At 41.4% G+C, this 144,179-nt stretch overlaps 1 protein-coding gene across 1 annotated transcript; it reads left to right on the forward strand.

Annotated features, from left to right (window-relative positions):
• The first annotated feature begins 1,584 nt into the window (after positions 1 to 1,584).
• Positions 1,585 to 68,074, forward strand: NR5A2 (nuclear receptor subfamily 5 group A member 2). The gene is made up of 7 exons (XM_075287444.1): positions 1,585 to 1,736; positions 4,971 to 5,089; positions 5,579 to 5,720; positions 10,982 to 11,628; positions 48,303 to 48,422; positions 51,102 to 51,249; positions 67,481 to 68,074. Exons 1-7 carry the CDS (start codon positions 1,655 to 1,657, stop codon positions 67,726 to 67,728), a joined length of 1,506 nt encoding a protein of 501 aa, XP_075143545.1. The 5' UTR covers positions 1,585 to 1,654; the 3' UTR covers positions 67,729 to 68,074.
• Positions 68,075 to 144,179: the final 76,105 nt, after the last annotated feature.

Consider the following 144,179-nt stretch of genomic DNA (forward strand, 5'->3'; position numbering starts at 1 on the left):
ACACTTAGTACATGGTATGTATCATATAAGCATGAATATACATATAGTACATTACGTGTATTACACAGGGATGAAAATAGTATCACATAGGTAACATATATGTATTTCAGTGCATGTATCACACTATGAAGAATATACATACAGTGCATTACATGTGTCACATAGGCATGAACATACATATAGTACACTACATGTATCACACAGAGATGAGTATACATGTAATAGAGGGTACGTACCGCATAGGGATTAATACATATAGAGTACAGTATATATACCACACATTGGTGAATATACACATAGTACAGTATATATACCACACACACTGATGAATATACATATAATACAGTATATATACCACACACACACTGGTGAATATACATATAGTACAGTATATATACCACAAACTGGTGAATATACATATAATGCAGTATATATATACCACACACTGGTGAATATACATATAGTACAGTATATATACCACACACTGGTGAATATACACATAGTACAGCATATATACCACACACTGGTGAATATACACATAGTACAGCATATATACCACACACTGATGAATATACACATAGTACAGCATATATACCACACACTGATGAATATACATATAGTACAGTATATATACCACACACACAGGTGAATACACATATAGTACAGTATATATACCACACACTGATGAATATACATATAGTACAGCATATATACCACACACTGGTGAATATACACATAGTACAGCATATATACCACACACTGATGAATATACACATAGTACAGCATATATACCACACACTGATGAATATACATATAGTACAGTATATATACCACACACACAGGTGAATACACATATAGTACAGTATATATACCACACACTGATGAATATACATATAGTACAGTATATATACCACACACACTGGTGACACTTCTGCCTATAAATCTGCTTCTTACATGACAGACAGAGGTTTCTATAGATTCAAGTCTTGGGATATTCAGATTACTAACATGATATAATCTAATGTGACATCTAGAAATGTAATATAAAGGGGTGTGGGGGGGGATAAAACAAGGCACATCTGCCATCCATGGGGTGCCCACCACTATGTCACCTATAATGGAGGTGCATTCGGTTGTCACTCAGCTTTTCCACACAAAACCGTGACACTTCACACAAGGGACATTAACCCTACAGTCCATGTTATTGTTTGCTGTTAGCAGCCAGTCCAGGTTAGGCAGAGGTCGGCTGTATCTCTATTCAGTGGGACAATACGTTCCCTGCCTACTACATACGGACAGGCCAGTGGCGGGCATGTAGCAGCTCTCCGGGCTGCTGCAGCTCTCTGGTGTGGGCAGCTAGAGGAGGAGAGCGCGGCTTCAGACATAACACAGGCTGCACGGAGAGGGGGCGGGGCCGCGCTGACAGCAAACCACGCCCCGCCCCCCGCGCCTCCCCCTGACACAGATGACAGCAGTGCGAGAGCGCAGAGAGGTCCAGGGTCCTGTTCACACTGCACAGGTGACAGCTCCGGAGTCCGCGTCCTCCTCACCGCGCACCGGACACATGGAGCGGCATTAGTCCGGCACACCGGCGGAGCTCCTTCCCTCTCTGCACCGCTCTCTCGCACTTTCCGCAGGACAACAATACTCAGCCATGCTGCCCAAAGTGGAGTCCGAGGCGCTGGGGCTGTCCCGGGCACACGGAGAGCAGGGGCAGATGCCCGACAACATGCAGGGTGAGTAGGACTGGTCATAACTGGGGATAGGGGGCAGAAATGCAACATGTCCTAACTATATACCACCCTATATGGCCGAGTGTATGTATATAGGACGGCCCGACTGCCTATGTCACTTGTATCGGCTGCTAGTTGTGGAAATACATTATATAGTGTGTGTGTGTGTGTATGTATATATATATATATATATATATATATTATACTGTATACATAAATGTCTGTGTGTGTGCCGTGTAGTCACTTGTATATATATATATATATATATATATATATATATATGTACTGTGTGTCTTATGTGGTCTATTACTTGTGTATAAGCAGTACTATCTATATGTGTGTACTTCTCCTATGTGTGTACATAGATGTATATAGATAGATATAGGTGTGTGAGCTTTGTAGACGCCTCTGTATATATGAGTACATAGGATACTTCTGCTCAGCCCCGCTTCCTGCCCTCTGGGAGGTGACAGTATATATAGGATATCCTACTATAGGATGATGGTGACACTATATGAGGACAGATGGGCACACGGGTGACTTGTCCTGTACACATGGAGGGGAGGCAGAGAATGGCTCGTGTCTGCTGTATAAGGTATATAGGATACTAGTCATATGATACCTGTGCTGGTATTAAGGATTACCACTATATCACCCTATGTGGGGCAATAATCCCATAATCCTCACATGTTCATCATAGACTGTGGTGTTGGTTTCAAGTGTCTTGGGGCTAATATATATATATATATATATATATATATTTATTTTATATACACATAGAGTAGATTATAGTTTATTGATGTCTTTAATGAGCCTTAGATTTGTCTAATTCTCTTAACTCTTAGACACACTATTCTTTTTTTTTCTCAAAGAATGTAAGACATACTTTCTATAATGTGTCTGTATTTCCTATACATTCAGAAAAGGTAAAAAGTGATAGATAAAGATAAATAGATATTAGATAGGTAAATAGATAGATATTTGGTGCTAGATTGTAACTCTATTAATAATCGAACTTTGCCTTCTATTGTAAAGTTATTTGCTGTTTGCTGTGATTTATAGTTTTTTATTGTATGGTTGTTATTTTTATTCTATTATTATTGCTTCATCATCTCTGTATAATCTGAAGTGTAAACCTGGATTATATTTTGTGAGATTTTGTCAGTGAGTGCAGGATTGTGGTTACAGAATTATTTTCTAGGTGATATATTCAGTACAAGTGCAATATATACTGGGAATAACTGCAACACAGATACATGATTCTGTTTATTTCAGGATCACCTGTAGAACTAACACGTAAAGCAGTACTTTTTATTGTTTTGTATTTTAGCTAAGAAATTTTAATTTGTTATAAATATATATATATATAGTAAATATTTGTGTACATATAACGTATCTATATGTGTGTACACCTAGTTCTCGTACAATGTAATTTAGCTATTGCAGATATCATAACAAATTTTGTACGCTGTTTACTGTGTATAGATCACACACACACACGCACATATATATATATATATATATATATATATACACACACATATTTATATAACTATATTTCCATTTATATATTATATTATATAATATATATATATATATATATATATATATATGTATGTGTATATATATATATATATATATATATATATATATATATGTTCTACAGTAGTATGATTTAGGGTTAACGCAGCACTTATGTCATTGCTAGGATAATTAAATATTTCTATAGTAATATAATACAGTACTATGCTCTGTATAATATAACATACTGTATTATGCTCTGTATAATATTATATACTGTACTATGCTCTGTTTAATATAATATACTGTACTATGATCTGTATAATGTAATATACATTACTATGATCTGTATAATATAGTATACTGTATTATGCTTTTTATAATATAGTATTATATAGTTTAGCTTTTGTCTCTCTCAGAAAGTTTTTGTATATTTTTTCCCCATCTGGGGGATTTGGACAAAGAGCTTGCAATCTGCTCTAGGAAATCAAAGTTTCATATTTCAGATAAATTAATTTGTACTAAATCTCATCTACAAATTGTAGTGATCTGAAATATGCAGAAAGCAGTAAAAACAATTGACACAAAATGCCCATGTAATGGCCAGAGCTTCCCTGCCTGCTTTCCCAGTGCTGATCAATGACATAACTCTTCCAGTTTTCGGTCACATTTCATAGCAGACATAAGATTTTAGTTTTTTTTTTTTTTTTTCAGCAAGTGAAATCTTGAGTTTCTGTGCAGACATCTCTGAGGAGTAAACTGATGTCTAGAACCTGCGCAGGGATGAGAGCTTTTAAATGATTTTCTACATCCAGCTCATCTGAAAGTAAATGGACTATTAATGTAGATCCCTTCAATAACATGGTCTGTTCTTTTTAGGGAAGCTTTGAATTTCCTAAAATATAGTTTACAATGTTTGGCGTTAATGTACTGCTGTATAAGAAATATGATAGAAGATTACAGGAACTGAAAGATTTACATGTTTAATCCAGGGCGCGCAAGGAACTGAAGTGACAAATCCTCCAAAGATCTGAAAATAACTATAACTTTGTATATATATATATATATAATTTATTTTTATATTTTTTTTGTATATATATATATATATATATATATATATATATATATAAATAATAATAAATTGTAATTTATTAGGCCATTGCTGGTAATAGCTGTAACCTTATACGCTGTAGTGATAGCTTGCATGCACACTTTGTACTGCCTGATAATGTTTAACAAGATGAGGCCGCAATGACCATAAGCAGCAATAAATGACAATGTAAATGTTATTTTGAAAAAAAAACTTTTACAATTGCACCTGAAGTGTTATATTTAGTTTAGGATTTGGATATAGTGACGGTACAGATAAGTATATTAGTTATGTGAGGCCATTGGGTAATAAGGAGGAATTTGTGAAAGTTTTTGGGAGTTCATTTTCAAGGGTTTTATTTGTGGCTGCTCGGATGTCTTCATCACTTAGTATAGCATATCAAGGAGCAAGTCTAATGGGTGTGGTGTAACCTTCATGTCTCAGCCATCAGTAACATTTCAGTGGCCATCACTTACTGTATCCTACAAATTATTAGACACATGTTGTCTGTGCCAGAGGGATCACACATCTGAGGTCCATCAATACATTGATACATTGGATACATTTTATGGGCTTGGACCTCCTAATCAATACAAGTACTAAATTTGTGCCTGATCTTCATTTAGTGTCGCAGTTTAAAATGATGGGCTACTCGTACGATGACGACCTGGAGGAGCTGTGTCCGGTCTGCGGGGACAAGGTTTCTGGATATCATTATGGACTGCTGACCTGTGAGAGTTGTAAGGTGCGGAGTTATGAATACTTCTCTTTTTCCACTTATACTACATTCATTCCCTCTAGTGAAACCTTTCTCTCCCTTCCTGCCTCATATTTTGTCTTTTTATCATTTAGCGTTAGAACATGTGGTCATGTAAACCATTGAGTCTTTGCACAATATCAAAGGGAACAAAAAATCCTGAGCACTATTAACTGAAATGTCTGCGACATATGGGATTCTCTAGATTTTTTTTTTTCGTATTTTTTTAGTTCCTGTAATTTGTGGTTTCTAAGCAGATAATGTCTCAAGAAAGGATTTCTTAGATATGGCAAAGGTGTTGATTTTTCTGACTTGTTGGGTAAAAGTTTACAAATTGTAAAATAACATATTAAATGGCAGCGTGTTAAAGCCTTCCACATGTCGAGCAGTACCGTTCTATAGTAAAGAAGAGGAAGAGATCCATCAGGCGTCATGTGTATGTGTACTGATTATTCTATTTTTCTCCGTATCCTCTAGGGTTTTTTCAAGCGGACAGTTCAGAACAATAAAAGATACACATGTATTGAAAATCAGACCTGTCAGATTGATAAGACCCAGAGGAAGCGATGTCCTTACTGCAGGTTTCAGAAGTGTTTGAGTGTGGGGATGAAATTAGAAGGTAAGATAATAATGGATGGGATCTGAAGAGGTAAAAGCAGCCAAAACTAAAGCAAATATTCAGATACGTGATAGATAGATAGATAGATAGATAGATAGATAGTATACATGTATTCTAATTCTATATAAATGATATATATGAAGGTTGTAACATTGCATTTATAAAGATAATACATTTATATGTAGCAATTCACGTTTTGCTTTCAGTTGTATCATTTGTGTATGAGATGTTGTCTTAGAGTTTTAATTACACTTATTACTGTACATGATGAAGATTCCTGATACTTACCTCCCTAGACATCTAAAGGTAGGCACCCCTTCCAAATAACTGATATATTGGCAATAATAGGACCCTTATCCACTAACCTTATATGGATAGTCTCAGCAGAAGTTTTCCTTATACGATTGCTTCATCCGTACTGAAAAGTTATTACCATTACTTAAATCCCTTGACCCCCCTCCCCCTGGGAAATCCTCAGTTGATATTTACGACAGGGCTAAATGACAGAATAATTTCTAAACACATCTGATACATTATTGAAGCAATGAAACGTAACCACTTAATCTGTGGCTATGGTCACATCGATATTGTGTGGCCATTGTCCTAATCAGAATTCTGTAAATTCACATTTAGCATGTCTCTCGATGAATCAGAAAAATCTAAAAAGTGCACACAAACAAAAGCAAACTTGCATAAAAAAAACATTTTGTCGTCTTTCATTTCCTTTTATCTTTCTGTTTTCTGGATGCCGACTTGTTCTGTCTATTGTATCCCCCACAACACGTAAATTGGATGCAGTGATAATTTGTACAACATATGGAACATATTTAAGTGTGGAGCATGATCACTATGAGATAATGCCCATATGTACATCATAACACAATACATTTGCTATAAAAGAAGGCTGAGCAGATTTTTTTGTAGTTTTTTAAAAACACTAAAGGCTCCTCGAGTATCGCTTTAAGAACAATGCAATCCATTGGTTATGACAATATAGGGTTAATTCGCTTTTTATATTTGAGATTTCATGTCTGACATCAAATACCTTTCTTCGTATGTTATTTTAGCATTTATTAAAATGTTATTAAAATCTTAGTTTGATCTGTAAAATTTCCCCAAAAAACTACGTATGTGTATACCTGGGTGATTGAACAGGTCGCCCGCAGTCACAAGAGACATGGAGGCTGAGATTGAGCAAGCTCCCTTTGTAGTCCTTTAACCCCTTAAACAGGGGCAAAAACATGTTAATATTAAATCAGTTTCAAGATGAATAAAAGTTGAGATAATAAAAATGCACATTCAACAGTGGGTACAGTCATATTATTGAGTCATTTAAGAAGAATTTTATGTGAATATTGATATAAAATAATTAAATTAAATAGTAACTTACAATAAATGTCCCCCCAAAATAAATAAATAAATAAATAAATAAATAAAAATCTCTAACTACATGTCTCATGTAGTGATGTATATTGTGATTGATAAAATGGTAGGAGGCAAAAAAAAATAAAAAAATAGAAAAACTTCCCCTGCTGTCCATAACCCCTTGGCTATATTTGCTTATAGATCATATAGCTAGCACCTATACAGTACAGTCAGGGACATCTCTGGTAGGTTTTGGCTTTTTTCAGTAATTTTGAGCAACACGGAAAAAGTAAATAATAAAAAAGGCCAATAAACCGAATCACTGCTATTGTCAGAGATCATCAATTCAAGGCTTATTCACACTTTGTACATTTCATCAGTATTTTTTAGCTGAAACCAAGAGTGGATCTTAACTGCAGAATAAATATAACGGAAACATGACTACTTCTTGTACTCTACTGAATATTGAGTAAAACAAGGATGCAAAATGCTGATCAAATCTGCAAATGTGAATGAGGCCTAAATATGTTGCATAGCATAACAGTGTGACATAGGGCTGAGTCAGATTTGCCTTCCAGGTCAGCCTGTTATCCTGCAATACTGATGAGAAAGGCACAAACTCCATCATGAAAGACTCAGATTTCTTCATTCTAGAAAAAATGATAAATCCAACTACAAACTTAGCAATCGGAATAAATTCTTTGGTCACCTGCCTATCTTGGGTCACTAAAGTATAGTATGTGGCTCTACTACTATAAGTTTTGGGATCTTCATGAATGAAATAGGCCCCATGGGGTATCAGAACCACAGCGCCATCACAACAGCACATAGAGCACTGAATAGAGGCAAAAGCCACAAGTACAATATAAAGTAGGCTAGCCCTCTAGTTTGCAAATTCCATGTAAAAATGTATTTTTTGATATATTACGGTATACCTGATGAGCATAAAGCCAAAAATAGAGCAGGTTCCATGTTGGCTACCTTGTTTTTGTCTTTATTAATTTTTTGGCTATATAGAGGTTTGAGATTTGCCCATTATTGTCTACAGACACACTGTGGCTAAGACCGGCTTCATATTAGTGTTTGGCTTCCGTCCGGAAGGAGTCCATATGAGGACCCCCCGAACAGAGATTTGCGCAGGCAGTGTGCAGCAAGCACATGGACCCCATTATAGTCTATGGGGTCCATGTTCTTAACTGTACAACGCTTGCAGTTGCGTTGGCATTATGTTCGGTGAGGGGGTCCTCATGCGGACTCCTTCCAGACAGAAGCCAAACGCTAATGTGAACCGACCCTACGGCTCCATGTAGGTATAATTGACATGCTGTGATTCGCAAAAACGCAAGTGTTTAACAATTTGTGGCATTTCCGCAGCAGATTTTTTTCTGCATTGTGTGAATAGGATCATCCAGAATCCCATCCACTTTGTAGCTAATATAAAATGCCACGGTTTTTGCCAAATCGCGGCGTTTACGCTACGTAGGGCCTGGCTTAAGTCTTGCGTACACCACAATTTTTTTCTCAGTGTCTCTGAGTCCGTGAAAAAAAACCAAAAAAAAAACCAGAAGTGTGAATGGCTCCATTCACTGTAATGGATCCATGTGCTGCCTGATTTTTTTTTTTTTTTTTTTGTATGGACACCACATGGATGGAAAAGACAGTAAGAAAGGGCATTAACGGAAGAAAATATTCCATAAAGATGATTCGGCTATGTGATGCTCCTTGTCCCCCAAACATCACTCAGACCCCATTTTAGCGTGTCAATGCAGGAGCCAAATAATTTGTATCTGCAGAATTGACATTGCCATAAATAATAGAAAAGTTTCTAGTTTTTAGGAAGATCTATTATCCACCATGTATAATCCTGATAAATTTGGCGCACCTTCCGACCTGTTCGTAGTAATAGGTGGTCGTAGTAAACCTAGGCGGTGGGGTTTTTTTACTTCTAAACCTTTATACCATTGATGACGGCAATTGATTTGGCAAGAGGCAGGGTTAGAAAGAAAGGTCACTCAGGTTGACCAAACCACAAATACGTTTTCTGATTATCACTCTGTTCATTTGGGACTCAAACTTTTTTTTTTTTTTTTCACTTAAAAATAAAAAAAAGGACACTTTTATAGGTTTCCAGATGTGGAAAGTATGGTATATAGAAAGCTTGAAAAGAAAAATAAACGTGGCAGACAGGGAAATGTGAGAGCACACTGGTTTTTTTTTTTCCCTCTGGAACTTTCTTTTTTTCCAAATATAAAGCAAAAAAAAAAAATCTTCTCTGTGTCTAATTATTGAAAGAATTTTGGAATTGTTTTTTAAAAAAAAAATAGATATATTTGGTAAAAATACGTTTCAGACCTATCTATATATATATATATATATATATATATATATATATATATATATATAATAAATTGAATTTATTACATTCATATACTTTGTCTGCTATAAGTCATTCTCCTTGTAACCGCACCACAGTGTGTACTTTACTAATAGCCCCATTAAACCTAAATTGTAGCCTATAAATTACCAAGATTCATTAATTGCAGACGTCTTTATCCAAGATGTGTATGTGAGATCTCCATGCATTTTTAATGGCGGTGTAATCACTCCTTTGCATAAGAGCCACTGGCCAAGGTAGGCGCAGTCAGTGTCACTCGCTATCCCATTAAACTTGCACCACAATGAAACTTACCGCTGTGACAAACCCCATTAAAATCCCCCCCCTGGCTGCAGCTGAACCACATCTCTTTTTAATTATTCCTAAAACTGAAGACTTTGCTTTTCAGAAGCTTTAGTGAAAATAAAAATCAAATTTCCTTTTTCTGCTTTAAGAAAGGAACAAGCTGACACTATTCTGTAGGTATCCTGGTATAAAAGAGTCAGCATCACAAAAAAGAAAACCCCTGGATATACAAAGACAATGTAATAGCTGTATAGAAGATGTATAGGAGACGCCTATATGGTTATTATAGCTCGTCCCAGTCGGCATTGATATTTGTATTTTTAGGGTTTTAGATGCCTATAGAGTCATTATATAATGTGCAAATGTCATCGATATCTGTATTTATAGGTTTTTTTCTGAATGGCTTGTTACATGCTACTATAGATTGTCTTGTGGCTGATTTCCGCATTGCAGTTTTTTCCGCAGTATTTTTCATTGCGTTTTTGCTGAGGTTTTCTCTGCGCGCGTTGTGCCCTTATTATATCTATAGGTAAAACGTCATAGTTTCTGCAGGTATATATTTTTTTTTATGTAGATTGTGAGACCCATATAGGGATCACAATGTACATATTTTATTTTTTTCATTTAAGTATGTCTTTGTAGAATGGGAGGAAATCCACACAAACACAGAGAGAACATACAAACTCCTTGCAGATGTTGTTCCTGGCAGGATTTAAACCCAGGACTCCAGAGCTGCAATGCTGCAGTGCTAACCTCTGAGCCACTGTGTTGCCCCTTTTCCGCAGGTATAATTGACATGCGCGGGCATTTTTGAAAACACAGCAAATTTTTTTCTGCAATGTGTAGATGGGATTAGCCAGAATCCCATTCGCTTGGCCGGTACTGGTAGACACAGCGTTTTTTGCCGCAGTGGGTTTTCGCAACATGGAGCCTCAGCCTTACAGTTCAAGCAAAGTGAAAGATTTTGTTTAATCTCATCTACACATTGTGAGGTAAAAAAAAGCTGCATTTTGCCAATATATTTAATAGGGGAAGAAAATACAGCAAAATGAAAAACGCTGCGGTAAAAAAAGGCTATGCGTTTTCACAACGATTTTTTCCAAAGCATTTTTAGCTTCATGTCACTATGTTGGGCGTCAGCCTTATTGTAATGGAAATATTGGGTAATAATCATTTTCTACTTCAGCTTTAATGGTAGAATTTCTTTCTTCTACAGCTGTAAGGGCCGACCGAATGCGTGGAGGGAGGAACAAATTTGGGCCAATGTACAAACGGGACCGTGCTCTCAAACAACAGAAAAAAGCTTTAATCCGAGCCAATGGACTTAAACTAGAAGCCATGAGTCAGGTCATCCAAGCCATTCCCACAGATTTGACCATTTCTTCGGCTATCCAAAATATCCACTCGGCATCCAAGGGTCTACCTCTAAACCATGCCGCTCTTCCTCCTACAGACTATGACAGAAGCCCCTTTGTGACGTCTCCTATCAGTATGGCCATGCCACCTCATGGCAGCCTGCAAAGTTACCAGGCCTATGGCCATTTCCCTAGCCGCGCTATCAAATCGGAGTACCCGGACCCTTATACAAGTTCTCCAGAGTCTATAATGGGATACTCTTACATGGACAGCTATCAGTCCAGCTCCCCTTCCAATATCCCACACCTCATAGTGGAACTCTTGAAATGTGAGCCCGATGAGCCTCAAGTCCAAAGCAAGATCATGTCATATTTACAACAGGAGCAGGCCAACAGGAGCAAACATGATAAACTTAACACATTTGGACTCATGTGCAAAATGGCCGATCAGACATTGTTTTCTATTGTTGAATGGGCGAGGAGTAGCATATTCTTCAGAGAGTTAAAGGTAAGACTGGCGCCTACTGCCGAAATACTATAAAACGTTTTTTTGGCTGGTACGCTGCTTTATTTTATCTGTTATCCTATATTAATATCATTTGTAAATATTGGAATAAGTTATTAGTTATTAAGATATATATATATATATATATATATATATATATATATATATATTCTTTTTTTTATTAACTTTTTCAATGGTTTTTAACAAATTTTTGGGTCAAAAATTGTGTGGTCAGATGGTTCTCTTTAAAGTTTGTCCTTAGATAGTTCATCAATATCAGGTCGGCCTTGGTCCTATGGGTGTATAGCCCTGGTGCTAGAAGTATATAGTGCCCATCAAACTCTAAATTCTGAAAACCCCATTGAAGCTATGGCCCCACATATCGGAACGAAGCTTAAAAAAAAATGCAGCAAAACGCATTTTGTTTTTTCCCCAATAAGTTTTTGTTGCTTTTTTTCTCAGTGTCCCCCTTCCCCCATTAATAACCTATTAAATATTAACGCTTGTGATTCTGCAACTAAAATGACCATGCTATGTTTTTCTAAAACGCACATGTTTTGGAAGAGACAGGTTTTCCCACCTCCTTTTTTATGTCATTTGTCAATGAGATGGATGAAATCTCATTTACTTTCCCATAACTGGAATTTTTTTTTCAAATCGTATATTCTTCTCTCGTATACAACATAACAAACATCATCAACAATGCTTGTAAAAAAAAAAACTAAAATACATGGAGATTGCACAAGCATTTTAAATGCTGAAAAGTGAGTGTGTGTGAAGGAGCCCCTAGAATATGGGGGTACGGATATGCCCTTGGATATGGGGTGAGAGAAAGGTTGTTTGCCGACATAAAGTACATTGAAGAATTCATTTGATTGGGTTTCGGCGAATGCTACATTTCTACATGGTACAGTCTTGTAGAGTTCACTTAATAACTCACCAGACTTATTGAAAATACTCACGGCTGACCCATAGGGTTAGGATTTTCCACGGCAGAGCTGAAAGGATGTTTAATTATTTAGGCTAACAAGTCACATATAATTAAGGAGCGAGAAGTGTCTTAGATTTTCTCAAGTTATAAAAGCAGGAAATGTCTCTAACTGGCTTGATGAAAGCAACGCTCAGATCTGGTCTTTCAATTACCCATCGCATAGAGCAGACACAGCAGTGGGCCTATTGTACAGGCAACTGGATTGTGCAGCCTCCCCGCCACTTGTTAAAAAAGCAGTAGTCACTTTCCAACTCCTTGTCATGTGCACCGAACGACTGAAGGCTGTTAAAGGTAAAACTACTTATTTCAACATGACTTAACCTGTCTCTCCAAAGTCCGCTCGCTGTCATTATATACACAAGGATCATATGGCTTTCTGTCATCTCTGCTCTCTGCCGTCTCACACTTCCTATCGACCCCCTTCCCGGCAATGGTTAATGAGCATAGAGCTTTTCCATGTTCCAGGAGAGAGGAAGATCCTAGGCCTAGGGGGTATACTTACGGCAGCCTTGTCTGATCTCATTGTGAACACAATGGGAAGGGCTTGCATTGAGATATGCATTTTCAAGATGTTTTTCAATTGTGTTGGATTATGCGATTTTTATTTTATTTTTTAATTTTTTCTCTTGTTTGAGGTTTATTGTACAGGTCACTAGGCAGCGCCTGCCCAATTGTGCCCAAATTATGCGATTTTTATTCGTCGCTAGGTATACAGTTACTGGTCAGGTTTATGGTTGGTGAAATGTAAATTGTTGACTTTAAATATAGGAGACAATTATGTAAAGATATAGAAAGACCTCTACTCATTGTGGGTAGACCCCAAGATGTCCTAGATTGTCCAGTGATAGTTATCCCATCAATTGACCGTATACCTTCTACAGCAGTCACCCGAATACTTGTTTGTCTGACAAAGGTCTCTCCTGTTCCCATATATAAGAAATGACAATTATTTATAAAGCAGATCTTTAAGGAAGCATTCCCACATACTTGTATTGTTCTGCTCTCTAGTAATGGGCATCTTGTAAGTGGCAGGTATTCCCTTTTGTCACATTTTTTTTTTTTCAATTCTCAGTTTTATTAAGTTTTTCCAAATTTTTACAAGAAATAGAGCTCACAGATGAACATTGTAAACATCGAAATTAAAATAAGTGAATAAACAATGAGGTTGAAAAGAGTGGGCCGACGCAGCGGTCACATGATCAGTAGTCTTGACAGTTCATACAGCGTCTGCTGTGTGGTCTAGGACTCACGAGTTAAGTCTCATAGACCTGCGTAGAGAAACACTTCCAGTCCACCCTAAAATGTGTGTCTATATGTGTAATTACGATAGATAGATAGATAGATAGATAGATAGATAGATAGATAGAGAGAGATAGAGAGAGAGAGAGAGAGAGAGAGAGATAGATAGATAGATAGATAGATAGATAGATAGATAGGATAGATGGATGGATGGATGTGTGTCTATATGTGTAATTACTATAGATAGATGGATGGATGGATGTGTGTCTATATGTGTAATTACTATAGATAGATGGATGGATAGATAGATAGATAGATAGATAGATAGATAGATAGATAGATAGATAGATAGAGCGGGGGACCCAACAGAGGATGAATTTGATGAATTTTTTGCATTGCAAAAAAGAAGTGCCCGGTGTGCCTGTATACAAGACTCCCATTACTAAGTGGGGATTCTTCTTTAATATATTTTGTATATTTGTTACCACTCACAGCTCTCTACATTCCTATACATTTGGGATGCTATCTCAACAGATCAATGCAGTCACACAGTGACACGGTTAGGTTGAATAAAGATGCAGGTCCATCAAGTTCAGCCTACATCCCTACAGCGTTGATCCAGAAAAAAGAAAAAACCCCTATGAGGCAGAAGTCAATTGCACCATATTAGGAGAAACATTCCTGCCCAACACCAAATCTGCCAATTGGAATAAATCCTTGGATCAATCTCTTATATCTAGAAATCAATTTCTTATAATTTGTAGGTAGATTAATTATAAAGATTAATTATAAGCCTCACTTTTATTTTTCTTAGATAGCATCTAACCCTTTCTACATGGTGATACGGTATCTGGCGTTACTACCTCTTGGGGTAGGTTATTCCATAGTTTTAGTGCTCTGTTTGTAAAGAAGCCTTTCCTGTGTTGACGCCTAAATCATGTTGACTCCAAGTTAACAAATTGACGTATTATTTGCTAAAACACAATAGTAAGCAACACATATGAAAGGGAAAACTAGTCATCCCTGTTATCATATGAGTAAAGTAAACCTACCCGAGGATAGCTAAGTATAGGAAGCCATTTATATATATACATTGCTAGCATTGGGGACATCATGTGCAAAAGTTCATTGCTCTACTTCTTATTCTGGAAAGAGTGAGGACCCACAACAGCATATGAAAATTCTTGTGCATGGGACGCTTTTCACAAGACACATATAGTTGCACTTAATCTAATCTATACATCCACATTGGACGTACCATATACATTGTGAAACTGCAGGCATAAAATCCCCAGCGTTCAGGGACTCGGCAAAGTGGATGAGATTCCATCCAAATGCTAAGAAAGAAATCTGCAGCGGACATTGACCTGCGGTGTGGAGTTTACATTTTGGACTTTCACCCTTTGCCATTATACAGGTACAATGTATGTCCCATGTCCCTCATAGTTGCACCCAGTCTAGCTACAGAGTAGGTGCATTCAGGCTGTATTCTCGCAACGTGTTGCAAAAACTTCAAAATAGATGAAGATCTTTTTTTTCCAAAGTAGGAGTCGGAGAACATATGAATACGAATATTCTACATTTATAACATTTATGGGAAGTTTGGTTTGTGTTGCAAGTGTGTCGATGAAAGAACACGTATGATATATTAAAATATGCAGGAGATCCAGAATGGATTTGTCCACAGTGGGTCATACCACCTTGTCAGAAAGTGGAGAGGGTGGGCTAAAAAAATGATACTTACATCCATTTTGTCGCAAGTAGTGTTTATAAATAGTAAACCCAAGGTCTGCAATTTTTTTACGTCCTATTGCATCTGATTTATCTAGAGCAGTGTACCCACACCAATCGCCGCCCCTCCGATGTATTAGCATGCAATTTATGAATTATTCTATTATTCTATTATAAATCTGATATTGCTGATGGCCTTCTATGGTGTCCAGATTGTGGAACTTAAAAAGTAACAATTTTTGCACAAAAAAGTGACCATTTTTTACAGTTTGTACACCAGATTTCTAGGATAAATCAGTCCCTTTGTGCTAATCTGAACACATTGGTAGTCCTTGGTTAGTTTACTGTGTCAGGTTCATGCTCCTCGTTGCTTTATGACGTTGTCATATGTTTCCGAGAAGTACAGCCTGCACCCCGTGCCCTGGGAGTAAACCATTCAGCACTATTTAAAGCCATTTTAACTTTAAATAAACCCCAAAGAGAAGAGTTTGTGGATTTGGATTTGCCTCATAAACAGAGGAAATATAATGAATAAAGTGTTCTGCCCCCAGCTCAATTTTATATTTAGCACTTCCAGTAATATGAGCCAAGTAGGAACAAAAGGAGGGATAAATATAGAAGTGGGATAATAGATAGCCGTGAATATTCTTCAGATAGTCTTTCCATATCACACGGAACGTTCAAAGGGGCAAGGGTTATTTTTAAGGATTTCTCAGTTTAACAATGGGGCTTGGGTTTACTATGCTGACTGGCCACATGACATAACTATTCCTCCTTATGTACACATGTGTGTTTTATCTGGCCACAAGCACATCATGTTCCAAATCACTTGCAGCCGGCATTGAAGTGTGTGCAAAATGTTATTGGCCAGAAAAGCTCTTCTAAGGCCGAGGGCCCAATGTAGCCAAACACAGCAAACAAACACTGTGGGAAGAAGCGCGGCAAAAATCATCGTGTTTTATCCACCACATTTTACATTGAGTTTTTGCTGCAATTTACCCTATTATTGTTCAACCCTTATCATGTCTATACGGAAATCGCTCGCAACTTGCTCCATAACTAAAATGAACATGCTGCATTTTGGAAAACACGGCCTTTCCACTGTTTTTTTCCCCCCTGAAATGCGTGGGTGCATTAACCAAAATGGCATTCATTATACTTCACAACTTTTTTTTTCTGCTGCATTTCTAAATGATCAAAACCGGTTCATTTCCACAACTTAGGCCTTTGATCTAACTCTGACTTTTGGCCACCATTTGATCAGTTCTGCGTTGGGGCGTTTACTATGTTTTCTGTGTGAATATTGCAATTGTTATGACTTTTACGATTATCGGTAATTCAGCAGTTACAAAATCGACTGTATTATACATGGATTGAAAAATTGACAACAAGATTGTTTGTATTTTCTTAGTAAATAGTGATCACTGCTACTTTGTAAGGCACTATAGACACTTTAAGGTCTGAGAAAAAAAATATGGTATGGTCTGATACATAAGACATCGCAGGGGTCCTCATGGCACAGGCCTACAGGCCTTTATTATGGATTATTATGCGGGTCCAGGCCATGAGCTCTAAAGTAAAAATATTTCCGATCTAATATTTTCATGTTGTTTCGATCCCTGAGAAAGAAGATAAAACATAATGTGGGACGATTTATTCCCAGGCTGCCAGGTCTATGCTATGAGGCAGTTCAGATTGCTCAGTATTCTGGATGATGCAGTTTTTTTCAGTGTAGTCTTTGCTGAATGTGGATGGTTCATCTGCTTCCTCCACATTGATATTTGGGTGACTGAGTGGTACGAGACCACCTGTATTGTATTATGGGACCGTGTGGAGATCCTTTAGGTCCCATCAACACAACAGTAAAAAAGAATGGACATATAGATGATGTTTTTTTCAGTGCTCATTTTTAGAATAATGGGAGTGGATGGATATATATATATATATATATATATATATATATATATATATATATATATATATAACGTGAATAATGTAAGTTTTTGCCCATTTTTCCAGCCTGACGAATCCGATCCACAAGCAAATAAGCCAGTTTTTAATGTAGAGTTTTGGCTAATTCAATTCAGTCCTCAAGCTGAGGGAAGGGGCAGACAGACAACCAAATCTCCCCTTCCCCAGCAACTACTGCACCCAAAAACTCTGACCATTTTAATTTTAAAATTTTAAATAGGATTTTTTTTTGTGTATATTACATTTCATTCATAAACATTAAATTTTATAGTGAATTTTTGGTTATGGGGTCCTTGATCACTAATGCTTGCTGTATTGCAGAGTTTGTGCTACCTTTACATGCTTTCTGATGGGATAACATGTGAGGTGATACTTCTAATATACAATTACAATGCACAGGAAAACTTCTGTCTCCCGTTTTTTGCTCATTCTCAGTCAGGTGAAATGGAAGCCAGAGTTAAATTGTTTTCCCAGAGATGACATTGATTTTACTCATTAATAATTCATTAAACAATGGAAACAATCTTAACAATTGCTGAAGCACAAGCTCTGAACATGTGCTGCTTCCATTTTCCCGTGACATCTGTTATTACATTGTAACACTGATAGGCGGCACATAACACATTGTGTACCGTATCCTGCTCTCATTTCTCATTGTAACTCTCAGTGTCTCCGGTAGAGTCACTACAAGGTAACACCAGTTATTCGCACGAATGTGTAACAAGGAGAATCTACCTGTTTATTAGGATGGCTGGGCCTCTGTATTGACCTTTGTTATACTGAACCATAAACTGGGAACACATCACATTGAGTATTTAGGGACAGGGGAGTATAATGTATATACTTATGGATAGCTTAACACACTGTGACAGAATACCAGCTCTGAATGCTCCAGCATTTTGCTTGTACATGGACTTCTTATATTTTGCAGATTACTGTGTCAGTGACTGGAAATGAGTCTTTTCATGATCTAGAGTTGGTTATAATATGATAAGGCCCCACAGGACGATAAGCAGCGTTAAAGCGCTGCGAGAAAAACCGCGGCAGGAACGCATTGCGGTTCTTCCCACAGCGCTTTGAACAGAAAGTTCACAGAGTTTTCCTCCGCAGACTTTCTGTTACCAGATATAATTGACATGCTGCAATTTCCAAAAACGCGCCAGTTTGGAAATCGCAGCTGTTTGAAACACAAAGTGGGCATGGGATTCTCATGAATCCCATCCACTTTGCAGATACTGTAGAAAGTCGCAACATTTCCACCGTGGGCAAATCGCGGTGTTTCCGGCCCGTGGATCTCTGGCCTTACATAGGATTTTTGGCATTTTAACAAGATTTTTTTTTTATCAACAACAACAAAAAGTCTCAGACTAGTTCAAAATTTTGTCTCAACTCTCTAAGGCTAGTTCACACGGCGCACGGTATGGCGTATTTTGGTCCTGATTGTGACGCAGGAATCTGTGTCAGAATAGGACCAAAATGCATCTGCAGCGACTGTCGCGGCTTCTGACAGTCGCAGCGTCCTGCTCCAGACTAGGCCCAAATGAGTGGGCCTAGCCCGGAGGGTGCTGCTGTGAGGCAGAAGCCGGGGCTGAATCAGATGTGGAATCTGCCTTCACATGGAGTTTTTTTGGTGAGGATTTTGGCAAGGAAAAAATCTGCTTCAGGAATTAGGAAATTTGCCAATTCCATGTGGATTTTCTGCCTCCCATTGACTTCGTTGGTTTTTGCAGGCAGAATCCGCCTGAAGGAAGCTTTTTTTCCGCTAGCAGAAAAAAAAGCTAGCAGAACCCATGAGGCTTAGTTCACATGTAAATAACGTGTCGCTTATTTTGGCACCAGAAAAAAACGCTTCCTAATTAGGAAGCGTTATTTTGACCTTGACATGCTTTTTGTGGAGCATTTTTTTTTGTAAAAACCGTTTCCAGGCGGTTTTCCCATCCTTTAAGAGAATGAGCCGCAAAAAATGCATCGTGTCGTGGGAAAGACCGCGGCGACAACACATCTCCAGTCTACCCACAACGTTTTAGAAAGTTTGCAGCGGTTTCCAGGTTCTGGAAATTGCGGGGTGCCCACAGTGCGGTTTTTAGCGCAAAGTGGGCATGGGATTCGCTCTGACTGTAAAACGCTGCCCCGGCCTAAAAAGTGGAATGTGCTTGCACAAAATTTGGAAAAATTTTTTTTTAGAAAAGTTGCAATTAATAAATTAGACTTATGCACTGTGTAAACCATGGCCAGACAATTTTTTTTTTTTTTTTTAAAGTGCAAATCAGTATAAAATCGGTGCATGGTATTAATAAATTTGATGTAAAGTGTAAAAAAAAAAGTTGCACACACCTAAGAAACATGTCACAGTTGAGACACAAACTGAATAACATTATAGTCCCCGATGTGTGTTAAAAATGGCCATCACTCATGTCTTTCTTGAGCTTGTGTGAATAAGGCTTTTAACTTATCAAAAACAGGATCCTAGCTTTTTCTGGTTTTTGGTACCAACTACAGATCCATACACTTGCCTTTGCTTTCACCAATTCCCATCTGTTTCATGGTAGCTTCTTGCCCAGCAGTTCTAGGAAAAATTCTAGTAAAATTTTGCTTTTCTTGTTCTTTTTTTTATACGTATTTTGTGCCCCCAGATGTTTTAATACCTTTTGTACGGAAATATGAGATGCAATACAGAGAATGTTTTAGTGACATCTTGGTGGCTTTTTTTTCCCAGAAAAAGTATTAGTTTTCAGTCGTATAGCCCTAAACCTTATCTAAATGATTTAAATACATTTCTGAGAAAAAAACACATGGTAATCCTTTAAAAAAAAAAAAAAAAAGCTACCAAAATACTAGTAAACATGTCATAAATGCCTGAATTCATGGTGTTTTTTACAAGCCAATAAAAAAAACGCTGAAAAAAAAATGTGTGTGAATGAAGCCCTAAAACATTTTTATGTTTCATAGCGATAAGGAAAGAAACCAGACTGGTGTGAACAGCGCTTTAATAGTTTTGTACCTGCTTTTTTTCTGATTCCCATCCAGATAAAGGAAGGCTATAAATGTAAGAGCTGAGGTGACTGTGCGCGGGACTTGACTTTTAGACCCGGGCTGTGCTTGTCGCAGTCTCTCGTTGCGCGCCTGAACTTTACATGCACAGGGATCACTTCCAGTTGTCCTTCGAAGTTTTTAGTGCTGTTTACTTTAATGAAGTGGCTCCTTTATGTCACATGGCCAACAAAAACATCGCTCCGTTTTATAATCTGCTGCTTGTGGCCACTGACAAATGACTTTTGCCCCACAAGTGACAATGATTTAAGGAAGAGCAGCGGATTATTCTCAGGTACACCGCGTAGATTTGTATTTATCCTTGACACTTTTTATATTCATTTTAATTTTTTCTAGACATCTTGAGGACAGTCTATCAGCATAGCTGAAGCAATGTAAACCAGTAAGGGTTTGTTCACATTACTAGTAGGCAGTTCACCCAGTTAATGTTTTGTCGAAGAGAAATTTTCACGTATAGTTATATACTCAGCGCGTTTCTCTATTTAACCATTTATTTCTCAATAAAATGTACAGCGCATTGACATATAGCATAAAAAATGACTCCGTACACCCAAGCGTAAAGCTCTCAAATGTATTCTAGAGGAACATAGAGCTATGGTATAAGCCTGAAGTATGGGCAGCCATTCTATACAGTATCCGCGATCAATACTCCAGTGATGGCAAATCTGAATGTTCTGCAAATGATTTATTGAAAATATTATCTATTGAAAATGATGCCATAGGGAGACTTTTTGGCTGTGCGTGTAAATTTTCATATTTTCCACTTCGCTAATTTCCAGTGGGTTTTACAGTATAGAAACATCTCATTGTGTAAAGTAATGTAATCATTTAGTCACCAGATTCCACATCGTGCAGATGATGTATTACAGATCTTCAGAATAACCCCGTTCTCTATCCCTTGAGAAGAAATGTGTCATGGAATTATAGCGTTCCATTACTTTTTTGCTTACGGTTAAGCAGTGAAGAACTCTTCCATTGCTGTGTATGGAAAGAGTATACGGTCTGTTCCAATGTGAATATATATATATATATATATATATATATATATATATATATATATATAGGGTTAAGGGGATATCGGCACTCCATAGGGAGAGACCACCATATAGGTGTGTGGAGTCTTATTAAGCCATGGGCGCTCCACTGCAAAGGAACATGGGAAGAATATGCAAATCTGACTTCCATGATGTAATTAGGATGCCAGTGCCTCAAGTATGCACACCAATAGAGGGCGCTCACTGAGACTCAGTCAGCGCCCTCTATTGGTGTGCGTACTTGAGGCACTGGCATCCTAATTACATCATGGAAGTCAGATTTGCATATTCTTCCCATATATATATATATATATATATATATATATATATATATATATATATATAGTCGTACACATGATGATTATTTGGCCAATATGCCATGCATCGATTTTTTATGCCACCACTTTGCCCTGGCTTATTTATTACTAATGTGGGGAATTTTTTTGTAACAAATTTGCCAAATTGTCTCCCACTGGTTCATTATTCTGTCACAATTTCCTAGGTAGAGTGCAGAGGTTCACTTATAAGGTGGAGTTCACACGGTGTAACGTGCCGCGTGATGTGGCACGTGTACGCCGCGGGACCCTTTGCGTGCCGTACACGCTCCCATTGATTTCAATGGGAGCGGGGATCGTATGCGCTGCGCTAGTTTGCGGCCGTGAATAAATGCACGGCCGCAAACTAGCGCGGCGCATACGATCCCCGCTCCCATTGAAATCAATGGGAGCGTGTACGGCACGCAAAGGGTCCCGCGGCGTCTACGTGCCACATCACGCGGCACGTAACTCTGTGTGAACTCCCCCTTAGGGCTTGTGCACACGGAGTTAACACCAGCGTATTTTAGCATAATACACGTGTATAGAATACACGTGTAAAAATAACACTCCCGTTGACTTCAATGAAATCTTTTACATGTGTAAAAAAAATGCGTCAAAAAAACGCGGAGTTAACGCGACGCGTTTTTTACACGTGTAAAAGATTTAATTGAAGTCAACGGAAGTGTTATTTTTACACGTGTATAGAATATGATATAGTATAGAAATATAATATATGTATAGAATTATGCTAAAATACGCTCGCGTTAACTCCGTGTGCACGAGCCCTAATAATTCTTTGGAATTTTTTAAGTCAATTTGGGAGTGGAGTATGCTTGAGTAAAAACGTTGTGACTTTTAAGAATTGAATATAGTAAATTAGGTGTAGACATTATAGATGAGCGAGTAGTATTCGATCGAATACCTCCCGGCCATAGGTATTCATGTAATCGGGCGAACACCAAGGGGTTAAGCGCATCGAATATTTGCAAAAACCACTAGCAGATTTTTCCGCCTTCCATTGACTCCCGTTGGTTTTTCAGGTGGAAAAAAAAACGCCTAAAGAAAGGTTATGTCACTTCTTTTTTCCACTAGAGGAAAAAAATCCATTAGCGTAAAAAAAAAAAAAAAAAGACAGTAGCAGATTATATAGGACTCTATTGTGAGGCCGTTTTTGGAGGCAGATTTTGCGTCAAAATTCTGACCAAAAAACTCAGTGTGAACCCAGCCTAAATGATCCCCAAAATCTACACCAGTTCGAATGAATGGACCTAATCAGGAGGGAATCTCGAGTCGCAGACGCCGCGGCTGACTCAGCCGCAGAATCCACGGCAAGATAGGGCATGTTGCTTCTTTTTTCCGCTAGCTGAAAAACATTGCTAGCGGGGAAAAAAAGTGAAGGACTCCCATTGAAATGACTCCCATTTGACACAGGTTCCGCGTCAAAATCCACCTGTAAAAAACTCTGTGTGAACATATCCTTAGGGTAAGTTCACATGGGTTTTTTTGGTCAGGATTTTGAAATCAATGGGAGCCGGAAAAAAAAAAAAGCGAGATGCTCATTCTTCAGGCGGGTTCGCCTCACAATTCAGCCTGAAGACACTCCCTCCTCCCGACTAGGCCCATTCATTGGGCCTAATCCGGAGCGGAGTGTGTGACTGGATGCCGGTGCATCCAGGTTCTGGACCGAAAAACTGCATTTCTACTACAGCCATACCACTGACGTAGGCCCTTTAAGAATCTTTTATGCCAATTTTTTGCTGATAACAAATTGATAAATCAGTCCAAATGCCTCTGTATAGCTCTGTATCTAACTGTATATCTGGTTTTACCAAATTTTCACTGAAGTGTAATGTTTTGATTTGTTATTACAGTAAAGTAGTAGAAGTATGTTAACACATTCAATATTCAGGGCAAGATCTCCATCTGTGCAGCATTACTGCTAGTATCAGCAACTATTGTCTTGTCTGAACTCTACTAAGTACATCCTTATATTGACTTAATATCACTGGCAGTGACATGTTTAAGTGGTCAGCCCCCCTAAGACCAAAGCGTATTAATGGTAGTGAACTGTCTAATGGCTCTGTCTTCCCTAACCAGAATTCTTGCTGGGAACAACCATTATGTGACATCATGTCCTGTTAATATAGTTTGCTCTCCTTATTCATCTCCTATTCACTACATAGGCAGATGGACAGATAGGTGGACAAACATATAGCGTTCCATATGTGTGCAACATTTCAGCTCTCGCATGGGGCCACCTTAAGCATAAAAAAGTCTCATAGAGTGGAAATGTTACGCAAATATTGGTGAAGCTTTTCACTGAATCTATTGGAGTGATGTCTGTTTTCACATTTTTTGGATGCGGAATGCGTATCTAAAAATTGTGGCCATTGGGGGGCAGCACGGTGGCTCAGTGGTTAGCACCGCCGCCTTGCAGCACAGGAGCCCTGGGCTCGAATCCCGCCAGGAATGACACCTGCAAGGAGTTTGTATGTTTTCCCCGTGTTTGCCTGGATTTCCTCCCATCCTACAAAAACATATTTAAAATAAAAATAAAAGTACACTGTGATCCCTATATGAGGCTCACAATCTATATAAAAAAAAAATTAAATTGTGGCCATTGGGGCCCATTTATCATGAGGGGTTTTTATAATGCCACTTTTCTGATGTATTTTTTTACTAATGTGTTTTATGCGACCAATTTTTTAAAAAATGACTTGCAGTGGTTTATAAATTTGTTGCAGTTCTCTAAGGAAAGGTGTCAGGTTCACTAAGGAATAGAATCTTTGATACATTTTTTTAAGCCAAGTTATAAGTGAAATGTGCACAAGAAATTTGCAAGTTTTTAAAAAGTCTCATATAGTAAATTGGGCTTAAGGTCAGTTGCACGGGACTGGCGGCACATGGGGGATGCTTAGATGTCACCCTTGTGCCGCCCGTGCACTGGCCATGCTTCTGTGGCTCCTTTCATTAAATGAATAGGAGCCATGGAAGCAAGGGCTGCAAAGTCGGACAGGAATAGGACCTGTTCTATATGTTAGGGCCAGGACTGTTGTTCCGTGTAATTCACGGTCATGTGTACGGGCCCATAAAAATGAATGGGTCAGTGTGCTATCTATGAAATACATGGATAACACAGTGATCACGGCCACGGTCGTCTGCAACCGGCCTTAACCCGTGTAAATAGAGCCACTTATATGCTATTATAAGGACAGTCAGTGACACACTGAGCACAGATATTTGGCTCAGAATGTGGTCTTGCTGCTGAGAAAATCAACTTTTGTATCTGCATACAGCTGGTTCTTTGCACCCAGGGCGCTTCAGAAGACCAGTTTTCACCCGTGGTTACCTTCTAGTGCTACCCCCTAATGGAATGATTGACAGGGCCTTATGTGCAGTGGCCATGTGCCCCAGACACACCTTTTCAGTTTTAGCAGCAACATACAGTATTACGAATAAACTTCTGCCAAAAAGCATGCCTAATAATAGAATGTAGAATGATCAAATATACATATATATATATATATATATATATATATATATATATATATATCCTTGTTGTAATCTAAAGGTTTTCCACATATGTCAGGCAATCTGGCATGGTTTCCCCCGGCGTCAGGGCACCGCATCAAAAATTATCAACTGAAGTTTTTTTTTAGTATGGCTTGTTGACAGGTCTGGTACAGACTAGCGTGGTCCGTCACCATGGTCTGAGTGTCAAATAGTCATAATGTGTTCTTTGATGTCGGGCACAGAAGTAAGACAACTGGCAAGAAACAACTGATATGCAGATATAGCAGAGTTAACCCAAACGTCTGCATTTAGTTAGACTGCTGCAGTGTGATATCTTATCAGAGAAGACAACAATAACTAATGAGTGCCAATGAAAAATGTTTTTCCAATTCCTTGGTCGTTCTTGTCTTCTCTAGTAAGATATCACATTTTAGCAGTCTAAGTAAATGCAGTAGTTGGAGTTAACTCTGCTACATGTGAATGTGAACCCGTCCCAGTCAGGCCTGAAGAAGAGTCTATTTAGCTGACTGTGCCCTCGTGCATAAAGCTATTGTTACAGCAAATCTTGGCACTAAGTGCAAGTGATCTTTCAACCCCAGTAATTCAAGAAACACTTTGTAGTCTTTACATCACCCTTCTAATCTTATCAGACCTCAAGACCAGAATAAACCTAACAATGCAGCAATGCAACCAATGCACCAGATATTTAATGTGTGGGGAAAGAAGTCACATTTATAGGAACATTACTGACTGCTTTTTTGCGGTTAGGGGGTTGTGAAAAAGGAGCTTAAGGCTAATGATGGTATCCCCTAAATCACCCCTAACCTTTATGACTCCTATTTACAAGCGTCGTCCGCTGTTTTCTCAGAAGCAGAGATACTTCTGTCTATGGGTTGAGTCTGCTATTGCAGCTCATCCCCATTCAGTATTATTGATTCAATGCATGCATTATATGTTTTCACATTCCTTGCATTTTACTGTAAAACCAGAGTATGATTACACTTAGAATTGGGACAGGTCATTGTTAGCCCCTGCTTTTCTGCACTTTTCTCTATGCCAGTGCCACATCCATGTGAGCACCTGTATATCCATATAGTACACTTATGCTAGGTTCATACTAGCGTTCTGGTTTCCATTCTGCAGGTCCTCTTGGGAACTAGGGTTGAGCGATCGGGATCGGGAAAGATCGGATCCCAATCGTCGATCGAGCTAATTTCACGATCGGGATCGTCTGGAAAATCATCGAAAATCGGATTTTAAAAACGATCCTGAAATCTCAAGATCAGCTCAACCCTAATCATTATAGTATAATAATTAGGGTTGAGTGTTCGGGATCGGGAAAGATCGGATCCCGATCGGTGATCTAGCAAATTTTATGATTGGGATCGGCTGGAAAATGATCAAAAATCGGATTTTAAAAATGATCCTGAAATCTCAAGATCAGCTCAACCCTAATTATTATAATATAATAAGGGTTGAGCGATCCCTCAACCTTCATCCCTTAATATAATAATTAGGGTTGAGTGATCGGGATCGGGAAAGATCGGATCCCGATCGTCGATCGAGCAAATTTCACGATTGGGATCGGGATTGGCTGGAAAATCATTGAAAATTGGATTTAAAAAACGATCTTGAAATCTCAAGATCGGCTCTACCCCATTGGGGACCCAAAAAACGGAAATGCTATTTGCTTAAAAAGTGGTTACCCACGTAAATCTAGACTGTAGATTATAATGGGGTCTACTGGGTTTCTGCCTGAAATCAGTGGAGAGATAAGTCCAGTTTACAGGACTTTTCTCAATGCATACTTTAAGCGGATTGGGAGATGGAGTCCCCAAATATTAGTGTGAACCCTATCCTCTGTTCTTCCTCTTTCCACTGTTCTCTTTTAGTTGCCTTAGCCCATTATTCAGTTCTGACACTACTTGTATTATTTCTTCATGTTTCTATAACACAATCATTGTTATAATGCACCTTCTATCACCCTATATAAACCAGTAGGCAGAAGTAAGATCATATCCTTGCATTTTTCATGTCGATAGTATCTAATAGCACTATCGCACCAGTGTATGTCATGAGAGGTCATTCTGTTGTTTTAAATGCAGTTTATTTCCTTATGAAGTGAAGTAGTCTTACACGCCGGCTGCTGTCTTCTCCTATTAGAGGTTATCCTTCTGCATAGTCACAGCTCCAGAAGCTTAAAGCTGTCACAAGCTTCCCTGCTTCATTGCCTTTGAATTATCTCAGAGCCCTCCCCGTGTTCTACATCCTCACTAGATGAACAGCAAGTAAGAGGACAAGGGCAGGGTCGTCCTCTGAAGGACTAGGGGATACCAGGTGAAGTGTTAATGGACCTGGAGCGTATCCACTCTCTTGATATATGGGGCCACATCCTAAAGCCGGCATTGCTTTTCAAAGATATATTATTTCATTTGAGCAGAGCCGTCCGAAAGTGGCTGCGCTTCTGTCCTGATAGATGATCCTGTGTCCGCAATCTGTTATGGAGTGTGAGTTTTTCTCTACTGCCCCTTCCTGCAACTCATAAAAATTGTGCTGAGCTCTCTAAGTTTTCATCGCCTTCCCTTTAACCCCTTGGGTCACAGGTGCAGAGAACAATATGTTTATATATTATCACAGCCTGATTATGTACAAGGCAGACTGTAAGCCTTTGTAGCTGACCCCTTTGTTGTGCTGGAGCCATAGACTATGGACATACAGGGAAGGGCTTCTTCTACTCCCAGTGGATATTCATGCCAAATACGGATTCCTGAAATGTGTGTAATATTGTATTCATGCTGACATTAACATACCATTGGTAGCCACTAATATCAGCTTTATTTCATGACTTCTAGGATAATGTAATCTAATATATCATCTATTTCCCTATATTTATATTGAGCCAAGATTTCCCACAGTACTCTACATGGGCATGGGCGTATATACTTGGTAGTTTCAATATCCAGTAGGCACGCAAACAAGACAGTCTCCTAGGAAGCCAATGTACTTCATGTAGAATGTAAAGGAACCTCAGTATGCAGAAGAGAGCCATGCCCGCACAGGGAGTCTTCTCCGAAATGTCTGATTTAGTACATACCTATATTTGTAATATATATAATAATAATGGATCATCTTTTCTTATAGCTCTTTACTGTTACATTCCTTTATCATTGCTACTAAAATTTAGAGGTGGGTTTGGCACTTCCGGACCCCCAAGCAAAGTTATCTCTGCCCCAGAGCCGCACCTCCCATGAGGCGACCTGAAGCGACCGCTTCAGGTGGCGCTATGCCAGGGCCCCAGGGAGGACGGCATTTTTGCTTACCTAAGCCAGTCCAGGACAAGCTTTCCTGGACTGGCTTAGCATTGAGCAGTGGACTGGGGAGGGTGCTGGAGCAGCGCTGCTCCAGCAGCCTCCCCTCACGCTCAGGCAGAGAGCAGGTCCTCTCCCTGCCTGCTCTCTGCCTGCGAATGCCGCTAAGCTCCGCCCTCACTTCGCCCCGCCCCCTTCCCTTCATCACGCCCCCTCCGCTCCACCCACTCCTTTCTGTCGTCCGCCTCGGGCGGCGAAAAGGGCAGGTTCACCCCTGCTCTGCCCTCCCCTAAAATGTCCCCACCCACAGTGCAATGCTCCATTAGTGGTCCCAATATGTCAATCACATCAGCTGTAAGACCACTAGGGGGTGACACCATCAGAATACCTACTGAAATAATCCACTAGACAACAGCCAATAAAATAAAATCTGGTTGGTATGTGGTCAGCGGGGAGCCCCCTGATATCTGCCGCCCTATGCAGTTATTTCAGTGGTCGGAAGCACCGCCCCTGCTAGAATTTTATGAATAAATTAACAGTTGGGGGTGTGTCTTTGAACACTGACACTGTCCAATCAGTGCTGCCAGACTGTGACCGCCGGTGACCAATGCATTTACTAATTTCTAGGAGGAATAACAGAGCAACGCCATGATGCAGAACCCTAAGAAGTTCCATAAATGTTATGTAGAATACAGCTATTTGCTACAATAGACGTTTGAGAAATGGTGATGGATCCCTTTAAATAAATGTATTCACTTTCCACTGTAGCCTGAGGGGATTTATTATATAAAAATATATAGCATTTGCTTGTATTAATACATTTCTTTACTTGGCCGGTAGCATGCTCTGGTCTGTTAATATAGCACTTCTCTGAAAAGTGAGCGTTGTAGAGAACTGCGTGTACAGGTGACAGTCCCATCAATATATGTAATACCGCAGCACACCAGGGCCTTGTATATGTTAACAGTAATTTACAGCTCCTTTTGAAGCAGCTTGATAGTAAGATGTCTCAGGTTTGCTTTGCGGGTGCCTGGTATTTGACAGTCTGTGCCATGCAGAGTTAAGTTACTTGCGTCCCATTATTAGGATTCTTTCCTAGATGTGTGTGACACTACTGATGTAATGTCCCATGGTGACTGCATTAACACTATATGTACTAATAGAAACACATCAACAATACAAACATTGCCTTAAGTGTGGATAACGTCTACAACTCCATTTCTCATTGTCGTTCTTTATTACCTCCTATTAGATGAATGGACTCGTCTCTAATGTATGTCTATACAATGCAATGCACAGTGCTGCCACTATTTTCTGATGCCAACATGGATGTCATTCTTAGGCTGCATTCACACCGAGTAAACGCTGGCGTTTTTTGTGTGTTTTTTGCACATAGCGCCGCGTTTACGCCGCGTAGCGTCGCGTTAACGCCGCGTATACGCCGGACTATAACACTGGACTATTTTTTAACAGCATGTAAATTATTCACGCAGTGTCACCCTCTCTACCTCATAGATTGTAAGCTCTTTTGAGCAGGGCCCTCAGTCCCATTGTGTGAAATGACGTTCTTTGTTGTGTATGTCTGTATCTGAACCCTATAAATTGTACAGCGCTGCGGAATATGTTGGCGCTATATAAATAAAATGTATTATTATTATTATTCATTTTTTACAATCTATATAAAAAAATATGATATTTAAGTTAGGACACCCCTTGAAAGATTTGTAATAAACTGATGGCAGGATATTGACCCACAGCTATTTTGAGCATCTTGTAGGATTCCGAGAAACTCTTGAGTTACATGACGGCATGGATCGTGCTTTATCATAAAATAACATCATATAATGTTGTAGCTAATATTGTTTCCCATTTGTCTGCAGTTAAAATATAGTGTGCCTACAACACAATTGGACATTGTTGCTCCTGTTCAATGCTTCACAGTGGGGCAAGTGACAAAAGTAAGACTAATGCCCAGAAGCCCTGGCAGTAATAGCTATGATGCCGACAGCGGTACTAGTCTTGATGCCAACGGTGCCACAAACACCAAGTCCCTGGCTATGTCCCTGCTCTAGAAAATAGGATAGATATAGTGGGTAAATGCCTAGTGTTCTAAAAGCTTTCTCAGCATGCAGATTGAGATCAGCAATACAACTACAAAGATATTGTTGGCCATAACCACCATGCTGGTTGCCCATTGGCATAGTAGGGTGACATTCTTCACTTTCCTCTGACAGAAGAACACATTACAGAAGAACAACTCAAAAGTACAGTTCCATCCTACATATCCTATATGTGTATTTTTTTCTGGGTTGGCTGACGGCCCCCTCCCCTATCAAAGGGCCAGGGCCAGGTACACTGTTTGCCCTATGGTTAAAATGGCCCCGTCCAAACTAACTTAAACTGTTTCTACTGGCCAAAACAGGTATCTCACCCTCCTGCCAAGTACAGGATATCCGTCTTGTATCCTGTGAGGGGAAAGTCATTTCTTCTATTATGAATAAGAATGAGAAACCTCAATATCTTTGCCCTCAGTGATTGTAACTCCCAAAATAAGTTCTCTGGAAATCTCTTATATGGTGTGCCAGGGTGGAAATCTCGATTGTTATCCAGTAGTTGCCTCTTGTGTGATTCAGCAGGAAATGCTTTACTATTACTGTACGAGGGACCAATATTACATTGTATTGTGTACAAAAGATAACCACACTGGACTATACATGAGTATTCCAAGAGATTGGTCATAGGACAGTTGACTGTGCCTAGCCAGTACCAAGAAATCCAATGATACCTTGGATTTGAGCTAAATTTGCTGCCTCACTGTGTTCTTTACTTGAGGTAGATGTGATAAGGTCAGAATCGCGTTTATGACCAATTGACCAATAATCCCGGGTAACTGTCGTCATCCTAATTAATTAGGTGGAGTGCCAGGCGGTAAAGAATTCACACCACTCTGTGTTGGTATTCGTTGTTCTCTCAACCAAAGAATATGTGCTGACACACTTTTTATTAAAACACGGATTGGTATGGTCCATCTCATACAAACAGAAAAAGTTTAAGCAGTGCCATATATAGCCAGCTACTCCCGGTCCTGCGTGGTAACCTTGGGGAGCAGTTTTCTGTCAGAAAGCCAAGCATTTGTTTTTCTTGCACCCATCCTGGATGCAGGTGCCACCTGATCATAAAACATTATACCAGTTTCAAGCATAAGCAACTATATCTAGCATTCAGCTTTAAAGGATAACAATGTTTTTCATACATTACATGATTATAAACTGCACAGATGCAAACCACTTAACGACCACGTTCCTGTTCACACAGGAGATGCAGGGCAAGCTCACAGTGACTCTGCTACTCACAGCTATTGCCACATGTCGCACGCTTTTCTGCACGCTACTGAACACATTAAATTAGGTGATTTCTACTGCTTCTGATTTACAAAGGTTAAAATACGAGGGCATAACTCGCAGCAATAAGTGACATGCTGCAGGTTTAAGACCTGTGTAAACGGTAGTCACATTGTGCGGATAAGATTTCTGTGTGTCTTGTCCAGTTACTGTAGGTGACTAGCGATGATCACAAACAGTGCTGTCCTGGTCTCAATAAGTTAAAGCATCAGAAAAACATCTCTACAATCTTCCAAAAACAGCACCAAACTACTTCATGAGATTTGCCTGGTATTACTCAGCTTCATTAAAGTGAATGGGACTGAGCTGCAATACCACAAACAACCTGTGCACAGGCACAGCACTGTGTATCTGAGGGACGCAAGTACATATCTCTAATGCTATGCTAATGCTGACTTTGCCGGCGGCCGGACGGCGTCACAGGTGTTTCCATTCATTTCTATGGTCTCTAATATGTGTATATTAACAATTGACATTAAAGAGTTGTTCCGATTCATTTTTTTTTTAACCCCTAGGGAGGTTTAACATACTCCACAGTGCATACCAACCTGTCCATTTGGCAGGAGATCCAGCACAGAGTCTCCGTTTTGTCCCTGGTTTTCATGAGCTTTGGTCTGAATATGATCGTGTCAGCCAATCGGTAGCTGAGCAATGATGGTTAGCACCAATTCAATATCGACGATCAATCACTGAAGCGAAGACCCGAGACCCAAACAGAGACTTCTGGCCGAATAGACCTATCAGTATGCACTGTTTATTATTTAAACCTTCCAAGGGGCTATAAAATTTAACTGGAACACCCCTTTAATGTCATGACCATAGGATAACCTCATCACTGGGACCTCAGAGTACAACTGACTCTGCGATACTTTTACAGGTTCTGCTCTAAGCAAAAAAGATCATTTCATCCTCATTCTATGAAGAATGAAATGACCTCAACCATCTAAGGCTGAGGCCTCACGTTGCGGGAAATTCAGCTTTTTTTTGTTGCAAATTTTGCTTCGGCTTTTAAACCAAAGCCAGGAGTGGATTGAGCAGTAGGAAGAAGTATAAGAGCTTCCTATATATCTTCCATTCCTTTTGTATGGCTTTGACGCAATAAAATATGCAACAGAAAAAGCTGCATTTCCGCAACATAGGGCCTATAAGGATAAGGCTCCATGTTGCAGAAACACAGGTTTTTTTGTTGGAGATTTTGCTGCGTGTTTTTTTTTTTTTTTAGCCAAAGCCAATAATGGCTACAAAAGCAATGTGAAATATATAAGAAGTTCTTATACTTCTCCATTCTTCTCAATCCACTCCTGGCTTTGGTTAAAAAACCGCAACAAAATCTACAACATAAAAAAGCTGCATTTCCCCAACGTGGGGCCTCGGCCTAAAGGCTTTTCATACCTTGAGCCTTAATTTGCATTTAACCCCTTCAAACCACTGCCATTTTTTGTTTTTGGATTTTTGTTTTTCACTCCTCGCCTTCCAAAAGCCACAACCTTTTATATTTTCATTCACGGAGCCATAAGAAGGACTATGCTTTACAATTTAACGGTACTGGGAAACTGGAAAAAAAAGAATGGGGTAAAAGTATAACAGAACTTCATTCACAGGTTTCATATTTTTCTTGCATGGTAACAATGGCTCCTTATATTCTTTGGGTCAGCATGATCACACCGATACCAAACCTTTATACTTTATTTTTATTTATTACCTTTACAAAAATCAAAATGATTTTAGCCACCATATTCTCAGACCTGTAGCTTTTATATGTTTCTATGTATGAAGCTATGTAAGCTAGTATTTTTTTTTTTGGTGCCACAGAATGTAGTTTTTACATGTTTTGTAGTTTACATAATTTTGGGGTATGTCTAATGTTTTGATTGCTTATTATTATTCTTTTTGTGGAGTGGTGGAATGTACTGCATGAATGGCACTGCGGCTCAGTCCTATTGGGACTGAGCTCTAGTAAGCAGAAACAGCCACTACATACTATATGGAGCAGTGCCTGCTTCCCGAGTGCCACAGCTTCTGTCAGGAGTCAGATCCCTGTCAATTTTTTGCTAATGTACTAGCCTAATGCTCATAAGCAGAGGATGAGATGAAGCTACTGGGGCCCAGGGCCGTAACTTAAGGGGGTGCAGAGGGTGCAGTCTCACCGGGGCCCAGGAGCCTTAGGGGGCCCAGAAGCACTGGTATCAGTATTAAAATTACAGCTTCCATCTGGCCCATAAGCCAAGGACACACACAGATTACCCTAACCACACTAAGGTGGATTAAACTCCTTATCACCCGTAACCATCACTATCAAGAATTTGCTCTAGGGATGAGGTAAGGGCCCCGGACAAAATATTGCACCATGTCCCACAAGACTTTAGTTACGTCACTGCTTGGGCCCAATGTAAAGTCTTCACTACCGCTTAAACTATACTGTATCATTTATAATCCTGGTCTCCTTATATTGAGTCACCTTATGGACCACTTAAGACTCTTCAGCCCAGGTGCCACAGAACCTCTACAAGTTACGTGCCATAAGTATGAAAGTCTGAGAAAAGGCAAATTCAATGTCCCTCAATGGGACTTGTGAGATTACTTTTTCCGTATATAATGACGCCCCCACTTTAGGAAGGTTGAATGGTCAGTCGGAGTTCTGTATATTACGCTTGCCATCATAGGGGTTTGTGGTTAGTCTGACATGATGTATACAGTGTATTTCTCCGCTCATCTGAGTTAATATTAATCCTTCATTCTTGCCTCTCTGGCTTGCTGGCTGTAATTAGCTCTGTAAAAACACTCATTAGTTTCTTCACGGCTGCCCTTAATAAGAACCCTTAATTAAATTCTGACTTAGCGGGGGTCAGGTCAGTGTCACTGGGTGGCAGCAGGGGACTTCACCATCTTCTCATTTCCGGTTGGGATATATGAGATTTATTTGTAATATATTCTATGGGTTATTGCTTTATGGAAGCTGAGGTTCGGCACATTTAACCAATTTATTTGTCTTGGTGTCTGCTTTTCCTGTCCAACCAATCTGTCACAGGATGGTTACTGGTGTGTAAGTGTATATATTACTTTTATTGATGGAGTCTCTGAAGGTTTGGCAGTAAGCTTTAGATATAATTCACTACATTATAAACAGGGGTTATTATTGGTTTAAAGTTATGCCACATGCAGGTAGATGTGAGGGAAAGAAGATATTCTCAATAAGTCTTTAAATTCTCTGCAGCTACTGAAAGTTCTGAATTTGTAGTAAGTTTAGAATCAATAGGTGAGGAAGAAGAGTTCAATTGCAACAAATGTTTATATCAGGTCAGGACGTTTCCTACTTTTTAACTGTTATTAAATTGCAAGCCATAGGTGCAGAAAAATTAGCCCCTAGAGTCCTATGAAAAAGTTTGGGCACCCCTATTAATCTTAATCATTTTTAGTTCTAAATATTTTGGTATTTGCAACAGCCATTTCAGTTTGATATATCTAATAACTGATGGACACAGTAATATTTCAGGATTGAAATGAGGTTTATTGTACTAACAGAAAATGCGCAATATGCATTAAAGCAAAATTTGACCGGTGCAAAAGTATGGGCACCTCAACAGAAAAGTGACATTAATATTTAGTAGATCCTCCTTTTGCAAAGATAACAGCCTCTAGTCGCTTCCTGTAGCTTTTAATCAGTTCCTGGATCCTGGATAAAGGTATTTTGGACAAACAATTCAAGTTCAGTTAAGTTAGATGGTCGCCAAGCATGGACAGCCCGCTTCAAATCATCCCACAGATGTTCAATGATATTCAGGTCTGGGGACTGGGATGGCCATTCCAGAACATTGTAATTGTTCCTCTGCATGAATGCCTGAGGATTTGGAGCGGTGTTTTGGATCATTGTCTTGCTGAAATATCCATCCCCGGCGTAACTTCAACTTCGTCACTGATTCTTGAACATTATTCTCAAGAATCTGCTGATACTGAGTGGAATCCATGCGACCCTCAACTTTAACAAGATTCCCGATGCCGGCATTGGCCACACAGCCCCAAAGCATGATGGAACCTCCACCAAATTTTACAGTGGGTAGCATGTGTTTTTCTTGGAATGCTGTTTCTTTTTGGACGCCATGCATAACGCCTTTTTTTATAACCAAACAACTCAATTTTTGTTTCCAAAATGAAGCTGCCTTGTCCAAATGTGCTTTTTCATACCTCAGGCAACTCTATTTGTGGCGTACGTGCAGAAACGGCTTCTTTCTCATCACTCTCCCATACAGCTTCTATTTGTGCAAAGTGCGCCGTATAGTTGACCGATGCACAGTGACACCATCTGCAGCAAGATGATGCTGCAGCTCTTTGGAGGTGGTCTGTGGATTGTCCTTGACTGTTCTCACCATTCTTCTTCTCTGCCTTTCTGATATTTTTCTTGGCCTGCCACTTCTGGGCTTAACAAGAACTGTCCCTGTGGTCTTCCATTTCCTTACTATGTTCCTCACAGTGGAAACTGACAGGTTAAATCTCTGAGACAGCTTTTTGTATCCTTCCGCTGAACAACTATGTTGAACAATCTTTGTTTTCAGATCATTTGAGAGTTGTTTTGAGTAGCCCATGATGCCACTCTTCAGAGGAGATTCAAATAGTAGAACAACTTGCAATTGGCCACCTTAAATACCTTTTCTCATGATTGGATACACCTGGCTATGAAGTTCAAAGCTCACTGAGGTTACAAAAACAATTTTGTGCTTCAGTAAGTCAGTAAAAAGTAGTTAGGAGTATTCAAATCAATAAAATGATAAGGGTGCCCATACTTTTGCACCGGTCAAATTTTGGTTTAATGCATATTGCGCATTTTCTGTTAGTACAATAAACCTCATTTCAATCCTGAAATATTACTGTGTCCATCAGTTATTAGATATATCAAACTGAAATGGCTGTTGCAAACACCAAAATATTTAGAACTAAAAATGATTAAGATTAATAGGGGTGCCCAAACTTTTTCATAGGACTGTAGATATGAAGTGCCTGTTCCCCAACTATTTATACTAATGAGCCTCCCATATGGTAGCACAGGGGCTCAGTGGTTAGCACTGTATCCTTGCAGCGCTGGAGTTCTGGGTTCGAATTCTGCCAAGGACAACATCTACAAGGAGTTTGTATGTTCTCCCCGTGTTTGCTTGGATTTCCTCCAGGTACTCCGCTTTCCTCCCGCACTCCAAACACATAGTGATAAGGAATGTATATTGTGAGCCCTATATGGGACAGTGACTGACAATGTCTGTAAAACGCTGCAGAATATGATGGCGCTCTATAAGTAAGCATAGTTTATGGATCCCTAAGGGCTCATTCACACGGGGACAGAGAGGGCGGATTTTGGTGTCAAAATCAGGACCAAAATACTCTATTCCGTGCCCGTGTGAACTAGGCCTAAGACTCCTAGGCCCAGATAAAACAGCACTCTCTCAAGTTACATAGATAGGTAAGATTTTATTTATATGTTCAATGTTTAAGGAGCCTATCTCAAGCTTGACAAAGTCTCCTGAATTAGAAGCTGAAACATTGCACATGGAAATAAAATGGAAAGCTGTTGTGTCTTTGGATTAGATAAATAGATTACATAGATAATTGATAGAGAGGATTGGTATCACATACTTATCTTATTCCACATAGTATTAGGATGAAACATAAGGAACGAAGGATTATGAAGATATATTGTGCCGCTGGTAGGACGACAGGGAACTTCACATTCTATGTCATTTGTAAGGTTCGGTATATAAATCAGCAATAAATTTGTGGCAATAAAATCTGTGCCTAAGATCTTGCTCCATATTTGCCATGTTGTTCACATTACAATTGGTAAAATGATGGTGAAAATTTCAGAAAAAGTTAAGCTGCGGATTTAAAAATCTAACTCCCTTTTTTTTGTTGTTGCTATTGTGTCAGGAGGCGATAGACATTTTTGTATTCTACTTTATCAACCTATCTAACTTTCTTTTTATAGAAAACAGGCTCTAAAATTCTGCCTAGCATCTCATTAACTGAGTTGCTACTAAGGAAAATCCGTGCACCTTTGTATTACTAACATGTAGAGCTGTAGTATTTGCTTCATTTGAAATGGCCGTAGGTTTTATACAGCCTATAAAAATGCTGTCAAGTTTGCAACTCTAGCTATAAAATAACCTGAGACATCACTAGTGAAAAACATAGTTGGGAATTTGAGCTTTATATGCAGCAGCTCATTACATGCCTAATTCAAGGTTCACACTATGGACTCCAGATTATGCTTAAAATTGGTGGAGCGGAGTGTATACTGAGCGGAGTGTATACTCAGTGTGAAGGCTCCACTGCAGTTCCATAGGAATGAATGGAAGCAGCCGGCACACAGCCTTAACCCCCTGCGCGCCGGCTGCGCCCATTCATTCTAATGGGAGACTAGCTAACATCTCTACTAGTTACTTACCTGCAGAGATGGCTGATCCAGTGCCTGGTGTTCTCGTTCTTCTTCACCTCGCTGGCCCCTCCTCCCAGGTTAGTGTTTAAAGAGCTAGGAAGAAGGCGGGGCTTGTGGCTTAGGAGAGTGTGGGCGGGTACAGGGCGGGGAGACGTGACGTCTCCCCTCCCAGTATCCGCCCACACTCTCCTAACCCGCCCACACTCTCCTAACCTGGGAGGCAGGGGGCAGCGAAGCGAAGAAGATCAAGAACACCGGGCATCTCTGCAGGTAAGTGGACACCAGAGGGGACTGAGTAGCCAGAGGAAAAGTCAAGATCGGCTCAACCCTACTCCTGACACAATAGCAAAAAAAAGGGAGCACCATATGACAATTTCCACAGTGAATTTATTTCTTCCACTTTACTCCTGCAGTCATATGAACAGATTTTCACGTGCAAATCTAGATGAAAAATCTGCAGCATACAGTGTCTATCACATCTGAACACGCTCAAAGATTGAGAGGCTAATAAAACTTGTCATATTGTGGCAACCATGTGTGGCTGAATCGGCAGCTGTCCATGGCGGCCAATGACAGTCAGGTAATACTTTATAGTGTTAGCCTACATTCACATGAATGTCGTAAATGGCAGCCGGGGAGTATGTGCAACATTTTGACTAAACCACAACATAAACACTTTCCAAAATCAATATAGTACAAAAAAAACCCTCTAGTAAGTGAACCCTAATACCTCCTTCCCAGTATATTGCTTGTAGACAAGTCTAATCTGCTGTTTATATACATAATAGGCACCTAATATTTACCTGAATAATTGATTGAACAATGAGACGCTCATAATTAGTTCTAGACGGGCTGTCGGAGACGTCTTCCAGTCTCCAAGCTGTTTTAATTTATTAGTAATATATATAAGGAAAATGTATCTAGAGGTTAACAGAAAAGCTTTTTTAATTTATTCCGGGGGGAAAATTAAGGATTTCAGTGGTGTGAACGAGGCAAACTCCATCTTCTCAAAGCATCTGATCCTCCTAAATTCTCATATGTCTCATATCAGCATTGTATCCTGAGGGGCCTGATATCTTTATATTATCTGACTTTATTCCAAGCAAATTCTTGTTCCATGTTAGTTGCTGGAGAATAATTACTTTGATGGAGGAATATAGACTTTACTATATGAAGATGCGGAGGTGGTAGTGCCACTTACTTCTGATGCTATATGCCGTGGCCAAATAATAAAGTAATTTAGGTAACATGTAGTTGTATATACGGACGGGACCTGCTCTCATTTTTTCACTTGAAAAAGAGCCAGTGTTAGGCCCGAAACACGTCGTGTTGTATGCTGTATGCTATAAAATTTAATAAATCGTTTTCATCTGGATCCTGGTTCACCTTCTTCCTGCACGCACCAGTGAGCGCGGTTCATCCCCAGCGGACCCTTGATCCTTTACCCTTCTTATAACGCCGTGGTCATACTCTATGGTTTTGACACAATTTCAGGAAACCGTGGCGGAAACTGCACAATGGCTTCTATATGTTCACAGCCAGAAGTGCGGATTACGAGCTTCATTAACCTACATGGCCATTTACATTGATGCATATGATCAACACCTTGGCACAACAGGTATAGGAAAGTATCTATAAGGCTAAGGCCCCATTGGGCATCCCGCAGCCAAAAAATACTGCCTGAAAAAATATGGCGGCAACACACTGTGGTTATTCCTGCAGCGTTTTAGTCAAAAAGTTTTCAGAGGTTTCCTTTGCGGACTTTCTGTTACAATTATACTTATGAGGAAACCGCTGGCGTTATCGTAGGTATAATTGACATGCTACGATTTCCAAAACCTGCGCCGGTTTTGGAAATCACGGCGTATGCGCACTGCAGTTTTTACCGCAAAGTGTGCATGGGATTTGCTAGAATCCCATCATTTTTGCACTTACTGTAAAACGCTGCAGTCGCGGCGTTGACGTCCTGTGGGACCCTGGCCTAAGTCTTTGGACTTACGTTGTAAGAACGCTGCATTTTACAGTATTCTGCCTAATCCCATCTACACATTGCAGAACAAATCTACAGCGGAAAAGCTGTGTCTTCCACAACGCTCACGTTTGCATGTCAGTTACATCCGCAGAAACTTTGGCATTTTCCTCATAGGTATAATAGGGGCAAAACTCAGCAAAAATGCAATGAAATAAGCTGCGGACAAAAAAGACGAAATGGGGCCTTAACCTAAAGTTAGTTCTCTGTACCCTGGCCCACCCTATTCTGAGAAACAGGTATCTATATTCAGCCCTGACCGCTTCACCAGGACTGTGTGCGTTTTCACGGCAGTCACTTCGCTTCTCATTGGCACTTGGGGCACATTACCCTGCCATATCCGCTCCCCATATGCCTCACCACTAAGCAGTTATGACAGATTCTATGTGCTGAATTATTATAGTTTTAAGAAAAAAAATTCAGTGACTGGCATCACTGGCATCAGGGCCTTAATTTTGGAAGGTTTTCCAGGATTGGAACATTATTGTTACTTTTCTAAAGAAACAGTGCTGTTCTTTCCCACATGTTGTATATGGTAACTATAATGGACTAGAAATTATTAATATTTTCAACAGAAAATATTTCGTCTATATATTGTCAATATATATTGACAATATATAAAACAAAAAATATTTTGTTTTATATATTGTCTATATAGCACCAACATATTCCGCTGTGCTGTATGCTCTAGTCTATATACAAATTACTTCTTTAACAGAGAAATGTTAATTCTGCAAGTAAGAATATAGATGATCTTATTAAAGAGTCTACAGTGACGTGCAAATTCTTTTAGTGACTTCTTACTACAGCTGCCACTTTTTATTCAATTAACAAACCACATAAGAAATGAATGCAAAAGGACAAATCTTGATAATATTTATAATTGATAATCATATTTCTATTCGGCAATTATAATATGCCCTGTAGCCATGCCTGAGGATGTATGGCAAAAAAAAAAAATCCATATGTGTCATAATTTAAAAAAAAAAAGTCTTATAACTGTAAGATCTGGAAATGAGGTCGGCGGGGAGAACATGAGGTCAAAGGTCACAGTAATGAAGTTCTTTTCGCGGCTCTTATATAGGGCCAGATCAATTTCCTTGCTTTAGGTTATTGATCTCACATTCATTGGTCTATCTTCTCCTAGATTGATTGGCGTGTGCAATATGGGGTGGATGAATTTCTGACCCCGAACATCATAAAAGAGAGAGTGGGTGACAGGGTGTCCTGATCTATGGCGGGGCTGTTATTGGCGGCTCCTGCGATGCAGTTCGCTAGGCATGAAATAGGAAGAAGGAACTTATGGCAGAGGAATGGTGGATCAGAAGACTTCCAGTGCAGATCTGACACTTGGAATGGGCAATCCCTCTCGGCTTGCTGATCGATCAATAATATAAACAAAGTAGCAGCGCCATTTCCTTTCTCAATTAGCTGGAATTAGGATTAATGCGCTTTTTTACAGTATCTTTAGTACACATGAAAAGTTTACTGGACAGTTCAAGGTGATGCTCTCCCCTTTATGTATATATGTGTATTTTTAGGTTATAGGCTTTTGCTTTGGGAGCTTTTAATTTCATCATATGAGAAAAATAACATTAATCTGTTATTTACCTGTAAGTAGAGAAAAATACGGGCTAATGGGCTCATAAAATCATTGTAGAGAGTCAGCATAGCGTTGGAGTAAGGAGTGACAGCGAGTGGGTCAGCTGTGGGAAATAGAGTCAGTAAGCTGTAACTATTGCCACAGATCTCATAGAAAGCCAATGCCTGCAGTTGTGTAGACAGGGTGTTTTAACATGTTTATAGTTTAACCAGAGCCCTCTACTCATGTGTCCACACAAACACATTCGCTGTGGCCACACACCTGCCTTTGTAGTCACTCATAGATCACACTACACACATACATCTCCTGGGCATTGCTATAAGCAGCAGCTTCCTCCATCTTCTTCCTATTGTTAAGTATGAACAAGTGTGTCATCTGGGGCAGAAAATGTGTTAGGATGAAAATTCTTTCGCTTCTGATCCCATAACACAGGAAGGAAACTTTGTTGTATACAGGAAGAATCTGCTATATCCCTTCGACACTAGTGCTATAAACTGGTTACATCGCATATACTGTATGTACTTGCTATACTATAGTCATGTCTGCCATGGTCCCCACACGACTGATGACCTGTATACTGGACATATATACCACTATGTTCAGCTAGCTATAGAGATGCATTACTGTTATATGCTGTACACTCACCAGGTATTTCATTTTGACACAGCAAAAAAAAAAAAAGACTGCATCCTAGATTTGGAAGCTAGACACTTTCCCTACTATAACTTTCTCAACCCAGCACCCCTAAAACTATAAATGTAACAAAACAGAATTGTACAACCGACAATATCGTGTGTATATACAACTAATACTGTAACAATGTATCCAGATGGATGTGCCCAAGAGCTGAAAGTTACACCTCTGCCAAAATATATGGTGTTAAATACATAAAATATACTGAGCTATAAAACATACAGATATACAGGGCCATATAGCATTCAGGCAAAATAGCTTGTGAGTCTGGAGAAGTGAGGGTTATTATATACAGGGGTTAAAATCTATATACCTTGCTTTCTCAAACTCAACATGGAAAAACGGAGCTCATCATTTTCGCCCCACCACACACCACCCCCCCTACCTGACCCATCTATCAAAGTTAACGGAACCTCTCTCATCCCTGTCCAATGTCTTGGGATAACCCTGGACTCTGACCTATCCTTCAAGTCGCACGTTCAAACCCTCAGTACTTCCTGCCACCTCCAACTCAAGAACATCCACCGAATCCGCTCCTTACTCACCCCTGACACTACTAAGACGTTCGTCCATGCCCTCATAATCTCCCGCTTAGATTATTGCAACACCCTTCTCCATACTGTTAGGATTGGGTCCCACAGGTTGCTATCATAGCGCACAGCGCCACCTGCGGGTCAGTCTAACCATCCAGCTTTCACCTTACTGAGTATGCTCAGACGTATTGGAGCTGCTCACAAGCTAAGTGCCATTTCTCCCCTACTGAGCATGAGCGGTGAGGTCATGGCCACCGCCTCTATTGGGCGGGGACTTCCCTTTAAATAGTGTGAGCCGACACCCACCGGGTACTCACACTTTGACTAAATCTCCTCTAAGTCCACGGAGTGAATGACAGTAGTTTGCAGGGATAGGCTCCAGTACTCAGGCAGGTTTCAGACTAGGACTCTGTGTGGGGTTCCTCTGCTTCTCCTGGGTGCTGTTAGGTAGGACCTGTAAACCCTGTACTGTTAGAGCTACACCAGGGCTAGGAGCGGTAGATGCTGTTCCAGCTTGTAGATCTGCAGCAGGTATGGTCTCTGAGAAAGCCTATGTGTACTGTCTGACTTCATGTATGGCTCCTGGCTGTGTGCGGGAGCATGGGTGTTTGATGGCTCCAAGCTGTGTGCAGGACCATGCAAACTCCCCTGGTAACTCCAAGCTGTGTGCAGGAGAATGTTTTAAACTTCCGTGGTGGCCCTTCGCTGTCGCAGGGGTAAGTGTGTGTGTTTGCTGGCCTGGGGTGAGTGTTAACCCTTGGCAGCTGTGTGTGTTTCACTTGTATTGGTGCACCTGGCCAGTGAGCTAAACTGGCAGGGTTTTAGTTGCACCTTGTTCACATGGAGCGTCGCACAGCACACACTGTTCACATTGAGTTCAGGCTGCAGTGTCTTTGCAGCTGTTCACATTAAGTACCGTGCTGCAGTGTCTTTGCAGTAGTTCACATTGAGTTTAGACATACAGCCGCCCACCATTGGGCCTGTGGACCACACTGTAGTGTTCTACAGCTAAGAGGTTCTGTAGTTAAAAAAAAAAAAAAAATATATATATATTTACACACAGAACCGTAACACATACAAAGCCATCCACAACCTGTCCCCTCCATATATCTCTGACCTTATCTCCCGCTACCTGCCCACACATAACCTCAGATCCTTCAAAGACCTCCTACTCCACTCTCATCCGCTCCTCACACAACCGTCTCCAAGATTTCTCCCGTGCATCCCCCATACTCTGGAACTCCTTACCAAGACACATAAGACTGACCCCCACAATCACAGGTTACAAGAAGGCCCTGAAGACTCACCTATTCAGGAAGGCCTACAACCTCCAATAACACTACTGTCACACCACCATCTGTACAGTCTCCCCCTCTCCTTCTGTCTCTATCCCTCTTCCCTCATAGACTGTAAGCCCTCACGGGCAGGGCCCTCTACCCCACTGTGCCAGTCAGTCATTGTTAATATCATATCTGTTTGTACATTTATGTACTGTATGTGAACCCTCAAATGTAAAGCACCATGGAATTAATGGTGTGATATAAATAAACAATAACAATATACCTGGTTGTTTGCTGCAGTAAGGTGATTCATTCCAGTATCCCTGGTTTGTCTATAACTGTATAGGTATAAATATCAGCACTCCTGGTAGTGTAGGACGTGGAATTTTAAAATACCTGGTGGTCTAGAGTAGTGTGTACATTATTTTAGTATCCTTGGTGGTCTAAGGTAGTAGAGGGGTCAATGTAAGGATTCTAGGTGGATGTAGGCATTCAAATATATAGTGTAAGATCCCTGTCGGAGAGGCAGTGCAAGGGTCAATATGCCATACATAGGTTTCAAAGGTTACTAGGCTTCAATATAACCTGACTGTATCTTCTAATTTCTTCATTTCACTGATCTTAGCGATATGTATAAGAAGGGGATAGAGAGGACATTGCACTGACACTGGCTGTTACTAAGGCATCACTACTACAATGATAACAGTCCAGGAGGAAGATACCTGTCTTATAAGACAATGTGGTATAGGTCTCTTTTATCCATTGGTTATAAAGATCTTCAGCATAGAACCTAAGTTGGACTAATAGTTGTTTCTTTCTGCAGCCATAAAGTATATAAAGAAACATTTCCATTTCTAGATATCACTGTAATAGGTATCATTGTAATATTGTAACTTTATGGGTTGTGAATTGACATGAGCAGGTTGTCAGAGAGAGAGAGAGAGAGAGAGGATTCTCACTGTGAGTGACTTCCAGGGAGATATAAGAGAGCGGGAAGGAAATGCCCTCTAAGTGACAGGGTGATATATTAGTGTCGTGTGAGCTAATATGGCTGACAATGGTGGATGCTAAAGTGGAGTATGAAAATTCAGGATGATCACACCGTCTGTGTTTTACGTATCTAGTTCCTAAAAATTCTATCTAACTACCTAGTGATACAAGGTAGCCAGTGATTCCTGATAAAATCACATAACATCCCCCAGAGACAGAAAATCCAACCATTCTCTGCATTACTAGGAAATCAGAAAAAGTGAGGAACCAGATCAGAGGAGACCTGCAGAAAAGAGAGTAAGTGGAACAGGATGTAGAATTATTGCTTTTCTCCATTCACTGCTAATTTCCCTTTAGTTCTTCATCCTGTAAATTCTGAATGTGTTTCCTTTTGTAGGGATTCCTGCATTACAGTGGACACATGCCTTTTTACACCTAGTACCCAAAAAGACAATAATGAAGGAACGCAGCTGTCAAATAACTTGTCGCACAAGGCTCACATTGTGTACGCTGCTGCTTTGTGCTCATTTGGGGTTTCCTCTTAAATCCAGAACAAAATCACCATTTCCAGTATTTAAGCAAAGTCATCCAGAGCCTATACAGTACTATACCAGTGTTATACATAAGCATGTTACTGTGATTGTACGCTGCCATGATAGTCATGACTTATAGGAAGTTGTATGGCGAGTCAGATTTGGTCTAAATTAATTTGCAAAAAATAACAAGCATTATTATGATGTAATAATCTACTGAGGCGAGAAGTGCAAGCCTTAGAGGTTATGTACCGCACATAGGGATTGTAACCAGCCGGACTGCTTTTCAACCTCTGCCAGCTTTACACTGAAACATGTATATTTAATATTCGCTATAGTTTTATTGTGTAATTTCGGGTAATAAATGATGATTAATAGCTGGCATTTGATGAAAGTAGGGCTGTATTTGACACGGCATTTCTCTTACGTGTTTACAGAAGTTTTGCGCTTTCATGAAAACAGGACGTCTATAATCATTAACGCCGCTGCCCCTGAGAACACTCACCCCTCTAACAATACCAGTCCTGTATGACTCTCATTCCTGTGCACAGCATCAATATTGGGAAGTCTCACGCCTCTGCAGGCCAAGATAATTCTGCCTCCCTCCTGTAATTAATGGCATAAATATATATGGATATTCCTGGATCCTGGGGGGATCGGGACGGGTTCCCAGAGAAGAAAGCACCTGCTTCTATAATCTTTAATTCTAACACAAATTCCTACCAGGAAAAGAGAGATAATACTTCAATATGAAGATAAGAACAGGTGTTTCAAGAGCTTTGCAACCCTCATAGCTTATTGTGGGATCCGACAGGTGGTTCACGTTCATTCACAGGCAACATAGCTCCAGCCAGAGCAATACAGTAGAAATGTCAGGACAATTCAGGATGATCACATCTCCTGTGAGTTACTAAAAATTCTGTTGTTCCTCTGAGAACTTTGTTATAATACATATGGTCACCACGGCTTCTACTCTGGTTGTTACCTGGGGTTTCTAGTAGGGATGAGCGATCGGGATCAGAAAAGATCGGATTTCAATCGACGATCGAATAAATTTCACGATCGCGATCGGAATTCCGATTACCAATCTTTTCGGGATCGAGGTCAGAGGTTATCTCAAGATCGGCTCAACCCTATTCATGTATATATCATTATAGGGTTGAGTAATCGGGATCAGGAAAGATCGGATCCCAATTGGCGATCGAGCAAATTGCACGATCGGGATCGGCTAGAAAATGAAGAAGATAGGCTCAACCCTAGTTCCTAGGCTCACCAAGGAAATCTGATAGAGCAATACATCCATATTCCCAGGAGGGTTGTCTATCACCAGAACATATTTTTATAACAAACCCCTTCTTACTTTAGAAGATCCACCTGGCCATACATGTAATTCATGGATGGCAAAGTCCAACAGAGAAGACCTGGTGTCCTTTATTATAACATTCCATCTTTACATATGTACTATGGTGGTTCACGTTTTCATTTCAGCATCACTGTGTTGTAGCCATAGATATTGTGATAACATATGTTTATAAAGATCACCTCTTTTTCTTACTGCCTTACCTTGGTGGCCATTACGGTTGAGCGATCGGGATCGGAAAAGATCGGATCCCGAATTTCGGGATCAGCTGGAAAATTATCGTGAAATTGGATTTTAAAATTGATCCTGATATCTGAAGATGAGCTCAACCCTAGTGGCCATAGAAATGAGATGAATGTTGGCCAAACCTGAAACATCTAATGACTTTAATAGGGTTTTGCCTCCTCCCTGATGGCAGCTGGAAAAAGGTTAAGGTTGTCCAACCATATTGTTCTTAAGGGAGAAAAGTAGGGTTTTTGGGAGCCGCTTACGTCCCTCTACAAATTAAAGACACTTGTAAGCATGGGCAGGCCAAGCATGTGTATGGGGAAGTCAGGCTTTCAGACGGAAACATTTGCTGTATGAAGTATATGGACAATGTGTATAACATGTCATGGTGGATTACATGTACTGTTAATGGTGGAAGTATTGGCAGTAAATATTCTACTATATATTATTACAGGTAGATGATCAGATGAAGCTTTTGCAAAATTGTTGGAGCGAATTGCTAATTCTGGATCACATATTCCGGCAAGTTCTACATGGGAAGGAAAGCTCCATACTCCTGGTTACAGGCCAGCAGGTAAGTTCTGGCTTTTTTGTGTGTAGATATATAGGGCTCTAGGAGAACTTCCAGTCTACATGTCATAAGATGCTTTTTTGTCACCCCTATAGGGAATAGCCTTCTTAGTCACAGTGGTTATCAATGTCTAATGGCAGTATTTTTAGGTCATTGTAAGCCATTTATAATGAAATGTGATATATATAAGCTGTATATTGTAATGGCAGCCTCTCAACAGTATTGATAAATCAGTCCCAATATAGTCCTATAGACATTCGGAGAGACGTAATGGCGTGTACACTTACTGACAGACTCGGGAGTCAATATAAGATAAGAACTGACTTACCACATCTATTTCGGGACACACTTATACAGCAGCACGACAGGTGCACATTGTCACAGCTGTCACTGACACACTGAACTTGTCACCTGTTTCCATGCTTACATTTCACAGGCAGAACTTAGGGCGACCTTATTGACTTTGACGTGTTTATAGGGTTAAAGGGTGGCCCAAATGAAAAGAAATTTAATGACAGAGACATGCATAAATGGAGCAAAGGGTAAAGCATGTGCCCGGGTACACCCGGTGCATGGCATACTTAATGGGTTAAAGGTCAATCCTATATGGAAGCAAACTGTACTTATGTTTTGCTGGTTAGACACACACAGAGGCGTGCTGCTCCTTACATCAGAGGCCGCATATCTAAGGCAGCCAACTTCCTCTTAAGTGCTTTGCACTTTTTTGGCCCATTACGGCAAATGTGACTTTTTTGGTTCTTGGCCTTTGAGTTGTGAGATCAGACCCCACAACAGGTTTTAAAAGGATGACTATGAAAATGTTGTTTTTCTGTCCAACAGTTTTGCCTTGTCTGACTACTCAAAGACAAAAGCTTTCCTCCGCTCTCTCATCCGGTTGAGGATAGCCACACATACGGCAGCGATAAAAGTCTATACACACAGGCCCACACTTACTAAGTAACTTATTCCAGTTAATGGCCTAGACTTCACCATTAAAATGTCACAAATAATTATGTAAACTCTATACATTTTACCAAATTTAGAAAGTAAGAAAAATGTGGGCCTGGTCTCCAAAGGAAAAGAAGTTTACGGGCAAATTATTAACGAGAGTCGGCATACGTTGTCTTTGTCACTCTTTTGGACACGTGTATTAAAGTATACTTATCTGGCATTAGGAACATACAGTATTTACCTATTAGTGTTAGGTTGGTCGCTGGTCATTATCATTGGCACTTTGGTGACATTGGGCCATTAGTGAATGACATTAGTGTTACAATGTGACATGTGTATGTTTGCTTAAGTGTAGTTGGGAAGGAAGTCCAAACCTTGGCCAGAAGGCAACAGGGCAGGTCTATGATGTCTCTTCATACGTGTCTAAGCTTTCGCTATATGTGAGATTGTATTGACTTTTGTAAAGATGATGAACAGAGCAAAAATATTAAGAGAAGAGTGAAGTAGCTGTAACTAAGGTTGAGCCGATCTTGAGATTTCAGGATCGATTTTAAAATCCGATTTCCAATCATTTTCCAGCCGTTCGCGATCGTGAAATTTGCCCGATCGCTGATCGGTATCCGATCTTACCTGATCCCGATCGCTCAACCCTATTTATTTATTTATTTATTTTATGTAGATTGTGAGCCCCACATAGAGCTCACAATGTACATTTTTCCCTATCATTATGTCTTTTTTGGAATATGGGATGGAAATCCATGCAAACACGGGGAGAACGTACAAACTCCTTGCAGATGGTTTTATGCCCTTGGCGGGATTTGAACACCAGGACTCCAGCGCTGCAAGGCTGCAGTGCTAACCACTGAGCCACCGTGTGGCCCCGCTCAACCCTATTTATGATATATACATGAGTGGGGTTGAGCCGATCTTGAGATAACCTCTGACCTCGATCCTGCCGGAAAAGATCGGGATCAGAATTCCGATTGCGATCGTGAACTTTACTCAATGGCCAATCGGAATCCGATCTTTTCCGATCGCTCAACCCTACCTGTAACACAAGCTCTGCTACGGGTATATAAGCACAGCAATATTATGCAGGCACTAACATAGGATGCAATACAGACATCTCTGTTATTAACATATATTTCGTACCTTTCGAACCTTTTCTCTCGTGTTCCTGCACTCTTTCCGTAAAACTACGCAAACATGGTTTAATCTAGACTGGCCAGGAAGTTCAACAACTCCGAGCCTCATTTTTTTCCTCATCTAAAAATAAAACTATTAATAAGACTGGTCCCTATTTTTAATTGCAAATCTTTGCAAGAGAATCTCTAGGCAACCCCGTTGAAGCTGGAGGGGGGAGGATGGCGCACATAATTATGGAAATTAGCCATCAATACATATAAAAAATTCATCTAACTTGGTCTAGCTGACTGACAGGTGAGAGAGGAAGGGAGATACAAAAATGATATTGCTGCAGATATTCAGGGCGCTCACTGTTTGCGGTTATTTGCTGTAGTTGCTTGGCCTCTCCTGAGTATATTAGAGTTAGGGTAATTAATGAGCAAGAATGCGTTGGCGTAAGACGATATGAGTTTCTAGATATGTTTGAAGATAGATAGACAGATAGATTTGATAGATAGGTAGATAGATAGATAGATAGATAGATAGATAGATAGATAGATAGATAGTACATTCTGATTTGATACAAGCTATTCTGCTCTCTTCCAGGTGGACTACTCTGTTATTGTCACACAGGCCGGTACCACGTTAAACAACCTCATGAGCCACGCACAAGATCTGGTAGCCAAGCTTCGATCATTGCAGTTTGACCTAAGAGAATTTGTGTGTCTGAAATTCCTGGTGCTCTTCAGTCTTGGTAAGTGGTATATGGCCATTCAAGTTTACTCTTAAAGGACTATCTGTAAGCAGCAAGTGAAGCCGGCAAGGGCAGACATACCATTGGTGCTTCCTACGTCACTGCAGAAAGGCCCAGTAAGTCAAAGGGCCCTATCACCTTAACATCACCTTTAAACGCCTAAATATAACGTTGCAGATGAACATCTAGAAAAGTATTGAACTTCATGGCTCATGATTAAGGGGGACTGTCAGAAAGACATGGGGGTGTTATGGGCTGATATATTGATAAACAAGGAGCCCATAACTGATCTTGCACAGAGGTTCAACTCTGTCTATGTCTGCTGTTGGTAGCTGTCTAGTAGTCTAATGCTAGGCTCACACTAGTGTTCAGCTTTCTATTCTTCAGGACCGCTTGGGGATCTGAAAAATGCGGAGATAAATGTCCTGCTTCTAGAACTTTTCTATACACATTTTTTTTCAGGGATTCTATCATTAAAATGCTATTTTTTTGTCCCTAACACATAGGATAGCCTTAAGAAACGCTATTCTTCTCCTACCTTTAGATGTCTTCTCCACGCCGCCGTTCGGTAGAAATCCCGGTTTTCTTCTGTATGCAAATGAGTTCTCTAGCAGCACTGGGGGCACGCCCCAGTGCTCAAACAGCACTGAGGGCGTCCCCAATGCTGCGAGAGAACTCTCCAGCGCCGCCTCTATCTTCACTTGGAACGGCCTCTCACTGTGTCTTCTTCCGGCGCTGGCTTCAAACTTCTACGCATGCACAGTCGGCTCTGCCGTCGGGCTTCGGGCAGAGCCAACTGTGCATGCCCACGACAATTTTCCTGTGGCCGCTTACACAGTAAACTGGTGTAAGCGACCATTTTCTTGTAGCTGCTTACACAGTAAGCTGGGGCAAAAAGTGGGGAGAGAAAAGCGCTGTTTTTTTAAGTCGAAATAGGGAAGCACTTGCAACTGTTTTCTCTCTGCATTTTTCAAGTGGAATGGGGAATGGAATCGCCCAGCCCAGAGCAGGCGCAGGTGTGTGAATGCAAAAAAAAAAAACGGATTAGAAAAAAACGGATGCAAACAGATGGCCATCCGTTTCCATAGACATCAATTTGAAAAAAAAAAAAAAAAAAATGGAACAACTCAAAAAACATAATATACCATACTTTGGTGACCGTCCAAAAAAATGGACAGCAACGGGTCCCTTTTTTTTTTTTTTTAACATTGATGTCTCTATAAATGGATGGCCATCTGTTTGCGTCCATGTTAACGTTAATTTTTTTTAATCCGTTTTTTGCATCCTTTAAACTGATGTAAAAAAACGTGATCCGAATGGACCCTTAGATGGCTAAAATCTGTATGTGTGGCCTGCGCCTGCAATCATCTAGCGTGCTTCACCGGCCATATCGCACCTAGTACAGCCAGACAGTGTTTATATCTCCTTGTGTTTCCCTTTACATGATACTTATGTTCTTATACTTGACTTCAGTCACCGTGTTATTTATGTCCTTACGTACACTTTGTACTTATTACAGCAGCGTAATGTACCAAGAACGTCCTTACAAGAAAATATTGTTTTAACCAAAGTGCTGCAGGGATTTCTGGGAATCTCAAAGAAAGCTTTGTAGTTGTTTGATCTGGTTAGAGATCCCATCACACCTAATTATACAGATAGAGATATTGTTAGGGGTTCTTTCATGTTAGAAGGTCACATATAGATGTATTTTGGTATATGGTACAGTAGCTTGCTTCCCTAGCTGACTATGTTATATTATAGATATCAGTATACAACTCTAGCATCTTGAATGCAATAATCCTTTGCTGTTTAGGTCATTGTCTCCGTCATCTCTCCTCTCTGTACTTCTATAATCAATATACATGTCTACGAGTGCATGTATATGACTTTACCCCTGGACTATACCCTGTCCTACAGAATTATTTCTTATGGAATCCTGTCCTATTGATTTACCTGGGAGCCAGTAGTTCCCTGGAGAGGGTAGACTAGTGAGACAGGTAAAGCGGCATACACAAAAGGAAAGCTTTTCTTTTTAGATAGCAACTGGGTTGGGAATAAAATGGCATAAAAGTCTAATTCTACACATAACATAGCTGTCAGCCAAAAGCTCGTTCAGCCGATAGATGTTCCTTTCAGCCCCTCAAACACATGCATACTTGGTCTCATTCACATCTGCATTGGTAATACGTTCGGGGAGTCCGCATGGGGACCCCCGAACGGACTACCGAACACATTGGCAGTGAAAGCACACGAACCCCATAGACTATAATGGGGTCCGTGGGCTTTCCGCACGGTCTCCGCACGGACAGCAAAGTAGATCGTGAACCGGTTCAAGTAACATTTCTCTAGAGTTACTATCTTCAGTTTACATTTAGTAAAAGGCAGAGAGAAGGACAATCTGTGAATTGAAATGAATGAGATCCTAAATACTTTATCAATTTATACATTCACCTGGACAATGATGTGTCCCCTCTGCCCCTCATCAGAGCCAGCGCAGGTTCGGAGCTGCAGTATGTCAGCCTTGTAATGGTCTCCACTGCCGGCTGATAGCTACTGCTCTATTTATTAAGAAGAAGAATCTCTCATTGTATCATATATCACCCTCCCGCATGCATATTAAAACAAATTAAATCATTCTGGAATCTTCCCTAGCAGTTAATTGAATCGGATTGGATTTTCATTATGTGCTTGTCTGATGTGACAAAAGGCTAATAAGACTGTACAGCATCTTGTTAAAGATACCTTAAGTGTCTGGGCTAATAAAATAGAAGGAGAAGGAATCGGAGAACTTCTTTGTAGGCGAATAAAGGTTTCTTATCTAATATGATATGGCAGCTGGTGGTGTCCGGGGGAAGGATTTGCAGCATGCATTACATCCATGAGCATGGAAATATTTATCTCTGGTTGTATCGATCACTCAGCTGGGAGTGCAATGGTTAAGTTTCTCCTGCCTGAGTTGCATCTTTATTAAACTCAATGTAATAAGTATTTTTTCATTTTGTGACCAAAGCAGATCATTGATCATAAGTCACGGTGAGGTTTTATGTCCGATCAATAGTTATTTGTGCAGCAGGATAGAAAAATAATGTAAAATATATGGCAAGTGCTGAGTATTTTTAAATAGCTTAATAAAATGTTTAGATTGCATCTCATTTGTTTACTCACCATTGGGGCGGGGGAGGGGGAATCGAGCTTGGCGAACATTGCTGAGTTCAGACACCTAGTGTAAGTTTTAAGGTTGCGAGAAACATTAGATTAAAGGGGCTCTATCACTAGATTTTCGTGTTTTTAGCTAAAGATATGCCTGAATAGCCTTTAGAAAGACCCCCCTGTTTTTGTTAATTATCGTGCAAATCGATATGCAAATCAGCTCCACTGTGCACGGTTCCGTGCACCCCTTTGCGTCATACCTTCTGGACACCCACCACTGCCTCCAAGCCCTCCTCCTCCTGCTTATTCACCGCCTCCATCATTGGCGGTTTCTATTGAAATCACGCGCATGCGCAGTAGCACTCTCTCTGCTCTCTCTGCACACGCTCCAGCGCCATTTTCCAGTAGAGAACATTGCTAGCTAGTGTTGGAGCATGCCCATTAGTGCGCCAGAGGGAGCACTATTTAACACGTCATTTTCCTTGTGCACTTGAAAAAGGGGTACCCCAAAATGCGTAGTGTTGGTTAATGAAGGTTTTTTGGATATCGATCCTTGGTGAAGCGCGGTTCCTCTCCTGCAGACCCAGGCTGTGGGTCTCCTTTGGGTCCCTCATGTATACAATATCTGAAGAGTCATATAATTATATACAAAAAGGACATTGGAGTAGTGTGTGGCAAGACAAGTAAAGAAGAACTATCATTATAAGGAGGGGTAAAGGAGGAAATATTACAGCAGTTCATGGATAAGGAGTGTAAAGTTCCGGAACACATTGGTATGAAAAGATAACGTTGAATTTCAGAGAGACAGGAAGGTCTAGGAGAACAAACTCATGACTACCTGACTACTGGACACACTCAGAACAGGGATGTGTCTCATGGAGACCTGGTTGGGGAATAGCAACCACAGGACAGATCTCAATCAGAGGACATAAAACGTTCACATTCCTTATCTGGGAACTGCTCCAACATTTACTGATTTAGCTCCTTACTTCCCTCCTTGTATTGATCGTTCTTTCTTACATCACTCGTCTCCTTTACCTCACTATTCCTGTGTTCCTTTGTGTATAAATAGGTGTTATGTAATACCAGGCCTGATGAAGAGTCTTCTTCTTATCAGTTATAGCCATTTGAAGGCATTAACTACTGAAGAATCACAATTTTTATCTTTTATGTCTATTGGCTAAGGGTGCCTTCACACGGAGGAAAATGGCGCTGAAATTGGTGTGGTATCCGCGTCAGCTTCAGCGCTGAAAAAAAGCCTCCCATTGACTTCAATGGGTTCCTTTTTCTGCTAGCAGGCTAGAGGCTTTTTTTCATCACTGAATCTGACGCGGATTCCACACCAAATTCAGTGCCATTTCCCTCCGTGTGAATGCACCCTAATATTTTACAAAGATATGTTTTTCTTAAAGGTTATCTGAGTTTTTATAAAAAGATGTAATATCTGCAGGGTCTTGCCAGGCAGTCTGTTCTCTGGCTGTATAAGTCTTCATGCATGGTGTCCTATCAGGTTTTCTGCTGCTAATAGTCCCAATATGGAGCAGTCTACCCCCTTTCTTTTCCTTATTCTTGTGCACAGACATGCACCTGATTTATGAAGAATCTGGAGCCACCACCGAACCCGCTACTTATACTACCAGTCCAGATGTAGCTTCATCTACTCAAATCATTATTTCTACACTGCCAGCCAGAATAGAGTTATCAAATAGTATTTAAAAGGGTTGTCCATTAATTTAAGTACGCTGGGAGGAGGCCCGGGGAAGGAGTCAAACAAAAAAAATCATTCTCACCTGTCCACGACACTCTGGTGTCCGCTGTCACTGCCCATTCCATTGTTCACCGGTGGAAATCCTTTACTAAACGTGATGGCTGAGGCCAATGCATCATCGGTTCCTTTCCTGTGGCCACTGAATGGTGGACACCGGAGTGATGGGAATAGATGAGTATAATTTTTGGTTTGTTTTTTAAAGCTTCCTTGGTCTCCTCCCTAATCCTCGTGGACAGCCCCTTTAAGTAAATTATCATCTGAAAGTTAGAGAACTATAACCAAAGGTCCAACCATGTGGTTGCGATCAGGAGGGTCCAGATCAAGATGGCTGCAACCTTCTTTTTATTGGAACTGATCAGGTAGAGAAGTAACCTAAGGACCATGGGGACAAAAAGCCTGTCCCTGGTGGTTAGGGTTCTTATAGTGTTAACTTGCCCTTGTCAGAGGTGCCTCACCTCACTGTTTCGTGCACATTTAACCCTATTTTCGTAGCTGACCTTTCTTTATCATGTATCACGTTCTCCACGCTTTCCATCTCTACGTATACAACTTCTATTCTTCACTTCTTCAAAATTCTCAGTGTCTCCAAGATCCTTCCACCCGCCTCCTTTTCTGTATCTCTCCCCCTTCCCGCTGCAGTTTTGCTGTACCTCTCGTCCATCACTTTCCGTAACTTACTGTCGGAAGCACCAAATAATGCAGCGTCTCTCCTCCTCAGCGTGAAACATTTTGCTTTCTTTTTCTATTGATGTAACACTTACAGGCAGCCATGGAAAAATCAATAGAGACTTTTCATTTAGTGTCCGCATGCGGACTCAGCCAGGACTTGCGATGGTCACACGATTAATCGCTGTTATTTCACTTTCGGTAAAAAAAATGTCCGCGTATGTCCCCTTCTTATTTAGACGTAACAGAGTGATATGTCATGTTTCCCCAGTAGAATTCCTGGGTCTACTCAATTTAATTTGCTCTTTATTCACATGCTAATTGACTTTGAGGAGTTTATATGTTAAGTAATGGAAAAAAAAATAAAAAAATATATATATAGTATATTAATATATATACATACACGCACATACGTTAAGGTTGTCTCTAAGGTTTCACTGCGTAGCAGGGCCGTATTATACTGGCCTATCCCAGCCAGGAGGAGCTCAATTCAGAAACATGGCGATCAGGGAAGATGAGAGATAGATAGATAGATAGATAGATAGATAGATAGATAGATAGATAGATAGACTAAATAGTTAAAAATGTATGCACATTGGTTGATAAATACTATAGATATGAAATATAGAAAAAAGAACGTTGTCAGCACTCCAAAGTTCAATGAAGAACAAAAAATGTGCTGCCTTTTTTCTTTTATTTACATTTGTAGATTCCAGGTCTGTATCCTGAGGACAGCAACCTATTGTTCTTTATATTGTGCTACTAGCTTTAGATAGATAGTATACATAGCACTGGCCAAATCGGATAAATAAATATGATATAAATACAACATAGATATGAGATAGATGGATAGATATAGATAGATAGATAGATAGATAGATAGAAGATAGATTGATTGATACGACATGTAAGAGATAGCTGTGAGATATAACAGATAGATAGATATTAGATAGATAGATAGATGTAGATAGATAAGATAGATAGATGTAGATAGATAGATGTAGATAGATAGATAGATAGATATTTGGTGATAGATTGTAACTCTGTTAATAAATTGATCTTTGACATCTATGTAAAGTTATGATGACCTATAGGTTAATGATGGATCATGAGGATGATGTTCCCATAATGATTATTTTGTGTTATTACTGTATCTAAATCTGAGTATTTCCCTCTGATATCTGGATCACAGTGCAAAGTGTAAATATCGACTAAATAAGAACTAGTATTGGTGTCAGCGCACTCATAAAACCTGTCTCTGTATATGAGCTTATAGTTATTTCCCTGGGGTGAAGACATGTAGAAACCATAATTGCTGCCAATCATCTTCCTGATAGCGAGTCTGTGAGAGCGGTACAAGCACATATCATGTGGCAGGAGCAGACGTCACTCTCATTATCTACATATCCATGCATATCCTATCCCAGTATATTATGAAGCGAACATCCAGACATTGAGTTTTATGTTGTTGCCTTGGGCTGCCTTGGGACACAGCAATCAAAGTGAGTTAAAAGCAGAGTAGAAAGTCTTCAGTCAGCACTGTGTCTCCAGGAACCCGAGATACCAAACCTCCCCGGCTGCTCTATGGATTTGCTGTCTATCAAATGCAGAATACCGTACTCAGGTTAATGGATGGATTATTCCGTGTAATGATATTAGGGCATTATTGATACAGACGGCAAGGAGGTGACCTTGTTAGACCAAGACAACTATATTAATTGATCATTTGGTTTCTACAAGTTTAATCCCCTGATACAAATTAACCCCTTATGAGTATTTTTTTTTTATATACTGTATTTTCTTAAACACTGCAAGATACCTATGAAGTGTCGTATTCATGAAGGAGGCTGCTCAATGAAAATTCAGGATGATCTACTTACATATCAATTACTTTTTTTTTATAGAAATCCTCAAACAAGTCACTTGTATTATGTCACTTTGTTCGTCAGACAGGGAAAGTGATTAAGGCTGAGACCCCATATTACGGAAATGCAGCTTTTTTTTTTCCTTGCAGATTTTGTTGCAGTTTTTTTTATCCAAACACAGGAGTGGATTGAGCAGAAGGGAAAAGTAGAAGAACTTTCTATATATTTCCCATTCTTGGCTTTGGCTCAAAAAAACGCAGCAAAATCTCTAACAAAAGAAGCTTCATTTCCGCAATGTGAGGTCGCAGCTTTAAAGAGGACCCCGGGAAAACACACATTTACAGAATTATGCAAGGGAAGGAGGGGATGATATGGAGAGCACCCTGTGTCAGGCATCCTCCACCCCTGCACCAGGCATAACACTGAGGGAAGTTCACACCGAGTTTTTTGGTGAAAAAAACCAGAAACCGGGTAGCAAAGACTGAAAGCCGGTGCACTGCACCGACATCCAACCGCGCATTCCACTCCGGATTAGGCCTAATGAATGGACTTAGTCGGGAGGAGGGAGTTTCTTCAGGCCAAATCGCGAGGCGAAACAGCCTGAAGAATGAGCATCTCGCTTCTTTTTCCCCAAAGGGCCAGAACAAACCGGTTCCCGGAAAAAAAGAACTGACCAGCTCCCATTGATTTCAATGATTTCAATGGGAGCCATCTTTTTGGCCAGGATTTTGAGGCAGATACGGCTTCAAAATCCTGACCAAAATACTCCGTGTGAACTTACCCTGATACTTTTTTTTACCTGGAGCATTCTTTTAAAGTTAGGGCGGATTCACACCTGCTCCCAGTCTACGCTTTTGGGTTTCCGTCTTCTACCGAGAGAAACTGTACAGGAGATGGAAACCCGGCAGTCAGTTTGCAAAGTGATCGCCCGTGTGCGTCTTCTGCCTCTATGCGGTGAAACCGTTTTTTTTTAACCGGGCACAAAGTCCTGCATGTTTAACTTTGTGTCCGTTAAAAAAAAATGTTTCGCCGCGGAGAGACAGAAGACACACACGGGCCATCACGTTGCAAACCCATTCAAGTGAATGGGTTTGAAAACTGACCGCCGGGTTTCCGTCTTCTGTCCAGAAGACAGAAACCCAAAAGCGGAGACCAGGCACAGGTGTGCACCCGCCCTTATCTGTATTTCAGTTTTTTTTCCCCCTTTTTCTTTAATCCCTCTTAAGCTTATGGTATCTGCATTCTCCACAAACTAGCAAAATCTCATCTGCAGATATAAGTCCTTGAGTTGTCCTCTTCTGTCATATTTTTAATGATATCTTCTGTTATCTGGGTGATATATTACAAAGACGGTTGCCATCAAAAATCCAACACACTGTCTTGTTAGAGCCCGGTATTTATTAAACTGAGCACACCAATTTGTCTTGGCATAAAAGCAGTACTTTTTTTGTGGTGGACGTCTGGCACACCAAAAAAATACTCCACTATTGAAATGGGTAGGAGGGGATCATGATGGGCCAGGACAGGAAAGCCTCGGCTTGACAGATTACTGTAAAGCCTACTTCACTTCTGCATTCGGGCCATTCCATTCCCCTCTCTGCATGAAAAAAGAGAGAAAAGCGCTGCAAGCAGAACTTTTCTCTCCACATTTTCCATGCGGAAACCACATGGACCCCATTATAGTCTATGGGGTCCGTGGGTTTCCTACTACTTTTTTATTCAGTTAGGTTTCTGTTCAGGAGATGTGCAGATGTGAATTGAGCCTAACTTGACCAGAAAACTGTTATGACTTATAGCTGACATCTATGTCATCCCCGGCTGGTTTGGGTTTCTGTTGTAGAGGATCTCCCAAAATGTGCAGGAAGCCGAAGTCTCTTAATTATACTGGTACATCTCATGCCAGCGGAGGAATTGATGAAGACTGGCGTAGAATATACCAGTCTAAATAAATCAACCATTTAAGACAAGATAGGACAAGACTTCTATTTAGTTGCTCATTTCTTACTTTAGAGGGAAATCTAATATAATTGAATTCACTTTTCTATATGTTTTATCACGCATAACAATGAGTGCAGAGAGAGTGAAGCAGAAGTCCATAGTTTATTTGTATCACATGAAGGACAGAACATGAAAAGCTGGACAATTAGTAGTTACAGGTATCTGCGGTTTATATACAGTACTAAGTAAATGCCCACAGAGGTTGCTCCATCTATAACCTTATATGTATGACTCTGGATAGAAAGTAAGAAAGCCAAGATTACAGATTACCCAATCCCTACAAGAACCGAGACACATTTGGTTATATTGCCATATATTACTATGAAAATGTAAGAAGCTCAGCGTCTGCCAGTGATGGGACTGGGGCCTGCTGCTCTTCACTTACCATACAAATGATATCTTTCATGGAGATGTTAGAGAAATGGGTCAGTGTGTCAGTGTAATGCTGCTGTTTCTTGTGAGTTCCGTCCACTTTAATGTTTTAAACAGCAAGATAAGACCCCTTTATAGAGAGGAGGGGAGGATGAGTTATGTGAAACAATTCTGTGGATCAATGCTGTTATATAGAGCAATGAGAGCGATCTCAGAGAGCAGTAGATAGCAGTAGATGGTGCAATACTATAAGATATATGGAGCAGCAAGGAGCCGTATAAATACAGCAGTATTAAAGTTTACAGGGAGAGCTTGGATGAGTAGCTGGAACAGTGCAGTGTGGTTCATGATGATACGCTGCGGGTATATAATACTCATAGCCCATTTTATATTTCATAAACTTAGGGGGTCATGTATAGAAGCAGTTCTCTATCAGTCTGTATGACTGTGTTACAATGTAGCGGAAGGTCGCACGATTATACAATATCACACAATCGTGATCGCACAATTATTTTAGAAACAGCTATATAATCGTGCGATTATTGGCAGCGATATTGGGTTTCATCTACATACATCTACATGCTGCTACATTAGGATGCTGCCTATAGACGCCATTCTGTTACACATAATAAGGTCAGGTGAAGGCAACACAGTGGCTCAGTGGTTAGCATTGCAGCACTGGAGTTTCTGGGTTCAAATCCTGCCAGGATCAACATCTGTAAGGAGTTTGTATGTTCTCCCCGTGTTTGTGTGGATTTCCTCCCATTCTACAAAGACATGCTGATAGGAAAGAAATTCATATTGTGATGGGGCTCACAATCTACATTAAAAAAAAAAATATATATATATATATATATATATATATATATATATATATATATGGACAGGTCACCTGCCCAAGCTCATTATCTAAATACCCGACCAATGCCAACTTCTGTTATGTTTGACAGGAAGTATAGTACAGCATGCTAGTATGGAAACCTTGCGTGGAACCCTTATAAATCGGTTACAACTATCAGATACCACTGGTGTCCATCATATGACGCATCCATCAATTAATTTTTTCCCTTGTTTCTGTCCCTTTGCTAGAAAAACAAAACTGACTGAACAATGCTAGACTTATTGGCAAGGCCCCGTTCACACGGGGAGCGGATGGAGGATTTTGGTCCTGATTCTGACGTGGGAAGTCGCATCAGAATAGGGCCAAAATCCACCTTCCACAACTGTCGCGGCTTCCGACAGTCATGGCTTCCCACTTTGGAGTAGGCCCTAATGAATGGGCCTAGTCCGGAGGGTGCTGACACAATGTGGACGCCGCATCTCAATGAGCCGTGGAATCCGCCTGAAGAAAGGGCAGCTCGCTTCTTTTTTCTGTGAGCGGCAACATACCACTCACAGAAAAAAAGTAAGCTAGCAGTCTACATAGACCTCTATTGTGAGGGGGCGGATTATGACGTGGATTCCGCACCAAAATCCGCCCCGTGTGAACGGGGCCGTGACACCCAATTGTCAGGAAGAATAACAGAGGAACTGAACAAAACAGAAAATATTCTTGAACTACAAGTTTTGACTAAAATAGCAATAGCAGTAGAGCTAAAAGGTCCTCTGTATGGGTCACAGTCAGGCAGAATTATATAATAATGAACCAATGCCAGAAAAGTGAACGCACCGCTGAGACGTTTCCTCCCATTAAATCAGGCTATTTTTCTGTTCCGAATGACTAAATATTTTGTTTTTTTTTCAGAAGCCAGAAATAGACTATCACCATGTGATAAGATATCCCTGCCTGCTTGTTCCCATTAGAACTGGACAAAATCCAGTAGGAAACTAAAAACTGCGAATCAATATATTCACCAAATCTCCATAGTTCTCCTACTAGAGTAACTGCGCAGCGCACTCTCTCCACGATGAAGCCATCTTTATTACACCGTGCCATCTTTATTAGCCTCCTAATTGTAAAAGGGTTAATGATGTATTTGATTAGCGGATATCAATTGGCGACCTTCACAGCTAAATAAGGCTGTTTGTTTTACTCCATTAAGAAAGCTAAGCAGCGCCCCCGATGTCGAGGTGGGCTTTAATTAGCAGGCTGAATGCTTGATTACAATAATGTATGCAGGATAGCCCGGCTGTGGAAACGGGGAATCACTCCGCTGTCTGCCTACGTGTAATATATTCAAAAGGACCTTAGGGTCTAGTGTTCAATAAAGATGGGAAAAAATACATGGCCCCTCCACGCGCTTATTCTGAGGTTGTTTTATGGAAAAAGTAATTAATCCCTGAGTGACTAAACCGGATTAGATTAGATAGGGCTTGTTCAGAGGGACTCACAGAATGTTCTGCTTAAAATGTTACTATGTAAACTTGCCATTTACAAGGAAAATGTTTCCTTTGAAGGCTCGTGTGACACGGAAGTACATACAATATCCCGTGTGCTGTCCGCTCATAGTAACCTGTGCTTAGCCCTCTGTGTGTATATCTATAGGTAACCTGTCCCCATATCTGTGATGCCTGTAAAGACCAAACACCACCTTGCTGTGTCATAGAACAGACACATTCAGGCTAAGGACCCACATTGCGAAACGCAGCTTAAAAATGCCTCGGAAAAAAACATGTTTTTTTTTCCACAGCGTTTTTATTTTTTTTCCCCTTATTAAACCTATAGGTGAAAGGCCAGCAATTCTGATGCGATTTTCAAAAAAAAAAATAGGTTTTCCCCATCAGATTTTTTTTTCTGCAATTAGTGGATAGGATTAGCCAAAGTTTCATTCACTTTGCAGGTAATGTAATTGCAACGTGGGGCTTCAGCCAAAAGGGGTTGCGCTGATATGGACACATACCACAGGGCAGGGAATAAGTGTCCGATTGTTGGGAGGGAGTGATCAGGAGGTTCTCCGAAAGCCTACTTGTGAATGGGTTGCAAGTGCATTTGTGTGACCGGCGCTCCATTCACTTCTTTGAGGCTGTTCCACAGTCCTGGTATCCCTATAAAAGTGAATGGAGCTCAGCTCATCCAAGCGCATTGGTGCGCCAAGCACAAGCAGGCTTTTAAGGGACCTTTGTCCCCATCCTTCTGATCACTGGGGGACCCCTTGTTCAGGCCCTCAGTGATTATACACTTATCCCCATCCTCCAGATGAGACAGGTATCTATTCTGGTTTCTTGACCTTAATTTTGTTTTGGCTGATAAACAGTGATGCAAAACACAGACCAAAGTATGCAAGTGTGTATTAGCCCTTTTGTGTATTGATGCGTTTGATGATTTTGTCTTTGTGGCTGAATGCTTGACCCCTTTACGACATGTGCGTTACTATTACCGCGGATGTACCGTGGATATTTTACACAAGAGGGAGCAGGCAGCAGTGCCCATGATCAGCGATGACTCTGATCACATACATTTAAACACTCACATGCCATGGTCAAATGTGACCATTTCATATGGGTGGTTAATCTCACTTTCTATTGGAAGATCAGTAATAAGGTGGGTTTCCTGCGGAGTAGTCATGGGAGTCACCTCATAATCATGACAGCCTGAAGCTTTCTGAAGGATCTGCAATAGTAATGTAGCAACCTTCTGAGTTAATTTTTTTCTCTAGCCCCTACACTTCTTGAGCAATCATTTCTGTTACTTTCAGTCCCAATAGGTTAATTAGGTTTTGAGGTGTCAAGTGGGCAGTCCCTGATTGTCTACCCTAGCCCAGGACCGCCCATATGGCAGAAGAGAGCCTAATTAGCATTTTGACGGCTGAAATTAACAGCACCAATGGCTCAGGAATGGTGGGGGCTAGAGAAAACCTTCCAACTGTTCCAGAATCAGTGAAGCAGCACCTATTGAAGTATGCAAGGGTGGTAAATGGTCCTCTTTAAGAATTTACTTACCCGCCATACACATTATGGATAAGAATAAAGGCAAACAAATTGTTGGAATGTCTATTTAAAATTCTCTTTAACAGAATATAACAATATAACAAAATAACAGAACATTCTGCATCTTACATTGAAAGTATATGATCCCAGACTGGAAAAACGGCTTAAAGTGAAGTGCGGCGGCGGTACAAATGTGTTTACATATGCAAATGTCTTGTTTTGGGTACGGTGGCACTTGACTGTATGTAACCAATGAAACATGACATTGTCCTTGATTCACGATCGTCCTGTAAAAGGTGACACTTTAACCTTCCACTCTGCTCACCTCGGATGAGGATATATTGTCTATTCGATATAAAAATAAAAATTCATGAGAATCTTCTGCAAGGTTAAAGGCCAGCAGTCCATCTATTTTCCACCGATGATCAGTCACAGAGATATATATTTTAGGAGGTGGTGCCTGGTGAAGATCATTTTGCTCTCCAGCTGAGTGTAGCAGATGGTTCATTAGCATAGTCTTGGCCTGTCCCAGGATTTTGCTATCATTTAGAAAAATGTCTCACGGAAACAAGACTTCTTGTCTTATTTTATTAGAATTAACGGTGTGGCGGGTTGGTTTCTAAATTCACCTTGGGTCAGAAAAATTAATCCGGAATGATATGAATTGTGCCGTACTCTGGTTTAAAGATAGGAAGGACTCTGGAGACTCATTAGAAGGCCATATATTATATTCTGCCTCTGAAAATCTACAACCTTTGTGTCACTAAAGGGTTTGACCTTGTTCCATTTAAGCTATCCTTGATTCTGCTTGATTGAAGTTATATAAAGAGTTTCTAATGAAAACATACCTAAGCTATTTTATGTTTCCGTATAGCCCTCAGTACCCCATAAGATCGGCTCTAGCCACAATTAATAGAGTCCATTTCATTAATAGATCTTACGTGATGTTCATGCACTTTGTTAAGGTTTCGCTCCTTATCTGTATGCTGTTATTGTCAGCTAGGAGTTATTGTTATATTTGGTTTTATCAATTTTTTTTTATTGTAAATTGCTAATTCTAATAGAAGTAAGTCACGGATAGAAATATGGAAATATCATCGATTGTTTGGGCTGAAATATTGTAGTTTGTCAATGATCATCATAGATGAGAGAATATAATGTATGTCTCTTTTGACTCATATTAAAAACCTCTTTCTGTGTGACCTGTTAAATGGATTTTCCAAGATTTTTAAATTGTTTGCCTATCCTGTTGCTTCAATCAGCTAATCATGAGGGGATCTAGGATGCTGAACCTCAATTGATGATCCATGGGAGATCAGCATCCTAAACCCCCCGCCCCATGGATTAGCTGATTGAAGCAACAGGCCATGTGATATGACGTTCATCGGTCATATGGCCTGATCGCAGCTCAGTCCCATTCAAGTGAATGGGCTGAGCTGCATTACCGAGCACTGCCGCTATACAAATACACTGTCTACCAATAAGTATTTGGACCCCTGTGGTAGAATAGGAAAACAACATTTATTCCTATCCAATAGTTGGTAGACTCCAGCAGACGCTTCCTTATGGATGGTATTGATGGACACAATACTCCTGGATGCCTGGTGAACCTCCTGGTGTATGTGAGCCATCGGTTGGGTGCGGGGGGTCTGCCAACTCGGGGCACATTCCGACAATCACCATTCACCTTCCACTTCGCAATCACATAGGCCACTATAGATTTTGGTTAATTCAGTTTGGTTGCCATGTCCCTTAAGGATCGACCATTTCTGTGGTACCTCACAATTATGCCTTTCTCGAAATTAGACAACTCTGCACTTCGTGGCATCTTGCATGCGACTAATGCCAATGGTCTTTCCTGTGGTGCCGGATTGAGGTCTATACATGTGCCTTCTGCAGCCAATCACTGGCCTCGGCACTGGTCTCACCATTCATCAAGGACAACCCCTATGGTAAAAAAAAATAATAATAATTACCCTCACAATTTGAAATTGAGCTAATTTACAGTGTAATTTTACTCAATAACTTACTGATAGTTTTTGTGCACTTTGTGCTGCCCCCTGGAGTACTGTCCACTTCCCTGCGCCTCTAAAGCACACAGTGATTCTTGCACAAACAAGTTAAAGTTACAATGTAAGTCTATTAAAGCCTCAGTCTGGCTCCCGTAGACCTGCTTTGTGAGTTTGACCTCCTGTTCCTACATCAGGAGGGGCAGAGATGAGTTTAGTGCTCCAGAGGGGAGCAAATAACTTCACAAAAAGAAAAAAGCTTTTATTACGTATTCCTGTAAAATTACACTACATAGCCTTATTTTCAAGGGGACAAAATGATAGCTATTAATCCTAAAATATTAATGTTTACTCTTTATAACAGAGAGTATGGTGTTGGTTGCATGGTACTTCTGATGAAACATTACGTTTGCAATAGTTAGTATGGTTGGATAAAGACATACGTCCATCAAGCTCAAACAGCGCATATTGTGTTCCTCAGGTACATCAATAATAAGGAAATGTGCTAATTTGTGTCTTTCCTATTTGTGCTCTAGACGTGAAGAACTTGGAGAACTTCCAGCTGGTAGAGGGAGTTCAGGAACAAGTCAATGCTGCTCTTCTGGACTATACCCTGTGCAACTACCCACAGCAAACAGACAAATTTGGGCAGCTTTTGCTACGGCTCCCAGAAATCCGTGCAATAAGTTTGCAGGCAGAAGAATATCTCTATTATAAACATCTCAATGGCGATGTGCCATGTAACAATCTTCTCATCGAAATGCTTCATGCAAAGAGGGCCTGATCTCTCCATCCTTCGCCACGGATCTGAGCACAAACCTTGACATAGACTATTTAAAGACTTTAAAAGTCAAAAAAAGGTATAATAATCACATTTCTTAATAGTTAATACGTGATGCATCAGGGTATTTGTATTTCAAACTGTGAATGACATTACATATTCCCCAGTGGATTCTGCACGGGACACTGCCTGAACTCAACATAGCCAAAACGGGAGGATTCCAAAATGGTCGGACCATTGCTCCTGAAGTGGGATGAAGGATAAGGCTGGAAGGATAAATAAAAGGAGAACAGAACAATTCATTAAAAAAAAAAAGCTACTTAACCCTTTACAGTCATTATATAGTTACACCGAGTATGTCTATGCATTTCCATTTCAGAGTGTTTTCGTTAAAGGTTGGCCAAAAAACAGAATTCAAACCAAAAAATGTTCATATCTATATGAATATGTATCTGCATGTAAAAGACTCTATCCATTTGTTTCATGGTGGCCTTGCCGGAGAAGGGGCAAAATGCACAGAGATGCTCAGTATAACTTCCTCATAGGCTGCCTAAGGTCACCCTCCACGGTTTACCGTAAAATACCACAATAACACAAACTGTGCGTTCAGTGGGAGAGATGCTACTGTGTTGCTCATATGTACTTTGCACTGTGTTCATTGTATTTCTTATTGTTACAGGCTGCTTGTTCACAGTTATGGAGATGGCCATGCTCTAGATTTCTTTCTTTTCAATTTTAAAAACCATCCAGCCATTGGAAATCAACTTCTTCATAGTAAAACAAAGAACAAAGTTGTACATACGTTATGTTGTGCTAGCAAATGTCCAATCTCTGTATGGAATATATTCACCTGCTGCGGCACTGCTTCATGGCGACTACAGCTATCCTATGTTGTTGTACCTTAATGACGACAATATTCACCTTTCGGGTTTTGTTTCTTAATATCTTAGCAAGTTTACTTTAATCTCAATGGTACTAGTGGAACAGGGCAATACTAAAAGTTGGACAACCCCGTAGTGTATTGTTCATTTCAATGACTAAGCTAAGGTTTTCTCTGTTTCTGGTTCAATTCACCTATAATTTTACCTACGTTATATGATCGTTTTTTCTGGATTTTGTAATTTTCTGCTATAAGTTTGTTCAACTTTCTAAAGCTCCCATAAAAGCTGTAGTCATGCAAGTGAAGAAAAACCCAGAATATCTACTACCGAAAGCACTATACATAAAACTACCAAATGCAATATATATAAGCACCTTTACGGAACATCATAGATGTGGTTATACCATATGTTACCGCCTTCTCTCCTTTATTACATTAAAGTCTCAATGCCTGTAGTATGTCTGCTACAGTATCCTTATGATAACCCTTCCTGTGCACCACAAAAGATAATAACAAATAGGCTGCACATTGGACTTCTTATTGCCATAGGTAGGCTTCACTTTAGATCTATAAGTACTATAAGTGCTCGCCTTCTTGAATTGTGCTAGTTAGGGCATTACCCTGTAACAGGCATCTACATCTACCAAACAGGACTTGTTGATTGGGACACCAAGGCACATCCAGATGTACCACAAGAAAGAACTGAAGGAGTAAGCTCTACCCGACTCAAGTCCCAAAACGCAGAACCTGAGATTGTCAATAAAGTTTTTGCAATACACTACTTTTAAAGTGTGTCTGTCTGGTCCAAAATGCCACCAGAAGCAAAAATAATGCCATATAGTGTCCTTTAACAGGAGGAACTGAAGCAATGCAAATCAACCTGTAAGTGCAAGACGAGCCAGACTGACTTGCTATTTACCCACAAACAGCTACAAGGACCTCTGGTCTCTTTGGAAATTTCAGCCCGATGCCATTTTCAGCCTCTGCTGTGCCACAGGTGTTTGCTGGCAAATCTCCAAAATCTGAGGCCCTTGCTGCCTTATTTGCTTATAGATAGAAAGATGATTATCTCTGCATTGCTTGATCAGTTTGTGCTCCTATTGAAGGCCGCTACATGATGCTATTATGTGTCTGAGAGCCATTTTGGAACCATTTCTAACCTCATGAAAATTTTTACAAACAGCACTAATACCTTAGCAGTTCCTGACACTCCCTTGCCAAAGCTTCCTTGGTTGGCTGCCAATCTACGTTCCCAGCTCCAGCAATATTGTGCCACCTTGACATGTGTCCACTGTGTCCAATAAATGGCCACAGCAGTGACCACACTGGTTTTGACATGTCATTAGGGTTGAGCAAACCAGATTGGATAGAACCGGATTCAACACAAATTTTTCAAAAGTTTTGGGTTCAACGTGACCCACAAAACACTATTATACTCTGGAGTTTCCTGGAGGTATAGAGGATGTGAGTACAAATAACAGATTTTTATACTCACCTTGCTTCACCTCACCTGGACATCCAGCAATTCTCTTCTGGTCTCTGGCTAACATCACACTTTGGCACGCCCCACGTGATGGCTGAGTTCTGATCCCAGGCCTCAGCCATGTCCCCAGATGTGCGCCATCAGCCAGAAAATGCCTGAAGACAATGGTGGACTAGGCCCGGGAGAGGTGAGGTAGAGTTTGATATTTTTACCCACCTCCCCTGGACCTGAAATTATTATTCTCTCGTTCTGAAGAGACCCCAGACTATAATGACAGCATGTCTAGCATGTGCTGAACAAGTTTGGCCTGGAATTAACTAGAGGACAGAACCTCACAAAGGAATCTCACGAGGTTCGCCTATGTCATCAATGAGGCCTTTTTTTCACAAAAACCAACAGGAGACCAGGGAAGCTTACACACGTGAGAAAAGATTTCATGGGGCTGGAAACCCCTTGTAATAATTGAGGAGGTAAAGTAACGTTGCATGTTTTTCGTTCTCCAGACACAGTCTAACATTCCTATTTTTGCACTATGAGAGTCTATCAGATTTGTGACTTCTGGCAATGATCTTCAGATCTCTAGTAGAGCCAGAACAAGTTATTAAAAGAAAAATGCTTTCAGTATTAACAGTAATCCAGTGTGATTTATATGTGACCCCCACCCCAGCAGTTTATTGAAGATGAAGGGTTAACTTATCGTACCTGGGTATATTTCTGAATGTATAACTATAAAATGTACTTATGATCAGTGTTCATATCAGGAACCATCGGTGACACCAGGGGTAGATAGTGACAACAGAGGGCCCCTCAGCTGGTATATCTATCCCTAAGTAACATTGTATGTAGTTGAGATACATTATTTACCAGCCTATGGTACATTACATCTGTCTATGCCGAGGACAAGCATCACCTGGAAGGCCTCTGGTGGTCCATCTGTGGTTTGCAGCAGGAGCAATGGCTATTATTGCTTGAGCGGTTTTTCCATCTCCCCACGTCCGCCGTTCCGTATGAATAAGCAGTGTTTAATTGATGTCATGAGACATTACAATTCCAAAATCTCATTCTTTGTTTGCCTTTTTACTCATCTCTTTACTGTTTCAGAACTGCGGGTTATGTCCCAAGCAACCTACAGAGCACTTTGTATGGCTTTAAAACAAATGACCATCAATGGAAATGAACACTTGTTACAGTAGTTCAGCATAGTACTGCAGAGCGCTTCATCTACGTGCAGAGCAATCTATGTAACGTTCCTTACTATTCATGTGTATCTGAACTATTTTGTACTTGAAGAGGAGTGGATGAGTAACGGGACTGGCAGAAGGCAGCATTGTGGATCTCTTCTACACAGAGCACGTGTGGAGCCGCACATCCCATGTACAGTAATACCAGCAATGGCCTCCTCCAACCAGCTGTACAATCATTCAGACAGAAATGTCAGTCTCTGTGTTACTCGCTTTATAAATAGTTTATTTTTATGGAACAGCTGTTCCCATTGTAGACAATTCCAATTCTAATTTATTGTCCTCATGGTTTCATCTTTCTGTAAAATATATCCATAATAAAGGAGCCAAATATGTCATTTAAAAGCAGTGTTCTCATTATTTGGGCTGACGGTAGGTATCGAGTGATGTCGACAGATATTGGGGATGATGCATCAATTATTCTATAAAACCTCTCAATTCTTCCATCATTAGGTTTCTATATGATAAAACAGTGAACACACATAAGGGTTAGTTCAAACGGCAGAAATGTTGTCCGCTGTGTGGTTTTTTGGCGCGGCTAGCCACGATGGGACGCCAATGCAGTGCATCAGCATCCCGTCACGCCATACTGCTCCTGATTAGGCACAAAAGAATGCACAAACAGGAGCGTGTCTCAAGCCGCGGATTCCGCTTCTTTTTTCCACTGGCTAGCTAGCAAAAAATTGAAATGAGTGGCCCCCATTTAAGTCAATGGGAGCCTTTTTTGCAGGCAGATTTTGAGGCTGATTCCACATCAAAATCCGCTTGCAAAAAAAAAAAACCTCCATGTAAACATACCCTAACAGTTTTTCAAGGGAGAGGGATATTGTAGCACAATTTTGGCGCATGATCCTTTAGTGGCCCATTAAAGCAAACGGGCAGGCATATTTATTAGAAAACATACCAGTTTCTAGTATGAGTTATAATAGAAATAGGAACTAGCATAGATCTCAAATATGGGAATGCCTAACACTAGGTTTACACTAGAATTCGGGTCTCCCGTCATTCAAGTCTGCATGCGGACCCGAAAGACCAAGACCCTGTCTGCTTAAAAATTGGTTACCAGCACAAACCCACATACCCCATAGACTATAATGGGTCTGCTGGGTGTTTTCCCAGTTTCTACCGGTTTTATACTGAAACTGGAGGAGATAAAAGTATTTGCAGGGCTATCTGTGGTGGAGTCTTGTACAGAGGTGTGAACCTAACCTGATATATAAACTTGGAGCCTCCTCATAAATCAGTTGTTCCCTGCACATGCTGGGGCCTTGGTTAAGGCTGGCATACTAAACATCAGTCTTAACAAATCTCCCCCAATATATTGAGTAGTATAGTCTGAGATTGGAAGGTGATGTCAGAAGTAGCAATGAGTAAACGGGTTTGGAATGAAGGGGATTTGGCTTGAATTGTCCAAATATTTTAGGTTCGAGGGAAGTTGAACATTTATGGTTCTATTGACACTGATAGGTTAAAATGATAGCTACCATGTGAAAGCAGAGAACCTCACCGATCATACGGGATTCCCCATAATACCTTGTAGGCAGCCTCATGTCACAGGACAGCCAATCAGGATTTATTATAGGTCTGAGGTCACTGATAACTTATAGGCAATCCATTTTGTGTGGAGAGATTAGAGAGATTGGAGCATCTTAGACAGAGACAGGGCCGTTTTAACACATCGGTGGGTCCAGTGCAAAGGTTTCTTAAGTGTTAAATTTTGTGTGTTTGTGAATTGAAGAAAACAAATTGCATAGCTCACCCTTTGATACAGAATCAATACAAATTTGCCACAGTGCACGGGGGATTTCCTGGACCAACGAAAAGAGATGCAGTCAATGTCCAAAAGGTTAATACCCCAGCATCTCTCGGCAAATATTCCTATACATAAAATGTAACCTTTATTCAGATGCTACAAAAAAATAAAGATGGCAGAACAACCATCCTGTACAGACACGACCATTTCCAACTGCTTAAAAACAAAAGATCACCTCCTCGTGAGTAACTGTAAATTATCCAAATGCCTTTAGAGTAAAACCCAAGAAGTTGTATGTTCCTCCAACAATATACGAGCAATAAATATGGCACTCTCCAAGACATAATATCATAAAAATCACAATGTTGCCAAACATTAGAAACATAAGTACGGTAAATGTGACTCTGGTAGAAACCAAACACCACATAACAGCGTGATAAATACAATTAAATAAATTAAATACACAAATACATACACCATACTATGAAATGAAAAAAGAACTTACACTGGGTTCACACCAGCGTCTGGACTCCGTTATCAGGTTTCCGTCTTCTGCATGCAGAAAACGGAAGCCTGTCATGCCGAGACGGCCATGAGCACCGGTGAGCGTTTTATGCTCTCCGCGGCAAAACTGTTTTATTTAAACTGGACACAGAGTCCTGCATGTCCGACTCTGTGTCTAGTTTAAAAAAAAAAATGGTTTCGCCACGGAAAGCATAAAACGCTCACCGGCGCTCACGGCCAGACATCTTTTCAATCCCATTCAAATGAATGGGTTTGAAAAGATGCCGGCAGGTTTCCGTCTCCTGCCCAGTTTTGTGCAGGAAACAGAAACCTGCAGAACGGACTACCGAGCACAGATGTGAACAAGCCCTTACCAGGAGATTAAATCCCTCATGCTGATGACAGGATACTGACTTCCTGGAAGTGACATCACATCACATGGAGAATCACATGACTCTATTAAAAAAAGACGGAAAATATGAATCCACAATATAACCATAAGTCTCAGTAGATGTCAAGATCGTGATGACAATAACAATAAACATCACTTCATATATTATCATATATATATAGAGTGCGGGGATACATACAGGAATTTATACAGGAATACATACAGAATCAGTATTATTTAAAATCCTTCCTGATATTAATTGGTTTACCAATACTATATGAACCATATATTTCCTACATGACATATATTTATTATACAGAAGAGAGAGAGAGAAAAAAAAGCAATGATAATGCAAATAGTGTGACTATGCTCCAAAGGGGGGGAAAAAATTTGAAAAATAAGTGTAAGTGTTTGGTGCAACTCTTTTGTGGCACAGCACCAGTAAACTTTCTGGTTATGTTCTGAGTGGTTTTACAGAAGAATACCCATGTGGTTAGGCTCAGAGGTGTATTACATTATCCCTCTATATGACAATCAGAGCGCAAAGGTATAGTTTACGTTCTGATTGATAGGAGAGGGGATAACATGGACAGAAGTCTCTACTACCCCTTTCCCCCTGGGGTCACATACAGGTTATGCACATGATGATTTCTCATTGTCTCTGCAGTCCGCAGCTCTTCTTCTTCTTCTTCTTCTCCTTCCTCATTCAGCAGCTCTAAGATGCTACCTGAGGCTAGAGGAGGAAGACACTTTAGAGCCCCATATCTAAGGATCCCATAGGGCTATGAAGATGACTTTGAGAATCTCATCTTTAAAATGATATCAAGATCATCATGATAGTCCTCATAGATTCGGAGCGATTCGCTGTTAAAAACGCAGTCGGTAATTGAGATCTGCATTTGGATCACAATGCCGAACATAGTTTTCACCAGCAAATTGCACTGAATCTGTAAGGGCTAGTATGATGATCTTGGTATCATTGCAAAGATAAGATTCTCCTCTTTAAAATGAATCCAAAGTTATTTTCATAGCTCCGCAGTTGTCTCCACAGTTTACTGTACTCCTACCATAGAAAAATTTATAAAAAAAACCATCTCCTCTCTCCATTGTTGTCTTGGTCCAGAGTCTTCTAGGATTAGGCTTCATATAAGTGATGTCATTACATCGCGCCTGCAGCTCTCGGGGGAAGAATGGTCAATCAGGAAACAGATGGTTTTCTGATTCATTATTGTATGCAGCCTGAAATGGTAGGACAGTGTATGCAGGACTGTCCCAACGGGGCCCCCACTATCATAGGGCCCAGGATAAGTGTACCATTGGCTCTATGGTTAAGGCGGCCCTGGAGAGAGAGAAAGGGAATAATACACACATAATTCCTGGGTTATGAGTACAGGCATTCATATTTAAAGAGGACCTTTCACCATCTGCAGGACATGCGGTTTAATACACCACTAGAAAGCCGACAGTGCGCTGAATTCAGTGCACTGTCGGCTTTCACGTTCTGCACCCCCACTGAAGAGTTATCAGTGGCGGTACCGTAGCTCTTCACTGTCAGAAGGGTGTTTCTGACAATCAGTCAGGAACACCCCTCCTCATGGAATCATCTATAGCGCTGTACTGTGAAAGCGGTTGTTGCTTACTACTAACTTTTCTATGGATGAGTACTATCAGGAGGGGAGGGGGTGGGGCGTTCCTCTCACAGTACAGCACTATAGAAGCCACTGTGAGTAAGGGCGTTCCTGATTGACTGTCAGAAACGCCCTTCTGACAGTGAAGAACTACGGTACCAGCACCGATACCTCTTCACTGGGGGCACAGAACAGGAAAGCCAATAGTGCGCTGAATTCAGCTTTCTAGCAGTGTATTAAACCGTATGTCCCCCAGATGGTGAAAGGACCTCTTTAATATGTACTATGTCCAAAATTTAGAACATTTCTACTTCTATGTACTGTTTCTGGAGTAATTTAGCTAGTTTTTCCATGCCAAATGCTCAGTGAAGTCATATACATTACCTCTTTTATTGATTTTATTCCTTTAAGTGGTACTGTAACACATACTCACAAAAAATTAGTCATGTGACATCATGATTAGAGATGAGCGAACACTAAAATGTTCGAGGTTCGAAATTCGATTCGAACAGCCGCTCACTGTTCGAGTGTTCGAATGGGTTTCGAACCCCATTGTAGTCTATGGGGAACATAAACTCGTTAAGGGGGAAACCCAAATTCGTGTCTGGAGGGTCACCAAGTCCACTATGACACCCCAGGAAATGATACCAACACCCTGGAATGACACTGGGACAGCAGGGGAAGCATGTCTGGGGGCATAAAAGTCACTTTATTTCATGGAAATCCCTGTCAGTTTGCGATTTTCGCAAGCTAACTTTTCCCCATAGAAATGCATTGGCCAGTGCTGATTGGCCAGAGTACGGAACTCGACCAATCAGCGCTGGCTCTGCTGGAGGAGGCGGAGTCTAAGATCGCTCCACACCAGTCTCCATTCAGGTCCGACCTTAGACTCCGCCTCCTCCGGCAGAGCCAGCGCTGATTGGCCGAAGGCTGGCCAATGCATTCCTATGCGAATACAGAGACTTAGCAGTGCTGAGTCAGTTTTGCTCAACTACACATCTGATGCACACTCGGCACTGCTACATCAGATGTAGCAATCTGATGTAGCAGAGCCGAGGGTGCACTAGAACCCCTGTGCAAACTCAGTTCACGCTAATAGAATGCATTGGCCAGAGCTGATTGGCCAATGCATTCTATTAGCCCGATGAAGTAGAGCTGAATGTGTGTGCTAAGCACACACATTCAGCTCTACTTCATCGGGCTAATAGAATGCATTGGCCAGCGCTGATTGGCCAGAGTACGGAATTCGGCCAATCAGCGCTGGCTCTGCTGGAGGAGGCGGAGTCTAAGATCGCTCCACACCAGTCTCCATTCAGGTCCGACCTTAGACTCCGCCTCCTCCAGCAGAGCCAGCGCTGATTGGCCGAATTCCGTACTCTGGCCAATCAGCACTGGCTAATGCATTGTATTGGCGTGATGAAGCAGTGCTGAATGTGTGTGCTTAGCACACACATTCAGCTCTACTTCATCGGGCTAATAGAATGCATTGGCCAATCAGCGCTGGCCAATGCATTCTATTAGCTTGATGAAGCAGAGTGTGCACAAGGGTTCAAGCGCACCCTCGGCTCTGATGTAGCAGAGCCGAGGGTGCACAAGGGTTCAAGTGCACCCTCGGCTCTCCTACATCAGAGCCGAGGGTGCGCTTGAACCCTTGTGCAGCCTCGGCTCTGCTACATCAGAGCCGAGGGTGCGCTTGAACCCTTGTGCACACTCTGCTTCATCAAGCTAATAGAATGCATTGGCCAGCACTGATTGGCCAGAGTACGGAATTCGGCCAATCAGCGCTGGCCAATGCATCCCTATGGGAAAAAGTTTATCTCACAAAAATCACAATTACACACCCGATAGAGCCCCAAAAAGTTATTTTTAATAACATTCCCCCCTAAATAAAGGTTATCCCTATCTATCCCCGCCTGTACAGCTATCCCTGTCTCATAGTCACAAAGTTCACATTCTCATATGACCCGGATTTGAAATCCACTATTCGTCTAAAATGGAGGTCACCTGATTTCGGCAGCCAATGACTTTTGCCGATTTTTTTCAATGCCCCCGTTGTCGTAGTTCCTGTCCCACCTCCCCTGCGCTGTTATTGGTGCAAAAAAGGCGCCAGGGAAGGTGGGAGGGGAATCGAATTTTGGCGCACTTTACCACGCGGTGTTCGATTCGATTCGAACATGGCGAACACCCTGATATCCGATCGAACATGTGTTCGATAGAACACTGTTCGCTCATCTCTAATCATGATAGATAGTTGAGACATCACAATGGGGCTCTGTGACATCCCAATTGTTCACTACTAGAAAAATAGTCAGCATTGTCAAACCTATTAATTTTAATATGTAGGTGCACAATGACAAGGCGACAGCATGTAGAAATACATCAAAATGAGGTTCTTGGTCTACATTTTGATCATATTGTATAAGCTCTGTATCATCTGCCAGCGACAAGGCAGCCTCTTTAGCTGGTACCCAACACTATAGTGACTATCCTCTCTGTGCCATGGCTTCCAATGAATTAAGGGTGAGATGTTTTACTCATTTTATGCTTATATATTATGTGCACTGCCATAAAACTGGTGTGAACGGGCTCAGATTGGCCCACAGGGAAACAGGTAAATTCTCAAAGTTTATTATGCGCAGCATTGGGTGGCTAAGATAACACAAAGTGTCGTAGATGTATTGTTGAATCCCCCCTACCCCAGTATATTTTGTTTTGTTTCCTAAGTAAAAATTTGCTGCACATAGATCTGTAAGCATCAAAAAAGCAACAGGAAGAGCGAAAAGAGAATCATCTCATTGCTCCACGATCTTCTTAATCTTGCTGTGATTTTCCACCATTTAAACCTAGATTTCAAACCTTTCTAATATTGGCGCCTATCCATAGTGTAGACAATAATATTATATCTGCAGGGGTCCAGATCAGCTGTTCCGGGACAGAGCACAACCAGTAATGTTAACATGCCACTCACCATACAATGTGTAGTGGAGGGTTTAGATACTGTGTCAGGTATGGCGAGTGAACAGTGCAGTCTTAGAACAGTAAATCTGCAGGGGTCCTGGCTGTCAAACCCCACTAATATAGTATTGATGGCCTAGCCTAAGGATAGCCATCGATATGAAGAAGGTGAAAAACCCATATAATATACTGGGCCATAGTTTATATTAGGGGGAACAGAGAACATTCCTGGTGTGAGGAGTAACTGTAGGGGTTCCAAAAGCGTGTGTGTGTGTGTGTGGGGGGGGGGTAGCTTGATATTTATGGTCTGGTCTTGTAGTCCACATCATCAACATAAGGAGAAGTGCTTGAAGAAAAAACAGTTGAAGGTTATAAAAGACGCTCAACCCACAAAATGAAATGAATATAAAAAAAACTTTATTCCGCATATAAAATTAAAAACCTTGAAAAACAACTCAAAAAGGGGGTAAACATCATTTATTACATCCTTTGGGGCTTTGCACACTTGTATTACTACATTATTGGACCATATATATATATATATATATATATATCCCCCCTTTTTTGGGGTGTTTTTAAATGTTTTTAATTTATTAAATATGAATATATTCATTCTATTTGGAGGATTGAGCGTCTTTTATGGCCTGCAACTGCATTTTCTTCAAATACTTGTTCCAACGTTGAGCACGACCGAGATGGACCCCGATATTTATTAAGTGGTGCCCGTTACATATGTTTCATGTATAGCACCAATGTGGTTGGAAAAAAGCTGCACTGTGTCTTTGCAGACTTATCTCATCAGCATTTAATTGTGCACAATTGAAATCAGACACACAGCGTTGCATGTAATTAGCAAGTGCGGTGTGAATTAGAGCCGATAGTGGTAATTCAGGCTACAGGAGCTAAACCACATTGCATTTTGAATCACGTTTTAGGAAAGGACAATCTTGGAAGCGAACAGCTTAGTGTAAGGAGCAAAGGTCTCCGTGTGTGTCCCTCATAGAGCACTTAATCACAGCCTGATGTATTTATGGGGCGATCTCTCCATGAAGATTCTCCGGTTCAAGGCTACTGTCCTTTACAAGTGATATAAATTTTGGATCCTTAAAGCATGGTCTGTACTGTGGGGTTGCTGTGGACATCTATTAAGGACAAAGCATAAGAAGACGGATGTTAAGTATTAGTCTACTGCTAGAGAATATTAATAATTAGTATTAATTACTGCTATTATTATCTGTCCCTTGGCGTCTTCCTATATATGGATAGTAGGGTCTCCGTGGGGCCGTGTAGACAGCGTCGCTCTCCTTCTCTCCCTTTTCTGGAAGTGAAAGTGTTATCTATTAAAAACTAGAGAGAAGACAAAAAATACATCATCCCATGTTGTCTTCTCATAAATGTGACCACCATTTCTCCTTTTCTCCCGCTCTTCAAAAAGGCATCCATCACAAAACTTCATTATCCCTAAAGCCTCACCCGTCCATCTCACCTCAAATAAAAAAGATTCATTTAATTCTCTGTCCGGAGAGGTGGAGACATAAAATGAGCGGACATCTCAAACACTTATCAAACAATAACCAGCATAGTAATGCCGAATCGGCTGTATATTTATGCCATCTCTCTGAATCTCCGGCTATCCCTCTTCCCAATGCGACAAGAAGATGACAGGAAGACATTTCCTGAAAGCCTTCAGATGGGGTCTCTTGCTCTGCTAGATGACATCCTTCAGTTATATGGTCTTGCCAGATTTTTTCCCCCTAAATGGATGTTAGGAGTTGTTCATGCAGAGAGCAATTGCAATTTTTTTCTTTCCCCGGTTTCGCCGGCCTTATGTAGAAGTCATTTTATTCCATTTAAGTTTTCAAAACATTTTACATTGATATAAAATAGGATAAGAAAATTATCAATACTTTATAGGAACTTCGGAAACTAGCAAGGAAACCTAATAAAGAACAGTGATTTCAAGTTATATATAAGGTGGGTTTATATAACTGAGTACTAGATATAATAGAAATGATGTAACTAATATGATAGCAAATAGTGTTGAGCGAGTAGTATTTGATTGAATACCTCGCCGGCATAGGAATGCGAGTAATCGGCCGAACACCAAGGGGTTAAATGCATCGAATATTCAATGTGATTAACCCCTTGGTGTTCGGCTGATTACACGCATTCCTATGTCGGCGAGGTATTCGATCGAAAACTACTCGCTCAACACTAATATCAAGCTTATCTCAGGGCTGCAGAGTTGGTTTAAGGATGTGTATATACATATAGCTGCCTATAAAGATACAGCGCATGCAATAACCTTACACATGATATGGCGCTGTTGAATGTTGTGTCATCAAGTCAACTAAAACGCCTGATGACATCAGCAACGGGTGAGCTATTGAATAGTTTGAGAATACAAACACTGTACTGTAACTCCTACTGTATATAAAAATACATGAAAATTAAGTTCTTGGTCTACATTTTGATCAAATGGTATAAGTGCATCCACCAGCGACAAGACGACCTCTTTTAGATGAGTCCATACGCTACAATGACTCACATCTCTTTGGGCCTTGGCCTCTCATGTATTAAGGACAAGTATATTTCAGTCATGTTATGCCTAGCATACACTATACAGTATACAGTATAACCTCTTCTATCTGGAACTCAGAAGGAACAAAAGACAAGTGTAGATCACCCATATTAAGCTGGAATTAAAATCAGTCTTGGGTAAATCGGTGGCATGTAGAACGAAAATGGAGTCAGCCATTCCCCCATATGCACAATACGACAAACATATAGGAATGGTCAGCCCTGCCAAACAATGTGAACAAGTAATGCAGGTGCACATTGTCATAGGTGCCATAGAAATGCAAACACAAAAAGTACAAATTGCATCACAAGCGTTACTGTTAATATCTACTGTACATAAAAATACATGAAAATGAGGTTCTTGGCCTACATTTTGACAAAATTCTATATGCCCATCTGCCAGCGATCATTCTTTTAGATGGATCCCTACACTAAAATGACTCAACTCTCATTTGGGCCTTGGCCTCTCATAAATAAGATGTCTTTAATTCATGGGAGGCCAAGGCCCAAAGAGAGGTAAGTCATTTTAGTGTAGAGTTTCTCTTTAACAATCAGTTTGATGTGTTCTTGTTCTGAATGGAGTACCTTCTCTATATTAGACATGGAGTACATCTCTATTAGCCATGGGATCAACACCACACAACCTATCGTAGCCATATAGCTATTGCTTTTAGTCTCTCTGCTTGCTGTCATTTTAATAGATGTCTTTATTCTGTCCCTCTGTCCTGTTCCTGTAATGATCACAAGGGCTAAGGGTCATTCCGTAAGCACACATGTAATCACACATGTAAACATGGAGAAGATCAGCCAACAAACAAGTAAACACTTTGGCTGATCGTATCTTTTATGCAGCCATAAAAATGATTGTCCGTAGGCTATACATCAGCCTTGTAAAGAGGCCGTGTGCTGCTGACAAAATGTAAAGTGTATGGGAATGAGGGGTCATATCAATAATCGCTTATCTCTTACACCATTCACACTGGGTAGTCTAAAGAACATGTGAAAACAATCTGTGCGTGTAAGAAAAAAATCTGTTTCTTAATTGGTTTAACCCCTTTCCCACAAAATCATCACATCATGCTGTGAGGGGGGGGGGGGGTCTTATTCTCATTGATGTACACGTGATGAGCCCAATAGATAACCATTGTAGCTGCAAATGCCAGGCATTAGGTGGGGCCCCCTAACATGGAATACAAGGAGCCTCAAAAATGATTAATTGGGGGGTAATTCCAGGGTGATTGCTAAAGGGTCCCCAATGACTCCACAAGCAATTACAGTGCAATGTAGGACACTGTAACAGTCTTGCTGACATACCTTTGCCAGTTCCCAAATAATACTGTCTACACCATCTAGCACTGCTCCCTTATACAGTGTTTGACATCCTCTTCCCAGCATCCATCCTCCCTGTCTGAAATCCAGTGCATTTGAGGCAGGTGTATGGACAGTAGTGTACTGCAGGGGCGTAACTACCGGGGTAGCAGCGGTAGTGCTGCCACGGGGCCCCGGACACAAGGGACCCAGTAGCAGCCGCTACCGCAACGGATTTTTATTAAATTTTTTAATAGGCTGTTACCAGCTGTAGTAACCCCAGCAGGTAATGGGCCCTATTTACTTACCGATCCTGGCACCTGCTCACGGCCGCCTGCGCTTCCTCTACTGCGGAGGAAACTGTGAGCAGGAGTTGGGATCGGTAAGTAAGGCCGCGGGCCCGCCAACCCCACAAACACTATCATTATACTAGGGGGGATCTTTCCAAAAGCTTGCAATGGGCCCCCACCATTCCTAGTTACGCCCCTGGTGTACTGGATGCCACATTAGAGATAGTACTGAGACTCCATCGAAATTTTTTAATTTTGGGAAATGATTTGTTGCTATGGGTTTGCCAAACATTATCTGTTACCCATGTAAGAGAACTTAGGAAGACTTGTAAAAAATTGAACAGAATATTTAAAGGGTTTTTTTTTGATGGCCTATTCTTAAAATCCTTGTAGATTGGTGAGGGTTGAACTCTTAGCACCCCCACCTATCAGGGGCCACAGCATTGTTTACATCCAGGGCCAGAGAATGCTGTAGGTTTTGTAGTGACTGCCCTTGTTGTTATAGCATTGTCCCATAAACCATAAAAACTTGGATAACCCCTTAAAGTACTTCACATAAAAATACTGCACAGGGATTTCTCTTCCTATTACAGGCGGGGGAAATGCTAATGAACGTAACATGAAAAGACATCCCGTCTTCCTGGTGTACCCGGTGTACGTGTAGGTATTACAGTAAGTGAGGCTATTCCTATAGGAGGGAGAGATCATGTGCTATGCACTCCATGTCCTGGAATGTAGACATGGGCCACTGAATAAATTTGTGAATCATCTCCAATGTATTGCTTAGTTCTGCCAGGGTAGCTCTGACTTTACCCTGCATCAACCTGGCACAAAATGGGTTACTGTGATGCGGGAAAAACCTGCAGGAAATCGAGGATATGTTACTCAGACCCGGGAGTAAACAGGAAGCTAAAGTGAAGTGTCTCTGACGGCCTGGCACACAAAACCTCATCTCCGCCAAGAACAGAGTTCACACTCTATGTCAGGTAATAGTAAGTAAATAAACACAATATATATTTGTTCTGATAGTTGTCAAAGGTGCAAGGATGTGGAAAACTGCAAGGCTACTTCCGAATGCAAGCACCCTACATGGACCACATTATTGCTATTAATATATAGCATTAAACCAGGTGTCAATATATACAGCAAAGATTGGAGCTTGAGTTAAGGCTTGGGAAATGATGAGAGTAAATGGTTAAACTATATAGACTTTGTACACATTATACAGACTTTTCAGGCCTGTTCACCTTATTCCAGTTGGGTACAGAGATGTGCTTCCCGGGTTAGTTAGTGGTAGTTAGGGCTACAACTGGTACAGCCATGTCACCAGACCCCGCTGCTTGCAGAAAAGCCTTCTTGTAACCGCTTTGTAACTAAATGTCTCCATTGGTGTACCAGTAAGGAAATCTTAGTATCCATGGCCAAAATGTGCCTTGAGGTGGTGCCCTATGATTGTAAAGTGAGGACGCAGTCCTAGGGATTGCTGCAGATCACCATGGAGGAAAGGCTACAAGGACTAGATGAGGGAGTGAAAAGCAGATGTAAAGTACCCAATATGTGACCATTGCTTACTGTAAGATGATGTGCCTTCATATTACTTTGTGACTGCAAGAAATCTGATTAATAAAATGTGCCGCGATTATGACCTTTATATCTTCCATCTTGTCTTCTGTGCATCATTCGTACATAAAAAAACACCAAAACATAGACTCCCAGCAGGATCTTTTAACATCCCCAAGTGCATCCTTCTTATCACATATGTCAGGAGAATAAATGTTGTGGCCAATGGTCAGTACCAGGAGGTTACGTCAGAGGCAGAATCAGGAAACAAATGGATATCCAGAATAAAACCAAGGTTCATTTCCGAGAGTTCATGTCAGAGGCAGAATCCAGGGATTCCTGATACTATACTAACGTTTTCTTATATGATCCCCTGAATTGAATGGCTCTGTACACTGTGCAGTGATGAGCCAAGCTATTACAGCTCAGCTTCCACTACATAGTGTATGGACCCATCTATGTACAAATGAGCACTTGATCATGGAAGAGTCAGGTGTTGGACCCCCATGACCTACCCTAGTCTTGAATACCCTCCTTTAAGCAAGTCCAGGTCAGCACCTGACATGAATACCATAAACCATGGTTCCTTTATTTGTATATATTCCACCAATTTCTTCTTCTTAAGAATATCCATTTTTGAACATTATCAATCAGCATATTTCTAACACATCCCTAACGTCGGGGTTTCCTTACTAACACATTTTTTCAATGTATTTCCTTACAGGAAAGAATAAATTCCCATCTGCTGTTTTTATATTTATTTTTTTGTTCACAGAAAAATTCCCCTGACAACATAAAACAGGGTCGATTAGCACATTAAGCACATGTAAAGTACTCAATGTGAGGTGCTCCAAACATGTGCAACCCAAAAGGATGGAAATCATCTGCATCATGAATCGCACATTAAGAATATGTCTGGCTTCTGTTGTTCGGGGTCCACTTGGGGACCCAAAAAACATGGACTCAATTCACTTAGAAAGCTGTTAGCAGTGAAAAATAGACTAAAACGGGTTGTGCCAGAAAAATACATTTTTCAAGCAAATTTGGGGACGTAATCCCCGAATGTATTGCAAGCGTTGGTAGAAATTCATCTTTATTCCTTTATTTCTATTGTAAAGATAACAGATAATGTTTAGGCGTTAGCCGCTATTATTCATCGCCTCTTAAGATTCCTCACTAATCCTCAAATATGTCTAAAATCACGTAAGACACAGTTAGGAGTAAAAGAAGAAGCCTCCAGGCCCAAAGCAGATTTGTCAGTTTATAAACTATATAGTGAGTGATCGTCCATTATTTGTCCAGTAGTACAGATACGTTTTCTCTCCCAATAGTCCTAAAGTCCTAGATACTTAAATGTAAATACCAAGAAATTATTAAACATATCTGGAACCACCATTCCTTATTGGCGCTCCTATCGCCATAGCAGCTGTAATGGGGCCCACTGTCATGGGCCTGAAACTTTAAAGGGCCCCCTGCTGCTATTTTTTTTTTTTTTTTTAATAAGCCTTTATCTGTTCAACTCCTCCAGAAGATAAAAGTTACTATTCACAATTTACTTACCAATCCCCACTCCTGCGCACAGCCACCATTGCCTCCAGGAGATCCCATGCGCAGCGCTGAAGAGTGTCAGCAATGTCTTGAAAAGCTGAAGGTGAATCAGAAGTGGTGGCAGCCATCGGCAGGACCAGAGTAGCGGGCATTACCTGCTGGAGTAATTCAGTTTGCTTGCCAACTCCAGGCACATTCCGACAATCACCGTTCACCTTCCACTTCGTAATCACATAGGCCACTGTCGATTTTGGTTAATTCAGTTTGCTTGCTATGTCCCTTAAGGATCGACCATTCCTGTGGTACCACACAATTACCCCTTTCTCGAAATTGGACAACTCTGCATTTTGTGGCATCTTGCATTCGACTAATGCCAACGCTGTTTCCTATTTAACGGCAGAAGGCATGATGTACATCAAGACCGTAGATATCTTCATTTACATGGGTGTCCAAATACTTATTGGGAGACAGTGTAGCAGGCCTTGGAGCCTTCAGAAGGCTCATGACTGCCAAAACAAAAAACTGCTCCTGCAATCTCACTGCACAAAAGCTGTTTGGTGGGAGAAAAGTGAGGAACCACTAAAGGATCCTTAACTGGTATATATTGGGTTGGAATCTATCTTAAATGCTTTAAACTGAATGAAAATACCTGAAGGAGTGATGCTGTTATATCTACGGTATATTAGGAATCATTCAAAGTACCCCTAAAAGTGCACCGTGTAAAACAATGACTCTACCTAAGAAATTTCTAAAAACTTCTTTTGATCAAAAAAGCAAAAAACGGCCCCCTCGCATAGGAATAAAAACTCTGATGAAAAGTATCCATCCGAATGACCAATCTTGTTCGCTGTTAAATGTGTCTCTTGGAGAAAAACACTGGCTAGAAGATGGACTTTAATAGGATTAAAGGGGCTCTATTTGGGAAAAGTCATTTTTGGATAAGCACATACTTGCATAGCCTTTAGAAAGGTTATTAGCCTCCAGCATGCACCCGGAAGTGTCTGTGAGCACCATCTGCTATTCTCTGGAGTGCACGGAGAAGACTAATTAGCATATGAATAAAAATGGACTCATTCAAAAACTACTGAGGCGATTTACATACAAAAGGTATGTGTGGAATAGGACCATATTGGTCATACAACAAGGAATACGTATGACCTGATCTGGGTGAGGACAACACTGATACATCTTACATGTTATATACACTCACCGGCCACTTTATTAGGTACACCATGCTAGTAATGGGTTGGACCTCCTTTTGCCTTCAGAACTGCCTCAATTCTTCGTGGCATAGATTCAACAAGGTGCTGGAAGCATTCCTCAGAGATTTTGGTCCATATTGACATGATGGCATCACACAGTTGCCGCAGATTTGTCGGCTGCACATCCATGATGCAAATCTCCCGTTCCACCACATCCCAAAGATGCTCTATTGGATTGAGATCTGGTGACTGTGGAGGCCATTGGAGTACAGTGAACTCATTGTCATGTTCAAGAAACCAGTCTGAGATGATTCCAGCTTTATGACATGGCGCATTATCCTGCTGAAAGTAGCCATCAGATGTTGGGTACATTGTGGTCATAAAGGGATGGACATGGTCAGCAACAATACTCTATAGGTAGGCTTTGGCGTTGCATCGATGCTCAATTGGTACCAAGGGACCCAAAGAGTGCCAAGAAAATATTCCCCACACCATGACACCACCACCACCAGCCTGAACCGTTGATACAAGGCAGGATGGATCCATGCTTTCATGTTGTTGACGCCAAAATTCTGACTCTACCATCCGAATGTCGCAGCAGAAATCGAGACTCATCAGACCAGGCAACGTTTTTCCAATCTTCAATTGTCCAATTTTGATGAGCTTGTGCAAATTGTAGCCTCAGTTTCCTGTTCTTAGCTGAAAGGAGTGGCACCCGGTGTGGTCTTCTGCTGCTGTAGCCCATCTGCCTCAAAGTTCGACGTACTGTGCGTTCAGAGATGCTCTTCTGGCTACCTTGGTTGTAACGGGTGGCTATTTGAGTCACTGTTGCCTTTCTATCAGCTCGAACCAGTCTGGCCATTCTCCTCTGACCTCTGGCATCAACAACGCATTTCCGCCCACAGAACTGCCGCTCACTGGATGTTTTTTCTTTTTCGGACCATTCTCTGTAAACCCTAGAGATGGTTGTGCGTGAAAATCCCAGTAGATCAGCAGTTTGTGAAATACTCAGACCAGCCCTTCTGGCACCAACAACCATGCCACGTTCAAAGGCACTCAAATCACCTTTCTTCCCCATACTGATGCTCGGTTTGAACTGCAGGAGATTGTCTTGACCATGTCTACATGCCTAAATGCACTGAGTTGCCGCCATGTGATTGGCTGATTAGAAATTAAGTGTTAACGAGCAGTTGGACAGGTGTACCTAATAAAGTGGCCGGTGAGTGTAGTTTAATAGAAGTCTATTAATGGAAGTCACAAAGGTCAGCTTTGTGTTAGCATGATACATGTGTCAATGATCCCTGTAGACATTCTGAAAATGTACAAGCCATCTCTGCAACCCTGTGATCTACATTCCAGAGGAAACAGTTCTGGAGGAAACAGGGAGGAAGTTTGGATCTGCAGCTGTACCGACACGCAGCAATATACATGCCACGCAAGGGAGCAGTAAAGAGGGGCTCTGCACACAGAAGGGTTAATAAGGATTCCCATGACATCACTGACAGATGTTACAGAAGATAATGACGCTGGCACTCCGACTTTCTACTCCTAACTCAAACACTAGTATTTATTTTCCTGATTTCTTTGGTTTCCATTTGGCTGCTAGCCATTGATGGTGGAAGGGCAAGTAAATGATTGTATAAGTTGTCTCTTTGTTACACTGTATCCTTTTTTGCTTCCTCTTTGCTTGGAGATAATTCCTCCCATCTTCAGTATGTGCAGCACTCCATTATCCATATCCCACACATGTGACTCTGTGTAAACTTCTCAGCATGACCCCAAATGTTGATACAAACAGGTTTTCCTTGTAGTCGCTGCCTCAGTGGCATGTCATCCTCAGCTGGATGTCCTATTGTGTTGCACCGCTGACTGCCCATGTACACAATGAACACACGCAGTGATTACTAAACTCTGGGGACCAGTCACAGTTTATAGGACATGCTGTATCCTTTGTGGCCTGCAGCCAAGCGCCTGTGGCACTCTGTATATTTACAGAATTGGGAACGGAGGGTTTTTTTGCACTGTCAGTAAGGAAATCTTTGTACATTCCAGAAATATGGGAACATATGTTCCCAAGTGATAAAGTAAATAAAGTAAAGAAGGCTATTTAATATTGTGTCCTTCATTCATACAAAGGGAATTTCTTCATTGTGTCTTTGGTTTTTTTAAAGATTTTTATTGAGTTTTCAAAAGCAAAAATTCTATACTATGTGTTTACAAAAAAGCGTACAAATCTTATCAAACTGTTTTAATTTTGTGACAAACCATTAAGTCGGAGGTGTAAATAGGGAAATCTTTCACCATTTCCACCGATGGAAGCTCTTAGCACCCTTAGGGGGAGTTCACATGGAGTAACGTGCCGCGTGATGTGGCATGTATACGGCGTGTGAGACTTTGAGCGCCGTATATGCTCCCATTGATTTCAATGGGAGCCTGGATCGTATACGCCGCGTTATTTTGCAGCCGTGATTTTGCTGCCACAAAATCACGGCCTCAAGATAACGCGGCGTATACGATCCAGGCTCCCATTGAAATCAATGGGAGCTTTTACGGCGCACAAAATCTCACACGCCGTATACGTGCCAGGTCACGCGGCACGTTACTCCGTGTGAATGGACCCATACACGCGCGTTTACTCCATGTGAAGGCTCCCTAAAAATGCAACAGATCTAGGATAGGTTCCTATTACCATCATTAATCTCCATTGCTCTCATCGTCATAGGAAGAGAGCAATGGATATTAATAGTAGAATACATATGGAGCACCCTAACATTTGGTATTTTTCTGCATTCACTGCTTGTTTTAAAACTATGATGGAAAGTTTCTTCTGTTGCGTTTTTTTTTTTTTTTTTACTTTGGAAGAAAAATTCCTGCATGACTTTTTCTTCAGTTACAAAAGTGAACAAACATGGCAAAGAATGCTACAGTATTAGTAAATCTGACTCATAGTGTCTCACTTATCTTCCAATGTAGAACCCTCAAAGTATTCATTTATTTTAGACAGTTCAGTTTGGTGATTCCTTTTGTAATTGTCACTGATATGTCAGGTACTCCTACAGAGAACATTTTTGGATCAGATATGGCTAGGGGTATGTATGACAAAGCAAGTAACTATATGGAATGTACAGCAGTACAATAGCATAGCTCCCAACTGTTCCAGATTTGGTGGGACAGTCCAATTTTACACTGCTGTCCCACCGTTCCAGATAGCATACAGTTGGTTCCGCTATGCCTCTGAAGTCTCAGTATGCCTCTGAAGTCTCAATATGCCCCTGAAGTGTTTAGCTGAGAATGGGTGGAGTCAACGTAGAAGTGGGCAGAGCTAAATTTGGCGCGGCGCACATAATGCACCACGCATTTTCTCCCTCTTTCTGTCCTTTGAAAGTTGGGAGGTATGCTGTAGTAGTCACAACCCAGCTGTGGTGTTTGAAGGAGCCTAATGCCACATAGTCAGACATCATAGATACCATATGGGAGCCCTGGTACAGATTTTGCTTTCATGGATCTACTAAATGGACTAACCACTATATGAACTCTCTTTACATCTCTTCAGATATGGAATATTATTAGTTTTTTCTTGGTGCTCCCCCTTCATGGTATGTCTACTTGTTGCAGGCTATTTTTCCTACTCAATTAGGATTTTTCTCCTGAACCTGTTGTGTGACTAAATAAAATACATAAAATCTAATATTAAATTCTGACATTATGAACTTTAGGAAATGAAGGTCAAGAAGGGCAAGCTGTCCTGACAAAATGTCAAATTGTATCTGTATAACTTGATAAGTATGCTTGAGAATTCTTGTGAGGAATCAATGGCTGTCCCTTTTCATACACCATACATCTAGACCATTCACATTACGTCCCTACACTTGATGTTTCACTCAGCAACTCGTAAGGGGAAATGGTTACTATGCCCAATGTCAAGTTGGCATTGACATCGAGAAATGTTCCAAGTGAACCTTTACTAGAGTAAGGAATCTTAAGTGGGTTTTCTAGATATTTCTTGTAATAATAAAGGAAACACCAGCTCAAATTAATTTCATCACAGAAGAATGAAGAAGGGGAGGGATCAGAGACCACAAAGAACGCAGTATGTATCCCATGGGGACCATATGGACTGAAAGGCATCGGTCGCGTTGTTGAGCATAGCAGTAAGGTATTCTAGGCTGCGCATGTCCTTGACACACAAGGACCACAAGGGCAGGGCCAGTAGGGGGATGTACGCACCTCCAATGTAAGGCCACAAGCATTTTAGTTGCGTTGCAGAGGTACAAATACAGATAGAGGTCTTTCTACCAAGGTGTCTGGCAGGGCAAGTTAAGTACGTAAATGAGAGGGTCTATTGGGACAGCCTGGAGAAAGATCTCATCACTTAACACCTTAATATCTGCTCAGCTCCAGAAAATATGGTGCAACGTGTCCTCCTCAGAACCTCCAACAGGTCGTGAGAATACAGTGGTTAAGGTGGTGCAGTAAGACCAGGGTATGATACCAAAACATCAGCAACTTATACTGAGTCTCATGGGATGTTATACATGTGAATGATTTAGCTGCACGAGACCATATAATCTGCCATTGAGCTGGAAAGGTCAGCTTACCCAGAGCCTCTGTCTATCTGACCATGTACTTGTGGACAAGGGGCGCACGACCACTCGTAGAAGAGAGAATACAGTAAATGTCCGCTATCAGGCCCTATTCTTTATTATTTTTAAAACATTTTTTAGGGAAGTTGAGATATAATACACTGCAATAACTAGTGTGTTGTATTGTATTAGGGCTGTCTGCATGATCCTGATAGTCAGCCCAATAGGACCTGTCTGAGACAGGATGTAATAGGAAGACAAAAATGGCAGATGCAGGGGCCTAAATTAGCCTCTCAGCTCCTTCCCACTCAGTGGTGTAGCATTACGTAGCACTGAGTGTATACGTAATAATAGTATGGCACTGTACGGCCGCAGGCATAGGATCTGTGCTTGCGGCATTACTTCCTGGTCTCGGCTGTATTACACAGATGAGACCCTGAACCACGAGTTGTAAAACAATCAGATTCCAGCAACTTAACCCCTCGGATGCCATGATTAACAGAATCTGGATGGTTCCGGTGCAAGATCGCCACCCTTCAAATCCCCCTGATGAGATTTCAGGGTCAGAGAAGTTGCCATGGCAGTCAGGAAGCCAAGCAATGACTTTCCTATTGCACATAGGGATTGCAGTACTTTGCACTGGAAATCAGGGATCCCAGGTGTTTAAAAAATAAAGTGTAACAAAAAATAATAAAAAGTAAAAAAAAAAAAAACATCTTTTAATTTAAAAAAAAACAACAACATATAATGTAAATAAAATAACCAAGCATGTTAGGTATATAAATAGCATTATTTATCCCATATGTTGGAACACTGTAAAAATACATACAGTCCTATGAAAAAGTTTGGGCACCCCTATTAATCTTAATCATTTTTAGTTCTAAATATTTTGGTGTTTGCAACAGGCATTTCAGTTTGATATATCTAATAACTGATGGACACAGTAATATTTCAGGATTGAAATGAGGTTTATTGTACTAACAGAAAATGCGCAATATGCATTAAACCAAAATTTGACCGGTGCAAAAATATGGGCACCTCAACAGAAAAGTGACATTAATATTTAGTACATCCTCCTTTTGCAAAGATAACAGCCTCTAGTCGCTTCCTATAGCTTTTAATCAGTTCCTGGATCCTGGATGAAGGTATTTTGGACCATTTCTTTCTACAAAACAATTCAAGTTCAGTTAAGTTTGATGGTCGCCGAACATGGACAGCCCGCTCTCAAATGATCTGAAAACAAAGATTGTTCAACATAGTTGTTCAGGGGAAGGATACAAAACGTTGTCTCAGAGATTTAACCTGTCAGTTTCCACTGTGAGGAACATAGTAAGGAAATGGAAGACCACAGGGACAGTTCTTGTTAAGCCCAGAAGTGGCAGGCCAAGAAAAATATCAGAAAGGCAGAGAAGAAGAATGGTGAGAACAGTCAAGGACAATCCACAGACCACCTCCAAAGAGCTGCAGCATCATCTTGCTGCAGATGGTGTCACTGTGCATCGGTCAACTATACAGCGCACTTTGCACAAATAGAAGCTGTATGGGAGAGTGATGAGAAAGAAGCTGTTTCTGCACGTACGCCACAAATAGAGTTGCCTGAGGTATGATAAAGCACATTTGGACAAGGCAGCTTCATTTTGGAAACAAAAATTGAGTTGTTTGGTTATAAAAAAAAGGCGTTATGCATGGCGTCCAAAAAGAAACAGCATTCCAAGAAAAACACATGCTACCCACTGTAAAATTTGGTGGAGGTTCCATCATGCTTTGGGGCTGTGTGGCCAATGCCGGCATCGGGAATCTTGTTAAAGTTGAGGGTCGCATGGATTCCACTCAGTATCAGCAGATTCTTGAGAATAATGTTCAAGAATCAGTGACGAAGTTGAAGTTACGCCGGGGATGGATATTTCAGCAAGACAATGATCCAAAACACCGCTCCAAATCCTCAGGCATTCATGCAGAGGAACAATTACAATGTTCTGGAATGGCCATCCCAGTCCCCAGACCTGAATATCATTGAACATCTGTGGGATGATTTGAAGCGGGCTGTCCATGCTCGGCGACCATCTAACTTAACTGAACTTGAATTGTTTGTCCAAAATACCTTTATCCAGGATCCAGGAACTGATTAAAAGCTACAGGAAGCGACTAGAGGCTGTTATCTTTGCAAAAGGAGGATGTACTAAATATTAATGTCACTTTTCTGTGGAGGTGCCCATACTTTTGCACCGGTCAAATTTTGGTTTAATGCATATTGCGCATTTTCTGTTAGTACAATAAACCTCATTTCAATCCTGAAATATTACTGTGTCCATCAGTTATTAGATATATCAAACTGAAATGGCTGTTGCAAATACCAAAATATTTAGAACTAAAAATGATTAAGATTAATAGGGGTGCCCAAACTTTTTCATAGGACTGTATACTGAAATATGCAAAAAAAAATTTCTCTTTGATTTCCCCCCCAAATTTCAATTAACAGTGATCAAAAAGTCATACATATGAAAAAACTGTTACTAATAAAAATTACATAAATCTGTCAACAAAACAGTACATAAGTAATAGGTGTCAAAATACGGTGACCCCGGGAAAATCAATAATTTTCAAAAAAAACTGATATAGCTGTAAAACATAATAAAACCAATATAGATATGGTATCGCCAAAGTTGATATATCACAGAGTGAACATCATGGGAAAACATAATGATTTTCTTCATTTAAAAAATTGTTTTTTTCATACCGGCCCCCCAAAAACATTAATAAAGCTAATAAAGACATTATATGTACCCCACAATGGTGCCAAAAAAAAGTACTACTCACCATGCAAAGAATAAGCCCTCATATAGCTATGTCAACTGAAAAATAAAAAGTTATGAATTTTGGAAGACGGGGAAGGAAAATGTGAAAAAATGTCTCGAGCATTAACATACAAACTACGCTGTGTCCTTAAAGGTAGTGGCGTAATATGATTATGGTCGCAGGGGTTATAACCACAATCGGACCCGGCGGGGTGTGAGGCCCATGGCCAGCTGGAGATAGCCAGGGCCCCAGACCACTATGATAGCGGTCGGGGAAAGCCAGGTTTCCGCCTGTGTGCGTCTTCTGCTCTCCGCGCCGAAACCATTTTTTTTTAACCGGACACCAAGTCCTGCATGTCCAACTTTGTGTCCGATTAAAAAAAAACAGTTTCAGAGAGGCAGAAGATGCACACGGGCGGTCACTTTGCAAACCCATTCAAGTGAATGAGTAATGAAAACTGAGCGCCAGGTTTCTGTCTTCTGTCCAGTTTCTCTTAGCAGTAGACGGAAACCTGAAAGTGGAGACCGGGCGCAAGTCTGAACCCGTCCTTACGCGTTTCAGAGCACATGGCTCCTTAGCCATAGCCTGCTGCATATTTTTGCAATGGCTGAACAGATTTGGATAAGCAAAACCCCATAATGCTCAGACTGGTAACACCTATCAGATAATATACGTCATTGGGTGTTTCAGATTTGGGGACAGGACTTCTTTAATGAAACCAGAGGCAGATAAACACAGATAAGTTTAACCAATTAAGAAATAAATATATAATAAAATGTCAATATTTTTTCCTGAACATTTTTCATTTTCATGTATTTTTCTATTTTATAATCCAGAATACTTTATGGTCCTTATCCTGTGAGGTCCAATAGATACCCATTAAACTTTCACTCCATTTCTTTATCTGGGTGAAGAGAGAATAAATCAGATTAGGATTCTGCATACAAACTTTTCATCCATTGATGTATTCCATGTAAACACATAAACTGTGGACATTATATCAGTTCTCGGAACTTTGGTGCCATATAACTGAATACAATGTATAGCAAAGCGTCTCTCTGCAAGACTTCTCACAACTCTGTTTCAATAACCTTGTATAGTGTTTTCATTCCTATTACTGTAACAGATTAGCGAATCCATGAAGCAGCGTTTGCATCTGTGAAGGATACAGCAATCTATTCACTTTCTGTTATGAGGGATCTCCCTCTAGTGGCAAAAACTAGTCTCGAGTTACTTTTACTGATCTAAAAGTCGTTTCCTGCACAATTTGTTTTGCAATTTAAAATCTTGTGTAATTTATGACCAACTGGAATTATACTTGTGTTTCTAGACTCCTATACTAAACGGTGATGTGTAGAGACCAAGCCACAAGGATGCTGCAGCAATAGAGATACAAAGTCATCCAATAGATTTAGACTGCAATAATGTCAGAACAATGAAAGATCCTGGGACACCGAAATACAACCAAAAAAACCCTCAGCGTTTATTGGCAATCAAGAAATGTAACGTTTCGGTCTATATGACCTTCATCAGACATCTGGAATGACATATGAATAGGTTGAAATGAGAACAATCTGACATGTAATATATAGTAACATTATAATACATATATGAAATTACATACAAGCAAACCAATAGTATATATTTGTTAAAAATTGCTAACCAAGTAGAAAGAATAAGAAAGGGAAAAAAAGTGACCCAAACTAATATTACTGGAATACTTGCGGACAGGAGAAAAAGTATTAGGCCTGGTTCACATCTGTGTAAACATGAGTACCGCCCAAATGGAATACCGAACACATTGACAAGCGGTGAGCAATGAAAGCACACGGACCCCATAGAATATAATGGGGTCCATGTGTTTTCTGCGCGCTGTCCTAAAGGGGCAGTGTCTGTGGAACGTTGTGTATGCTAACAGGTTGTCTGGGTCTCACTATACCCTCATAGTACACAGTGTAGATCACATAAGATGACATTTGTAGTGACACACTCTGTGGGGCGTTACACAAATATCAAAAGAAACAGTATCTGTGGAAAGAGAAGAGATGTTAATAAACGTTCATTGTAACACAAAAGCTACTAAACAGATATCTTAAATAATTTAACTTATGCAATAATATTGAGCCCCTTGTGTTGAAGTGTTTGAAATGTGTGGATCCAGAAGGCCTTTCTCTGCTTAAAGGGGTTGTCCACACAAAAAGGGACAACCTGTGTAAGGGCTCGTTCACATCTGCGTTGTGGTGTCCGTACTACAGGTTTCCGTTTCCTGCCTAAAACAGAGGCAGGATACGGAAACCTGCAGGAGTCTCTCTCACCCATTCATTTGAATGGGTGAGAGAGATGTACGGCCGTGAGCGGCGGTGAGCGTTTTGCGCTCTCCGCCGCGAAACCGGGTTTTAGAATCCGGACACAGAGTCGGACATGCAGTACTCTGTGTCCGGATAAAAAAATCCGGTTTCGCGGCGGAGAGCGCAAAACGCTCACCGCCGCTCACGGCCGGACCCGGTCTGAGCTTTCCGACTTCTGGCATGCAGAAGACGGAAAGCTCAGAACGGAAAGAAGAACGCAGGTGTGAACCTAGTGTCAGTTTTAAATAGGACATGTATTGTGTATGAAAACCTCTGAGCAGGAAGCTGCTGCTTCTCTTTTGCAATCCACATGGGCTTCTCATTCACCCACCAGTGCAGGACCCTTCCTGACCATAAAAGCAGTCTAACTGAAGTAAACTGGTTATAAAAGTAATCACAGTACCTTGTAGAAGTGATTCTACAGTTACTGAATATATCTATGTTATTCAGCGTTCAAGCCCCATTTTCACATAAATCACCATTTTATTCGTATGAAAATGAGAGGAAAGTGTTTAGGGTGTATCTATTAACTTTGGGTTTTGGTCTCTGCTCTCCATCGTATGTGCCGTTGCTGCCAAACTAAGCTGTCACCACTCCACCGTGGTTCGGTTACTGAAATTAAAGCGGGAAACAGGTGATTTGAATTGAAAAGCAGGATCCGGTCGAAAAAGAGTTACTACCCCATCTCAAGACCGATATTTGAAGAGATTGTGTCTTTGTAATCATCATACTAGTGCTTCGGACCTAAAAGTTGAGTTTCAGAATGCGTCTGCTGTTGAAATAAGTGCACAAACTATCCGAAGACGTCTAACAGAATGTGGTCTTCATGCCCATCTACCCAAAAAGGAGCCACTGTTGACCAAAGAAATGAGGAAAAAGCGAATTGCTTGGACTAAGAGACATGTTTCTTGGACGAAAGAATAGTGGGACGTCATCTTATCTGATTCATCAAAATTCAATCTCCATGGATCAGATGGGAAATGGTATGTGAGAAGACGAAAATTGGAGCATACCAACCAGAATGTATTGTACCAACTGTAAAGTTTCCAGTAGGCCAAATGATCTGGGAATGCATAATAAGCAAAGGAGTAGGTCAAATGAAGTTTATCACAGGAACAGCGAATGCAAAACGCTACCGTGACATCTTAGCGACATCTCTGAAACCGGCTATCACTGATCACTACTCAGACAACCAAAACTGCATATTTCAACATGACTCCGCACCTTGCTACACAGCAAAGTCAGTGAGTAGTTCTCATCAGATTTATTCATATGTTTATTTCCTAATGTTGTTACAACATTTTATTGACATTTTCTTTTTCTCCACTCACTTCAGGTCCAGGAATTCCTCAGAACGAGCAACATCCAAGTATTGGAATGGCCTGGCAACAGTCTTGATATCAATCCTATTGAACATTGCTAGCATATCATAGATTGTAAAATTGTTGCAAAGAAGCCAAAGAGTAAAACTGAACTCCAAGAAGTTAATAATAGAGAGTGCTATCATGAAATTGACCAGCAATATATTCAGAATCTGATTTATTCCATGCCAGACAGATGCAAAGTAGTTATTGCTGCTAAAGGAGGATCAACAAAATATTAAAGGGGTTGTCCCATGGCAAGGATCCTATCTATACTGCTAGTTTATGTGGATTTAAGACTTTTTCTAAATACAATGCTTTATCAAAACTGCTTGGTTTGGCCGTTATCTTAATTTATTCACTTCATTGTTTACATGTGTTTCTATGACCATTGGACCTGGACCACTGGCTTATCTGCTCAGTCTCTCAGTGAGGTAGCTGCCTGCTCTCAGGGGGGGGAGGGAGCAGCTCTGAACTGTGTATGTCTGACAAGCAAAGGAGCTCCTCAGATAAGGTTGGGGGGGGAATTATCTACTGTTCTTCCACTTATCAGCTGGTTTTATTGAATTTGGCTGATAAGGGCTGATTATGTAATGCAAACTGACTAAAATCTAGCTCTACTACATCAGCTTCTACTTCAGCTTCATACTGTGGTAATGCATTTACAACCAATCCCTCATTACTGACTGCAAACATAGCAGATAGCAGAGCAAGTGAAACCCCGCCCACCAATGTGCCGAGAAAACCAGAAGTGAAGAGAGCACAGAACCTGCAGGCTGCAGAACAAGAGTTATGGGAATACCCCTTTAAGCACCAAAATATGTTTATATATAATCTCATACTGTTGTATTATGGTTCCATTTGTGTTTGTGACAGAAAAAAACAGTAAACGTTACTTAGGTTGTAAGGAATGATACAACAATGATTTCTTGTCATTTTCCCTTTCTATCCTCTTCTCTCCCGGTTGACGAATATTTGGCAATTTTGTATCTGTCACATGACATTTTTCAGTCGATTTTGTAGTAGGAGGTATACATATCATCTGCAGAGACTCAATTTATATGCATCACATACAATTGACAAAATCCACTGGTGGTGCAGTTTTTTTGACCGCCACTGTATATATCACCACAATACAATAAGCAAAACAACCAAGCCATGTCACGCTGAACTGAGGCCTTGCCTTGGTCAAACCTCATGCACAGTGTGAATTCCTCTCCTGCCTATCTATGCAACTGATAATGGCTTTTGAGAGACTTGAAGAACATGTCCTGAGATTTCCCCAGCAAGTCTCCTGAGCTCTCTGTCCTGTATTTACCATCAAGAGCACTCCAACCACCAGCAGACACAGGAAAGCCAAATACAGTGAAGAACCCCAAGGGACACTATTACCACCATCTTCCACACTGTAGACCCTCTTAACTGCACAAAGTAGTGTACAGATTCAGCTCACTATAAAGAAACAAGGGAAAGAATAAAGAAGCACAGGATATCACAGAAAGGAGCCAAAACATGCTTAAAGGGATTCAATCATTAAAATGACATTTTTTCTCCCTAACACGTAGGACTAGCCTTAAGAAAGGCTATTCTTCTCCTACCTTTAGAGCAGTGGTTCTTAACCAGGGTTGGATCGAACCCTAGCCCATCAGCTCCCATTCACTTGAGAATAGAACAGAGCTGACTACTCTGATAGTCAAGAGCTGACTGCTTCCTGCTCCATTTTTATCCATGATCTTTCAATTCTCATCCAAGCTCATCCAGTTGTCACCCAAGCTCATTCAATTCCGACAGGAATTGAGTACCTACTTAATTGGGTTCTGCAGCTGCTCCTCCAAAGTCCTAGTCAATGAATGGTCCTATGATGAACTGGTCTTGTAGCACTGCTTCAGCATCACTGTTCACAATGGTGCTCACTTCAGCCTCTCTGCAACATGGCCAGTGGTTCCTGTAGGCCATTAGAGTACTGCACCAGTTTCATCCCCTCTTTGGACCCTGGAGAAAAATGTATTCTGCAGCACAGCCTGGACAAAAACTTCTTCCAACAAACTTCCTCCAAATCCTCTAGTATCAGTTCAACAGTGCTCCTGCAAGCGGCGGGTTGCAACATGTCTTCCTCAGATCCCCTTCAACGTATTCAACCTCAGTTCAGCCCTCAAGTGAAGGGCTAAGTTATTAATTCCAGTCTCTTCTTCCATCCCATTCTTCCAGTCCTCCAAAAGGATACCAGTCCCGTCTGGTACTTTAGACGATTTAATAACAACTGGGACTGTAGAAGTCATCACTGCGCTATCGCCCAGCAATGCAGTTAAAGCTCCATCCAGGGCCATGGATGTCTCCACCACATCAGAACCTGGTGTCATGGCTTCTGGTGGAGTTTCTGCTGAAACCAGGTTCACACTTAGGACCATCAACATTCCACTTTCCACTGGATTTTTCACTGCATCTAACCTGCTGACTTCACCAGGATGTATTGTACAGAAACAGACGGACCCGGACCACCAGATGTGTTTAACAGTGAACAAGAAAATAAATGTGTCAATGAAAAGCTCAAAGTACTAGTTACAGTCTCTATAGGCAAACATACCTCATGGCTGGTCCAAGGTAGTCTGCCTCAGTTGGCTTCTGGTAAAGCAAGCATCATTCTAGATGTCTGTATGGCAACTGCCATACCTGTTGTACCTTCAGCTGACTCCCCCGCCAGGGTCTTTGCAGGCCATTTTTTCCACCACCTGTACTTCTGCCAGTGCAATTACACCCCCTCACTGTTCCCAGTGAGAATCACAGACACATTTTGCATTCTGAAGTGCAAATTCTACTGCAAATTTCTTAAGATGCAATTGACATGTTTATATATTTATGGTCTATGGATTTACCATGGCCAAACCAACATTTGCAGCATACAAACTCTATGCCAATGTTGTCCTGGTCATATCGGACCAAAGGGTCTATGTGCAGTAATATCACTACAGCAGTAACCACTGAGCCACATTTAAGACACTACTGAATTATTCTATATTGAGTGAAATCTACCTTCTTCTTCGAAAGATGTCATTATTGTAAGCCACACAGCCGGTCAGGATGATCTAATATAAATGGGCTGGACAGTCACCGTCATGGGGTTAGCACGAAATTCACCTCCCAAGATAAGATAATGAAAAAAATGAAAGACTCTAATGTGGACATTACCTTTAAATCTTACTATAAATTGTATTATAATTTGTTATTTCCTTTAAATAACACCATTTCTCATGTATTTGAAAACCCTTGCAGAGCGACCATAAATCTGTTAATATTCCCCGGGGATCATAAAATCATTGTGTATGGAAGAAGATATTAAAACAAACTTCAATGTTAATTTTGCTGATAAAGATATTGCTTTGCGCGCGTCTCTCCCGGACCCTTGTTCATTATGCAAGACAGCAAAATATGAAGCGAGTGAACGTGGACTGAGAGATGTAATGATTTCCCACACCTGCTCATCTGCGGCCAATTTAATTAACACTCTAAGGAGGTTTGTCAAGAGTAATCAAAAACAGTGTCACTTATAAAATCGTGGCAAGAAATCAATAGTTTTCATCAGAAGAAGGTATGGCCTGTCCTTACCCAACCATTTAATTACTTCATTCCAATAAACAAAAACTGCACATTTTAATGGCTTGATTCCGTTCATCGATTTGTGCACGCGGACAAAGGGGGGCTGTTTAACCCTCCAGAGGCAGTCAGCATCAGAGAAGCAGTTATAGGATAACTTAGGTGTGGTAGTATTATAGGAGCAGTTAGACGAGGCGCCATCGGGAGCAATTACAGTAACACCAAAAACATTCCTTCAAGAGAGTAAGCTGTAGAGGAGGACGAGCCGCGCCGATCAGACCTGGAGAGTCCACTTTAAACAATTTCCTTATTTATCTCAATGAGGAATCTTAGTGGCCATCTGTTAGCTGGGACCTCTCCATTGCACTGACTTCAGCGGCCAAGGAGCTTGGTCAAAGATTCAAACCCCTTCAGCAATTCACATTTACATATTTGCATACAGCAATTTTTTTAATGGCTTGGACACTGTTTATAGAAATGATAAGAGACTTCTAAAAACATGTTCAGGAAAAATATTATAATTAAGCGACAACTAATAATAAAATATGTAATACTTAAGAGGAGAGATTTATTCAATAAAATTCAGGCAACTGGTTCCCAAAGTTGAGTACACGGGAAGGCACGTGTTTCTAAACTTTAACACGTCTAGAAAAATAACCCTGTATAAAGCGTACCTCCAGTTCTAAACAACTTCTCATAAATGAATAGTATATTTGAAACTTTGTAATATATCTTATAAAGGAGATCCGTTACCCTCACCACTCCTTAAGCTGTTCTTCTGCTCCTTATCTTCAGTCATTGTGCTTTTGTATATTATATTTGTTTCAATAGTCAGCATCACACACACAGAGCACTATATAGAAGGGAGTGGAGTAGTTATTTGATTTAATGCCTCAGTCTGTGCCTTAGTAGCCTCTTATCTACAAACCTAGTGATTATAAAAGTGCATGGAAGAGCAGAGTGTAACAGCAGCAATTATTTGAGTTTCTTTTCTACCTGTGCTTGAAAAGTGAAGAAGAATATATACTTCTTTAATAAGATATATCACAAAGTTTCATATATTGACCTGTGCTATTCACTTACAAAAAGTTGCTTATAACTGGAGGTATGCTTTAAGAGGAGTCAAAAATGGTCAAAAATGTTTGTGTGCAAAATTAAGCTGGGCTATACATTAATTTTCTCCACAGCTGCTGTTTATAACCTCAGAACATTGTGACACCACACAGTATCCTGCACTAATGTGAGTGAGTAATGTCATATGGTGACAAACTACAGCAAGTAGCAGCAAAGTCATAAGATCAAAAACATTTGTGCAACTTGCTGTTCCATAGCTTTTATCATTGAGATTGGACTGTAATAAGACAGCCAAACTGCAGATATGTTGCACTAAAGTCAAAGTTTCACAAAACTTCCATTGAAGTCGGTGGTGACGCATGCGATCAAAAACCCATCAGGTTTGGATTTTCTGTGACATGTTGCAGTTGTGCAAGGTCACAGGTCACAACGTGATCCCACATACAGTTATTTGTTGGGATATTGCAATGCGACACTGCAATCTACATAGTGTTATGAGTGCTGTGTATTCCTAGCCTAAGGGGTGGAAATACATGTAAAGAGGACCTTTCACCATCTGGGGCACATGCGGTGTAATACACCGCTAGAAAGCCGACAGTGCACTGAATCGACTTTGCCATTCTGTGCCCCCGGTGAAGAGCTATCGGTGCCGGTACCGTAGCTCTTCAATGTCAGAAGGGCGTTTCTGACAATTAGTCAGGAACGCCCTTCCTCACAGCAGCATCTATTGTGCTGTACTGTGAGAGGGGGCGTTGCTTACTGCCCAGCCATGATGCTGAGCGGTGAGGAACGCCCCTCCCCCAGTACTCGAGTACTATCAGGAGTATGGGGGGTGTTCCTCACCGCTCAGCGTCATTGCTGGGCAGTAAGCCACGCCCCCTCTCACAGTACAGTGCTATAGACGCTGCTGTGAGGAAGGGCGTTCCTGACTGATTGTCAGAAATGCCCTTCTGACATTGAAGAGCTACGGTACCGGCACCGATAGCCCTTCACCGGGGGCACAGAATGGGAAAGCTGATAATGCGCTGAATTCAGCGCACTGTCGGCTTTCTAGCGGTTTATTACACCGCATGTGCCCCAGGTGAAAGTTCCTCTTTAACAAGCCGAAGATGTGACACCAAGAATTTTATGCTTGTGTGTGCATTCTCATACATTTACTGTATTTTGCACTATTTCTACCAACTTCAATAATGGCATCCTACAATACTTTTTGATAAATCTTACAAAAACTTCTCAAGGTTGATCAGCCATGGTCATTTCCTAGCATTGTCTATATCCTACAACTTTTTGACTTGACATAGGGCAAATATGAGAAAAAGATACATGAAATAAGGACTGCAAAATAGCTATAATGATTGTGCCAAATTTATTCGGGTCTATTGCAGCATCTTTTTTTTTAGTGCAAACTACATGTATATGAGTTGGCTAAAAAAACAGAGGTGTCCCTACTTTGCTGAGAACTGGATCAAAAATATTCCATCCAGAAAAGGTTCTAGCCAATTGAGTTTGGCTTGTCTTCGAAAACTGGGCTTCATCTGTCTGTTTCCTCATTGTGTATCACATGCATAGTATACATAAAATAAAGGTTATATTTCATAAATACACAGAGGTCGATTAGATATAAGCGCCCACTGCTCTCCGTATCCTGAATGGCAACCTGGAGGGAATCACAGTCAGTCCCATTCTCGTGAAGAATCTGTCTTGCAGAAAGCCTGTGAAGACAACACAATGTTCAGCATGTCTCAGGATTGGTGCACCTCCCAGAGGTCAGGCCCGCACTTAGACATATATACTATGACTTGATAAGACTACAACACTTCTTTAAGTTGCAGTCATTTTTATTAAAGGGGTTGTCCCATCACAAGGATTCTATCTATACTGCTAGTTTATGTGGATTTAAGACTATTCCTAAATGCATTGCTTTATCAAAAGTGCTTTGTTTGGCCGCTATCTTAATTTATTCACTTCATTGTTTACACTCCGTTTCTATGGCCCTTGGTATTATCTGCTCATTTGTCAAGTGATGTAGCTGCCTGCTCTCAGAGGGGGAGGGAGGGGCTGGGAGCAGCTCTGAGCTGTTTGAGAAGCTACTTAAATGACAGCACAAGCACAAAGATCCTCAGACACCGCTTGTAAAATCTAGTATTACATTTTTCCAACTCGACCCTAGAAATTTCTTAAAACGTATCTAGCCAGTCTGTTAAGTAACGCATATAGCAAGATTTCCAAAGGTGTGGGATCACCATATGCAGAAGCCCTTTCTTCAACAAAAATAAGGGGCCCAGCAGAATAGATGGGAACCCATTGCCAAGGACCAATTCATGTAAGAGGAACACGTCTTAATGTATAAGTTATTGACGGAAATCTAGAATAAAGTAATTTTCCCCTCCCTTGTCCATATCTGCAACACCAATTAGAATTCTGAAGGTAAATAATTTTGGCAAAAGACCAGTGTCCTATAATATCTGGTAGGGTTTTTCTTATAATACCCCTTTCATTCTGTCTGCAGACAAGCATCTTTAGCATACAGCTTTATATAGCATTCACTACATTCAGCGAGTGGTACAAGGTTCTTATCACTTATTATATTACCTAGTGGCTCCGACAATTCCCATTCTTTAATTTCGGATCATTATATAATAGGATCCTCTTACACAATCATATATATCCCTAATATTCATGTAACATTGAGTAACCTTGTACTGATTTTGCCGAATTACTTTGCAATAGTCTTTAATTCTAGAATATATTACCGCTTATTCTCATTCTCGACTCCCAAGTCTGAATACCTATAAGGACAACATATTCTGATTTACTGTAAGATATTCAGAATCCTTTAAGTGACCTGGCGGCCGGTATACCTAAGCATATGTCCTAACATTGGCCACTATATAGATATAGACTTTACTATAAATGCCTTGCAGAAGTATTGCTAGTTTTTAACACATAAGAGGACCAATGATAAAATATCATAATTCTACGCTCCAATCTATCAAGATTAATTATTTAACCCCTTGCCGCACATCACAAAACATCAGCGAGTTATGTTCGGCAGGCCTGCCACTTGGCACTGAAGAGGTTATCCATCCTCTTTAAAAGAGCTCAGAGAAAATTGTAAGTCATTTTGATTCAGAATAAGTCCCCCTTCACTGTTATTTCATGCGCTGATTCCTATGCAGAGCCGTGATTTATGGCAAACCACTGACCTCTGAAAAGGAGAGACTGGGATGGGTGACTGGTTTTGAATGGTGACACTGGCAGTTGACAAAATGCCCCAAGCAAAATGAATTTACTCCCAGTTTCCTCAATCATCAACAGACAACCACCCACACCACAAGTGCTCCCCCTCCTCCTCTCCGCTGACCCCCCGACTGACTTCTCCTTAACAAGATCAGCCTGCCAGCCTCTGCACAATTTACAGCCTCCTGCTAAAGTGCGTCCTGCGCAATGTCCTGTCACCCTCACTCAATCAGAAAGGAGAAGGATGTGAAGTGACAATGTCCACTGTGCAGGGTCCACCGCAACAACTATATCTGTCAGCCAGAAGGGGATGGTATTGGTGGTATGGCCTATGTATACAGTCCTATCACTTCAATGCACTCCTGTATAGACATATTATATATACATATTATCCGCCTTTCCTATGGTTAGACATTGTACATGACAATGAAATAAATATTTGTGCACAGCTGGAAGTGGATGACGCTTAATGTGACAATAAAAATGACCTATTTTTTAAACCAAGTTTTTATATTAAACAGAATTTTTACAAACATTTTAATTTTTTTTTAGTTTTATATTTTCCATGTCACTATCTATCTATCTATAATTTTTCAAAGAGGTTCTATCATTAGAATCCCGTTTTTAACTAAGCGCTCGTCGGAATATCCTTAAGAAAGGCTATTCTTCCCCTACCTTTAGAAGTCTTTACTGCGCCGCCGTTCGGTAGATATCCTGGTTTTCGTCATTATGCTAATGGGTCTCCAGACAGCTGCTTGAAAACTCCATCTTCTTCTCCGCCTCTTCTCTCGCGTCACCGTCATGTCTTCATCCAAAAGCGCCAACTGCGCATGTTCGTCGGCCATTTTCCTGTGGCCGAATGGGAGAGGCCACAGGAAAATGACTGACGGACATGCGCAGTCGGACATTTTCCTATGACTGAACAGGAGAGGGAAGACATGGCGGTGACGCAAGAAAAGAGGCGGATATCTACCGTACGGCAGCGCAGAGAAGAATTCTAAAGGCTTAAGGCTTTCTTAAGGCTATTCTGATGTAGGCTTAGTTAAAAATGGGATTATAATGATAGAATCCCTTTAACCCCTTAAGGACCAGGCCATTTTTTGGTTTCGCATTTTCGTTTTTCCCTCCTCACATTTCAAGAGCCATAACTTTTTCATTTTTCAGTTCACAGAGTCACATGATGGCTTATTGTTTGCGGGACAAATTGTACTTTGTAATGGCATCATTCAATATGCTGTGCAATGTACTGGGAAGCTGGAAAAAAATTCAGAATGAGGTGCAATTGGAGAAAAAATGCATTTGCGCCATTTTCTTATGGGTTTAATTTTTACAGCGTTCACTGTTTGGTACAAATGACATGTTACCTGTGTTCTACGTGTCAGTACGAACGCGGTGATACCAAATTTATATAGTATTTGAAATTTTTTGATACTTTTAAAAAAATGATAAACTTTGCAAAATAGAAAAAAAAAATTGTGTCATCATGTTCTAACACCTGTAACTTTTTCATATTTCCATGTATGGAGCTGGTTGTGGTGTCTTTTTATGCGGGACAAGATGACGTTTCTATTGATACCATTTGGGGAAAGATCTGATGGTTTGATCACTTTTTATTCAATTTTTTATAGGAGGCAAAGTGTTGAAAAAAAACGCTTTTTGGCTGTTTTTATTTTTTTTGCCGCTACGCCGTTCGCAGTACGGGATAAATGTTTTAATATTCTAATAGTTCGGGCATTTTGGAGCGCGGGGATACCTAATATGTTTATGTTTAATGTTCTTTAATTACTTTTATAGCTAATCTAGGGAAAGGGGGGTGATTTGAACTTTTATATATTTTTTATTTTTTTAATACTTTTAAAAACTTTTTTTTTTCTTCTGTTACATTTATGATCAGACCCCTTAGGTACCTTGAAACCTAGGGGGCCTGATCGCTCATACTATTCACTGCAATACTACAGTATTGCAGTGAATAGGAAAATCGCAGCACTTCTATTAGACGATGCCTCTGGCCTCTGGCATCGTCTAATAGATCTAGTGCAGAGACAAGCCTGGAAGCCTTCAATAGGCTTCCGGCTGTCATAGCAACCGATCACCGCCCTCTTGTGACGTTCAGGAGGGCGGCGATCGGCGAAACATGGCGGCGCCCATGCCGCCGGCGACGTTTACACACTGCGGTCACGTTTGACCGCAGTGTGTAAAGGGTTAACAGCAGCGATCGGCTCGGGCACCGACCGCTGCTGTTATTGGCAGGTCCTGGCTGTATTATACAGCCGGCATCTGCCGTGTATGGAGCGAGCTCAGCGTGTGAGCTCGCTCCATACATCCCCATGCGACCCATGACGTACAGTTACGTCAAGGGTCGCTAAGGGGTTAAGTACTATATCCTTCAATTTTCACGCTGACCACTAAGCCTAATAATAATAAATTGACACTTGCCAATTCTGTAGGGGCTTCTGTAGGGAAAAATACAGCGGAAATGCATTACAGTGATTATTGCATCACTTTTCACAGAAAGTCCGCAGAGTTTTCCTCTGTGGACTTTCTGCTTCAATTATACCTATAGGTAAAACGCCGGCATTTCCAAAGGTCTAATTGACATGCTGCGATTTATAAAAACACATCGGTTTTTGAAATTGCAGCATTTCCGTTGTGGATATTTTTCTGTAATGTGTAGATGGCATTATCCAGACTCCCATACACTTTGCACGTATTGTAATACACATTGGTTTTGCTGTTGCATATACGTTACATGGAACACCAAAATTTGGGTGCAGGAAATGATGCTTAAAAAATAAAGTTTTTTAAAAAACTTTACCCCTCCTCCCAGCCGTTGCTTCAAGCACTGACCTCCAGTCCTCAATGCTGGGGTATATTTACATGGCTGCATTTAGTGGCCCATGCACACAGTATTATCCCCCATAGTGACCCATGCACACAGTATTATGCCCAAATGTGGACACCCATGAACAATTATTATACTCTGGGGTCTTTTCAGACCCCAGAATATAATAGTCAGAGACCAAGGGGGATACCAACATAAAAAACACTGTTACTTACCTCTCCCTGGCTCCGCTGCACTCCTCGGTGGTGCCAGCCATCTTCAATGATGTTCGGAATGTCACATGACCCGGGAAGCAGGCCCCAGTCATGTGACGTCAGGGACATCACACAAGTAGGCCCGAAGCCTGCTTGGAGCCTGGAGAGGTAAGTAACAATGTTTTTTTGTTCTCTTACCTTTCCTGGGCCTCTGATCATTATAGGGGGGTCTGAAAAGACCTCCAAGTATAATAATAGTGTTTGTGGGGCCCGCGGCATTACTTACTGATCCCGGGCCCTGCCAGGATCGGTAAGTAAATAGGCCCCATTATCGTCTGGAGTAACTACAGCCAGTAACAGCCTAGTGGGAAAAAAACGCAGCGGTAGCGCCTGTCGCCGATCCCCTAAGCTCCTGGGCCCTGTGGCAGCTGCTACCCCAATAGTTACGCCCCTGATCCTATATATCAATCTGCTCAGCTCCTCCTGCTCTGTAACCTGCTGCAGATGGAATAACATTTTTCAGGGGACAGGTTCCCTTTAAGAAAATGTTTTATTTAAAAAGATCTATTTAAGACAAAAAAAATATATACTGTCATGTTGAAATTCCTTTAACATCCTTAAACGTAAAGGAGAAAAAAAAGCTCCCATTTTGTGCTTCAAATCTATAAATTTTATTAGACTTACTATTATGTATTTCAGATACATTAAAATAAAAAACGTGGTATATTGGCCTACATTCTAGTGACTGCTGGATGTTCTCTATCACATTTAACCAGTGATATTCCGACGTTACAGCTCCAGTCGGTTAGTACAAGGTTAACACAAATAGTTTTTAAAACCTCCCCACCTTCCTCCCCCTTATTCCTTCAATATTCAGTCCCTCTGGTCTACCTGCTTCACAGCTCCTGGCTACTGTCTTTTACAATCTGTCCCAAGAGGTTAAGGAATTATTATCCTTGTCTGAAGAAGAAAAAAGGGATGTTATAGACTGTCATAGCTGGAGCTAGATCCCACCGCTGATCTATGGCCTTGGAGGACAAGGTACACCTGACACCGCTAGTGCTGAGGAGGTATACGTCCATGAATTGTAGGTTCAGAAGCTGTTGAGCCAAAGCATAACATCCTAGTAGCTGCTACAATTCAGTACTGCAATAATAGCGCCATATTTTATTCCAATAACATGCAGTATTCAGATTATTTCTTCCCTAAAATACCAATGTAATAGTTTTGTACCCAATAATATCACTATACACCAAGGCCTTGGTTCACGTCTGCGTTCGGTATTCCCAAGTGGACTCCCCGAATGGAATACCGAATGCATTAAAAAGCGGTGCACCATGAAAGCACACAGACCCCATAGACCACGAGTCATGCGGAGAGAAAAATACTTCAGGCACTACTTTCCTCTCCGCATGATTCGTGGGAACACCGCGCAGAAGACACTCAGACCCCATTATAGTTTATGGGGTTCGTGTGTTTTCATTGCTCACCGGTTTTTAATGCGTACGGTATTCCATTCGAGGGGTCCCCAAGTGGAATCCCTGAACAGAATACCGAACGCAGATGTGAACCAGGGGTAACACCGGCGTGGGTGAGTGGCTCTATATAAAGTTGGTAAAGGGATAATAGTAGACCACCAGTATTAAAAGAGTTAATAGTCCCTTCTCTTGGTAGTCTGGGGTTAATGAATAAACCACTGGTCTGGAGCAGTGAGGGGCTTCAGAGATACATCCATACTGGTCTGGAACAGTAAAAAGATATAATTTCCCAGTTCATCACTAAAGCCATTTTCTCCAGCTCCAAGGTGTAGATTTGTCGCTAATAATTTCCCCCATTTCTATAAAGCACATCTTGTAAACAAATAGATCCAAAATACGGAGATAGAGAAGATTAGCCATCTTATTCACAGCCCAAGAAGAAGGGTTTCGGAGAGGTTCTGCCCTTCTCAGCAAGTTCAGAAATATCTGCACCACCAGCATCATCACATAACCTCTGTGGCCCAGTTATAAAAGATAAATGTCAGCACCTCTGGGATTCCTTGAGATGGCTGTTTTTCCCCTCTCCTTTTTTCTTGTTAAGTAAGTGATTCTTCAACAGTCTTCTATTAATTAACATGGATCATTAACTCTTTTTATGCTGTGAACCCAGTAACTATAAAGTGTATGTATGTGAGCGATCTGTGGGTTTTATGGCTGTGGATCCAATATTAATCAATGCTACATCCCACTTGGAATCCTAAAATTCCTGCAAGGTGGCAAAATCCCATTTTTACTTTAAGTTGGTAGCACTGTGACTTGTTAAGGTGACACTTGACTTGTCGCTATTCATGGTAGGCACTTAATTTGGTGCAGAGGCGCATTTCCATAGAAGTATTTCTGATATATTTATAACAATATGTATCTGCGTAGTATGTAATGGTGTATGTATGGGACTTGTCATATTACTTGCTAGGGGGCCATGTCATATTAGATACCAATGCCCCTTTAGGGTAAGTTCACACAGAGTTTTTTTGTCATCGTTTTGAGGTCGTATCCGCCTCAAAACCCTGACCAAAAAGACGGCTCACATTGAAATCAATGGGAGCTGCTCAGGTCTTTTTTCCAGGAGCCGTTTCTTCCGGCTCCCGGAAAAATGAAGCAAGGTGTTCATTCTTCAGGCCAAGTTGCCTCGCAATTCGGCCTGAAGAGACTTCCTCCTCCGGACTGGGCCAATTCATTGGTCCTAATCCAGAGCACAGTGTGCAGCTGGTTGCCGGTACAGTACACCGGCTTTCAGTCATGGCTATCCGGTTTTTGGATCGGAACCTGGGGTGGCCTCCGCCTCAGTTTCCGGTCCAAAAAACTCAGTGTGAACTCACCCTTAGACTTTCTGGGAAGAGGGACCATTGTGATGTCTGGACTTTGTACTACAGGCAGAGTTCGACCATGGTGTTAAGTTGGAACTTACATAGTGGCAGACTACGCTAAAGGTAGATTTTGCCAATACTGATTTGCTTAAGGTACTGACTATATGACTATACTGTATATCAGAGAACATATATCTGCATAATGTCTTGAGAAGAGATGTTTCATCTTTACGTTTCATCTTTAACTGACATTACTGTTGAATTGCTGAATTGTGTGAGTAAAACTCCAGATTCCTGCAACAAGTGATAGTGTGTCCTTTAGCCTGCACTAAACTCTAGGCTTAGTTCACACGTAAATAATGTGTGGCTTACTTTGGCACCGGAAAAAACGCTTCCTAATTAGGAAGCGTTTTTTTTTACATTGGCACTAGAGATGAGCGAACACTAAAATGTCCAAGGTTCAAAATCCGATTCGAACAGCCACACACTGTTCAACTGTTGGAACGGATTTCGAACCCCATTATAGTCTATGGGGGGAAATGCTCGTTTCAGGGGTACGCAACATTCGATAAAATTATACTTACCAAGTCCACGAGAGACGGTCGGGCTGGATTCTCCTTGAAGTCTTCTCCCGGCGCAGCGCCCCTGTGGCTTCTTCCAGGAGGAATTCACTCTGCCTAGGCATCGGGGCCTAGGCAGAGCCGACTGCGTATGCGCGGTCAGCTCTGCCCGGCCCGATGCCTGAGTATCCCTCTGTATGAAATTGCCCACTCTACAAATCTATAAAAATATTTTTTCCCATATGGTAAACGCGGGAGAAAAAGTCAAAAGTGCCAAACTGCTGTTTTTTAACTGTTTTACCTGTGATAAAAATTTGAATAAAATGCAATTAAAGCAATAGTAATTCCCCAAAATGGTAGAACTAAAAAGTACACCCGGCCCCGCAAAAAAAGACACCCTATGCATCTCTACATGGAAGTATAAAAAAGTTACGGGTGTCAGAATATGGCGACTTTTAGAAAAAAAATTTTTAACACAATTTTGGATTTTTGTTAAGGGGTTAAAATGTAAATAAAACCACATGAGTTTGGTATCCCCGGAATTGTACTGAAACATAGAATACAGATGACATGTCATTTTGGCTGCACAGTGAATGCTGTAAAAACGAAGCCCATAAGAAAGTCGCACAAATGCACGTTTACTTCAAATCCACCCCATTCTGAATTTTTTTCCAACTTCGCAGTACATTGTACAGAATAATTAATCGTAGCACCTTGAAGCAAAATTTGTCCTGCAAACATTAAGACCTCATATGGGTCTGAGAGCAGAAAAATAAAAAAGCTATTGGGTTTGGAAGGAGGGGAGTCAAAAACGAAAAACGAAAATCAAAAAATGCCATCGGCGGGAAGGGGTTAATATAGGGATATTCTCTTTTGCAGATCCCCTCTTTATTACCTTAGAGTGCCCTAATAGAACATTTAAAGAATTTAGTAGGATCTATCTCTAATATAAAGTCACCTTTAAATGACAATGGTATTCAATATACAAATGGAATGACTCAAGTTAGCAAGTTAATTTGTACTTATTTAAGCAGCAAATGCGTTAAAATGTTAGTGTCTAACCTGTAGTATACGAATAATAATGTGAAGCTGATCCTAGAGAATATACCTTGAGGGACTCATCTCTGGAAGATACGGAAAAACCAATCCAAAGACATGAAAAATGCACTCTCTTTTTAACGTCTTGATAAATCAGCACCAGAATTAATGCAAAAGTCTCGGGATTTGGAAATTTTTCATCAGGCTTATTAAATATTCATTGAATCAGTCATCGATTGGATCTTTTCCCTACTGTTGCATAACATTTCCAAAGCACCTTGGGTCTTGAGAAGCCCCCCGATTATACAGTCACTGTTTTTGGACTGATTCTTATGCTGGTAGAGTCTGATCTACAGTGTCTACTTAATAAACAGTTAGACAGAACACAGCAAATAGCTGGCGGGCCTATTTAATGGATGCTTAGTTACTGATGTCCCTGATGTCCCAAACCCTGCCAATTAAATTATTAAAATTGAATATTAATTCTCAATTAAAACATGAAAACCTGAAAAATAGGAATAATATCCATTATGCTTTAGGTTAACACTTCCTTATATGTTCTAAAATAACTATAACTTTTATCTGAAAGGTTATAGTCTCATGGGGCAAGTAAATTGATACATTTTACTAGTTAGAAATCTAGAAACTATACTGATGCAGAATGTGTCCGAATGTCAAATTCAAACAAAAGGACCCCCACAGCCGACCCACAGAATGTTACATTAGCAAAAGCTAATAGGCTACAAATTAGGATTCATTGTTAAAGGTGTTTTCTGGTTACAAGCAGACTGGACAGACCGAGTGTTTGGGCATCCACTTGGCATATCAGGTTCAATATGGATAAATGCAATGTTATGCATCTGGGTAACAATAATCCACATGCAACATATGTGCTAGGGGGAGAGTTACAGGTGGAGAAGGACCTGGGTGTACTTGTAGATCAGGGGTGCTCACACTTTTTCAGCATGTGAGCTACTTTATAAACTGACCAAGGCAAAAGATCTACTACCCATTTCTTATGGGCGGGGCCAGGGCCTGTGGGCGGGGTGTGTCTGTGGGTGGGGCCGGGCATGTTGGCGGGGTCGGGCAGAGCGTGAGAGCAGGAGACAGCGGCGTTCTGTGGCTGCCCAGGGATCCCCGGTGTCTGCTTGTTCACAGCGCAGGCTGAGAGTTATCTCTGGACACTGGCAGGCTGGGGCTGCAGCAGCCCCACCTGCCAGGGTCCGGAGATGACTCTCAGCCTGCGCTGTGAACAAGCAGCACCCCGGCTCCCTCCATCCCTAAGAGCGGGGAGCGCGTCATCCCCCGGAGCTGCTGCTGCCCGGCCTGCAAGTGTCCGGAGTGCTTGTTCACAGCACAGGCTGAGAGTTGTCTCTCAGCCTGCACTGTGAACAAGCAGACACCAGGGATCTCTGGCTGCATCCCGCGATTGACCCATACGTCCTTTGCGATCGACCGGTAGATCGCGATCGATGTATTGGGCACCCCTGTTGTACATCATAGATTACATTACAGCGTGCAATGTCAATGAACTGCTTCCAAGGCCAGCAGAATATTGTCATGTATTAAAAGGGATATGGACTCACTGGATGGGGATGTAATATTACCACTTTATAAGTCATTGGTGTGGCCCCATCTGCATTGGTCTGGGCACCAATACATAGAAAGGATGTCCTAGAGTTGGAAAAGGGTCAACTGATAGAGGGCAAGGAGGACCTCAGTTATGAGGTGAGATTAAAGGAGTTAAATCTGTTTAGTCTGGAGAAGAAGTGTTTTGTGGGGATATGATAAACTATATGTGGGGAAAAGCTGTTCCATGTAAAATCCCCTTTAGGCTAAGGATCCACATTACGGAAACGCAGCTTTGTTTGTTGCAGATTTTGTTGCATTTTTTTGAGCCAAAGCCAGGAGTGGATTGAGTAAAAGGTAGAAGTATAAGTTCTACCTTTATGTTTCTCATTCCTTTTGTAGCCATTCTTAGCCATGGCTTAAAAAAATGCAACAAAATCTGCAACAAAAAAATCTGCGTTTCCGCAATGTAGGGCTTTAGCCTAAAAGACAAAAAGGCACTCCCTCTGCCTTGAAGAAAAAAAAGGTTTCTCAAGAGCCGACAAGGCTTCTTCACTGTAAGGACTGAATCTGTGGAATAGCCTACCCAGGAGTTGGTCACAGCAGCAACACCCAACAGCTTCAAAAAAGGATTAGATGTCTTTTTAGAGCAAAGTAGCATTGATGGTTATGGAAATGTGTAGATTGACGTGACGTTTCCCATTCCCTGGTCGAACTTAATGGATATAGGTCTTTTTTCAACCATACTAACTACATGTAACTATCTCTCTGATCGCACATTTATTGTATCATTTGTTGACATTACTTCTTTTCTTCCCTTTTGGATCTAGTTCTAGGTCTTCTTCTTCTCTCTTCTCTCTAAATAGCCCCAGTTATACAAACTATGAGCATATTTGGCTTTCATTACCATGCAGCACTGGAGTCCTGGGTTCAAATCCTGCCAAGGACAACATCTGCAAGGAGTTTGTATGTTCTCCCCATGTTTGCATGGATTTCCTCTTTGTACTCTGGTTTCCTCCCACACTCCAAAAGACATACTGATAGGGAATGTATGTAGATTGTGAGCCCTATATGGGACAGTGATTGTCTATGTCTATAAAGTACTGCAGAATATGGTGCTATATAAGTAAGCATAATACATACATAATAAATCATGTATATGCAGATGACACCCAATTTTTTGCCTCTTATCATGATATCACCCTGTACTACAAAACTCCAGGCATCTCTCTCTGTCCGACCACTATAGCGACGCCTCTACCCTGTGCCAGTCACTCCAATGCACTTTAAATACAACGTATGCTCACCCATAAAGTTTTCCACAGTGCTGCACCTCCCTAGATGCGTTGCCTTATCTCTCTCTACCACCCTACCTATAACCTGTTTGTTGTACCAATGATTTAAGACTAACAATCTCAATAATTTGAATCTCATACTGTCTTCCCCAGTAATTTTCCTGAGCTGCACTAGTTCCCTTGAATGCACTACCCTGGACAATCAGATAATTTCCCAACATTTGTAATGCCAAGCATGCCCTAAAAACATATTTCTCAACAGACCTACCACATTCCCTAATCTAACGTTTTTCATTTAGCTCCTTCACCTGTTACTACTATACTGCTCCTCAGAACCAGATCCTTTTATCCCATAATAACTCCATGCAGACATATGGCCCTAAGTAAGACAGTGCCAGGTTCAGAATCTGCTTTTGATGCCACCCACCCATCATAAGAAAAACAGGTAAGGCTAGGTTCACACTGGCACTCCTTCTCTGTTTGGGGTTTCCATCCCTGAATCTGCTTAAAAAATGCACAGAGAAAAGTCCTGCAAGCATTACTGTGACTAACGTATTCTGCTAGCCCTGACCTTGGACTGCAGCCTGACTACTCTCTTGCCTGGTACACTCTGGTGTCTTTTGACCAACTTGGGCCAGCTTGTCACATATGCCAGGACTAGTCCTAGAGGTGGCAACCTGGTGGTTCCCTGCAGCAAATACCATATCAATATATAGGGCACCATCAATAATCCATTAAAATTTCCATTCATTTCAATGGAATTTTATCTTGCGTCCATTAGTGTCCGTTGTGTCTGTTTACACCCAATCCGTCAGAAGTCCATTTTTTTTCCAGCAGACAAAAAATCCTACATGCAGGACTTTTGTGTCCGTTTGAAAAGACGGATTCTTCATGGACAGCAAGTGTGCATTATTTTTTTAACATTGAAGTCTATGGGCAACGGACTTCTAACGGCCAGTAACTGATAGCCATGTTACTGTCCATTTGTGTCCATTATGATAGGTGTCCATTTTTTTTTATTTTTTTTTTAATGGACACCTTCTGAATGGAATCCAATGGTAGTGTGAACCCTACCTTAAGTATATGCCTAACAACTGCATGAGCTCCTAAAGTACACAGGATAATGTACAGCCATATTGATAAAGTACAAAAGTTCTAGTTAAAAAGCAAAATTAAAAATTTCCCTTTGGATTAATAAAAAAAAAAAAAAACTCTCAAAATTTGTTCCATTTGAAGGTCAGACGGTTCAGCCCATAGTTTCAAATCGAATAATAATCATTATTAACCATAAGTGAAAATACTATACTTTGGGGTCTTTATCAGGGGGCCCGGGGTTGGGGTGTTAATGGACATCCTTGTGGCATCCTGTCTCTGTCTTTCTCCTCTTCTGGCCTCTTCCAGCCGCCTAGGTAATGTCATGTGCTCACTTCTTCCACTGTGTGGCTATACACAGGATTATGGGAAGGAATATACTTATATACTGCAGAATTGTAGTCTTCTCACTATGTATACTGCTAATATATTGCTGTTTGAACCATGTCAGTAGCCATCAGTCAAGCATGGTGAAGGATCACTGAGTTCAATGGGAGCTGCTTGCTTCTTTTTTCCGCTAGCTAGTAGCGGAAAAAAGAAGCGACATGTCCCTTCTTCCCACGGATTCTGCAGCTGAGTCAGCCGTGGCGTCCGTGGCGTGAGACTCCCTCCCGATGTCATCAGTATTCCGTTGTGGCTAGCCATGCAGTATGATCACACTCGGAATCCATTTTCCGTCGTGTGAACATACCCTAACACGGCTGGGCAATTAATTTTCCCATGGGGCCACATGAGAAATTGTAACAGTTCTAGAGGGCCATGCTCACCGTGGCAAATTTAGCTCCACCCACTTCTCCACTGACTCCGCCCATTCTCAATCATTTTTCCATGTGCCCCACAAAGTAAAATCTTCCTACAGTCATCCTAACATTATACACCCCCACATTATAATGTTTCCCTACAAATTTCCCACAATATTAAGTCCCTCTCCTGGTACCATAGTATAAACGAGCAGAAACTAGAGGGGACATTAAACTGGGGCAGCTGGAGGGGCACATTAAACTGGTGGCAACTAGAGCCAGACATGTCCCCCTCCAGCTACCCCCCATGGTTTAATATCCTCCTCCAGCTTCCCCAGTTTAATGTCACCCTCCATCTGCCCTCTACTTTAATGTGCCCCCTCCATGTGCATTCAGTTTAACTGCCCCCCTACATCTGCCCCTAGTTCCCCCCTCTTGCTCACACATGCTGTCTCTTCTCTCTTTATCATCCAGCAGCCCCCATTGCCGGCAGCTTGCATCAAGCACAGTCCCATGTGGCTCCGCCCACTAACGAATCATAGCCTATCCTGGTGATAGGCTGTGATGACATCATCACAGGTCCTTGAAAAAACTTCCATTAGCTATGTGGGCCGGACAGAAGCAGTCAGAGGGCCGGATGTGGCCCGCGGGCCATACATTGCCCAGGTCTGCCCTAACACAACAAAATATGTTATTGCTATTACAGTAACAGGAAAAAAATAAATAAAAGTTCAACCCCTAAAATACAAAAAAAAAAATTTATATTTTTCACATTTAGTTGTTGAGGTTTCTACTGAACTTCATGTTTTCTACTTGTTCTTTACAATAAAGTATCAATAGCTTGGAAATACGTTTTTGAACAGAATTTTAAAAAAAACTTTTATTAAGATTTGTGTATGTTGCAGAAGAAAAATCTATAAAAGTATCCATGTTTCTTCCATATAAGTAAACACAAACTGACTGGTTAAGAATATCATGTGAAAAATGTCTTAACCATAGAGTAATTCTTCCCTCTCACTGCCAGGCTGATAGTGAGAAGCGCGCCGTGTCATGAAAAGCAATAAAATGGATGAATTGAGGAGTTAGGTTAAAACCTAAAAGGACATTTTGAGGGACTGTGTCTCCAGGAAGAATCTTTTATTCCACAAAAATAGTCATCTTTGGAGGATATGGTGGGAGGGGAGCAAAGATAAGTTATACTGATGTAGGCAATAATGTTTACAAGAGAGAGGGAAAGTGGAATGGAGAACACACCTCCAATTTATATATTATTTATGAAAAATATGGAGATTACTGCATTATTATGCATTTGTCATACTGGCTGGGTAATGATGAAATTGGCCCAAAGTTATCTAAATGTGAACTTGTACTTTAAGCAGTAGGCATGTCAATGACATATGCCATTGAAATGATGCATCAGACAATTATTTATAGAATAGAACCATCCCTGTGCGTTCTGTTGTTTTGTTGGATTAGATAAGGTTGAAAAAATAGGGCAAAAAAATCTGAGGCAGACGTCAATTGACCAAATTTAGAGGAACAAATCCTTCCCAACTGAAAATAGGTGCAGGATTTGAACCTGTGACCTGCTGTCTTGCCCGGTGTCTCCTTGCTTCCTGTGTTATTCAACCTGTTGAATAATGGCCTGTTGGACTTCTGTGTGGAGCCTACTCCTGAGGCTCATCAGCTGCTTCTAATGATTGGATCCCGCCCTGTATTACCCTGATTGGGCTGCCTATATATAGGTGACTCTGATACTTCCTGTTGTGTTGGTATTGTGCTCTGTTTATCCGAATACAGCCTGGACACCCAGGAGACCTTTTTGCTAGAGATCTTCTGTAGTTCCTTGGAACTTCACCTGCTGGCTGCAAGCTCACCATAGCTTTAATACAGCTCCTGAATTACTACAGACTTCTACCTGGTATTTGCTCATGTGCTCTTGGACTATTACCTCAGCCCCCTGTGGGCTACCCACATGCTGTCTCCAGCCTCCTCTGCATTACCAAACGACTGGACTCCTGATCCTGTGCCACTAGTACCATGACAATATGGCAGTCAGAATAAATCCCTAGACCACTGACCCATCTCCAGCAATCTAATGGCCATAAATTGAAATATTTCTCAAGAAAGGTGTCCGAACTCTTGTAGAACATATACAATTAATTCATCATGTGGCAGAGAGATCCACATTCTCCATGCTCTTAGTAGGTTGGGTCAGACTGGGGGTGTACTGTTTTGGAAAAAAGACAAAGGGATTGCTATGTCTCACCAAGCACCACAGCCTCTGGTTATCAACAGATGAATGAACACTGACCTTATATGATTTTGGAAGACAGAAGGGTATACAACCCAGAGGAAAAACAGAGAACAGACCACGCTCTCTGGCCAATGAGTCAAAGCCAGACAGAAATGGAAGCCAAAAAGTACAACATGTTTCAGGTAAAGCCCCTTTCTCAATACAATACTTTCTTGCTAGTTCAAGTGTCCTGTTGTTGGCCCCACCGCCACTGCTGCTATTGTTCTTGTGACTATATCACAACATCAGGTGAGAGGCGAACTGGTCTAATTTCACTTTATATCTTCTATTTTCAACACTGTCTACATACAGATCTAGACTATTGGTTGCTCGCTGTTTTTTGTTGTTCCGTGAAGAGATAGAAGGATTAGAGCAAGCCTAAATGTAAAGAACAACCCACTGCCGAGTTCCTTCAAAACTGTGTGCAAGGGGACTGAGAAGAACTGATGGAAGGCAAAGGGCAAAGTTCCCATCAATATTTATGTGATTTAGATTTCTCTTTTGCTCATTCACTTTGCATTTTTGAAAGCCTTCTTCTTATCTGCAACATTTTCACTTGCCTAAAACTTGTTACCTTTATTACAGTTTTTAGAGTGATAGCCTACATCGCTCTGTTACTAATGTCCACCATTATGCTGCAACATAAAGTACTGTACATTGTATGTTCTCCCCATGTTTCGTGGATTTCCTCCCATACTCCAAAGACAAACTGATAGGGAAAAATATAGCTTGTGAGCTTTATATGGGGCTCACAATCTACATAAAAAATTTTAAAAAAATGAAAATAAAGTACTGTGCATTACTTCGAAGTAAGAGGCAGGAAGGTACCATTGTCCATTTGGATCACCCAGGTATTCATGGCTTATCCTTTCATGATGTTACTATATTATAATATTACATTGCAATACTTTGTGATTTTTGTCGTTTTTGATTGTGGATCTAGTATTGGGTGCTAAATCTGAGGGCACTGGGGGTATAGAAAGTGTGTATTAGTGATAGTATGTTATGACTTGCACAAGGCCATTTAATGGCCAAATATCACCTGTCCTATATGCCTTTCTGGATTTGCTGAAGCCATTTTTATCTGTCAATTATCTTCAGTTTGCTTTTTGCTGCTAATACTTTGCTTTGATTATTGTCAGGAGGTTGGTCAAGATCGAACCCCAGGCCTAGTAGCATAACAAGTTTACGAGAGTTCTTCTTTGAGGTGCAGAGGAGTATATCAATGAGGTTCCGTGCTACCATTGGTCACGAGTTGCCCACCTCTTTTCTAAACAGATAGGGAATATTAGTAGTCACAAATTTAGTCACTTTCTTTCTCCTGAAGCCTATGGTGAGACATGAAGATCAGCAGCCATTTCTTCTCTGAGTACACAATGTTGACTTCGTTGTATCATGACCTTTTCGATAACACCAACTGACCAGTTCTTCCTGGTGACTTTGGTTACAGTCCTCGAAACCAGTTTGAGTATATAGTTCTCATTTCAGAGCATTCACATGTCATCCATCCTGAAGTTGTCCCATCAGTTTAACAAACGCCATATTTAATACGTTCCTTTACCCACCAGCACAGAATATTTGACCTTTTGTGACCCATCTCCTGCCAGACAAAGTTTAAGATTGCTTTGTGAAATAAAGCTGTCGCCAAGATCAGCCTCATAAAAAATGGATTGTGCTTGAAAACCTGTAGTACGAACACTGACAGCTCTGAAATATGGAATTAAATTGAAACTAGATTAGTTTGGGAGAAGATATAAGGAGTGAAAAACATATCTTTGAACTTTGGAGTTTTAAAGTTTTTTTAATGAAAATATTTATCATTTTGCAAGCATTTTTTTTATCTTCGTTATCTTTGCTCTGTAACCTTAAAGCCAACTCTTTGACAGTTTACGTTGTAAATAAAGTACTATCTTTTATATTAAACTCCATAAGCGGCATGAACATGTCCTGCTGGTAACTGCAATATAAAAATTGTCACCTTTTATAGTGGAAAGTTAAGAGATCCACTGTATTAAGCTTAAGCATGACAAATTGCTGCAAGAGAGTTAAAAAGTGTGTTGTGTTTGGATTAATCTGTATATTTAGCTCCGAGTATATCAACTGTAGTTAAAAGTATCTGTAGGAGGATGTTTGATGCGCAAAATAATATTGTGGACACCTTTTATGGATTGGATAAGCCTTTAAAGATCCTCAGTAAATATAACGCCCGATCCACCGATGTACTAAACAGTTCTAAAATAAAGACATTTAACAATTTTACTCATATCGCAAAATGTTGTCTTTTGTATTAAGAGATGGATTCTCAGGTGTTTGACATTTATTCTTCTACAACTATAATAATGTTTTATTGAATTTTGGCCAATGTTGACTCGCTTCGAAAAACCAACATTACCACTCCAGACTCCTAATGTTTGATGTTTCCACCCAAATGAACTCAGAATTGGGTCAAGTTGCTTTGTTCTTTCTCTTTGCTCTCCTCTTACCTACATAGTATCATAAGTAATGTAGTTACCCCTCATTCACATCTGCGTTTGGTAATCCATTTGGGGAGTCTACATGGGGTTGTCAAGGATAAAATGATAATTAACCACTAAACTAAACTCCCTCCCCCCACCTAAATTCTAATTTACTTCAATTTAAAAAAAAAATCTATAATTACCCATATCCCTGGAGTGGTCATGTGACCACCCCAGGGACACTTTCTGATAATCTGGTGACGTTCCATTTCACCGCTTCGGAAATGGAACATCACAATCACTCTTCTCCCTCCCCTTCAGTATTTACCAAGCCTTCCTGTATCCGTGGAATGGGTCTTCCCTGTCTTCCTGTCTTCTAGTAGTGGGAGAAATAGGTTAGCCAGGGAGACGGGGGAGGGTAGGAGGGGCTAGTAATGGGTGGGATTCCTAGTCAATTAGAGTGGGAGGGGATAGGCTTGGTGAGATGGAGGGATTTGTAATGGAGTGAGGGGGGTGCTGAGTGGGAGGGAGTTAGTGCAGCAGCTACACAGGAAATTGTACAGCAGGAAGCTAACACCACATAAACAAAGGCAGAGAATGCAGCAGCAACCAGAGACACCCAGGAAACACTCCAAACACTGCTAAAGGTATATGGGTGTATTATTATCCCATCACTAGCACTAACACACCTTTATAAAAAAAAGATTTTCTGCCCGGAAAACCCCTTTAAGCCATGACAGTGGCAATATTGGTTATCACCCAGCTGTCCTGCAGCCCTGCATGTCTTTCTAGTTATGATATAACATTGCAGTTGTACCACTGCATAACTAGGCAGATCTGCTATTTAAATGGAGGGAAACGGGGTGACGATCTTTGTGGGAGCTATAACCGCAGCCGCACTGGTTATCATTCAGCTTTCCTAGACATAGATATAACTAAGAGAAATGTGTTATTTGTGAGGAGCCGCTGAAAATAATAATATAGGTAAATGGTAAATTAAAGATGCAAGCTGCATTTTACACTATATTTGCAACCACAGAATAAAAATAGCCGGATACAACATGTTACATCTCACTCATTTGTTCAGAATTTATATGGACCTAAAGGAATTATTTTAACTTGTAAAACAACGTCTACATTTCCCTACACACAAGTGTTTCATAGTCCAGGTTATCTCTTATTAGGATATTTCATTGATTTCTCTGTAATAAGTAAGTCTCCCTGGACATCGAAGTAGAATGTTTCTATGTAGATGGTCTTCAGCATACAAAGCAGATTCCTATGAAACACTCTTTAGAAATGAGATTATTGCAGTCAGTACGGTACATACATAGTTTATACAATGCAATACAAGTCAAAAACGGTGATAGGTGCTATGAAATTTACAACACAAGGCACTTACCATTGACCCATATATAGCATTTCACCAAATATCTTGAGACTGGTAACCCTGGCACAGTTGTTTCTCAGCTGGCGTCCTGGGTCGTCCTTCATCATCTGCTTTTCAATAATGTATAAAAAAAAATCTACATAATATTGTATAGCAGACAAATGCAACTGTATAGGCATAAAGCATATCAGATAAGTGCATGGAGGAACCAGAGATAAGGATTTGAAGGAACATAAACCAATGAGAGTACACAGGTATGATACAAACAGACATATATAAGTAGAGTATAATAATTTCACTTCCAGTTTGTTTTGTGCGGGGTTTGTACTGAAACAAAAGAAAGGGTCAAATTGTCCAAACCCTAGACAAAACAAATCTTGAGAGGTTCGCCCATTTCTACTTTCCACAAGATTTTGGAGTATCTGTAGGAATTTTTACCCATTCATCCAGAAAATCATTTCAAAAGCACCCGGCTAGCAAATTATGTTGTAATTCAACTAAAAGGTTTCTAATGGGGTTTGAGTTAGGGCTCTGCGTAGGTCAGTCAGATTCTTCTGAACCAAACTCACTCAACCATGCCAGTACCTGATGGTGGTGGTAGTTCCCCCAGGGCACTTCTAGTTGAGGTAGTCTCCAGTCTTAATGAGAGAGATGATGGTGGTTGGAAGGCTCTTAATGGTATGAGCAGCAAATAACTAGGTAGACACAGGTTGCAGTAGCACAACAACTATCACTGGTCTCTATGTTGCACTTTAAGATGGGTAGGAGACATGTGATGGATCTTAACCACAGAAGCCCGGAATAAATAGATGACTAGTGCCAGATAATCTCCGACTTTACTTCTACTATCTCTCTCTAATATAAACTCTTCCCCAGATGACCCTGCTTATAATGTGGGAAGCTGGATATATAGTCTAAAGCTCTGATCAGTGTGTATATCTACAGAATAAAGACTGAGAATTATAGCGGGTGCACAAGATAAGTACTGTACATCAACCATACATAACTATGACAAGCCTGTATAAAACTCCTTAAATAACATCTCTAAGAGTAAATGTATATTATAAACATCTTACAATCATATATATCACAGGGCACGTGACACTGTAGACACCACATGATATCACAGGACACATGACATTGATGACAACACATGACATCACAATTGATGTAGAATGTGTAAATTTTTTAACCTGAGACATCTTGTGTCAGAAGGTATATCCAGGTATTTAACTCTTCACTTAGGGCTGAAGACTCCTTCAAACATAAGTTCTTCAGTATAAGACCCCACATAGTGTGAAGCAGCTAACAAGTGCAATGGACAAATTGCGGTGTAAAACATGCTTTTGCAGCATTTTTTCTGTTTCTCTGTGGTTCCATTAACATACTGTTTTTTAAAACACAACTTTTCTGTAGCTTTTTTTTCTCCAATGTGTGGATGAGATTAAAGAAGATCTCTTTCACTTTACTAATACTGTAAAACTATCTGCAGGAAGGCAGGGCATCGAGCCTATGGCAAGGCTGGGGAATTGGATATTGTGGTACTACTACGCCCATTTGGAAGCTGCTGTAGTACCTTTTTCCATTTGCTGCAATAAAGCTGTTATTTTGTTCAACTGCACATACTGGCTTCCTGAGATATAACTGCATCACCATCAGGTCCTTCTGAACACCATCACACCGGCTCAGAGAGGAGAAGTCCCTTCTTCATTGCTTCTCGTCCTTTTGGCAAAGATCAAGTGTATTATCTGTTTTCATTCATTCCAGACCCAGTCAGTAATTGCCTCCGCTGGTGGGAGTGGCATCCCATTGTAGGTAGGCAATAGAATACTGGTGATGCAGAGCAGAGAACCACACCAGGGGCCCCTGGGATCAAAGCCATGAGGCTGGTTGCACTTTGAAGGCCCAAAGTGCAAGTGCCCCAGGGGATGGCGACTCCTGGGTTGCCATAAGTCATTGGGAGATGGAAACCCCATGAGTGTGGCATGCTGCACAAGCACCTTTTCACTTTCATTGCATCTCACCCTTTTGTATGGTCCCCTTACCCAGCAAGAGTAATTTTTATATATCCAATGGATAGGCCGGGCTCTCTATGGGCACTCTACTCCCTTATTCATGTCTTTTTATGTATATCATTGTTGTTACTGTATGTCACATTTGTAGTGAATGAAGGGACAAAGATGCCCTTTTGGGTCACTCCTGACTAGAGATGAGTGAACACTAAAATGTTCGAGGTTCGAAATTCGATTCGAACAGCCGCTCACTGTTCGAGTGTTCGAATGGGTTTCGAACCCCATTATAGTCTATGGGGAACATAAACTCGTTAAGGGGGAAACCCAAATTCGTGTCTGGAGGGTCACCAAGTCCACTATGACACCCCAGGAAATGATACCAACACCCTGGAATGACACTGGGACAGCAGGGGAAGCATGTCTGGGGGCATAAAAGTCACTTTATTTCATGGAAATCCCTGTCAGTTTGCGATTTTCGTAAGCTAACTTTTCCCCATAGAAATGCATTGGCCAGTGCTGATTGGCCAGAGTACGGAACTCGACCAATCAGCGCTGGCTCTGCTGGAGGAGGCGGAGTCTAAGATAGCTCCACACCAGTCTCCATTCAGGTCCGACCTTAGACTCCGCCTCCTCCGGCAGAGCCAGCGCTGATTGGCCGAAGGCTGGCCAATGCATTCCTATGCGAATGCAGACTTAGCAGTGCTGAGTCAGTTTTGCTCAACTACACATCTGATGCACACTCGGCACTGCTACATCAGATGTAGCAATCTGATGTAGCAGAGCCGAGGGTGCACTAGAACCCCTGTGCAAACTCAGTTCACGCTAATAGAATGCATTGGCCAGCGCTGATTGGCCAATGCATTCTATTAGCCCGATGAAGTAGAGCTGAATGTGTGTGCTAAGCACACACATTCAGCACTGCTTCATCAAGCCAATACAATGCATTAGCCAGTGCTGATTGGCCAGAGTACGGAATTCGGCCAATCAGCGCTGGCCAATGCATTCTATTAGCCCGATGAAGTAGAGCTGAATGTGTGTGCTAAGCACACACATTCAGCACTGCTTCATCAAGCCAATACAATGCATTAGCCAGTGCTGATTGGCCAGAGTACGGAATTCGGCCAATCAGCGCTGGCTCTGCTGGAGGAGGCGGAGTCTAAGATCGCTCCACACCAGTCTCCATTCAGGTCCGACCTTAGACTCCGCCTCCTCCGGCAGAGCCAGCGCTGATTGGCCGAAGGCTGGCCAATGCATTCCTATGCGAATGCAGACTTAGCAGTGCTGAGTCAGTTTTGCTCAACTACACATCTGATGCACACTCGGCACTGCTACATCAGATGTAGCAATCTGATGTAGCAGAGCCGAGGGTGCACTAGAACCCCTGTGCAAACTCAGTTCACGCTAATAGAATGCATTGGCCAGCGCTGATTGGCCAATGCATTCTATTAGCCCGATGAAGTAGAGCTGAATGTGTGTGCTAAGCACACACATTCAGCACTGCTTCATCAAGCCAATACAATGCATTAGCCAGTGCTGATTGGCCAGAGTACGGAATTCGGCCAATCAGCGCTGGCTCTGCTGGAGGAGGCGGAGTCTAAGGTCGGACCTGAATGGAGACTGGTGTGGAGCGATCTTAGACTCCGCCTCCTCCAGCAGAGCCAGCGCTGATTGGCCGAATTCCGTACTCTGGCCAATCAGCACTGGCTAATGCATTGTATTGGCGTGATGAAGCAGTGCTGAATGTGTGTGCTTAGCACACACATTCAGCTCTACTTCATCGGGCTAATAGAATGCATTGGCCAGCGCTGATTGGCCGAATTCCGTACTCTGGCCAATCAGTGCTGGCCAATGCATTCTATTAGCTTGATGAAGCAGAGTGTGCACAAGGGTTCAAGCGCACCCTCGGCTCTGATGTAGCAGAGCCGAGGCTGCACAAGGGTTCAAGCGCACCCTCGGCTCTGATGTAGGAGAGCCGAGGGTGCACTTGAACCCTTGTGCAGCCTCGGCTCTGCTACATCAGAGCCGAGGGTGCGCTTGAACCCTTGTGCACACTCTGCTTCATCAAGCTAATAGAATGCATTGGCCAGCGCTGATTGGCCAATGTATTCTATTAGCCTGATGAAGTAGAGCTGAATGTGTGTGCTAAGCACACACATTCAGCTCTACTTCATCGGGCTAATAGAATGCATTGGCCAGCGCTGATTGGCCAGAGTACGGAACTCGACCAATCAGCGCTGGCTCTGCTGGAGGAGGCGGAGTCTAAGATCGCTCCACACCAGTCTCCATTCAGGTCCGACCTTAGACTCCGCCTCCTCCAGCAGAGCCAGCGCTGATTGGCCGAATTCCGTACTCTGGCCAATCAGCACTGGCTAATGCATTGTATTGGCGTGATGAAGCAGTGCTGAATGTGTGTGCTTAGCACACACATTCAGCTCTACTTCATCGGGCTAATAGAATGCATTGGCCAATCAGCGCTGGCCAATGCATTCTATTAGCGTGAACTGAGTTTGCACAGGGGTTCTAGTGCACCCTCGGCTCTGCTACATCAGATTGCTACATCTGATGTAGCAGTGCCGAGTGTGCATCAGATGTGTAGTTGAGCAAAACTGACTCAGCACTGCTAAGTCTCTGCATTCGCATAGGAATGCATTGGCCAGCCTTCGGCCAATCAGCGCTGGCTCTGCCGGAGGAGGCGGAGTCTAAGGTCGGACCTGAATGGAGACTGGTGTGGAGCGATCTTAGACTCCGCCTCCTCCAGCAGAGCCAGCGCTGATTGGTCGAGTTCCGTACTCTGGCCAATCAGCGCTGGCCAATGCATTCTATTAGCCCGATGAAGTAGAGCTGAATGTGTGTGCTTAGCACACACATTCAGCTCTACTTCATCAGGCTAATAGAATACATTGGCCAATCAGCGCTGGCCAATGCATTCTATTAGCTTGATGAAGCAGAGTGTGCACAAGGGTTCAAGCGCACCCTCGGCTCTGATGTAGCAGAGCTGAGGGTGCACAAGGGTTCAAGTGCACCCTCGGCTCTCCTACATCAGAGCCGAGGGTGCGCTTGAACCCTTGTGCAGCCTCGGCTCTGCTACATCAGAGCCGAGGGTGCGCTTGAACCCTTGTGCACACTCTGCTTCATCAAGCTAATAGAATGCATTGGCCAGCACTGATTGGCCAGAGTACGGAATTCGGCCAATCAGCGCTGGCCAATGCATCCCTATGGGAAAAAGTTTATCTCACAAAAATCACAATTACACACCCGATAGAGCCCCAAAAAGTTATTTTTAATAACATTCCCCCCTAAATAAAGGTTATCCCTAGCTATCCCTGCCTGTACAGCTATCCCTGTCTCATAGTCACAAAGTTCACATTCTCATATGACCCGGATTTGAAATCCACTATTCGTCTAAAATGGAGGTCACCTGATTTCGGCAGCCAATGACTTTTTCCAATTTTTTTCAATGCCCCCAGTGTCGTAGTTCCTGTCCCACCTCCCCTGCGCTGTTATTGGTGCAAAAAAGGCGCCAGGGAAGGTGGGAGGGGAATCGAATTTTGGCGCACTTTACCACGTGGTGTTCGATTCGATTCGAACATGGCGAACACCCTGATATCCGATCGAACATGTGTTCGATAGAACACTGTTCGCTCATCTCTACTCCTGACATTTAAGGGAAGGGGTTTTGTGGCCCTTAGGCTCCCTCCTTCCCTGCCTCCTGGTTCACCTCTGCTTTGGTGGAAGTGGATTTTGTTGCAGACTCTGGAAGTAGCCTCTCTACTCCGGGAGTAGGCAGTTGTAGCCTTAGCCCTCTTGGTGCCTTTTGGTCCGGAGGGGTTGAGGATGTCGAGAGCCATTCTCTTTTGATAGACGCATCCTTTACACATTTTTCTTAGTGGGTCTCCCACATTTTGACATGCACTGGGTAAATGATGGCACAGTTTTGGCGCCTTCAATAAATAATGTAGTCTTTTTAGACAGAAATTGTTTTACATAGATTTTGCTTGGCTAACAAAGTAAAGAACAGGTACAGTAGCAGGTGGCAAACCAATGTCTGTGGCACCAACTGAGTCTTCGTTTCGTACTATGGTGCAGTATGCAATTGGCTCAGCGCAGTAACTTTATTACAAAGTGTATGAGCAGGCACGCAACACATGACGCAAAATTGTGAAAAGAAAGCTCATCTAGGACTTGCTTTATCTGTACCACACTAATATTTTTCAGTATTATCCGTACTATTATACTACGCATCTCCATCACAAGACGTTATGTGACAACATTGCCTCCACGTGCCACCAAAACAACATCTGTGTTACAATTATGAGCCAAGAAACTAAGTAGATGAGTACTATTCTAGACAACAGGATAACAAAGAGACTTCTAACAGAGCCGATGCAGACAACGGAACTTGATCTGGAAATATGGCAGCTATGAAATCATGCATACAAGTGACAGTTGTGTACCCAGGAGATTATAAATACATTTACCAGAGGAGAACTTTAATAGCACGCGGTTAGGTCCTCAGATTTTCTTTGGATATGAAACTATAGTAACGTGCTACTTGTCGATAAAACTGGCTCCAGTAACAGCATTCCTCTAACTTTACTTTCTATATATGGCCAGTAACACATGTTGGTATTATAAATATGCACTTTATCAATTCAAATGGATTGGGTTTTTGTTTTTCAGGTGCCCAATGGGACCCGAAGAACAGAAACTAGAACGCAGGTGTGAACCTAGTGACAAGCTTCTTTTGGAAGTTTACGCCAATGCTTGTCTTTGGGACTCAAGTTCAGGATCACATTGTACATGAAAGGAAGCCCGTCAAAACCTATACCCTTAAGGCTAAGGCCCCATGTAGTGAGCTGCAGCCAAAAAGCTCTGCGGAAAAGACTGCAGCAGAAATGCATCGTATTTTTTTCTGTACCGCTTTTCACAGAAAGTCTGCAGAGTTTTCCTCTACAGGCTTTCTGTTCCTAATATACTTATATGGAAAACGCCAGCGCTTCCGTTGGTAGAACTGATATTCTGCGATTTACAAAAACGCAATGGTTTTTGAAATTGCAGCATTTCTGCTGTGGATATTTTTCTGCAATGTGTGGATGGGATTAGCCAGAATTCCATCCACTTTACTATAAAACACAGTGGGTTTTGTTGCAGCATTTCCAGTGCTATCAAATTGCAGCTTTTCTGCATCGTGCGGCCCCAACCTTATAGGGTTTTCCCATCAAAGCAAGTTATCCCCTCTCCAGTGGAAGTCTGCATGGACAGGCCCCCACTAATTTGCAAGTTAAAGGGGTTTTCCAGGCAAAAAAAACCTTTATTTTTTAAAAGGTCTGTTAGTGCTATTAATGGATTAAAAATACACACAAACTTTTAGCAGTGGTTTGAATGATTTCTAGGTGTCTGTGGGAGCTCCTCCATTCCTCTTCACGGCGCACAGACCGGAAGTACCTGTCATGGTGGGCACCGATACTTGATATGTTAAGGCTTAACAAATTTCTATAGCATTTGTCTACCCTTCCTTCATGGTAGGTTCCCCATTGGGTACATATGTCGGGATATTTCTGCAGGGCATATATGCCATACATTAAAGTGCTATTTAAACAGATCCTTACCTGTATAAAGCACATTTGCAGAAGAACCGTATTCCTACTTTACATTTACACTTCTGGAAACCAGGCAATGAAAAAATCTAATGCTAAAAGCTCTGACTTGAAATTCATTTGCCAATATGGAGACAAGTTGTCAAATGCACTAAGAAATGATTGGGCAAATGACCTTCAACACTCAATGCAAATATCCTATGTATATGGAAATGATTCTCCATATATTTGTGACAGATGGTATAAAGTCACACTATCATTCTGAAGTGCAGACAGTTGTCATTGAATGGACATGTATGATATCAATAATTCCAACCAATAGACAATGTTCAGTTTGTATATAATCTTATAATAAACAATTATCATCTGTGGAAAGGTTAAAGGAAATGTACTAGATTAGGGTCTACATTTTTTTTTTCCAGAAATAGAGCTAATCTTCACTATGTACTGGATCTGGTATTGCACATCATCCCCACTCACCTACATTGGTAGTTACTGCAGTACTAGCTACAACCTATAGACAAAAGTGGAGCTGTTTCTGGAAAAAAGCAAACTGTTTAACACATGCCCAACATAGTCGGGTATTTACCGACCGCCATAACCACTGGGTCTCCACTGTATAATGCAGCGGGACCCAGCGGTAATGTCCACAAACAGTGCCACACTAATGATGGGAATTAACTCCCGAAACACATCAGTCAAACCTGACCAAGGCACCATTTTCCTGTGGATTGCCTCCTCCAGAATGAGATCTGGAGTCGGCACTTTGTTGCTATGAGAGCAGAGATCCTACTGAAGGCTCTCAGGCTTGTCTGCAGTAGAGTGGAAATTAGGGGCCCGGCGACAGCCGCTACCCCTGCGGTTTTTTTCCTGGACCCCCGATCATTATACTCCGGGGTCTGAAAAGACCCCCCAAGCATAATAATGATGTTTGTGAGGCCAGGATTGGTAAGTAAATAAGGCCCTATTTACTTACCGATCCTGGCCCCACAAACATCATTATTATACTCGGGGGGGGGGGGGGGGGGGGTCTTTTCAGACCCCGGAGTATAATGATCGTGGGTCCAGAGAGCCAGAGAGCATTAAAAAAACATGTAACTTACCTTTCCACGCTCTAGGCAGGTTCGGGCCTACTTCTGGACGCTCCTGGACGTCATAGAAGGCCGACACCACCGAGGACTGCAGGGGAGCTCGAGATAGGTAAATAACAGTGTTTTTTATGTTTGTATCCCCTCTCGGTCTCAGATTATTATACTCTGGGGTCTGAAAAGACCCCAGAACATAATTGTTCCTGGGTGTCCACAATGGGGTATAATACTATGTGCAGGGGCCACTATGGGACATAATACTGTGTGCAGGGGGCCGCTATGGGGCATGCGGGGGGGGGGGGCGGTCAGGGGCTTCAGCGGGTGTCGGTCGGGGGGGGGCCATGTCAAAAGTTCGCCACGGGGCCCCACCGTTCCTAGTTATGCCACTGCTTGTCTGGTATTGATTTGTATTACAACCTGCTCTCAAAGTTGAAAAATAATAGGAAACACACAAATTAGGTATCCCTGTATGCATAAATACCTACAAACATAAAAATATTTATCTGAACCAAATTTTTTTAGCTGTTTCACTTCTCATATAACATCTGGCAACTCCAAGAATTTATTTATTTTTTTTTTTTTGCAAAGTTTTGGATTTAAGTGGTTAAAACGAAATAAAAAAAACTATATGAATTAGGTGTCTCTGCAATCGTACCGACCCAAAGAATACAGGTGACTTTAGCTGCAGAGTGAATATCGTAAAAATAAAGCTCATAAGTCACACAAGTGCAGTTTTACTCCAATTCAACCCCATTCTGGGTGTTTTCCACTTTAAAGGGATTCTATCATTCAGAAGTAATTTTTTCTGCCTAACACGTCAGAATAGCCTTAAGAAAGGCTATTCGTCTCCTACCTTTAGAAGTGGTCTCCGGCCCACCGTTCGGTAGAAATAGCAGTTTTTACCAGTATGCAAATGAGTTCTCTCACAGCACTGGGGGCGTCCCCGATGCTGTGAGAGAACTCTCTCCAGCAATGCCTCCATCTTCAACAGCAACCACCTCTTTTGTCTTCCGCTTCCAGATGGGGAGGTCACACTCCGATGCCTGTGCAGTGCGCACATGCACAGTACACTCCTGTTCTCCATTGAACTACAGGAGCGCGTAAGAGGCCTCCAAAAAATGGCCGCCGGCTGACCTGTGCACTCGGCTCTTGCCTGCGTCCCAATGGCAGAGCCAACTGCGCAGGAGCCGGAGTGTGACCCCCCCCCCCCCCCCCCCCCGCCGGAAGAAGACAACAGAAGAAGCGGTTGCTGTTGAAGATGGAGGTGACGCTAGAGAGAGTTCTCTCGCAGCATTGAGGACACCCCCAGTGCTGTTTGAGTGTTGGGGCCCGCCCCCAATGCTGCGAGAGAACTCATTTGCATAAAAACCGGTATTTCTACCGAACGGTGGGTCGGAGATCACTTCTAAAGGTAGGAGACGAATAGCCTTTCTTAAGACTATTCCGACGTGTTAGGCAGAAAAAATTACTTCTGAATGATAGGATCCCTTAAGTCCTCAAATGACTCTGTAAACGGAAAAGTAAAACATTTATGGGGTTTGGAAGGTGAGGAATCAAAAACAAAATTTTAAAATTGAAAAATGACTGATGGTGTGATGGGAAGGGGTTAAACCTGCAAACACTTTAACGCCATTTTCAGGTGACTGTACTGTGACCACGTCATTGCAAACTTATAGCGGTAGAAGTTCAGTTCCCTAGAATCACAGCCGTATAATGACATTAAATTGATGTTATGTCACGGATGACTATAACTGTCCTGATATGTACAAGAAGAATCCTATAAGTTCTGGATATCCGCTAGTACTGTAAAAGACTTAGATCTTACAAGGATTCTTTTCATTCTGACACAGCAAGGTACGGCCATGAAAGGGTTATGAAATGAAGCTAGTAATCTGTCTCATTTTTGGGCGAGAATACAATGTTGCCGCCTATAAAACTTTGCAAGATAAATTGCAGCCACATTATTGCTTAAGTAGCGTTTTCAGTCTATGAAATACATTTTGAGTCGAGCGTTTAACGTGGATTCCCTTGACCCGAGGGCTTGGCAATTTTGAGCACCGAAACATTCTGTGCTTTGTCTACTGGTATTTTATACAATCAGAATAAATAGCCATGCAAGGGGCTGCTGGATTGTGACCCTGCATTTCAGAAGATGCCGTCTCATCGATACAAGATTTATCTTCCTTATATGAATGTATCCCTAAACTAAACAAATAAGAATTTACAAGTCCGTCTATTTCCTAAAGCTTACAGGATAAGTCAGAGGTTATTCTTCAGTCATTGTAAATTAGTTTTTTCTCTGGGTTTTAATTTTGTATACAAAAAAATTATTCATGGCCAGTTAGAGATTTATGTGTATTTTTCGCTGACCTTTTGCATAAAATATCTCTAAGGATTGTTGCCATTTTGGATCATGTCTGAGAATATGCATTTATATTGCCTAGGGCCATGATGGCAAACCTATGGCACACGTGCAAGAGAGGGCACACGGAGCCCTCTGTACTGGAAGGTGCACTGTCGCCCAGATTCCCTGTTAGTGAACGATCGCTTCTTTCAGCTGAAAGCTGTCAGTGTAGGCCGCGATCTGCGTGACTGCGGACTACACTGACTGCAGAATTTGACCTCTGCCCCACCGCACACACGAAGACAAAAGTCATCAGTGCCTACAGTCAGAAGAAGGAGGACACCCAGCTCTTCATGGGACATCAGGTAAATGTGTGTGTGTGAGTGGGGGAGGCATAAAATACTGTGTGGGAGACATAATGTAGAGCATATAATACTGTGTGTGGGGGCGTACTGTGGAGCATATAAAACTGTGGGGGCCTACTGTGGAGCATATAATACTGTTTGGGAGGCTTTCTGTGGAGCATATAATACTGTGTGTGGGGCTTTCTGTGGAGCATATAATACTGTGTGTGGGGCTTTCTGTGGAGCATATAATACTGTGTGGGGGCCTACTGTGGAGCATCTAATACTGTGTGGGGGACCTACTGTGGAGCATATAATACTGTGTGGGGCTTTCTGTGGAGCATATAATACTGTGTGGGGCTTTCTGTGGAGCATATAATACTGTGTGGGGGCCTACTGTGGAGCATATAATACTGTGTGGAGGACCTACTGTGGAGCATATGATACTGTGTAGGGGGTCTACTGTGGAGCATCTAATACTGTGTGGAGGGCCTACTATGGAGCATATAATACTTCCTGGGGGCCCAAAGTGGAGCATATAATACTGTTTTCAGGCCAAAAGTGGACCATATAATACTGTGTGAGGCCCCTGTGGAGTATATAATACTGTTTTGGGGCCACTGCGGGGCAGAGTATACTGTGTGGGGGCCCCCTCACTATTTATATTACACAGTATCTGTCACTATAAAACAGATCCTGTATGATGTAAATAGTGAACATTAATTGTTCAAAAGTACCAAATGCAGAGACCTTTACCATTCAGTACAAGCTCTGTAAAACCCCATTCACATGACAGTAATTTGTGGGTCCGTAACTGTCCACAATTGTGAATCTGCACAGTTTTAAGGTTAAATTGCTGTGTTGGCACTTTGCAATAATTTAGTGGGTTTTGGGTTGCAGTTTGGGCACTTGGTCTCTAAAAGGTGGTGGTCACAGTTCCTCTCACCTACCATGCGTCATTTATAATACTGGTAGATTTTTTATTTTTTTTTTCTTATCGTGGCAAGTATAGAAATAGGCAACATGTCAACCGCTGTGGCTGATCAGACGCAGAAACCAGAGCAAAGATGGAGTAGTTCTGGCATGCCCCAATATACTTGAGCCTCACTTGTATATCTCATGCCATTCACAAATCTCCTGGCAGTAGAAGAATCCTCCTCTGCCCCCCATAAGTCATCGATTCACATGCATTTTATGTTTCTGGCACAGGACACTACAACATTAGAAAAAAAATACAGCGAGACTCGCACAGCAACAATAAAAACACAAAAGTTATGGCTTAAAGGAAAAAAGTGCAAATATACTGTGTCTGAAAGGCTAAAACTAATGACATGTAGCCAGCCATGTAAATACACTGTGGCAGCCAAGCAGTTTTTCATATATCTTCATGGTTGTATGTTTTAAGGTGTTGTTAGGTAGTACAAAAGCACAGCTTCTTGCTTTCAGGCACAGCACCACACCAGTCTATAGATTGTGTCTGATATTACAGTAAAGTTCCATTATAATGAACAGGAAATATTTAAAAATACCAACAAATCCTTGGACAAGTGTGGTGTCCTTTCTTGAAGAAATTAAGCATTTATTTTTTGCAATACTGGACAGTCCCTTTAATTTTTCAGTCTCCCTAGAAATTTATCGTTTTGTATCAGTTTTTCATTAGTGTTGCTCCGAATAAGGCATAATTCAGACAAATGTATTTATGACCAAATGTACAATGCACTGCACACAGACCTATTATAATGCATATAGTTACATAGTAGATGAGGTTGGATAAAGACATTAGTCCATCAAGTCCAACCTATAACCCTACAATCCCCTACAGCAGGCATGTCAAACATGCGGCCCTTTACAGGCATATCTACGGCCCGCACAAAAGTCTCAAACTTTGTCTCTAAAGTTTAGAGACAAAGTTTGAGACTTTTGTGCTGGCCGCAGATGTACAAAACTCAGGCTGCTACTCGCTGTGTAGACGCGATGTGATGACGTCACATCACGTCTACAACTGTTAGTGCGCGAGAGACAGAGAGTGAAGCGGGGGAGCGAGGACTCGGAGTCATCGGCGAAGGTAAGTTTAATGTGTGTACACATAGAGGTGGAACGTGAAACTGGGGGCAGATGAAGGAGGGGACGGCATGACACTGGGGGCAGAGATGGAGAGGACATGAATCTGGGGGCAGAGATGGAGGGACATGAATCTGAGGGCAGAGATGGGGGACATGAATCTGGGGGCAGAGAAGGAGGGGACATGAATATGGGGGAAGAGATGGAGGGGGGACATGAATCTGGGGGAAGAGATGGAGGGGGGACATGAATCTGGAGGCAGAGATGGAGGGGGGACATGAATCTGGAGGCAGAGATGGAGGGGGGACATGAATCTGGGGGGCAGAGATGGAGGGGGGACATGAATCTGGGGGGCAGAGATGGAGGGGGGACATGAATCTGGGGGGCAGAGATGGAGGGGGACATGAATCTGGGCGGCAGAGATGGAGGGGGACATGAATCTGGGCGGCAGAGATGGAGGGGGACATGAATCTGGGGGGCAGAGATGGAGGGGGGACATGAATCTGGGGGGCAGAGATGGAGGGGGGACATGAATCTGGGGGGCAGAGATGGAGGGGGGACATGAATCTGGGGGGCAGAGATGGAGGGGGGACATGAATCTGGGGGGCAGAGATGGAGGGGGGACATGAATCTGGGGGGCAGAGATGGAGGGGGGACATGAATCTGGGGGGCAGAGATGGAGGGGGGACATGAATCTGGGGGGCAGAGATGGGGGGACATGAATCTGGGGGGCAGAGATGGGGGGACATGAATCTGGGGGCAGAGATGGGGGGACATGAATCTGGGGGCAGAGATGGGGGGACATGAATCTGGGGGCAGAGATGGAGGGGGGACATGAATCTGGGGGCAGAGATGGAGGGGGGACATGAATCTGGGGGGCAGAGATGGAGGGGGGACATGAATCTGGGGGGCAGAGATGGAGGGGGGACATGAATCTGGGGGGCAGAGATGGGGGGACATGAATCTGGGGGCAGAGATGGGGGGAAATTAATCTGGGGGGCAGAGATGGGGGAAATGAATCTGGGGGGAAGAGATGGGGGATATGAATCTGGGGCAGAGATGGGGGGATATGAATCTGGGGGGCAGAGATGGAGGGGACATGAATCTGGGGGCAGAGATGGGAGGGACATGAATCTGGGGGCAGAGATGGAGGGGACATGAAACTGGGGGCAGAGATGGAGGGGGGACATGAAACTGGGGGCAGATGAAGGGTGTATATGTAAACAGATAATTTTCTTTTATGAAACTAACAAAATCTTCTCAGAGAACAAGGCTGACTGATCACCACTTATCATCTTTGATCAAAGTAGGCACTGTGTTGTCATTTCAGCCTGGTATACCAACGATTGTTAGCACAAAGAGGTGTCAAGCCTCAGGACAAAACACTAAAAAAGATTGAAAAAAATGATAGCAAATAAATGTTTAGTTTTTAATTGCTGTATTTTTGTTAAATATATTAGTTGCTGTTACATATTACTACTTCATATCTTGTTTTCATGACTGCTGTTAAAATACGTGTGTGACATTAGCTGCTGTGTGCGGCCCTCGCAACAACCTCTTGTTACTCATGTGGCCTTTGGGGTACCCTGAGTTTGACATGCCTTCCCTACAGTGTTGATCCAGGGGAAGGCAAAAAACCCCATGAGGCTCATGCCAATTGCCCCATTTCAGGGAAAAAATTCCTTCCCGACTCCAATTTGGCAATCCGTATAAAAACCCTGGATCAACGTTTCCTTATAATCTAGAATCCATAACCGATAATATTGTTCTCTTCATGAAAGACATCCAGGCCCTCTTTGAACCTCTTTGAGGCTATTCCACACCTACCTTTTGTATGTATATCGCCTCAGTAGTTTTTGAATGAGCCCGTTTTTATTCATATGCTAATTAGCCTCCAGCGAGCACAGGAAGTTCTCAGCGAGCACTCTCTGCTATGTGTGTGTGAGAGCAGGGAGAGGAGTCAGCAGCAGCCTGTGTTGTACATACAGCAGACAGTGCTTGATGAGAACTTCCTGTGCTTGCTGGAGGCTAATTAGCATTAGGTTAAAGCAACCCAGGCAGCATGGACTATTTTAGTCCATAGTGCACATGACAGACTTAGAGGCCAACATCTTCCATTGGTTCCGAATGCAACTCAGACCATTTTTTCATACAGTCACGTGAACCTGACCTAAGAAAGAATACGAAGAAGTGGTGGAGGTGGGAGGTGTAACAGGAAAGACCAACTTAATCATTATCTATTTAAGAACCATGCTGCAGAATCCCAGGGACGGTGGGGCATAGTCATGGCTTTTTTTTAACACCCTGCTGCCATGCCAATGTGACAGACCAATGGAAGTCACTCTTAGGATATTAATATTAATTTTACCCAGGGCTAAAAATGTAGCAAATAAACTGGATATGGTCATCCCTAAGATTTATTATTTAACAGTAGCCAACTAATATCGTATGCCAATTTTTATTTCAAGAAAGTATACATCTGGTAGGTGACCTAGAGGATCATTGTACATTCTAAAAAATAACATATTGGGAGTTGTACGATGGTTGAGATCCGAGAATAGCTTGTTTTGTCCACTATATTTTTGGAACATTTCCGATATTCCACCTATTTATTAACTAAGTCCACAGTTATTTTGGTGAAGAATCTTGTACTGTCAAAAAGTTTGTTTTTGAGTGAACATTTATTTTTTTTAACTAGTGTTTTTAGCACTAGTTGTCAGTTTTTTCATTTAGATTTGTTAGACACTTAATTTTTTTTCTGCTGTCATAATATTGAATTTTTTGAGCCGCTCGCGATGTTCATTTTTTGTAAAAATAACTATAAATTGATGAAGGAAAAACTGTCAACTTTCAAATATCCGCTTTCCAACAGGGCCACAGACTGTCAATAACAATTTGCCACTTGATTTTACTTTGACCACTTTATTCTCACGTTGACTTCTACTCATCTGGTCTCATACATCTCTATTTGCTATCAACTCAAGAGGATCTTGTTTGGTGCTTTCTCAGATGACCTCCCCTGCCCATTCCATCAAATACTGTCAATCTATTCTCCTCCCTGTTTCTCTGAGATTAATCTTCCTTGTTCATCCCTGGAAGACCTAGTCATTGCTCTTAGCTGAAGGATTTTACTGTAATAAACCAAATCTTAGTCTAAACACAAACGTGAGACACAAAACTTTACAGTCAAACTTTGCTTTTAGCCTGTAGAATAGGACTGTATGTAAACTTAATCAATAACTTGTCAGATATGACCACGGCAGTAAAAAATAAAATATTAGATTATTAAACAAAATAACAGTAGCCCCTTAAATGGGTTGTAAAGGGAATGGGGTATTGAAATGGGGAGTTGAAATCCCAAACATAGCAAAGGGAGACGAGTTAAGACATTTTTGAAAAAAAAAACAAAAAAACTGTTGTCTTCTTTGTATAATGTTACAGAACTCCTAGAGGATAAGTGATTTTGGCTCAATGATGCGGTTATCAGATATCTGATTTGATCAGGCAAAAAAGAGAGGGCACCATAAAGGTTTGTCTTTATAAATATGTAATGAGTTATTCTCTTTACAGAGATTGTATAGCTTAAAATCATTTTTTTTTAATACTGAAAACCTATGTACCGGATAGACAATACTAAATAGGATAATGAGGGTTGGTCCCATTGATATTAATCTACAGGATAGCTCTTCAGTATATGATCTGTGGGTTTGACACCCAGACCACACACAGATCAGCTGTTCCAGCAGATGCTTCCTTATGGATGGTATTGATCGACACAATACTCTCAGATGGCTGGTGAAACTCCTGGTGTATGTGAGCCATCGGTTGGGTGCGGTTTCTCTGCCCAGCACTCGTCAGTCTCTATCTCCCAGTTTCGGGGATCTGCCGACTCGGTGCACATTCCGACAATCACCATTCACGTTCCACTTCGTAATCACATAGGTCACTGTCGATTTTGGGTAATTCAGTTTGCTTGCTATGTCCCTTAAGGATCATCCATTTCTGTGGTATCCCACAATTAACCGTTTCTCGAAATCAGACAACTCTACACTTCGTGACATCTTGCATACGACTCATGCCAATGCTCTAATGCGTCAATGGATATCCCTTCCCTAAATGAAGTGAACATGTTTTACTGAGCATTGAAATCTCAGTGATATACTGGAAATACAATGTGAATGGCACCTACTGATCTATAATACCTAAGCTAGACTTCATATAATGGAAGACATATTGTTGCTTATTGTAAATTGTTCTATACATAAAAATATTGTGCTGTATAGATGTACTTATCATAGAGGACATTTAGACTATGGGTTGCCCTCTGCCAAAGTATCCTGGTTTGTTGCAAGAGTTTAAAAACACTCTCTCTTTCGGGACAAGGGATCATACAGTAACAGCTATACTAAAATGGTAGACATCGAAATGTAGTAGATGATAATTAAACCTTACATATTGTTCTCATTACTATTATAAAATATAATCATTTATAAAATGCCCAGTTCAATCTAAAATGAAAAAAAAACTACAGATAAAAAAAAACTAATAATAAGTAATACTTCTATAAGAAACACACATGTATATCCTACTAATATTATAAAGGTGAAAGTTTGTGTGTTTAGATGTTTGTTCATCAATCACGCAAACAACGCTCAACCGATTCGCATGAAATTTTCCACAAACATAGTTCATAGGCAGGATTGAAAGACAGGCTACTTTTCGGAACAATCACGGACATACATTTTTGGCAGGGGCTGCCGAAAACCAGAACTCATAGTAGCAGGACTGCAATCCCACACACTTCTTAGCATAGCAAGCCACAAACTCCCTATTGCCACCTCTGGTCTATCCCTAACCCCAGGCAATAACATTTACATATGCCATCACACTTCCCCGCTCACGTTAAGGTTACTCCAGCGGCCTACCTCTTCCATGCTCCGGACCCGGCATCTTTGCCGAACACCAGCGCAATTGGGATCCGCGACACCACCCGGCCTGCCACAGTAACTACGCTGTATTTTTTGGTGCATGTGCACATTGCCGACATACACAACGTCACACAAGCCACCACTTTGCAGCTGTAGCCTAGGCCACAGCGCCAGAAGTCCTCGGCAGTCCGTGACAGTCCCCAACGCCGCACTCAGCTTACTGGTCTTGCAACCCTCCAGCTTAGCTATGGTGAGTACACTGTGGCATTCTGCAGTGGGACAGTGCATGTGTCGGCAGGGGAGTTAGGGGATTTTGGGGAGGGGGCTAAACAGGGGGTTTTGGGGGGTTCCAGACAGGTGGGGGTCATAGGAGGGGGGGTCTGCAGCAAAAGGGGGGGGGGAGGTTGACCCGGGGTGTCGCGTGCCGAGGGAGAGGGGTCTGGGGCGCTGCGAGGGGGCGTGGAGAGGATGGGGGCGCAGGGGGTGCCGCAGGAGTGTGGCCGGGGGCGCTGGGGCGTGAAGGGGCATGAGCGCGGGGGACGAGGGTGGCTGTGGGGAGCCGGGAGCAGCCGGTAGCTAAAAAGCCAGCGGGGACAGGCGAGGAGCAAATGGGACAGGGGGACGCAGGAGTGGACGTGGCAGCACACGGCGGATCATAACCAACGGCAAATGCCGAAATATCAGCGGCTCAGTGCCAAATCCAACCCGCAGACGAAGTCACGGGCAGATGCTAGTATACTATATAGTTTCTTGAATTGGATGCTATATAGCTCCACTATGTGGGGATCAATACCTAACTTAGCAGAAGTAATATACAATGTGAAACAGATTTACTATATCTATTTTTATTTACTCGCATGGAAACATTCTCTACCAATACTTCATTATAAATCAGCATTCTCACATAGATTTGAGTAGATAGAAACCACCAAAGCTCAATATTGATGTGTCCATGTCAGAAGCCTGAAGAAATAGAGTATGGCAGAAGATGGTATCATGTGAACCAAGCAGTGGAATGGTCTAAACCTTCTGTCCCATAACTTCAAGCTGATATTTTATTGCAGGGGTTGTCTGGATTGGAAGCAAACAATACATGTTAGTTTCCATTAGTGGAGATGCCGGGATCACCCAATGAAGGAGTGACCTAGTAATTTGGGAAGTTTAGTAATTTTATAAAGTTGTCAAATTACATGTCACATGGAGCCACCTCCACGTCCCATTGTGTAAGCACGTCAGTGGTCATGTGGGGAAAATGGTAGACCACCTGACCACTACTCTATTCTGGCAACCAGGGAATCTGTATTAATGGAAACTAAGGCTAGGTTCACATCTGCGCTTGGTGAGCATTTGGGGATTCCGTTCCCCATTCCGCTTGAAAAATGCGGAGAGAAAAATCCCGCGTTTTTTGGCTCAAACCAGGTGGACACCTGGCAGACCCCATTATGGG

Source organism: Leptodactylus fuscus, chromosome 9 (assembly GCF_031893055.1).
Source record: "Leptodactylus fuscus isolate aLepFus1 chromosome 9, aLepFus1.hap2, whole genome shotgun sequence".
NCBI classification, from domain to species: Eukaryota; Metazoa; Chordata; class Amphibia; order Anura; family Leptodactylidae; genus Leptodactylus; species Leptodactylus fuscus.

Excerpts from the sequence above, each read along its gene's own strand:
- NR5A2 (XM_075287444.1), top strand. The coding sequence starts at position 1,655 with ATGCTGCCCAAAGTGGAGTCCGAGGCGCTGGGGCTGTCCCGGGCACAC. Across the intron at positions 5,721-10,981 it reads TGTGGGGATGAAATTAGAAG|CTGTAAGGGCCGACCGAATG; the intron begins GTAAGATAATAA and ends TTTCTTCTACAG. Across the intron at positions 51,250-67,480 it reads CCTGGTGCTCTTCAGTCTTG|ACGTGAAGAACTTGGAGAAC; the intron begins GTAAGTGGTATA and ends TTTGTGCTCTAG.